Source organism: Neofelis nebulosa, chromosome 7, assembly GCF_028018385.1.
Source record: "Neofelis nebulosa isolate mNeoNeb1 chromosome 7, mNeoNeb1.pri, whole genome shotgun sequence".
Classification (NCBI taxonomy): domain Eukaryota; kingdom Metazoa; phylum Chordata; class Mammalia; order Carnivora; family Felidae; genus Neofelis; species Neofelis nebulosa.
Genome location: NC_080788.1, coordinates 64,994,181 through 65,103,275, shown reverse-complemented (window position 1 = coordinate 65,103,275; position 109,095 = coordinate 64,994,181). Strand labels below are relative to the sequence as shown.

Below are 109,095 nucleotides of genomic sequence, written 5' to 3'. Positions count from 1 at the left end.
CAGATAAATATGTGCTCAAACTTGATTTCAAGTCCGTACAAGACAAAAATTGTATCCTAGGCTTGACCAAAATTTTTTCCAGATTATTTCTATATTCCACTAATCCCATGTAACTCAGTGCAAATAATACTAATTTACATACTGTTCTTCTTTGGCCCTTCCTGGACTGCAAAAACTTGTGATAAAACTGCTTCTTATCCATTTCAGTGATAAATTCTGGAATGTTTGAGACCTCTAGCCATACACATTTGACTGATTAACGGAGTTCTGACCTTTGGAGTTCTAGGATTACAGATTACACAGAAACTAACCTAGGGTCTGTATTTTGGAAGGTAAGGAGAATGAAAAAAAAAATTTGTGTTAGATAACTATATAAAGAAATTGAGCTGTACCGCCTTTGGTCTTTATCAGAGGAAAAGAACAGTGAAGAGTATGAATTTTAAAGATTATCATAAATTTGTTCCAGATAAGGTAAGTAGCAAAGTGCTTCTTAAGTTAGATACCAGGTGATGGACTTAAGCAGCCTTCTGGGGGGATTTCTGAGTTTAGATTTAGGAAAGGGTAAATTTGTGTATAAAGTAATTCTTTGAAACACTAACTGAAAGCTACTCACTAACTTTGTCACTAAAGCTCAGAGCAAGGAGGTATGCAAATGGGAACTGGTCTTTCATCAAAGAAACTTCTTAAATAGTCTGAATCCCCCAAGGAAACTATACTGTATATGTTCTTTGTATTCTGATTAAGATTTGGTGTTGTTGGCTTTAGGTTTGGAACTTTAAATTGATGAGATTAAGTTCTTGGCTGTTGGTCAACTTGTATGAATTTCAAGTCTGCTTGGTACCAAGCTTTCCAACATGGAAGGTAAGTTCTCCTCAAAAAGAATGATAATTTGAACTTTTTAGAGAAATCAAGAATCTGATAAAGGAGTTTATAAACAGTTGCCCAACTAAACAAGCCCATTTATCATTAACCTTCATTACTAGAAAGCTCATCGGATTCTTGTGATTTTGCTCAACAATACAATTTATGTGGTGAGCTATTTCTTTATCTTGTAACAAACAACTTTAAATTTGTGGATTTGTGTAAATGACTAAAAGTTGTTTAATTCCACATTTTATGAAGGAGGAGACAAAATTCCAAGCCACATGCATGCTTGATATTGTATATACATAATATACACATATACACTCTGGGCTGTTATTGAAGCCTCTGATCCAATTAGCTTATTTCTAAATAGTATTAAGACCGTATAAGCACAAATTCAGTTCAAAATAGTTAACTTCCAAAAAAAAAAAAAAGATGGCACATGAAAAGTTTAACAGACTCTTTTTCAAAAAGCCTGAAGTTCCTAATTCTAACCAATGTACATCTATCTGTGAGGACAGACATCATATTTGTAGTATGTTTATTTTAGCTACCTGGCCAGTCATGTCTGAAGTGGTATTTGCCATGTTTCTAGGTGTTTAGTTTGGCTACTTATGACTAAGTGACTAAAACTATGAGTTGACCTGTAATTGGGTAATGTTCCCCCCTGATCTGTGGCTTCATCTCTAGATGTTTATTCGTAGGTAGATATTCTCATGTGAGTATGAGCCTAGTGAGGAAGGAGTGGGAGAAGGCTAGTTGATCAAATCTGAGGTAGTGAAGTGGGAACCAGATTCGAAAAGAATGCTGGAATATAGAGGAAGTGAAGCTGTTTGTGGAATGTATTTTTCCACTGTAAGCAAGCTTTGGATGGAACAGGGTAAATCCCTCAGCTCCCAGAAAACCCACAGAAGGAAGCAAATTCATTTACCAGGGATTTTAGTTCTAAGGAGGAAGTAGCTAGGCAGGCCACATAGGAGAAGCTACCTTGTCAGAAAACTACAGCCATGTTTTTATCAAGCTGTAGGTATTAGTCCCGGGGTGGGGGGTGGCAGATGTTTGTGGTGTGAATGGCAAAAATTTTGCATTCTTCAGCTTTCCTCCCCTTTGATTCAAGTGACTGGAAGAGAAGACAGTTCCACTTACTAGGTTAAAGAAAAAAAAAAAAGTAACTTGCTTTTCTCTTTTAAAGTGACCTTTTAAAAGAGCTGGTTGATCTAAGGTACACCAGGTGTTTGTTATTTATTTTAGTTAAGTGAGATCTCTGATATACTCATCTACACATTGTGCTCCTTGAGATTCTTGGCTAAGAACAGTCACCCTGCTCCATCTGAGCTAAGACATGATTGCTTCTTGCAAGTTGGAGAGTTTCTATTTTCTTCTGTGCATATTTCAGTTGGATCTTTAGAGCGTCATTATCTGCTTTCAGGGTATTTATTTCCTAAAGGGAAAGGAGATGTATGTTAATAAAGCAGCAATGAATAGCAAATCAGTTCCAATATTGGGAGTACTACACTTGATAGGCATTTTCTATTCACTGTGGCTGAGAATTAAAAACTATTTTCGAGGCAGTTATTTTGCTCTGAATAGAACATAACAAGTTAAATACCAAATGAGCATGTGCAAACAGCAATTAGTTTTTGTTATCATATCAAAGATATGAATGGGTAGCAAGCAGAATACATCATTCCCAGACGATAGGTGGATAATAAAACCTTTGGATGTTGTATAGTGGGAGACCTAAACTTGGCAGAAACAGTCTGTGGTCAAGTCTGAGGTATGAAAACAGTGATTTAAATGAAATGAACTATGTCATATGATGGTTTTCTAATTTGCCCCCCAAATCATAGAAAACTAATGGACTCTCTTGATAAAGAATTTATCCTACCCCCTAAATGGGACTTTAGGTATCTAATTCTCTGTGGTAGTTAATTTCCACTTTTTTTTTTAAATTGAAATATATTTGACATATGACATTGTATAAATTTAAGATGTACAACATGTAAATTTGATAGTTAAATTTTAACACTGCCATTGTAGCAATGATCAGCACCTTTCATGTTAGTAATTTTCCTTTTTTAATAATTGGAATAATTTAAGATCTGGTGTCAGCAGGCTTCATTATAGTACAGTATTGTCTACATTCATTATACTACGCATTACATCTTTGGGTTTATTTACCACTCGTAAGTTTGTACCCTTAAACAACATCTGTACTCTCCACCCTTTTTCCCCTGATAACCACCATTTTTTTCTGTTTTTATAAGTTCGGCTTTTTAGAATTCTATGTACAAGTGATGTCATACAGAACTTGTCTTGCTCTGACTTACCTCACTTAGTATAATGTGCTCAGTGTCCATGTTGTTGCAAATTCCTTTCTTAAGGCTAATACTGTGTGTGTGTGTGTGTGTGTGTGTGTTGTCCCTTCATTGATGAGGTATGGACACTTAGGTTGTTTCCATATCTTGGTTATTGTAAATAATGCTGCAGTAAACGTGGGGTGCAGATATCTTTTTGAGTTAGTGTTTCTGTGTTCTTCAGATAAATACCCAGAAGCAGAGTTGCTGGATCATATGATAGTTCTGTTTTTAATATTTGAGGAACCTTCACACTGTGTTCCATAGCGACTGCAGTAATTTACATTCTCACCAGCAGTGCATGAGGGTTCCTCCCTTTTCAGCACATCCTTGCAAGCACTTGCTCTCTAGTTTTCCTGATGCTAGACATTCTAACAGGTGTTAGTTGGTATCTCAATGTGTTTTGATTTTGCATTTCCTTGATGAATGATAGTGAGCATCTTTTTATGCACCTGTTGGCCATTTGTATGTATTCTGTAGAAAAGTGTGTCTTTAGTTCTTCTCATTTAAAAAAAAATTTTTTTAATGTTTATTTTTGAGAGAGAGAGAGTGAACAAGAGAGGAGCAGAGAGAGAGACAGAATCCAAAGCAGGCTCCAGGCTCTAGCTGTCAGCACAGAGCCTGACACGGGGCTTGCACCCACAAACCGTGAGATCATGACCTGAGCTAAAGTCAGATGCTTAACCAACTGAGCCACCCAGGTGCCCCTAGTTCTTCTCATTTTTTAATCAGACTGTGTTGTTGTTACTGAGTTGTAGGCATCCTTTATATAATTTGGATAGCAGCCCTTTATCCAGTTTATGGTTTGCGAAAATTTTCTCCTATTCTGAATGTTGCCTTTTTATTGGATTAATTCATTTGCTTTTGCAAAACCTTTTAAGTTTGATGTAGTCTCATTTGTTGATTTGCTTTTGGTGTTACATCAAAAAAAAAAAAAAGTCATTGCCAAGACCAGTGTTGAGGAGCTTCTTCCATATGTTTTCTTTTAGGAGTTTTATAGTTATCAGGTCTTATGTTTAAGTCTTTTATCCATTTTGAGTTAATTTTTGTGAGTGGTGTTAAGATAGGGGTTCAGTTTCATTGCTCTTGCATGTACTTGTCCAGTTTTCCCAATGCTATTTGTTGAAGAGATTATCCTTTTCCCCCTTGGGTGCTCTTGGCGCCCTTATCAAATATTAGCTCACCGTATAAGCAACGTTTAATTCTGGGCTCTCTGTTCCACTGGTCTACGTGTCTGTTTTTGTGTCAGTACCATACTGATTTTATTGCTGTAGCATTGAGTATAGTTTGAAATCAGGAAGTATGATACCTCCGCCTTTATTCTTTTGCGGTTCCATACAAATTTTAGGATTTTTTTTCCATTTCTGTGAAGAATGCCATTAGTATTTTAGTAGGGATTTCATTGAATCTGTAGATAGCTTTGTGTAGTGTAGACATTTTAACAATTCTTCGGATCATGAACATGGGATATCTTTCCATTTGTTTGTGTCTTCAGTTTCTTTCAGCAGAGTCTTGTTTTCATTGTACAGAATTTTCACTTCCTTGGTTAAATTTATTCCTAAATATTTCATTGCTTCTGGTGTTACTGTGAATAGGACAGTTTTCTTTTTCAGATGTTTCATCCTTAGTGTGTAGAAATGCAGCTGATTTCTTTGTGTTGACTTTGTAGCCTGCAGCTATACCAAAATTGTTGATTAGTTCAAACAGTATTTTGGTTATTTTGGCGATTTTATATATACAGACTCATGTGCAAATATTGACAGTTTTACTTCTTCCCTGATTTGGATGCTATTTTTTTTGTCTTGCCTAGCTGCTCTAAGATTTCCAGTGATATGTTGAATAAGAGTGGTGAGAGTAGGCATCCTTGTGTCTTGTTTCTGATCTTAGTGAAAAAGCTTTAACTTTTTTCCCCATTCAGTGTAATGTTAGCTGTGGGTTTATCGTTTTGGGCCCTTATGTTGAGGTATGTTCCTTCTATACCCAGTTTGGTGTTTTGTTTTGTTTTATGATGAAAGGATGTTTGCTGTATTTTGTCAAATGCCTTTTCTGCCTCTACTGAGATGATCATGTGATTTTTATCTTTCATTTTGCTAATGTGATACATTTATTGATTTGCCTATGTTATCTATTTGTATTCAGTGGATAAATCCTAGTTTGGTCATGGTGTATAATCCTTTTTATATGTTCTTGGATTTAGTTTGATATTTTGTTGAGGATGTTTACATCTGTATTTATCAGCAATACTGGTCTGTAGTTTTCTTGTGGTGTCCTGATCTGGCTCTGGTATCAGGGTAATGCTGTTCTCTTAGAATATGTTTGGAAGCATTTCTTCCTCATTTTGGGGGAAGATTGTGAGATGAACATTTGGTAGAATTTGCCAGTGAAGCTGTCTGATCTTGGGGCTTTCTCTGTTGGCTAGGTTTTGATTACTAATGTAATTTCTTTGCCCTTTATTGGTCTGTTTAGATTTTTATTTCTTTCTGATTCAGTCTTGGTAGGTTGTGTGTTTCTAGAAATTTATTTCTAGGTTATCTAATTTGTTGGCTTATAATTTTCATAGTGGTCTCTTATGGTCCGATTTGTGTAGTAACAGTTGCAGTGTCTCCTTTCACATTTTTTTAAATGTATGTATGTATGTTTGTTTTGAGAGAGAGAGCACACAGGGAGGAAGAGAGAGAGAGAGAATCTTAAGAGAGCCCCAACACTGGGCTCAATCTCAAAACCTGAGCTGACATCAAGAGTCGGACGCTTAACTGACTGAGCCACCCAGGTGCTCCTCTTTTTGCATTTCTAATTTTGAGACTTTTTTCTCCTTAGTTTGGCTAAGGGTTTGTCAATTTTATCTTTTTCAAGAACCAGGTTTTAGTTTAGTTGATCCTTTCTATTTTTCTGGATTCTTCTTCCTGCTAATTTTGGGCTTATTTAGTTTGTTCTTTTTCTAATTCTTTTAGGTTGTGTATTTGAGAAATAATTTCTTCATATATGCATTTAACTGTAAAAGCGCTCTCAGAGCTGCTTTTGCTGGAGTCCATAATTTTTATATTTCCTTTTGGTTTCTTGACTCATTTGTTCAGAAATGTGTTGTCTAGTTTCTAAATATTTATAGATTTTCCAGCTTTCCTCTGGTTGATTTCTAGTTTCAGACCATGTGGTCAGAAAAAAATGGTCTGATTTCAGTCTCCTTAAATTTGCTGAGATTTGTTTTGTGCCTATCATAATACTCTGTCCTAGAAAATGTTCTATGTGCACTTGAGAAGAATCTGTATTCTGCTGTTAGATGTTCTATATGTTAAGTCCATTTGTTCAAGAATTTGGTTCAATTCCAACGTTTCCTTGTTAATTTTCTGTCTTGGTGACCTGTTTATCATTGACATTGGGGTATTGAAACTCCATGTTATCACTATTTTTGTCTACTTCTCCCTTTAGATATGGTAGTATTTTAGCGTTCCAATATTGGGTGTGTACATATTACTGTTGTGTTATCTTGTTGATGTATCATATCCTTTTATCATTATATGATGACCTTTGTTATGATTTTTGACTTGAAGTCTATTTTCTTTGATAAAAGTGTGGCTATTCCCGCTTTGTTTTGGTTTCTGTTTGCATGGAATATCCTCTTCCATTCCTTTACTTCCAGCTGTTTGGAGCTGAAATGAGTTTCCTTAGGCAGCATAGAATTGGGTCTTATTTTTTAACCATTGAGCCACTCTGTGACTTCTGATTGGTGAAACCAATCCATTTATATTGTAGAGTGATTATTCTTAGGTAAAGACTTACCACTGCCATCTTATTTGCCTTCTGGTTGTTTTATATCTCCATTTTCTCTTCCTCTCTATTTACCTTTGTAAAGTGATTTTTCCGTGGTGATTTGCAGTCTTTTTTTTTAATGTTTTGTGGTGGTCTTTTTTTGCTCTGTGGTTACCATGTCTCTTATGTATAAATCATAAATAAAATGGTCCTTTTTATCTTAAAAAATTTTTAATGGTTTTTTTAAAAATTTTTTTAACTTTATTTTTGAGAGAGTGTGAGTGCGGGAGGGGCAGAGAGAGGGAGACACAGAACTGGAAGCAGGCTCCAGGCTCTGAGCTGTGAGCACGGAGCCCAATGCAGGGCTTGAACCCACAAGGCTTGAGATCGTGACCTGAGGTGAGGTCGGACACTTAACCGACTGAGCCACCCAGGCACCCCAACATGTGTTTATTTTTGAGAGAGAGACAGCATGCGAGCAGAGAGGGAGACATAGAATTGAAAGCAGGCTTCAGGCTCTGAGCTGTTAGCAAAGAGCCTGACTCAGGACTTGAACTCACGAACCACGAGATTGTGACCTGAGCTGAAGTCACACACTTAACCAACTGAGCCACCCAGGTGCCCCTTGGTCCTTTTTATTGTCTTTGTTTACCTATAAAGGTTCTACTCTTTTATTCCTTCCTTTTTATATTTTTTATGTCACAACTTATCTTTTTTTACTGTGAATTCATTGAGAAATTATAGTAGCTATAGTTCTCTTTAATGCTCCTTTCCTGAGGCCTTTATACTCTAAGAGGTTGAATACACCATTCTAATATAGTCACAGTTTTCTGTTTATTTCTCATCACTGGTGGAGTTTTATGTAATTTCATTTGCTTTTATGTCACTAATTAGCATCTTTTCAGTTTAGAGAACTACTTTCAGCATTTCTTGCAAGGCAGGTCTCATGGTGGTGAGTTCCTTCACATTTTGTCTGAGAAAGCATTTTACCTTTGTATCTGAAAGGTGAGTTGACTGAAAGGTATTCTTGATGGGCAATTTTTATCTTTTACTACTTTGGCATTCCACTCCCTCATGGCCTTAGAGTGTCTGCTGAGAAACCTGATAGCTAATGGGGATCCCTTTGTAGGTTTCTCCTTTTTCTCCAGTCTCTAAGATTCTTTATCACTGACTTCTGACAGTTGCTTATAATGTCTTGAATAAGGTCTTTGTACATTAAGGTAATTGAGTGGTCCATTAGCTTCTTGGACTTGTGTTCTCCAATTTCTTCTCCATGTTGAAGAAATTCTCAGCTATTATTTCTCTAAATATGCTCTCTGCTCCCTTTTCCTTCTGGTAGCCCTGTTACAGTTTTCTCATTGTATCTGATAGCTTTTGCAGGGTTTCTTCACTTTTTAGTTCTCTTGCCTCTTCTGAATCATTTCTAAATTCCTATCCTCTAAGTTGTTAGTTTTTGATCTGATTTCCTAAGCTTTCTAGTATACTGCATTCTTTATCTCATTGAATTCTTTAGCTCTGCAATCTGTTTTTTTTAAAAAAAAAAATTTCAATCTTTGTGGTAATTAACTCCTTCTGTTCATTAGTTTTATTCTTTCGTTTATTGGATTAGCTTTCTGAGTCGAATCTCTTCATAACAACTATTCTGAATTCTTGATCAGTTAAGATCCCAATATTCCATGCCTTTGAGTTTCGTTGCTGGAATATACTGTGATTTCTCAGAGTATTCGATGAAACGTGCCTCTGCCATCACATGTGAAGTAGCACACACTTTTCTTGCTGATTTTGTTACAGTTCAACAGACAGGCAGTTAAATCCTTTCTGTTTTTCCTAAGGTGGCCACATGCTGTAGCTCAAGTTTTGGGTTTTTTACCTGAGCTGACTTTGGTGGTGTACTTGGGAGTGTGTGCTAAAGTTGGTGTACACAGTGCTGGAGGGGTGCCCGTGGCATGAGAGGGGATCCTCCAGTGGGGGTGCTCCTGGAGGTCCGTGGGCAAACCTGCTGAAACCCCAAGGGAGGCAGCCGGGAATGCGTTCCTTCAGTGCCAGTTGTTATTCTCGTCTGCCTCTTTTCCTTTCCTCTCTTTCCCCCTAGTCCCGGAGGTCCCTGTTTAGAAATCTGAGCGCTGTTGGAGACAAAGGGGTCCCTCCAAATGCAGCCTGTGCAGCCAGGTGGTTGGTCAGTCACTTCCCTGTCCTCTCTGAGGGAGGATGCCTCCAAACGCCCCCCTGGCTGGCAGGACCTCCACTTCTCTATCTTCCTTGCATGTCCACCCTGGTTTGCACTCTCCAGTAGTGCTCTCACCTGATCACGGCAAGACGGGCACGCAGGGTCACCAGTTCCCTTGGATCCAAAGCCCGCTCTGAGGTCCTGTCCACCTATTTAAAAAAAGTCTCCTGGGTACGTAACGCAGTCACTTTTTGTTTGGTTATGAATAACCAGTTTGTTGTAAATAAAGGGGCGAGTGAAAAGGTACAACTCCCGCTGCCATGATGACGTCTCTTGTCTTCGGACTTGGAATCCAGTGTTGTTATATCAGATTGATGACTCCCTCCCCACAAATGTGGGCAATTTCTGGGTGATTTGCATACAATGAGTTGTTTCTCAACAAAAATTAGCTAGCGATGTGCTAGGTAATGTGTCAGACGATAACAGTAATTATTCACAATCTGCAGCAAGTCGTAGAGAATATGGATTCTTGGCCTTGTATTTTAACACAAGAGCAAGTAAGGCGCAGTTTAACAGCTAGTTTAAGAAATGTCTGGGACTAGAATCACAAGTCTTTGTCCCCAAGACCAGAGTTCTTGTAAGTTGCTTTTGGCAGTATCTACCCTTAAAGAGAAAGGGGTTTGTGTAAGTTAAAGTGTGTCTTAAAACATTCTGAGCAAGAGAATACTTTTCATCTAGAAAACCTGGTATTTTTTCATCTGTTCCTCTTAACATTATGTTTTGTTCAAAGCACCCAGAGTTTCACATACATTATCTAAGTTGTTTCTTCAAATGTTTCTGTATTTCAGTTTCTAGGAGTCTTTGACAGGGAAGGAACAACACTGAGGACAAGGTAGGGAATTCTGAGGCCTTTTTGGGCAATTTCACTACATAGAATTATTTAAGGAATTCTAGCTACTGGATGTTGATTTTCAGTTTGTACTGATAGGCCTCCAAAAGTGAGTGATAATGTTAGATCTAAGCATCCCTAGTTACCCATCACTGGTAGGAACCTGAGCCAGCCCTCACCATGACCTCTAGACGCCAAATACTCAATCCTGTCAGCCAATTACTAACATCTTCTTTCTGTTTGAACAACTGCCTGTTGTCCTTTTACTTATCCTCTTCTTGCACTGTGCCCTTTTCTCTGTAGGGCATCTTATAACTAGGACCTCCTAAGCCTAACCAAAAAAAGGAAGCTCCTGGTACTATAATGGTTACCAGTTTATACATTATATTATATACAGCTGTGTATCTGCCAGATACTGTCTAATGTATTTACAAGATCAAGGTATTACAAGATGTATTTACTTGCTCATTTATATTAAGAGGAAGGCTTACATGCTTTTTTGGGGAGATGCTTAGGCAACCGTAAAAGTCCCAAAACATCCTGATGAGTAGGTTAACAAAGACCTCTAGGGGAGGAGGATTTAATTTCATCTAGAAAAAGGGTGTGGTGTCAGCACAGCAGAGCTGACCAGTAGAAACTGGTTTTTCTCAAGGAGGCTGTTGTGAACACACTTTGGGCCTGGCACCAACACTTTAAAATGGTACCTTTCTGGCATATAGGGAGCCCTGTAGGTCTTGTTCTACTCATGTAATGTGAGCCAGGGCCTCCACTGGTTTCAAAGAAAGGCAGAATCCTTTCTGTTCTTTTGTGGCTCTATCCTACGAGTAATCAACCTGGTCAGCGTCTTCAGTGCTCTTCCCTGGGTTAGCCCCACTTCTCTCGGCGTCTGAAAGAAAAGAAAAGGAAGGTACCTGTTCCAGCTCTTGGTAGGTTGGCAGTCTGAGATGACGGAGATCCTCCTTTGATTTTATGAGGGATTCTTTATTCTCCCACTTGACAAAAGCCCGCTTTCTGACCAAGACTGGGCTGGGGCAAGGAGATGTGGGACTAGGAAGCACATACAGAGTATCCTGGGCTGTCTTCCTTGGGGAAGAGAGCACAAAGGGACCACAGGGACGCTCACTGCCAAGCCAAGGCGGGGATTCCGTCTGGGTGGCCTTGTGGGCGACAGTCCTCTTCAGCCGAACAGAAATCTTCTGTGAGGACACTCCCATGAGCATGATGGTCCGATCTTTACTTTCCTCACTGTGTTCCACAGCCTCCCCATTAGGGAATGTGAAAGGTCCCTCCTCAGTTGCTGTAGGAAGATATGTGGCATGTTGGTACTCTAGTCAGAAAAACAGACTCAACTGACAACTTTCTTATTCTAGGCCCAAAGTGGACTCATTTGCAGGCATCCTCTTTAGGGGATAAAGGCTACCAGAGCCACTGGTGCCAGGCTGCATCTACCCAGAGAAACAGGCATTTTTCTATTTGCACCAAGGCTGCCTAGAGGTTTGTTTCTGCAGGTAAGCTCAAGTCCCTGCCTCAGTGCAAGAGAAACGGTCTATGAATATTAAGTAAACATTTCAAAAAAAAAATTCTTTTTATTTGAGAGCATATGTGAATGAGGGGGAAGGGGCAGAGAAGAGAGACAATCCCGAGGAGGATCCACTCTTATAGCCCAGGTGATATGGGGCTCGAACTCACCAACTGTGTGATCATGACCCGAGCTGAAATAAAGAGTCCGATGCTTAACCAACAGCCACCCAGGGGTCCCAGTCCATAAATATTTTCTGTGGACCCTGGGATTTGGGAGCTCTCAGCATTATAGGAGCAGGTAGGAATTTTCTTTGGGACCCATTTGTATGGTGGGAATAGCATAGGGAAGTTCTAGCTTTGTTTTGCCCTTGTTTGATACTGGTTGGAAAGGAGAGAGGAATCATTCTGGTTTTCTTCTTCCACCCAACACCCTTGCCCAGGACCCAGCCTGGATAGTGTACAAATCCAATGTGGCTTCTGGACAACAAAAAAATTTCTAATACTAGAAACCTTATAAGGATCCTAGTTTAACTTTCCCCCAGAGGACATAATTTAACACTAAATTTTTACCCAAATAAAGTTCAAAACTGTAATTAACAGAAGTATCAGAATATTTAAATTACTGTATTTATCCTAAAGTAACAACCCTGTATTATATTTTGTATCTCCATCTTTTCTTTAATAGGCCCCAGACCTTCATGCTGCTCTCTGCCACCTTTCTCCCACCAAAATTTGTATTTTATGTGACAGAATTGTGGTCCCTAAAGATGTTTAACTCTGAAAATGTGTCTTCCACAATGGTGTCTGTGGTGGTTTCTATTAAGAATGGGAAGGGCAAAGGTCATCTTTCCTCCCCGAAAACTTTACTCTTCCCACTTCACTTTCCAAGAGGAATGTTCTCAGTGTCTGCTTACCATGGAGCAGGTCTTTGGCTCCCAGTGAGCAAAGGCTGGATGTTGGCCCTCCAGGGGTACTGTTCTCGGTTATTGCTGCTGGGTTCTTGGCTCGCTTCTTGCACTCAAACACAACCAGATCTTTGCATTGTTTGTGGCAGTTCATCCCGCAGTCTGTGGACAAGACAGCCTAGTCAGGAAGGCTTTGGCTTTCTTTTCCAGAGTCTCAAAACCACACTCATGCAAGGCTGTCTTGTCACACATGCCTGTCCTAGTCTGGAGCTAGGACACCTGCTATTCCTAATGAACCTAGTAGTCATATTTGGTCAACTCTGGATCTTACCATCTTGCTGTAGCCCTTATCATGAGTCTCAAGCAGCATCCACTGTCTTGGAGACAAGTCATGTCCTAGTCATCCTGCATATACTGCCTACCTTAAGGAGACCCCCTAAAGGCTCCCAGCTCTTAGGTCTTACTCTTTCTTCCTTGCAGTAAACGTCTCCTGTCCACTCCTGAATTTTTCTAGTCATAAGGAAGGACAATTAGGCCCTGAGGTATCTACTGATAAAAGGAAAACTGGCAAGGCCCTTTGGTAATCACTTCCATTCCCAAAGTGCCTTTCCTTAGGGACCCACCTTTTCATGACCATATGAAAGCCTCTCCTACCAGCGATCTCTGTTTCCAGAACAACCCACACAGAGAGAGGACCTTGCAAGGGGAAGCTTTGTAACTGGTCACCCAGGCATTCCTGTTCTCTTTGGTGGCAGTCACTCTCAGTGGGTGCTCTAGGGAAGCCAGTTTGGGGATGAGGCTGTAAGCTGCACTGAGAAGTTGTGGATTCAATGGACAACTACTATGGGTAAAAAATGCTTTATTAGGAGAGCCTCAAAGACCAGAAAAAGCAAGACAATCCACAAAACTGAGCCTTACCTTTACATCGGTATCCTTGTTTGATCACTCCCCAGAGCTATGAGACAAGATAGGAGACAGTTAGAGCACACTATACATTCTTCATCAATCTGGTATTAGGCGAGACATTGACACCCATTCTTTATTTTCCCTCATTGTGCTCTCTTCCTCAAGGAAGGAAAGCCTTATCTCCTGTCTTAACCCTCCTGACCTTAAACTGCAAACACGAAGATTTTGTGATCACAGTCTCATGCTCTCAAGAAGCTCAGTAGTGTGGACTTATGGCCTAGGCCGCCTTTTTTTTTAATTTTAATGTTTATTTCTGAAGGAAAGAGAGACAGAGCATGAGTGGGGGAAGAGCAGAGAGAGGGAAACACAGAATCTGAAGCAGGCTCTGAGCTGTCAGCACCGAGCCCTATGAGGGGCTCAAACTCACAAACTGTGAGATCATGACCTGAGCCGAAGTCGAACGCTTAACAGCCTGAGCTACTACGCAGGCACCTCTATGGTCTAGGCCTTCTTGAGGCTTGAAGTAGATGAATCAAAGAACAAACAGGTTTCTCAGAACACCACACTAAAGAACAAGTATACAGAATTCTGGGATTAGGTTGGACAGGGCTGGGACAGAGGAGGGGCAGAGCTACATGGCTTCCTAACAGCAGTTCCTTTTGAAGGGGGAAGAGCAGGGATGTCTCCTATTTTTTTTTCTAACACTGGAAACAGCATCTGAATATAATTACTTAAAAAGTATGTCCCATATTCAACATTTCCTTACCATTTGTCCCAAGCCTCATGCACCAGAGGTAAAAACAATATCCGGAAGAAATGGTAACATTAAATTCAAGTTAACCATGCATCAAACCATTTGAGAACAAGGTTATTAGAGCTTAGGCTCTAAGCGGGCATATTTGATAAGGGTTATGAGGTCTGCGCCTGGCCTAAAATTCATACCGTCTCATACCCCTCTTCAAATTCGACCTGAAGCACTCTAGGAACAACTTACAAATCCAGCACAGTTGTCACAGAAAGTAGGTTTCAGGTAGGTGGTCTCTTGGAAGTTGTGAGGAAAGCCCAGGCCCAGCTTGGAGTAGATGGAGCTGGCTCTCATGAAGTAGGCCGTTATCTCCTCTCTGCTGATGAGGCCTTCCCTGCCAGCGAGCGACAGACCAGGTGTGAGTAGGGTCTGAGGTAGGGAGACTGGCTTCTAGCCTTAGAAACTCACCTTTTTTGTTTTACTTTTTAATTTTTTTTAAGTTGATTTATTTGAACAATCTCTATACCACACGTGGGGGTGCGAACTCACTACCTCAAGGTCAGGAGCTGCACATGCTCCACCGACTGAGCCAGCCAGGCACCCCTCACTTTTGTTTCTATCCTTGCGTGGCAGTACAGCACATAGGACTGAGGATTACTTCCATGAGCCCTCTTAAACAGCGATACATGGACAGCATGTAATAATGAGGTGACGTGGTAGTATTCACTTCTACAGCGGTGTTATCTGGCCAAAGTAGGTTTTCCTAGCAAATTGAAAGACTTGAAAAAAGAAATGGAAACTGCGTACAGGGAGAGAAATACCTTATGCTGCGGTTTGCCTTTAGAGAGTACATGACAAAAAACTGGAACCCACCAGCCATACCTTTGATTTCACACAGAAAACCAAGAGAGCTTCTATCAACTTCAGAAAAATAGGCAAGGTATTAATAAATAGTTGTTTCTCATAATCTGTAGCCAGAAGGAAGACTAAAGTTTTTCTTGTTGACTAAACTGGCAGGTTTATGAAATTTTCAGTTCTGAGGCATTTAACACAGATGTGTTTTTTATTGTCTGTTGTGATCTGAACCAAAACCAGACAGGCATTCATGTGATGCTTGCTCCCTTAGCACCAGGAGCCTCATATTCCATACACAGACCCTCACCTGTCTTTGTCCATCACACAGAAGGAAAAGGGGAAACTGGCGGCAATCTTCTCAAACTCTTCCTGAGAAATGTATCCATCCTGGTCATGATCATAGTTCTTGAAGACCGACTGTGAAAAAAGGAGTTTCTCTGGTGATTAACAAAGCGAAACCGATCGTTTCTCCCTTTAGCCAAATGACAAAAGGTTGAGCATCTGATAAAAGCCTCTCCTCAGCCTGAATGAGAGGACACGGTTCCCTCAGGTCCATTAGTGTACCAATCGTGCCGTCTGCCCGGTGCCTGCGTGCTCCTAGCTCACTGCACAGGGGTGTCCCCTCTGCTCTGCCCCCCTTCCATTGTTTCTGTGAACAGCCCAGCTGCAAGTGCTCCCTGCCCTGTAGTCCTCTACTAATTATTCTGGCATGTACTGGCTCTCACTTTTCTGTTATGCTGGATTGGTCCATAAGGATGAATGTAGACACACACTCTCCTCAGCAGTTAACCGTGAAGAGAATCAGGAGGGCCAAATTTGCAGTATTAGATTCTCCTTATTATCCTCATTTCTACTCAAACCCTTCTACCACCTCTCTGCCCTCAAATCCACAGCTATGCTCTCCTGCTTGGTCTCTAAGAGGAGACACCCCCCCCCCCCCCCCCCCCTCCGCAACAGGAGGTCAAAGCGTGGTGGCAAAACGTAACCTATGAACTGTCCTGCAGGCACAATATGAGGTGTGCACTAGGAACAAGTGTCAGGTTTCCCACCTTTGCGTGTCTGCCACTGTGTCCCCCCAGGCCGCATACAGAACTATGCCAGTTTGTATGTGCCTTGCTTCCGTCTGCCGGAGCACAGCTGTACTTACATCCACCATCCTCTGGACGTGTTTGCTTATGGTCTTTGGGTCAGGTTTGGGAGATACTCCAGAAGCCCAGTCCACTACTACTGGGGGCTTTGAAGGTGTTAGTGGCTGAAATGAAATATTCAGAGAAATCCCTGTGACTATAAAGCACTACAACCAGCAGCAACTTCCTTTCCCACTACCTGATGGCTGCATCTATGGACAGCCCTCAACTATGTGCCAGGGCCAGGAGCTGAGAGCCGGTAGAACTGAAATCTTGAGCTGTAATCCTGGCTAATAACAACTGTTGTGCTTCATAGCTGACAAAATGCTCCTCACGTATATTATCTCCATCTACAGATAATTTAAACTTACCCATTAGACTTTCTGTCAAACTGTCAGCAAAAGACTGGATCATTTAAATTTTCTCTCTGTTCTCTACTTACTGGTTAATAAAGATGCGGATGAGGAGAAAAACAGCTAAAAGGCAGGATAACACAAGGAAAAAAGCCTGAGGCCTGGACAAGTGGAGATGGAATCCATTCCTAAATATTTGAGACTTGACCCAAATGGGGGAAGGTACCCTTTCCATGGAAATGCCTCTAACACCCTGAAAGTGGAACCTGCCAAGTATTTTCAGTGAACAGCTTTCATTAGAGTAGGAGCTAGAACTTGATCTTTTCGGTTGTACAGACAGTATCATGTAGCCACCTGAACAAATTGCATTTCTTATGTGTGGATAACTCTCTCCCCTGAGTACTATCTGGGGACTGGGCAGCTTCCCTGGAGACTGCAGGGGAATTCTGGTCCTTCACAAGGAAAACTGAAATTTTCACCTGCCTGTACGGGAGGTGGGGCGAGACAACCTGTGTAGATCCTTCCGTGCAGCACCAGGACTGCACTGTTGTGAGGACTTGTCAGCACAAGAGGTCAAAAGACCCAGGAGACTGTCCTTTCTGACCCAGATGAATACAAGATGATCTCTAAGGCTTTACTAACTAGTATATACTTATCATCAAAAAATCAGAGAAGAGAAACGAATGATGTGAGGATACTTTATAATAGGAAGGAGATGTCACTATGGCCCGCGACACCATCTCCCTCCTCAGTAAACCACTGACTGACTGCACCTGTCATTTGGATGTGCTTAGGGCATATATTTACAGTTCCTGTATTAGTCTCATCCCTTCAAGTAGACTGCAGGCTCTTTCTGGCCAAGAATTACTTGTACATATGGTGAAGTTTTCTCTGTGCCTAGCACAAGGTTGGGCAAAGTGGAAACACAGTACTTATCACATAAAGATTTGTTCCTTAAGATGATGACCTCGATGAGCAACTTGTAAAGCACCTGTTACATGCAGGAATCTTAGCATAAAAATATGAACAACTCACTGGGGCTTTGTGGTTCCTTGGTTCCCGGGCATAGGACAGCTCATAGATTTCATCTTCAGTGTAGTAGAGATCTAAGGACAACTGCAGATCAAAGCAGAACAGGGTTAACTGCTAGGATGTTGTTTGCCTTTCCCAGGGTTGATGGGTTTCTTTCTTGGTACCTCCTCCTCCTGTTGTTTATTTACTCTTCTAGGCTCTTTGTTTTTAAAATTCACAAAGCTTAGAGGGCGTAACACTTGGTACTGCAATAAGGCAAACATTAGCTCCTTCTTATTAAAATGTTTTAAATTTTGGAGAAGTTTCAAGATGTCCTCTTTTAAGATCTGATTTAATATCTAAGCCTGTATCTAGAGCTTAGGCAAAAGGCCCTATGTGGTCAGATGGTCCACACCTCACTTGTTCTCTACAACAATCCAGTTTAAATGACAACAGGTATTATAAAATGATATTAAGACTTAATCAATTTCATATAACTAATCTTGTTTGTAACCTAGAGTCTACGGATGGCTTCAAGAGGTCCAGAACTCATGTCTGTTTTTCTGGGAAGTTCATGGTTTTCATCACAATTTGTGATCCAAGAAAGTTAAGATTTGGTACATCTTTTTAACAGACAATGTCTAAGGCCAAGGCCTGCCACAGTCATCTGGCCACTTAGCAAAAGGGCTAACATTAGACCCCAGCTGGCTGTGAATCCTGGGGCTCTATCAGAATCATGATGTGAGGGAGGAAGAGGCTGTAACAGTTACTCCATTCTACAAAAATACAGATAAAAAGTTGTATAATTTTGGAACTGAGAAGTTATAAGTTATCCCAGAGAGTAATCTCTGATTTACAGAGGAGAAAACAGATTTAGAGTTACATGCCCACAGTCACACAGTGGTGAGCTACAGAATCATGGTTATGGAAGGGAGTTTATCTGACCATGCAGGTAGGCTCCTACACCACCACATGTGTTCACCTATTCTTGACTCGAATGCCTCCATTTTGTTTGCTTTTTTTACTCACTACCTTACCCTTTTGTAACTGAGAATACACTATCTCTAACTCTTACGAAGCTTTGTATCCTAATTTGTTATCAGCTTCCTTCCTCCCAGAAAGTTGAGGAATGCTTTTGTAGCTGGGGGCAAGAAACAATTCTAGGATTCTGGAGGGCATACTGCTCAGGAGCATAACCTCTGGAGTCCTACCACCTGGGTATGAACCCAGGTTCTGCTGCTTACTCACGTGTGGTCCTCTGACACGTCATATCCTTATGCCTCAGTATCCATGTCCAAACAACGGAGATGATGGTAGTACCTACTCCATTGTGTTTCATGAGAATGAACTGAGCTAATACTTGGTAAGGCGCAGAGAGTGGTGTGTGGCACACAGCCCTCAGTAATTGCCTCCCGTGTGAGCCTCACCGTCAGCAGGTGCACCAAGTCCTTGTTGGCTTCCAAGGGTGGGGCCACCTCTTGCAGCTGGACCAGTTCGTTGATATGATTATAAAGAGCCAGCAGCTTGTGGACGTTCACCTTCCCATCCTCCAGGTAATCGGGCATGGCCTCGTACAGGGAGATGAGGTCCTTGAGGTGCACCCCCAGGATGGGGATCTTGAATTGGGTGCACTCCCCATAGGCTCGCCGGTAGTTGTCATAGTTTCTACAGGAGGACAGGAGCTCGGTCATCTCCCCCAGAACCTACAAAACAGAAGAGACCCATTCACAGGTGCCCACCAGGCAGGGTGTACTGTCCGCAGAGGCCACCTTGTTTCCTCTCAGCCTCTCCCACTATTTCACCCCATCCCTAATTTGTCAGGCAGGAGGTGATGCGCTAAAAGCTACAGACTGTGACTCCCAGATTAAAAAACGTCTAGCTGATTTCAAATGTCAGAGTGTATTTACACACACAAAGTATGCTTTACTTGATTGTACTATATAACTGGGAAATTTTAAGTGAGGTCTTATTTTTATACTGAAATTTAAACATAAAAATAAAAACCTGAGATAAAAATGAAAACGGTCTAAGAATATACAGCAGAGTAAGTGTCCCCCTGACCTCTGTCCCCACGCCATGCAGTTCCCCTCCCTAGTATCCTCTGAATGCTTCCAGAGACATGTGGAATGTGATGTTGGAAGTGCTGACCGTCGCAGGCATGGGGAACAGCTGGGAGCTTCAGTGGTCTATTGCGCGTTTGTCTGACTTACGCTGCCCTCTGTGGGCCTTCTCTCAGCGGTTCTCAGAACAGGCCTACGTCAAGGAAGCAGGTGACATTCCACTCACAGACTGAAACCAGAGACTGAACCAATAGACCAATTTCCAGCAGAAGGCATGTGACAAGGTGAGGCTGAGGCCCTGGGGAGCTCTTCATTAGGGCTTCCGGCCCAGGAAAGGGCAGGTCTGTACAGCATAAAAAGGGAGCAGCCACCTCTGGTGTTCTTGTCAAATACGCCTGGTTCAGGGTGGCAGTCTGCAGAACCCCAATCCCCATGCACGATGGCTGGCTTCCTCACAGGCAAAGATGGGAAGTAAAGACCACTAATTATGTTACAGCACAAAATATTTTAAACACTGCTGGTAATTCCTTTAATAAAATTGTGGCCTAAGAAGTACCATTTCTCCTCAGTGAAGAATTTGAGGTTTGAAGTTAGCCTCCCCCATTCACAATGAGCTGGCAAGACAGCCTCTTCCTCACCTCTGAGCCAACAGTGCTCACATGATGAGAGACTGGCAGCAAAAATGAGATAGTTTTGTTCTCCTTAGAAGGTGAAATAAACTACTAGGGGATGAGGGGATACTTGATTTAAGTCTGCCTGCAGACCACCCTGAGGGTCAAGCAGCTACAGACAAGAAAGCACTGCTGTGGAGGGACCCAAGGCTAAGAGGAGCAAGGTGTATCTTGTAAGTGAAACAGCACAAGAGCAGATTAATCTCCATGACTGTCCCCCTCTGTGACTTCTGAGACATGAAGAACCTTTTCAGTGGTTCCACCGAGTTCTGGCAGAACTAGTAGGGAATTGGGAGGTGGGGGTGGGGTGAGAGCAGGGATGATGAATCTGAGACTCCCCAGAAGGAGGCTGAAGACCCGGGAAAAACGGGGCAATGAGACACAGGCATGTCTCCCTAAGAAGAGTCTCTGTCCATGCAGTTTGGGAGGCCTGGGGTTGAGGTTAGTAAGGGGGTCCTCTCCCACAAGATGGAAATGCTCAAAAGAGCAGTTAATCTGGTCCACACCAGAGCTGCGTTCTTATCTCCAGTGCGTCCTAGTGGCTTGTATTCATCACAATAGCCCTATGCTATAAAGAGCTAAAGTCTATTCTGTAACATCTAAAGAATGTAGAAAAGTGCATAGGACATTTAAGAAAAATAACTCCTCGGGGCGCCTGGGTGGCGCAGTCGGTTAAGCGTCCGACTTCAGCCAGGTCACGATCTCGCGGTCCGTGAGTTCGAGCCCCGCGTCAGGCTCTGGGCTGATGGCTCGGAGCCTGGAGCCTGTTTCCGATTCTGTGTCTCCCTCTCTCTCTGCCCCTCCCCCGTTCATGCTCTGTCTCTCTGTCCCAAAAATAAATAAAAAATGTTGAAAAAAATTTAAAAAAAAAGAAAAATAACTCCTCAACAAAACACTATCTATTACAAAGTGGCACCTGAAAAGGTCATTTTCAACTATCCAGAATGTCATTCTCCATGGGATTTGAATAGGTAGGTTTCAAATGTGTTGCTCGATGTACACGTCTCACATGCAAACTGAACTACAGTCAACTGAAGCACTATTTAGGAAAACATTTTGGAACAAGTTGCTGGAGGAAGAGAGTATTAAAGACGGTGACTCCGAATATTCACAGGCATGGAGAGAGCCACACATTCTTTCAACTGATCAGTTGGAACGTGTAGTAACGCTGAGCCCAGACTGCATCACAGTGACTCTCAGACCTGGGTCATTCCCATCCTATGGGTTTTCTTGGGGTTTGCCTCCTTGGCAGTTTGCCTAATTGACAAAGGGTGATGTGCTCCGGAAAGGCTCTCTGGGTTGCCTCTTAAGGGGGAAATGTTGATGCTCGTCCCGGGAATGGTACTAAGGGGCCCCGGAGAAGCCAGTAGCACTGACCTTATTGATTTCATGTGGGACGTGCGAACTTGTCTCCTTGAGCCTGGAGATTGAGCTGTGACACAGCCCACCTATCACAGCCATCAATGTATTGAAGTTCTGTAGCTGGTGGAGCTTCTGTGACACAAAAGAGATGAGAGTAGTCAATATACATATCAGTTACATGCCTCTCAATTCTGCGAGTCTTCCTAATACCAAAGCCTAGCAATGAGGTGTTGAAGTTGTCGGACCACTTTCCCCCTTAGGCTTAATTTCAGACCAAAGGTCCCAAATTTAGCGCAGTGTCACATCTTCCTTTGTTGCACTGGATCTGTAGACCATCCTCTACATCAGTGGTTTCTAAGAACTGCCGAAAGTACTTGTTTAACCCAAAGATTTCTGGATCCAAGCACAGCTATTTGGATTCCTGGGATCTACGGCTGACCTTAGGGATAAACATTTAGGTAATATCAGAGTAGGTGGGCCATGTACTGACTTTGAGAAGCACTGGTCTTGACCACCTAGAGCTAATATTTTATATCCTTGATCCTAAATAACCAGACTTGTATTTTTAAGGACAAAGACTGTATTTTCTGTGCAATGTCAGTGTCTATGCAAGACAGTAACTGAGAAAGGAGGTAGAATCTCGGGAATTTCAATTATGTGTTCGTACTACCTTGTTTTCCTCTTATCAAATGCTTAAACACTGCCTTCAGACATTAAACGCAGCCATTCGACACGATATGGGCTCAAAGACCTAAGAACTGAGGTGGTCCAGCTCCAGGAAATCCTGGAAAATTTCCCTTTGCTGTGTGGGCCAGACTGGGGCAACGATACAGGCTGGTAAGCATCTTCTGAAATCAGATGTTAAAAGATCTAAACAGATCTAAAACTGTATCCTGATCCCTGAGATAGTATGTATGGTCCTCACCATACTGCCCTTATGTGGGAAAGAGACAATTATCATATCTAAATCTGGGAACAGTTCAAGGCACATAAACTCCACCATGCTTTAGGAGAGGAAAGCAGCCCTAATTGATAAACTAGGTTGGAGGAAAGAGGGGATACTTTAGCTCATTGCCCAAGCCAAAATTCTTAACTCTAATCACTCACCTGAGCCACCTGGATGAACTTGATGAAGACTTCTGCCCGGAGCTGCGGGGTGGGGCGGCTGAGAACCATCAGCTGTACCCACTGGGAGATGCCGTTACACAGGGCAATGGACCGCTCCATGGTGGGGTTCTCCTTCACGCAACTGTTCACAAGGTAATTCTGATAATCGGAGAACTGGGGAAAAAGAAATCCATCAGGACTGCCTCTGGTATTCTGGGAGACCCGAGGGGCACATCACTTTTGCTCAGTTGATTCTACGGGACAGGGGAGCTCTCGTCTTCTCCTTGCATGTCTTCCACTTGGCTGATGAGAATGGTGGGAAGGAAATGTTTCCTACTCTACCCACAGCATGGCCTCTCTCCATCAAAAGTCATCAGGCATAAGTGGATGTGTACACACACTAGTTAACCCAAATACTGTATTTGAGTAGCTACTGATTGTGTCCCTTCTAAATTCTAAAGAATATAGAACAGAAATCTCAGTATAGACAGTCCCTGCCTAGAATGGTTTGATTTAGGATTTTTTTTTTTTATTGTACAATGTTGCAAAAGCCATATGCATTCGCAAGAAACCATACTTTGAATTTTGAATCTGGACCTTTTCCCAGACTAGCCATATGCAGTACAAAACTTGTGATGCTGGGCAGCGAGCTGCAGCTCCCAGGCAGCCGTGTGATCAGGAGGGTAAACAACTGATCTGCTTACAACCATCTGTACTCATAACCAGTGTTTTCTACTTTCAATATTCAATAAACTACAGCAGATATTCAACATTTTATTACAAATAGGCTTTGCATCAGATTTTGCCCAAGTGTAGGCTAATGTAAGTGTTCCAAGTACATTTAAGGTAGGCTAGGCCGAGCTATGATGCTGACAGCTTAGATGTATTACATGCTTTTCGAGGTAACGATATTTTCAACTTGAGTAAGATCTGTACTAGTTCCAACTCTGTTGCTGAAATTAAGGGGACGAGCAGATAATCCTCTCACAAAAATCTTTTTCTCTCTCCCCTGCACCCCCAACTGTTTCTTAACTTAAAAATGGGATAATAGGGGTGCCTGGTGGCTCAGTTGGTTGAGCAGACGTCTGACTTCGGCTCAGGTCATGATCTCACAGTTTGTGAGTGTGCGCCCTGCATTACACTCTCTGCTGTCAGCACAGAGCCTGCTTTGGATCCTCTCCCTCTCTCTCTGCCCCTTCCCTGCTCACGCTCTCATTCCCTCTCAAAAATAAACAACCATCTTAAAAAGATGGGAGAATAAAATCTGGCCTATCCAGGTCACGGAATTGTTAATGAACACAACAATGTGTGAAAGCTCTTTACCTTTTCAGAGCGCTGCACACGTGAGGTGCTACTGACAGGGTAATTATTAACCTCATGCTGAAACAAACCTGTTTGGATTTCCTTCAACTCACCAGCTCAGGCGGAGGCCACATGAGTGGGGTACATGAAACCTGCTTAGCTATTACAACATAGTGACCACAGTTTTCCAAGTGGACAAAGGTACTGACTATGGCTGACGGTGAACAGCTTATGTGAAACTGGAAATGTGTCAGGAGATCGCTGTCTAAGCAACGATTATAGCTATCTTGTCCCTATCACAAACCATCCTCTGTTCAGATAGTATGACCACGAGGGACGAGTCGTCTACTCTGCTCTAGCAGGCCTGTGGAAGCTTTTGGTGCGGTTTCCCAGGGATGTTGAGCTCTCTGCTTCTGAACTCCCCTTTGAAATCAGATGTGACACGGTTTAGCCAGGAGAACACTGGGTGCAAGTGATGGGGCTTTTGAGTGAAAGATATAAGAGCCAGTGAATGATGTGCCGCGTTGCCTTTCCAATGGCACAGAGATGGCAGAAATTCGTGTCAAGATGAAGCCTCCTACTTCTGGGTCCCTGAGTGACTGGGATCCGCAGAGGCCGTGCTGACCCACGTTAGCATTCTACTGTCAGTGAAAAATAAACTTGCCTTGTTAAACCACTGAGATTGGGCGGGGTGGGGGTGGGGGGGTTGTTACTTCAGTAGACGAACCGTAGTCCTGCCTGACTTGTAAGCAATACACTGATGAGAAAAACTCATAACCTAAACCAAATACATGCAAATTAGCTGAGCCCCATTTTGCTGTGCTGTGATTGCTGATGGGTGGAAAAATAAGAGCAGACCAAAAGTACTCAAGATGGACACATAAGTTGGGGCACCCAGGTGGCTCAGTCAGTTAAGCGTCTGACTCTCGGTTTTGGCTCAGGTCATGATATCAGGGTTTGTGAGTTTGAGTCCCGCGCAGTGCTCTGCGCTGAGAGCTGTGGGGCCTGCGTAGGATTCTCTCTCTCTCTCTGCCCTTCCCCCATGGGCTCCCCCTCCCCCTTTCTAAATCAATCAATCAATCCATGAAAGAACAAAAGAGGGACACATAAGCAATCTTACTGGTTCTGAGACAAAGTTCCCATGACTCATTCCAGTGAATACATTCATATACCCTTCTCTCTATAACACTGAATCCACTTGTTTTTAAATATAAGTAGTACTGTCATAAGTACTATAATAAGCAGGAAATAGCAAATGACACTCAGTTCATAGCAGAGAGAAATTTCCCTCCACCTCTATGTTGGAGGGACACTACTGTTTGGGAAAACTGCTTAGAACTGTGTAGGTAAAACAAAATCCCCCAAGTCCTCTTCTGTGAAGGCATCATGCTACCTTGAAGAAATAAAAATTTAAACTGATGTTTTCATTTGCAAATAGAACGTGGTCCCAACTCGGGCAGAGCACTAGCTCAGAGTCCTAGTTCAACAGCAGTTTCTTCTGCCTCTGCCGGTCTGAGCACTGCGTCATGCAGACATCCCAGAGGCCTGCTGGAGCCACCTCGCCAGCTGGGGCCTGGCACAGCTCAGATTCCCCGTGTGATAAATGGCTCTTTTCAGTGTCCCTCCCTGTGACACGGGAGGCACTGCCAAATAGAAACTCCCGGGGAGGAGCTTCCCAGTCAGGGCCTGTGGTTATGTCGGGGTGGGGGGCGGGGGTTGGTTTGCCAGTGAATCAGTGCTTGGAGGCTTGTCTCCACATGGGAGTTGGGGGGCTGGCTGAATGGCTGCTCAGCTGTGTGTAAATGGGACGATGTCAACAGCATGGGAGAAAAGATGAAATAACTCTGTAACCTGGTTTGTAGTTCTCCTTCCAGACACAAGCAGGCTCAATAAGTTGGCGCTGAGTGACAAAGAGTCATGTGGCCCCAGCCCTGGTCTAACAGGCCGAGTGACCTTGTTTAGGCCACTTTCTGAGCAGCCCGTCCCCTCATCTGGGGAACACAGGTCATTCTAAGAAATGCATCCGGCAACTAGGTAGTCTGTAATTTTAGAGCAAAGTTGAAGACTGTCTTTTGGCAGGGGTGGACACAGAGTGGACGACAGGTGTCATTTCTCAGGAAAGCATACTGGCCAGCGAGGGTCTGTTGGCATCTGACATGCCGACAAGTTCTCTTGTACAGAACCAGCATTCTTTGGTATCACATAGGGAGTTTTAAGGAGCAAGGTTTGGGTCAGCATGGTTTATCTCTAGAATCATGGGTGACTGCTGGGCCCTGTCAGCACTCTGTCAAGAACTCGGCTATATTCTGGGCTAGAAAATTAGTATATACTTTATTTCAGGATTTCCCAGAGCTATTCAAAGCCTATCCTAGAATCAAACTCTGTAAGGACATATCCTCATTTTTTTTTTTTTGAAGGAAAATTTAAAGTGGTATCCACATTATCCCACAAATAGTTGCACAGATTTTTTTTTGTATGGATATACAAGCTTTACAGCATACACAATTATCCTATATAATGTCCCACTGCTGTAAGTATAGTTCAAATAAACATATTTCCATGCAAAAAATAAAAAAATAAAAAAATAAAAAAAATAAAAATCTGGAAGCCTAATGGTTATCAAGGGTAAGGTGTGTGTGTGTGTGTGCGCGTGTGCGTGTGTATACTTGTCTGTATGCGTGCAGGGTGTCACCTGTGCCCACAGAACTGTCACCTGAGTGAGTGGTGATATGGCATGGAGGACAGGAGTTGAGGAACACAGCGGAGAAACAAAGAAATTTCTAGTGTACTCGTTTTCCAGACTACAAAGTCTGATGGGAAAGCCTGAACTTTGGAGGGGGTGGAGGGACTCCAGGGTTAGATGGCAGATGAGCTGCTGAACTGCTCTGCTTATTTTCTGAAATAGCACAGGGAAGTTTTCCTCCCGCCCCTTGGGTACATACGGATATCCTCCGGAAGGACTTGAACTCAAGGTACGTGAGGTGCTCAGATAACTCTTCTGGTTCCAGGTGGTCAAAGAGCAGGGAGACTTTACGCTTCTTGCTGGTGTTCGATTTTATCCTTTGAGTCAGTTTCCTGGACCAGTCACGGGCATTGCTTTTGGGGGCAAACATGAAAGGGAGAAGATGGGGAAAAAGAGTAAGTCAGAATTATTTTTTAATTCGAGTAAATCTACAAGAATATACAAAGCACCGTTAGCGAACTGTCTTCGACCAAAACAAAGCATTAATACTTTTCTCAAATCAACTTTTTTTTCTAGGGCATCAACAAGGAAAGCCTTGCTTGTTTTCAACAAACCTTCTGAACATGTCAAGGGGAACTGGGTAGAATGTGTCTACTTTAAGGTCGTGGGAAAGACAGTCTCGGGCATTGGTCACAGTTTCCTGGCCTTTCATCCTTGCTTTCCTTTGTGCCCTGGCATGTCTGCTGTCTCCATGCCCTCCATGTACCCCTTCGTTCTCCTGACGGTGATGGGGACTCTCTCTTTGGGTTGGAGATCTCAGCTTTGGTGCCAGGAGAGCGCAGAGAACCACAGAGATGAGAAGCTGTGCTTCAGGGAATCGTGCACGAATGTGTGGTCACTCTGAGCAGACTTGTGGCATTTCCCTCAGATATTCCCAGCCACTGCAATGACCAAGGAAGCCTACCTAACCCCAGAGTGCCCCCCCCAATCCCTACATTTTCTTGTAATTCTTATAATTTCTTATAATTGATCAGTGTGTTTCAATTTCCCTAAGTTAGCAGAAGGAAGCAGCCATATTTTGAGAGGCAGCAGGGTGAACATCTGTGTTTCCCAAACTGGTACTTAGGAGCACCTTGTCTCTTGACAAAGGGTTCTGTGCTCAAATGAGTCTGGGAAATGCTACAGATTCTGTAGCCCCGTTGGCTAATGAACACGTTACAGGGTGAGATGTGCTGCAAAAGGGAAGCTTCACTCACGACCTCTCAAGCAGATCTAGTCAGGCACTATCCTACTGACTACTTCCCAAAGAACTTACTGTGGGAAATCCTGGTAGAAAAAAGCCAGCTAGGTACATGCTGGGACGAAGACACTGGGGTGTGAGAACTGCCCTGTGCCCCAGGTTCTATAACTTTAAAAAGAGAACACTGTTACTTTGAAATTTTATTTTATATTAAAAAATTTTAAGTTTTTTAAAAATTTATTTATTTTTGAGAGAGAGAGAGTGTGTGAGTGGGGCAGGGGCAGAGAGGGAGACAGAGGGTCTGAAGCAGTCTCTGCACTGACAGCACAGAGCCCAATGTGGGGCTCGAACCCAGGAACTGTGAGATCATGACCTGAGCCGAAGTCTGACACTTAACCGACTGAGCCACCAAGGCACCACTCTTTGAAATTTTATCTTTCAAGTTGTAAATTCTAAGCAGAGAAGTACAGAGAATCCAAACTGGCATACAGAAAAATATTTGGGGCTGTGAAATGTGATTCTGAAGTCATTTCTGTGTGGCTATGGGACAGCACATTGCCAGGGCTGTCAAAGTCCTGCTTCGGCTCTGCCACTAACTGTGTGACCCCAAATGACCTTGCCAAGCCTCCATTTCCTGGGGTGTTGGATGAAATGATCTCTAGAATATGCTTCAATCCTAGAAGTCTATATTCCAGGGATGTGTATTATTCCAAAACAAAGTGGCCATACTGAGAAAACCTTAGCACGCAGTGTGTGTGTGCATGGTCCTCTCCCTGACTTAGGAAAGGCTCTCCTGCTTCCAGAGTGGGCCAGTCTCATAGATAGGAAATCCAAGGTATGATCTGAAATATTCCTGTGAGCCTTCCCATCTCTGCAAGTCTAAGCGTCTGTCGTGGACACCCATACAGGTTAGAAACCCTCAATGCATTTTTGCACCACCCCTTCCTCACTGACAAGGGCCCACACCTGAGGCATGTGCTGCTGAGGAAGCTTAGGCAGGTGCTTTCAGTTTCTCAGGACCTGGGTGCATTTTAGTCAGTACCTTGCTACCTGATTTCTTTTCCACTGGGACTTTTTTTTTTCTTCTGCTCTTGGATATTAGTCACTTATATAGCTTTATCTGCTTTCCTATTAAATGTCAGTCTTTTCACTTTTCAGCCGATCAGATGCAATCTGAGCCTGTGTGAGGGGCTTCTCCGAGTGGGCCAAGAGCAGCTGTCAGAGGCGGCACAGAAGGGGGGGTGGTTTGGAAAGGCGAGCCCGAACCCGGACACTCACATCTGGGTCGTGTCAATCAGACGGCGGTGTAGCTCCTCCCCGTTGGCCTTCACCAGTTCCTGGAACTCCTCCATGGTGTGTGTCAAGCTGGCATCCATTTTAAACATGATCCAGAATTCTGTTATCCAGTACCTAAAAGGTGGGAGTTAAAAAAAAAAAAAAAAAAAAATCCAAAACTGCAGCCGAGGACTCGTGCTTTGGTGGGTTCTTCCCCATGAAGAGGAATGAGGAAGACACAGAGGCTGGCCTGTCCTTCTACATGCCTGGGAACACAGAATATATATTCTATATACAGAATATGAGGGGGTGGGGGATGGGAAGAAAACCACCTGCTGGCAGTCCTCTGCCCCTGCACACCGGCATGCTGTGATAGGAGGGGCGAATCATAACAGAAAAAGCCATGACAAAGATTTAGGCACAAACATGTGTATCACAGATAATTAGAAGGAGCACAGCTACAGACAGACCAAATGTCCAAAGACAGGGTAGTGCACATGTAAGTTACACTCTATCAGATCTCACAATATTATATGGCCATTAAAAATACTGTCTACAAAAAGTTTTTAATGACGGAAGAAGATTCCTATGATATGAAGTCAAGTGAAAAATATAGGACACAAAATTCTATACGTATTTTGATCTCAGCTATGTTAAAAAAAATCTGCTTAGAAAAAGGACAGAGGAAATATCCCAAAATGTGGGGTGGGATATGAATAACTATTACTAAAGTTACCCTCTCTTCTGTATTTTCAAAATGCTCTAATATGACCTGTGTTACTTTTATAATTAGAAATAAAAATGAAAAAGAGAAGAGATCCTTATCTCTGTATCTCTCCCTACTGCCATTTGATATCAAAATGCTATCAGACTGAAGAAAAGGCTGGTATGAAATAGTAAAGCTCAGCCATGCTAGAAAAACACTGCTCCAATAAGGGATCTCCAGCACGCAGCACTGCCCTTTCCAGTCTCCCAGAGGTGTTGTATGGACAGGACAGGACAGGACAGGATAGGTGGGGAGCACAAGGAAAAAACTAACACCCCTTGCTTCAGTCTTTCATTTCCGCCTGCTCCACAAGTCCGAACTGCACCCACAAACATTACCTTACAAAATAGCAGATCTTCAGGCAAAGCCCTGGCGAATTCTTTGCCAAGGCATCCTTATAGGTAGGGCTGTGGTTAAGGGAAATAAAAGCCTCTGTTACAGAAACCAAACAACTTCTTATCTGTGGAAGTATTTGCTAAAACTACCCCCCTCCCAGATGTTTTCTTCTCTTTCTGGCCATAGGATAAAAACCAACTTGATGTGTGCAGCTGTCTGCATATTATCACCTTGGAAGGGTGACAGTGGTGACCTTCCATGTAGCCCACACTGAAATGGCTTGTGGAAAGAAGGAGAAGTCCTTTGCAGAAGGAGAAGTGGGAAGCCAACAGCGTGGAAAGGTCCCAGCACAGGTGGCCTCTATGAAGTGAAGGGGCAAAAGGCCTCCTGCCCATGCCCAAGAGATGAGGACTCCCACTGAAACAACTTAAAAAGAGGAGCCCTCTCTTTTAAAGGGATTCCAGTAATGGATAAACAATTTGTGCTCTAAGTTAGAAGGGGAATGAATATTCAGATATATTGTCATGATAATTAAAAGCAGTAATGTGAAAAATGGTAACATATGCGCCTAAGGGGCTCAGTAGATGGACCTCGTAAGTTGTGATGGCAAGTCAGACAAAGCCATGTGAACAATCCAAAATACAATCATTGATCACGTTTAAGGATCCATGGCATTCGGAATATTCCATGAGAAGGGTGCCATCCTAAGAATATCAAAGAACAGTAAGATCCCATTAAGTTTGCAGGTCTTTAGAAATACATGGGAAGAATATTTCTTTTATGAGCCAAAGAAATGCAAAATCCAATCCAATGGTGAACCTAGGTGGATCTACCATGTTTGGTCGACAGACTGAGGAATCAGGCTGGTATGTGCACTGTGCGCCCCCGCAAGGCGATGCCTTCTTTCCCTGTTAAAAACTGTGCCACCATAACTGCAATACAGGGTTCGGTGATTCCCAGGCCCTACTGGGAATGCAGTAGGAGTAGTCCAGTGAGGAGGCCAGTGAGTAAGATGGCAGAGATCTCAATGGGACGGAGTGGTCTTCCTTCAGTGGGAATGTGTATCCTAAACCTCTGAAAAACTCACACGTAAATACAGAAAAGGGAAAGTCCACATTTTAGGATTAGTGTTTTTGGATTAGGAAGGAATCTGAGCATTTGGGGATTTTGTCTCCCTATAATATTTTAGAGCATATTAGAACGATAGTCTTGAAACTTTGATTTGGAATATATAATTAAGTGCTTTAGACTTGTGCTTTTAAACTGAAATCTTACTAAGTTTAATCATAGTTTTGGAACTTCTAAAATAATGGTAACTGTTTATAACTTCAATGTACTATTATAAAAACCATTTAGAATTCAGGAAGGCATCTTAAGTATTTAAAAATAATCCAAAATTTAAAATTCATAATTGTAGTTTAAAACCATTGGAAGTACTTAATTACCATTATTCAAATTAACCAAACATTTTTCAAGGTCCCTTAAAAATGCTTGGTGAAACATGTTAGGCTTATAGAAAGAATAATATTTGCAAGCTAAACCTGAATCCCTAAAGAAGAGCTATGGTTGTAAAATTTGTACTTTTAACAAAATGACTTGAATTTAAAAACTAAATTTTAATAGATCCACTGCCTATAAAATCTGTCTTCAGAAGCACCAAAACAAAAACAAAACACAAAAACCCACATGCATAACAACATGGACAATAAAAATAAAAACCCCAGGAAACCAGCAAACTGCATGCAATAAAAGGCTTTGATGACTGCCTTTCTTTGGGCATAAAAGTTAAGAGTGAACCAGAATGACTTTACATTTCTTATGCTGCACTGCTGAGGAAATGTCTGCCTTCAGTGCCAAGAGATTCAAGCACAAGGCACATTCCAGATCAATAGGTCTTAGGTTCTATACTTCTATTATTTGATGTACTTCTCGAAATTTTTGTCTTCCTTTCTAATGGGGAAGGCAGAGAAAACATACTTCTCCTTTAAAACAACCAAGTAGATCTATAAATCAACATGGTGCCCTTTACTATGGACTTTTCTTCCTCCCAGTCACTCCCTGTCCTTCCCTCCCTTTGACCATCCATCCCTGTGGACGAGGGCCGAGGGCGGGGCAGAACCTGTGTGAACCGGTCAGTGTGCATGCGGGTGCTCCGCATGCAGAGGGCAGGCAGGCAGGGCCCCCATCCTAAGGGCAGAACCTCCCCACTCATCAGAGCCCCTAAACCATAGCGAAGGCAGCCCTGAAGTGAGGCAGAGCACCCGCTTTCTCCCTTTGGGAGAGAAGGGGAACACCCAGTATATGCAGGCCAGTAAAAGAGGCTCAGGGGTCTGTCTGCCTTGCAAGGCTTAAGGTCATTGTTTGCTGGAAGCTTCAGGCTCCACGCATTTTCCTTCTCTTCACAGCTGGTACCAGGACTATGAAGTACAGTACAGTTCTGACTGTACTTTTCAGGCATTTGAGCCATTCAAAGCATGTTTCAAAATCCCAATCTTTTTTTTTTTTTTTTTTAACAGTGAAAAATCAGGAAACAACAGGAAACCCTTAGCTTATTTAACTAATAATTCTATTACTCCCAGGTCAGAAAACAGAGACAGACACATGAAGAGAAAATCATTCTGCCTCCAGTGTTTAACCTGGGTTTCAATGGTAGGCAGTCTTATTTCATATTCCCTTCTTAGAATCTCTTCCACCCCCACCCCCCCAGACCTGAGCAAAGCTTGAGTTTTTCACCTAAAAGTCCCAATATAGAAAGAGTATCCAATGTTTTTCATGAATGGTAAGGCAACATTTGTTGTGTCCAATCATGAGATGGTCCCTGAGCTAAGTTCTAGAGAAACAAAGATAAATAAGCTTTGGTTCCTCATGTCGATGGACACACAGATTAGTAGAGCAGACATGTAAGTGGATAAGTTACAGCGTATATATTTTTAATATATGTTAAAAATTTATGTATTTTTAAGTTGACTTGTAATCAAATCAATTTTTAGTACCTTTGCAACTTCCTATATTACTAACACAAATCAAACAGCAGCTAGACGCAAAGTTTCAGCAATCGACTTGAAACAGTCATCTATAAAGATCAGAGCACATATGTATCACACTGGCAAAACTCAGACAGAAGTCTTGGTAGGTCAATTTATTTAGCTAACAGAATAGAAATACCTCACACTTTTTGCAGTCACGGATGGAAAGCTTTTCAAGGCAGGTTACATCCGGACCAGAGAGGTGAGACACAATGACTTTAGCAATACAAAACTAAAGTCACAGGAATTAGATTTTCAAAGCATTATTTAAAAACACTAGATGTATCTTTAAAAGGGAGGGGTGTGTGGAGGCCTGAAAAGGTCAGGAAAGACTTCACAGAAGGATCCTGAAAGAGTCTGCTTGCTAGGCAATGAGGGAGGCAAAGGCATCCCAGGCACAGATGTACTGAGCAGTTCCAGGTCGGGAAGAAAGGGCTTCTGGGAGAGCTGCAGGGTGGAGCTGAACGGACACCCCGACTCAGACTGTGGAGGCCTTGTCCTGGCAGCTGAGGAGTGGGGCGTTACCCGTGCAGCCTACAGGGGCTCTGGAGCAACGGGCTTATGTGACGTGCTTCTCCGGAAAGTAACGTCCAAGGTGGCTTGTGAACTGGCACGTGGGGGAGAACAGCAGTCCCAGAGAGGGGCCTAGGAGAGAAGATGGAGGCCCACATGAAGCCCTGAGTGGCGGCGGGGGGGGGGGGGGGGGCAGGGGGAGAGAAGAAAACAGCTAAGAGTCATTTCTGAAGGAGAAGCCCTGGGACTGAGTAGTGGACTCTGTAGGAGGTGAAAGGCAGGGAGGAGTCAAGTGTGCTTCTGAGGTTTCTGGTTGGGGCGACTGGATGGGCGATGACACCATGCACTGAAACTGAAAATGCAGGTGTCAGAGCAGAATTAATGGGCAGTAGTTGGAGATGAAGCTGGTGAGAAAACGAATTAAGGTTTGAGCATATTAAGATCCAAGTGTTGGCAGGACAAATTAGTCCAGATATTTTTTACAAAATGGCTTGGGTTAAAGAAATATAGATTTGAAAGTCCATGGCACCAAAGGATGGAGGTGGAGAGCCTGGTGGGGAATCACCCAGGAAGGAGGTAGAGTGAGAAGTAAACCAGGACACTGTCCCCTTATTTAAGATGTGCTCAGAGAAGGTGCCAGATGGGAAGTCAGAGGAGGGGCGGCTCAGGAAGGAGGAGAGCCAGGGGGCACCGCCTGGGAGCCCTGCGGGAAAGGGTTTGGAGAAGCAGGAGATTGTCCACAAAGCCCGGAGTAAGCAAGGACAGAAAAGAGCCCCTGGCCTTAGCCACCAGGAGGCCACTGGTGCCACCAGGAGGCCACTGGTGACATCAGAGGAAAGTCTGAGCACGGGTGGGGGCCCAGGCTCAGTTAAGGAGTGAGTGGGAGTTGAGAGATTGGAGATAGTGAGTGCAGACTATTTTAAGACATTTGTGCATCAAATTTCTAACCCTAACAATGGAACAGAGGGAAGGCAGGGCTGAGAAGTTTATTTTTAGGTTGGGGAGACTTGAATGCGTTTTAGGCTGAGGGGCAGGTGCCATTGAGGAGGCAGAGGTGAAAGTGGAGGAAAGGGACAGGGGTGAGGGGTCAAACCTTTGGGGGGTGGGAGAGACCAGGGGGAGGGGAGAGGGTCTGCCCACCATGGGGACAGCCAGGGGCACAATTGAGTCCCCAGACCAACAAGTGTTTCACTGAGGAGTTTTTAATCACTGATACTGTTTAGAACTGTTGGTACGTGGAGTTAACAAAAAGTCAGAAGACTGTGAGTCAGCTTTATGACGGTTTAAAAATTCTCTGCAGACCAGACACCCACTTACGACCTGCACCTCTTATTACAGAGACCCCTCCCAATGCTCTTCCCTTGGAATGCTGCTGGAAACATCTCCTTTGATCTGAAACATAAAGATTTATAAGTAGGGTTATAGAAGAGATTCAGTCTCTTCTGGTGGCTTTTACCTTCTGGTGTGCCATGAGATGAAATGGGAGGGGGGTCAGGGGAGAGGTAAAGGATCAGAAGAGCCACCACTCGTGACTCAGTGCCAGGGACCCGGGCTTCAGGTGCTCAACGGTCTCACCCCAACTACAGCCACAGCTTACACTGTGCTCCGCGAGCAGGAGAGGGCAGGCTCCTTCTCGACCCTACTCGCTTTGCACCCCGTAAGACAGTTAAAATCCAGCCAGGTTTGCTGGGCTGAGAGCCATCTCTGCCTGAAGCAGAAGCACCAGCAGACTCCAGCTACTGGGGTGTCGTGCAGCTCTTTCCAGAACCTGGGGAAAATTGAGGAATTGGACAGGAAAGCCAGTTTCTCATCTGAGTTATGACTGCACCCCCCCGTCAGTTTGCACAGGATGAACAGGGATTCTTACTAAGCTATAGGACACATATTTTTACTAGCCAGACACGCTGAAGACCACTGTGTTTGCCCATTGCTTTGACTACTTGCCAGAGAAATCAGCATTGCTAACACGGCCCCACCCAACAGAAGTGACACATACGTGTGCATGTGCACGCGGACACCCAAGACACACAGACAAACCCCATACCTCTCAAAGGACATTTGGACCCATTTACCACTCAGGGTTATTCCAAACCAATCAACATGAAAGCAAATTTCAAATCTCAAGATTTGAAATACTTTTGAATAAATCCCGCTTGGGGACCATCAGCTACTGTGCTAAAGGATATAGGGTGACAACTTTCTGGAGCAGTTCAGCAGAGGAAATGATAATTCGGTGCATGGCCAGCATGACTTGCAACAGTTGGTTACTTCGACACAGGTTTCCATCTGCATCTGAAAGCATAAAGAGCAGCATCTGAGCGAGGCCCCCGTGAGAAATGAGTCCCCTGCGGGACACGTGACAACCCTCTGTCACTTGAAGGTGGACGGCCAGAGAGGGGGTGCTCCACACAGTGCTCTTCTCCCGATTTGAGCACTGCACACCCCTCCCTTCTCTGCTTCTTACCCTTCTGCTGCATTCCCCGCTTCCCAAATTGTCCATTTTGATGTTCTTTAACCACCCCACCTGAAAGATGGGAGAATTTTGGGAAAGGGATAAAATTTGCACTGTATCCTTGAGCCTCTGTTGGAAGCAGAAGCAGATACAAGTTTTGTGGGGCCTAAAGTGCATATAATGGGGGGGGCCTTTCTAGGGTCAGAGTGAAAAAACACAGTCTTAACAGATTACAGTTAAACATACTACTTTTGTAAAATTGACAAGAACACACGATGGCAAGAATACACGACTGTGGCTCTCCCATGGCCTTGGAAGGTATTCACGCCAGTGAGGGGCCCTGAACAAGCTTTCCTAGTTTTAGAGCAATATGCCTCTGGATGAAAATAAAGGAGGAAGACTATGGACAAACATTACATTTGGAGATTTATGGGTGGGTTACAAGTATCCATGATGGTTCACTTCAAAGATCATGGCTAGCTAGGTTTTCCAAGTCTCAGCAGGAACCAAATAACGAGATGCATTCTATACATGGCATTGGGTGTAAATACTCCCCTTGGAGTGGTTTTCAAAATCTTTTCAACAGCTGTGGCCTGAAGTGTTGGTTATTTGCGGCCAGATCTATTCTCTGTCCTTCACCATGGATTGCATAACCCTTGCCAGCCAGCTTCCAGTTGGGTTCAGCCATGGGGAAGCATCAGCAACAGATGGGAGGGGGGAGGACTCAAGATATTTCTCTCTCATCCCCTCTCTGCTTTGGCGCTATTTCCCTGATAGCAGCTATAGGCCTCTTCAATGAATGACCACACTGGCTGGCCACTTCCCCATGACTCCAGCTCTCATTGGATCTAACACTTTTAATCTTCCTTGACCCTGTGGCCCTAGGTGGTGGCGATGGGGGTGGGGGGTAACTTGTGGTTGTTGACAGCCTGGGTGCAGCGTCCCTTAACAGCATCCTCATCTCTGTGAGGAGTCCCTTCGTTTGAGTGCTTTCATTTAAACAAACCACATGAATTCGCTTCTCTGACGGGAACTTGAATGATTCCGGGCACAGTATCAGATGGAAGAACAGACACGACTTGCCCTGCCAGTTCATCTCTCTGAGGGCACCAAATGATAAATGAAGGACATGGGGCTCAGGATTCAGAAAGTCCTGGCTCATCCTCAAATGATGACCTGAAGTCACAGTTCACTGAGAAAATATGAGTGAATGGACATGATCACTTACCTTCCCCTCACCAACCCCGCCAATTCGTGCGCATGCTCTTACTCTCACTGCCTGCCCTCCCATTTCCATGAGAGGCCTCGCAGAGGCCATGGTTTCCACCATGCCTGGGGTCTCCTCCGTTCTCTAGGGTGATGATCCTGCCTTCGCCCACTTTCTCTCCTGCATTCTCAACTCTTCTCTCTCTCCTGCCTTACTTACCCATGGCATTTAAACATTACCCCCGCCTTGCCCCAATCTCCTATTTAAAACAAAATGAAACAAAACCTTAAGCTCTCACCACCTCTAAGACTTCTCCGTTTCTCTGTTCCCCTTTGTAGCAGAACCTGTCATCAATTTCTCACCTGCCATTTATTTTCAACTGTCCCATTTTGACTTTTATCTCTGTCCTCCCACTAAATATTTTATTCTCAGGGTCACCAAATCCAATAGTTTCTTTCTCTGGCTTCATGTTAACTTTATGAGTCAAGTTGCATTCAGCCCAACCCAACCTAAGTTGACAACCATCTTTCCCGGAACACTTGCTTCTCTTGGCTTCCACGACATCACACTGTCTCAGTTTCTCTCTCACGCTCGTCTTCTGTCTCCTCTTCCTCTGCTGAGCATTTAAATGTCACCATGCTCTGTGGCTTAATCCTCCCACTTCTTTTCAAAATAATTTAAAAATTCTGAAACTTGTTAAATTTTAAATTGAAAATTTTAACTTTTTAACTTTCTTCTAGGTGAACTCATCTACTCCTATGGCTAAAATCCCACATCTATTTGCTGATGACTGCCCAACTCTTATCTGTAGCCTGAGTACCAAACTAACATGTCCAACATCCTCCTTGGCAAAGTTACTCAGACGTCCAATTTCAAACTTAACTAACTCATCCCAACAAAACTCTTGACTTCTCTCTCTCTCTCTCTCTCTCTCTCTCTCTCTCTCTCTCTCTCTCTCTCCACCCCCCCACCCAGCCCATTCCTCCTCCTCCTCCTCTCAGGAAATGACAGCACCAACTACACTCAGTTACCCCAACAGAAAACCTAGGAGTCATCCTTAATTTGTCACTTTCCCTCACACACAATCCATCAGCAAGTCTTGAATTCTACTTGCAAAATGTCACCAGTATCACCCAAGAGTGACCTAAAAGACCCCCTGCTTCCCGTCTTGTCCCCCTATAATCCATTCTCCACACACACGCCAGGAGTGAGCCCCTAAAACCCATAAACCAGGTCATGTCCTTCATACACTTTCATGGATTCCATTACACTTGTAACAAAACACAAAATCCTTGCTGTAGCCAGTGAAGTTCCATATGTTCTGCCCCCTTCTACTATCCCCCACTTCATTTCACACCACATCACTCCTCTCCATCCCTCTATTTACACCGCAGACCTTCCAAGGTTATTCATGCACCTTATGGCCTTTGCATTTGATATTTCCTGCAATGTGGTCTTTTTTTCTCTTGGCCTATTCATGTCATTCGGGTCTCAGTTTCAACATCACACCCTTGGAGAGGTCTTCCTTGAACCACCTGAGGTGGCCATTCCCCTGCCTGAGATTCTGCACAGCACTTATCATCCATTATTAGAAGTTATCTTTTTGTTTGTTATTTTCTGAGTCTCCACTAGAAATATAAGCTTCATGAGACCTGAGCCCTGTCTGTTTTTCCCATGACCATATTTCCAGGGCCTAGAACAAGGAGGATACATGGCAGGTATTCATTAAATAGTTGTTGAGTCAATGAGTGAACTGTATCAAACAGGAGAACCCTTAACTTTTCATGTTTTTGGATATTCAGTTTGCTTTGTCATGAGCTATTTTGCTGATGAGATGCATAATCTACACACTTGTTTTCTCAAGGTTACAACTTGAGAAACTGGGGCACCTGGGTGGCTCAGTCAGAGCATCCAAATCTTGATTTCAGCTCAGGTAATGATCTCATGGTTTGCGGGATCGAGCCCTGCATTGGACTGATGATGGCACGGAGCCTGTTTGGGATTCTCTCTCTCCCTCTCTCTGCCGTTGCCCTGCTCATACTCTCTCCCCCTCTCTCCAAAATAAATGAACTTTAAAAAGAAAAAAACAAAACTTGGCAAATCATCTTTATGAAGTATTCAGTTAGGCTGGTTATAGTTCTGTTACTCTTTCATCAATTCTTCTCAACTTAGTGAGGAAGGGTTAATATCATGTTGGGCATTTTCACCACGAGCATCTTGGCCCACAAGTGTTTTTGCCACAAAACTAATAGTCTGTAAGGCCATTTTGTCGTACCAGATTTAAAAAACTAACCAGAGGGCACCTGGGTGACTCAGTAGGTTAAGCATCTGACTTCGGCTCAGGTCATGATCTCGCAGTTTTCGAGTTTGAGCCCTGTGTTGGGCTCTGTGCTGACAGCTCGGAGCCTGGAGCCTCCTTCAGATTGTGTGTCTCCCTCTCTCTCTGTCCCTCCCCTGCTCGCACTCTGTCTCTCAAAAAATAAATAAACAAACATTGAAAAAATAACTGGTGGACAGTTTGGCCTCATCTCTCCTTCATGCAGCACTTCCATTTTACAGGCTATAAAGCTTAGCCCTCATAATGGTCTATACAGTGGCAGAGTTTTGAACCTACATTTCCAGCCAAACTTGGAATGTCTGCTAGTGGACATGTGACAATATGCCAAGGACAAGCAACAGTGGAGAAGGCTTTCAAAACGCAATACAAATCTCAGCTACAAGTATGCATCCTAGTATTTCGAAATGGATACCTCTCTTAATGAAGGAAGAAATTTTAGCCACAAGACAAATCAAACAAAAGAAAGAAAAAAAAGGATAATACTATGAATGAAAGACTTTGAAGACTATGCTTAGATGTAATACACAAAATAAACTCAGTTATTTGCACAGTATGGCCAACACATATTTTAAATGTACTCATTTTGTATTTTGCAATACTGTTTTTAATTTTGTTATTCATTTTTCATGTTTTTAATGAATGTCCCTCTTCTTTTTTTGTGTGTGATTTTATCTTTTTTGGAAAATTGTGTTTCAGCTGATTAGTTATGCAGTGAAAATGCTTGTGGTAAAAATGCTCACGGCAAATGTGTTTGTACAGCAACTACACGGAACTGGTTAGTTTTCCTCTCTCTGTTTTCTGGCTTAACTTCTGTAATGGTTATCTCTTGCCACAAAAATTCCAGATAACAAACCACCCAACACTCAGTGACTTCAGAAAGTAATCAATTATTTTTTCTCAAGTGCTATGAATTGGCTGCGGACAGGGGATCGGCACATAGAGGCTGGGCTTTGCTGGGGGCCTCTGTTCTGCAGACCTCCCAGCTGCCCTGGACCAGTGGGCTAGTTGCGGTATGTTCTTTCATGGTGATGGCAGGGCACCAAAGGGCATCTGGAAATACTGAAGGCCTCTTCAGCTTAGGTTTGGAACTGGCATGCTGTCGCTTCTGCCTTATTCTGCTGGCCACAGCAAGTCACACTGCGGGGTCTCCAGTGAAGGAGCAGGGACCTTAAAGTTTCGTGAAAAATATCACTGACACTGAGAAAGTGGAAAATGGGGGTAAGGGGCTAATGCAATCACATCTTACCACAGTTATGAGGGGATAACTTTTCAGTTCAGCATCTGACAATGTAGTTTTTATAATGCTCCGTTCCTCACCAGGGTAGTAGTGTCATGTTCCAAATACTAGGGTAAAAAGCAGGGGAACTGAAACATATTTGTAGAGTATGCACTGGAATATCACAGGAGCTACAGACACAGTCACAGGCTTTTTCAGTATAGACACGCTTGCTATGTTCTTTGTGGCTGGCCGGCATCTTTCCGTGCATGCTCACGTATTGGGGGAAGGGGCTTAGAAGTGTCCTGGGTGAGATCAAAACCAAGTGACCTATGGAAGGATTCGAGGAGCTAACTAGGTCTGCCACCGAGAAAATCAAGGAGGGATACCAGGATTGTCTTCACATATCTGGGGTACTATTTGTGGGAGAAGGTTTAGATTTGTTCTGTGTGGCCACAAATGGCAGAACCAGAGAGAATGAACCAGAAGAGGATGAGAAAGAAAGAGGGTTGTGCACCACATAGAGCAGAAGGTTTGAACCAACAGGACTGCGACAACGGAAGCACTCCCATCACAGAGATATTCACGAGGAGGCTGGAGAGGGACACTTGATTACATCATTTTGACTGGCGTAGCAGCTATTATCTGTTGAAGTCCTACCAATACCAGGAGCTGTGCTAAGCACCTTCATGATGTTATTTCTAATTCTGAAAATAATTTGGCAATATTGCTCAAAACTTATAGCCGAGGAAATCGCAGTATAGAAAGATGAGGTAATCTGTTCTGGGTCAAAGAGAAAAAGAGTTAGGATCTGGCTCCAGGTCTGTTTGATTCTAGAACTCCAGCTCTTTCCACTACACTCAGCTGCCTGCTGCCCGGCCATTTGTCAGGACAGGGAATTCAAGGGTTAAATGAGGGGGCTGAAGGAGATGAGCTTTAAGATCTCTTCCAGTGCTCAGGGCTGAATCTAAGAGATGCTGCTGGGATACAGGGTCGGAATTAATGCACATTTGGAAGAATAGCTTTTGTACTCCTGGTGATTTCTGAAAAACTCTTGCATGCCTTGGCTGATTGATATTGATCATTAAAGTTGTCCTTCAGTAAGAAGAGGGCTGTACCCAAGATTCAAAACCATATTCACTCTCCACTTTTGCCTTGTAGCCCCTCTTCTAGAGTTCCATGACGTTCCCCCACTGTGGCTCTGTGGGAGTGAAGGCTGGCAAATGGTAAGGCCAGGAGGGGATGACTCACTTGGCAAAGAGGCAGGAATGGGGTGAGGGAGGAAGAACTCTACATCTACATCCAGAACCCCCTTCTTGGTTCTGTTTCACCAGGAGAATTTCTGCATGTTCACTTGCCCTCATTACCACCACATCTCCCCAACGCTATCTTCGGCCTCCGTGTGACCTCATTAAGGATGTATTCCCTTCCTGACTTCATCTCACAGAACAAGCACCTCTTCCTTTTTGAGAGGAAGCGCCTCCCTTTCAAAGTCAGATTTCTAAGTGGGTGGTCAAGGGGGATTTACCTTCCAGACTGCAAGATTTAATTTTGATATTTTGATATAATTGCTGTAAGCTGATTTAAATATTTCAATGAATAATTTCATTTTGTTTGCATCTTTAGGCTTTTAAAAATGCAGGGTGTCATACTAAAAATTCTAATAAGTAAAATGTGCAATGCATAATAAAATGTGCATATTTTCTCAGTACCATCTGCTCCTCCTAACACTTTAGGGGAGACTTCTTTAAAGGGCTGAAACCTCAGTGGGTACAAAATGTCAATCTTATATAATCTATCACTAGACTTGGGGAGTAACGTACGCTGTTAGGGAGGTATATTAAAGACCCACCCAACCTGTGAAAAAAGAAAAGCCATGTGGCTTCCAGAAAGTCGTGTGTCTATGAACCAAAAAACCCATTTTCCATCATTAGACTCAGTGGCGGCCATGACTACACTATAGGGAATCACAGAATCTCAGGGTGGAGAAGACCTCTGACATCTTCTACCTCAACCTTCTATCTCATGCATTGTTTCTTCCTAAAAGCACCACAGGTAACTTGTTACCTAGTATCTACTTGCACATTTCCAATGGAAGCATATGGCTCCCTAATTATTCCATATAGTGACTTTTCATTCTACTTCAACCGGAAACATTTTTGATGCAATTAACCAATAGTGGTCCGTAATCTACTCTGTGCAAGGTGCTGTCTTAGATCCCAAAGGAAAGCTGAGGAGCTCTAAGGAAGCCCCTTGTCATTAAGGAGTCAACAATCTGGTTGGGGAATAAGACATACCCAAGACACGTGATAATATCAGGCAGTAGATATTAAGGGCGAAGCTCTTACAGAGAGCACACGGAAGGATGCAAAGTTCAGAGGAAGCAGAGACCCATCCACTCATGATGGTTCAGGAAGCATCTTGATACCCGTGGTGAAGTGACCCAGAACTTTGAGATTATTCAAGACATCATATGGTTCAGTCCTTTGCCCCTCAATCACTCTGTACACTCTTTTCTTCCTTTCCTTGGTTTAATCTTAAATATGTGCCTCTCATAGCAACGAACTACTCCCTAATGATTAGAATCCCGTGAGAGTAAATCTGTACTCAGCCACATTCCAGGCCCTGCTTCTTGCTGACAAGTGGGGTGACCTGCCTACAGCACAGGCTCACCTGGGGATGAGGCACAAATCACTTGCTCCAAGATGGACATAAAATATGGCCCACCCCAGAGAAACTGCAGAACAGAGTCTTTGCTTCCTCTTTGTTTTGGTTTCCACAGAAATCTCTTGACACAGAAGTCTCATGACCAAAGACAAAAGGTCAGAAATTGGCTTATCACAGGTAGGCCAGCTGTCACCATTGGGGGCATAACACAAAGTAACAGGTATGTCAAAACCAGTGACCAGAAAATGGTAATGGGAACACTATGGACGGAAAACCATGACAGCAGAGGTGAATCCAGAACCCAGAGCAGGGCAGAAGCTGCTAATGGAGGTCAGTGTCTCCAGAAATGAGAAGACTGGATCCAGGGAGAAGCTGACAGACACACACAGAATTATGAAGTGTAACGCTTCATAAATGTTTTAAAGAAATAAAATCTACTTGACAGCAAGACTATTACATTCATTAAATCCTGTTTGGAGAAGGTAAAAAATCAGCAAGCTGGAAAAACAACTTAACAGTTTGTCATTGTCCTTGGTTTTGTTTTGCTTTCTGGTGCCAACAGCTGCCACTGGAGCAGCAAGTGCACATGAAGGAGGAACAGGGTGATGCATGCCTTCAACTCTCACAACTTCTACCACCTGCACAGCTTCCAAGACGTGTCAGATACCGCCTTGCTCTTGCTTTGGTGCCCCAGCCCCTCAAGCCTGGGGGCAGGAGAACAAGCAGGAGGAAGCAAGTGATCTACCAGGATGGAGTCATACTTCACAGGGCAAGGGAGACAATCAGTACGGCCACTGCCAGCGGTACGCGGGTGGGAGTTTAGAGACCAGCTCTCCTGGGGGTGAGGGGGACCCTGATTTGTAGTGTTTGCAGACTTCCATGACCTAAATACTCCCATTACGGCCAATTCCAAGCTACTAGCACAAAGCCACTGAGCGCGGAGCTGGGGTGAGATGCTCGCAGTCAGCTCTGGCCAGATGCAAACTCTAGCAGCAGACCCAAGGTCAACACCATCGGTCTTGCCCAGCGTCCTGCTGTACTTCTTCCTATCAGGTGCTCCTGACTCCTCACCTCATGCCTTCTGGGCCTCGCCTAGTGTCAGAATGAACAGTTAATCCAGATCAAGAAGCTCCTCGGGTGGAGGAGGGTGAACCCTCTCAGAGAGATCTACATCACAGCAGCGATTTCTTGAAGTGGTTAGTGCTCTAACCCAGGACAAACATTTTAATGTAAGGTGAGGATGTGGCAGAAGGGAGGCTCCCAGTGCCTTGTAAATCCAGCCCTGCTCTTACTCCCTCTGGGATAACCTGGCATATCACACCCAGGCCAAAGGCATGAAGCCTGCCTTGTGAGTGCGAGGATGTAGGACTAGTTAGAATATTTCCTATTCTGTGGCCCAGTACAGTGTCCAGGAGCTCTGAGTATCTTGGTTGAATTTGGCTTTTAATTATTTATTTGCAATGGCCAGGGAATGCCATGACATAGACAATACACAAACCTCAAGTGAACCATGACCTGCAATTTCAAACTTCTGCAACTGGCCTTTAAAAAGCAGAGTATTACCCAAGTGGGGAAGAGGCTGGTCAGGCTCACCTCTTTTCTCTGCTCCCACCCAACCCCGGGGGGTGATGACAGCCAAGGCGAGGGACTCAGAGAAGGGGAAAACCTGGCTCAGCAGCCTCTACAATAAAGGGGATCTGGTCTAATTAGGCCTCTCTCGACTCCTAACCCAGAGAGGCCAACCAGGGAGATGCCTGGTGAAGGAAAAGAACCTGTGCACCATCCCTTCATTCTACCTACTTTCCATCCTGTTGGGGCAGAGCTGTGGATTGGGGGGGGGGGGTGGCAGGCATTTCAAGTGGAACAGCATCTACTTACACGCATGCATACACACACACACACACACACACACACACACACACACACACACACACGCTGTCCCTGAAGCCAGTGGAGAACCGCGCTGGTCTCCCCAGATGACAACACCTAATAGCAATACTTTGTTTTTATAGCACTTAGTTTTCACATACAGAATCACCTGTGTGGAACGTGGGAGTTTCACAACTCTGTGCTGTCTCAGGAACAGTTGGCTCAAGTTTAAAGATGAAGAAATAAGGTAATCATGCCTTGGCCATGGTCACAGGGCTGGTGAGTGGAGGCTCCTGGACAGAAATGATCCTCTGGCCCCCAGCCCAGGGCTCTTACCTTGGCACCAGTGTCTCTTCAGGGATTAGGTGAATGGGGTGAAGACTGGTTATATTGGGAAGAGCTCTACCTTTTTGACCATCCATGCTACCAGGCTAACTCCTTTACCGGCAGCCCCACTTCTGGTTCTCTGTCCAAGAAGCCCTGCACCCATAGAGACCAACCTTCTCACTACAATCACGACACATTCCCTAACAATCACTCTGGAGAGCCTAACAAACCTACCACTTTTCATGGCATCAACACAAGGCAGCTATTGCTGGCACAATTTAGCTAGGACAACCAGAACCCAGAATGCCTGGTGAGCCAGTGGCCATGTGGGTGGAAATGCCAAGGCCCCTGGGAGCTCCCAGCTCTCCTGTGTCAGCCTGCCTCCCCCTCTCTGGTGCAGCAGGTGCTCTCTCCACTCCCTTGGCCAAGCCATCAGCAGGAACGTTCCTCCCTGGGCACGGCTTTTCTTCCAAAGCGTGAAGCTCTATGTAAAAGATGACCCAGATTTTTCGGATGAACGACTGCAATCTATAAATGTCTAACCAAGTGCATGAATCGCCTAATGTGAAAAAGAGCTCTTAGCTGTGTCGCCTCTGCTGAGCAAGACAGCTGGCCTTCCCTGGGGATTGCTGCCTCAATCTGGACCTGTCACGTCTGAAGAATAAGGGGGCTGAGGGAAGCTGTCCTCGTCAGTTCTGCAGATTGCACACAGTTCTTGAGATGGGAGCTGGGGGACTGGGCTGGCACCTAGAGAACAGGGAGGGAGAGGTGTGACAGGTGCTGGGTGGGCCCCCATGATCTGACCCTGGGACAACACCATGATCTCAAACTCTGTGAGCCACTGTCGGAAGATAGCACCAACCAAACCCAGCATGCAGCTGCTTCTCTGGGTCCAAATCCCTGGGAGCAAATTATCTGCCTGGGTAGCTATGCTGCCGTTTGAGTCTTTGGTGAGCTACCGTCAGTAGAGCCTACTTGGCTCATGCAGTCATCTTCCCCCACCACAGCAGCACAGGGATGTGTCAGGCAGAGACCTGTCTTGGCTCCCCAGAGGACACAGACAGCTGCCAGCAGGTGGCCGGGAGAGAGGCCAGCAAAGGGGGAGTGGACACAAAGAAAAAGAGACAAACGCAAACAAAACAGGGAGGAAAATCTGGGACAGCACTCTTCCCTTGCTCGCTGGAGCACATTCCTATGGCTTCATTCTTGACTGTTACATTTTGAGCCTTTTTTGCATATTTGTTGTCAGGCCGAATAGGTACTAAGAAGCAGCCTGGGGAACTTCCCAAATGCTCTCCAGGGAAAGAATTAGTACAAGGCCTGGCTGAGATGGATTGGTTAGCCTCACAGTCCACCTTCTTCAACAAGTTTTTCTCAGTGTGTGTGACTTGATCCTAACAAACCTCGTTCCAGGGCATGACAGAACTGAGGCAATCGCTATGTACTGACATCAGAAAGCACTACGCTGAGTATAGTCTCATCACAAACTGTGCTTTCACCAAAGACTCGGCTCTCAGTGTATAATCCCCTGCAGCGAGCAGTCCTGTACGAGACCATCATCAGATCACCATGTAGGCGAAAGCCACTCAGCGAAGTCTTTTGCAATCAGACAGAAGTTACCGTGAAAGTCTCATCCCGCCTTCTTTGGTTGTATAGGATTAGATTACGTTTGACTAAATACAGAAAGGTGCTCAGTAAACTGTGAGGCACTCCGACAGTTGGTGAATTGTTCTTATTTCTCTTGCTGGGTTTGGAATACCGTTTTTTCTTGTTGCTCCTGTTACTCTCCAGCTACTCCGGATGGAACTCTTGACTCTTCATGAAACACTATAACCATAACTCAAAGAGTGGCTATCCACTGTGGTATGAAATGCTGCCTGTGCCAATGAGACTGGATTTGGTTTCCTCTCAGGCACGGTCCCGCTCCATGGCAGAGTTAGTTGGGGGCCTTCCTAACTTCCTTGCAATTGTAGGTTTGAAGTGCACCTACCCTTCAGACTCTCAAGATAGAAGGACAGCTCAGAGTTTAGTGAGGTGCCAGAGAAATCTGCATGAGGACCTGAGAAACGAGTCTGGTCCTAATAGACCTACACACCTTACTATCCAGAGAGAACAGATAGTAAGACAGCCTGACTATCCAGAGAGAACTGCAGGGATGGGCAAAGAATCTCTTACAGTCTGAGGGACAAAAGAAACTTCCCTCTACTCAGGAGCCAAGAGCCAAATAAGAATGTTCCAAAACACCCCAACTGGTGTTGGGTGCTGTCACCACCTTACAGAAACTGGTGTTGTCACCATCTTACAGAAATAGCCCAAATGCAGCAGTGAAACACAATGCTGATACCAACTAGAAGATGGAAGAGCCAGGAGGATATTTGGCATTGCTGGAGTAAATGCGGCATTGGACTAGAAGAAATGAACCACGTTCACAGGTTAGCCTGACCCCGTCTCCTTCTCTGCGTCTTTTTGTTAACACACATGAAATGCTTCTTGCGTGTAAGAGAGTCTTTACGTGTATTAACTCTATGACATAGGTGATATTATTATCTGACAGATTAAGAAAGACACTGAAGCAGAAAGGGGCTGGGCTAACTTCCCCGAGTTCAGTTATGAAGTGGCAGACCAGGGATTTGAACCCAGGCTGCCCAGACCTCAGATAGCTGTGATCATTTCTGAGCCACAGCCTGCTCATTTGCATAGTGAGAACTTGGCAATGTCCTGCCCCCATGCTGCCCAGTAGAGAGATAATCAGGAGACCAGTCGAGATAAGGAAGGAGCTGTGATATCTTCTGGGGAGACCAAGGTCCTGAACTGAGTCCAAACCATGTAACATCTGGTTGACTTGTGGGTCCTGAATATCTAGGCTGCCTGACAGTTGTCACGTAGGCACATGAAACCCTCAGTCTGTTGAAGTGCATTTATTGGTGCTTTCTTGCCGACCACAGTCTCCTCAGATGCTAGCTCTTTTGAGCCTCATGGCAAATCGGTTGGACAGGTATTATTTTTATTATTTTTTGGGAGGTGGGGGGTGGAAATGGGAGAGTAAAGCACTGTGATCTGCCTCAAGTGACACATCTGATGAGTGACTGCTGGGGCTTACATTCTGGTCTTTTGACACAAGCCCTGCCCTTTCCACCGAATGCCACTGCTTCTCATTCTGAGAGGCGTGACGATTAAAGGCACATCCTTCACCTCAGCACCTGACGGTTGCTGGATCCAGCTTAGACTGTAAATGAAAATACTAACATCAACAACTGCCACCATGGATTGAGCATCCCATGTGCCAGGTATTCTAATTATTACCACCTATGTACGCTAGATGATTCTCCATTTCACACATGAAGAAACACTCAAGAGAAGTAAAATAACTCAGGACTGGTCCCAAAGAGAAGAGGCTGGGAGGAAAGGGAACTGTTGTCCTGGATATCATTGTTTGTTTTTTAAAAATATTTAATTATTTTGAGAGAGAGAAAGGGAGGGAAGGCGGGTGGGCGAGCATGCAAGTGGGGCAGGGGCAGAGAGAGAGAGAGAGAGGGAGAGAGAATCCCAAGCGGGATCCGTGCTATCAAGCAAGCCTGATGTGGGACTCCAACTCATGAGCTGTGAGATCATGATCTGAGCCAAAATCAAAAGTCAGATGCTCAAATGACTGAGCCACCCAGGCACCCCTGTCCTGGTTATAATTCTGACTCCAGGGTTTTTAGTCTATGATGGAAACCATCAGTTTCCTACAGTCTCTAGTCCCCTACTGTACCCATTAACACTGGGTTCATTACCTTCACTTAAATCATAGCGTATAAGAATAGCCATTGGCTAGCAACCACTGTTAACACACAATAGTAAGTACACACTTACTGTGAAGAGTTAAATGCCTTTAGAAGGAAGAAACAGCTAAGGATTTATATTCCCAGGACCTGGAGAATGTGAGAGGATGCGGGGGGGTGGGGGGTGATGACGAGGAAATTTTAACACAGTTTTTAAAAAGAAAGGGTGAAAACAAGAGTTGAGAAACTATAAGGACAAAGCAGGAACTAAGATTTAGACTGTTCTTTCAATCTGTGTTAATGTCACTGGCATTTAATTCCTTCCATTCACAGATCTAGACAGAACAGTCCCTTGACACAGTAACAATAAGAGCTTCTCAGATACCTTTAAGAATCCTTCGTCTTAAGGTCACTGTGCCATAGAACAATATGTCCTCAAGTGAGGAGCCGGAACAAGATGGCAGAGTAGGAGGGTCCTGAACTCAGCGCCTTCCACAGACACAAGAAGCCTGCAACTACATACACAGTAACTCTGTCTGAGAGTGACCTGGAGCAGAACAGCTCGTTCACAGCTAAAGATATAAAGAAAAAGTCATATCGAGAGGGGTAGGTGTGGCAGAGATGCTGTCTGGGCAGCACCTACACCCCCAGCATGGCAGTGCACAAGTGAGAGGGTACTGAGGTCCTCTCCGAGGAGTGAGGGGCTTGAGTTCCACCTCGGGCACACCCCACCACTGGGGACCTGCACCCCCACAGATGAGCCCCCATAAAGTCTGGCTTTCAAAATCAGCAAGGCTTAATGCAGACAGAACTAGAGGGCTAAAGGAAATCAAGACTCCACTCTTAAAGGGTCCACACATAATCTCACTCGCTCCAAGACCCAGCACAGAGATGGCAGATGAAAAAATGTCTGGGCCACATGTAAAGGAGATTTACTGATTTTTGAGCACGTGCTAGAGGGGTAGGGATTTGTAGGAACTTTCTCTGGGAATGAAGTGCTTGTAGGCATGACTTTTTTTTTTTTGTCCCCCCTCTGCTTTTGTCTAGCTGGTCCAACACTGGTGGGTGCCAGTTCTGACACTCTCTATCTACCTTGCTAGCAATCGTCACCCAACACCACTGTTCCCCTGCAGACCTGTCCCACCCAACTCGCCTATGTTGGCAGGCACCCCTCCAAGGGGGCTCTTGCCCTGCCACACCTGGCAGGCATCCCTGGCTGAGACAATGCCCTCTCCAAGTGGCTCCTGTCACATCACACCCAGAAGTTGGCCTCAGCCAGGACTGGCACCAGGCCCGAGTGTCTCCCACTATGCCACACCCAGCAGGTGGCCTCAGGTGGGACCAACGCCCCTCCAAAACACCTCCTACCATTGGGGGGTGGGGTGGGGGTAGCATCCTGGCCCACCAGTATACGCATAACAGTCATGGCTAGGCTTTACAGTCAGCCCTTCCCTCCACCACACACACAGCAGTTGCAGCCTATCCACAACAAGAGGGTGCATATATCCCACACAGGAGATGCCTGTGGAGCACCTTGTTCTGGTGACCAGAGGTATTGTGCTTCTGGGCCCCACAGACACCTTCTACAAAAGGCCAGTCCTTCAGGACCCAGAAATGGAGTTAATCTACTGAATACATAGAAAAAAAACACAGAGAGTTCAATAAAACGAGGGGACAGAGATATGGTTAAAAAGAAAGAACAAGACAAAAACCTCAGAAAAAGAACTAAAAGAATGGAAATAAGCAATACCTCTGATCAAGAGTTCAAAGTAATGGTCATAAAGATGCTCACTGCACTTGGGAGAAGAATGGATGAATATGGTCACAATTTCAACAAAGAGAAAATATAATACCAGTATTATACTAGAGGAAATCAACAACAGATTACAAGATGCAGAAGAACAGATCAGTAATCTGGAAGACAGCACAGTGGAAATCATCCATAGTGAATAGCAGAAAGAAAAAAGAATTTAAAACTGAGGACAGGTTATGGGACCCTTGGGACATCAAGTGTACTAACATTTGCATTACAGGAATCCCAGAATGAGAAGAGAGAAAGAGGCAAAAAGCTTATTTGAAAAAATAATTGAAATCTTCTCTAACCTGGGGAAGGAAACAGACGTTTAGATCCAGGAACTGCAGGAAGCTCCAAACAAGATGAACCCAAGGAGGTCCACACCAACACACATGATAATTGAAATGTCTAAAAGTTACAGGCACCTGGGTGGCTCAGCTGGTTAAACGGCCAACTCTTGGTTTCAGTTCAGGTCATGATATCACAATTCGTGAGTTGGAGGGCCACCCGCCCCCCACCCCCACCCCCACCGGGCTCGGCACTGACAGTATGGAGCTTGCTCGGGATCCTTTCTCCCTCTATCTCTGCTCCTCCCTGGCTTGTGCTCTGCCTTTCAAAATAAATAAAAAACAAGAATAAAATAAAATGTCAAAAGTTAAAGTGAGAATACTAAAAGCAGCAAAAGAAAAGCAACTAGTTACATACAAGGGAGTATCTACAAGACTATCAGATGATTTTTCAGCAGAAACTTTGCAGTGCAGAAGAGAGTGTCATGATATATTCAAAGTGTAACAGGGGGGAGGAATCTACAACTAAGAATATTCTACCTGGCAAGGTTACCTATTAAGAATTGAAGGAGATAGAGTTTCCCAGACAAACAAAAGCTAAAGTAGTTCATCACCACTAAACTGGCCTTGAAAGAAATGTCAAAGAGACTTCTCTAAGAAGAAAAGTAAATGCTATACGTAGAAGAAAATTAGGAAAGAAAAAATGTCACTGGTAAAAGCAAACATATACTAAGGGTAATGGATCAGCCATCTATAAAAGCGAGTATGAAGGCTAAAAGAAAAGAGTAGTAAAAACAACAGGATCTACAATAATTAGTTAAGTGATACACAAAATAAAAATGTAAAATATGTCAAATACATAAAACATTTAGGGGACAGGAGGTAAAAACGTAGTGCTTTTAGAATGTGTTTGAACTGTGTGCTGTGCACATAGGGTGTTATATATGAACCTCATGGTAACCACAAACCCAAAACCTAAAATAGATACACACACACAAAAGGAACCCAAAAATAACATTAAAGAAAGTCATCAAATTATATGGGAAGAGACAGAAAGAAACAGAGATGAACTATGAAAACAACCGTACAAAACAATTTACAAAATAACAATAAGTACATATATATCAATAATTGGACGACCTAGAAGGTATAAATTCCCAGAAGCACATAATCTTCCAAGATTGAATCAAGAAGAAATTGGAAATCTGTATAGAATTATTACCGTTAATGAAATTAAACCAGTAGTTTCCCAGAACTAGAATGAATCATCCTAAAATTTGTATGGAACCACAAAACATCCCAAGAGCCAAAAGTAATCTTGAGAAAGAGGAACAAAGCTGGAGGTATCACAATCCCAGATTTCAAGATATACTATAAAGCTATAGCAACTAAAACAGTACGAGAGTGACACAAAAACAGACACCTAGAAAAATGGAACAGAGAGCCCAGAAATAAACCCATGTATATACAGTAAATTAATCTATGACAAAGGAGACAAGACGACACAATAGGGAAAAGACAGCCTCTTCAATAAATGGTGCAGGGAAAACTCGACAGCTACATGCACAAGAATGAAACTGGACCACTTTCTGACACCATACAAAAAATAAACTCAAAATGGACTGAAGACCTAAATAGAAAGTCTGAAACCTTACAACTCCTAAAAGAAAACATAAGCAGTAAATTCTTGGACATCTTGGCTTTAGCAATATTTTTTTTTTTGGCTCTGTCCCCTCAGGCAGTGGTAACAAAAGCAAAAATAAATAATTAGGACTAGATCAGACTAAAAAATTCTGCACAGCAAAGGAAACCATTAACAAAACAAAAAGGCAACCTATTGCATAGGAGAAAATATTTGCAAATGATATACCTGACAAGGTGTTAATATCCAAAATATGTAAAATGCTGATATAGCTTAACACCTCCCCAAAAATGTGACGAAAGAATAGGCAGAGGGCACAAATAGACATTCTTCCAAAGAAGACATCCAGATGGCCTACAGATAAATAAGAAGATGCTCATCATCACTCATCATCAGGGAAATGCCAATCAAAACCATAATAAATTATCACCTCATCCCTGTCAGAATGGCTATTATCAAAAAGATAAATAACCAGTGTTGGGGTGCCTGGATGGCTCAGTTGGTGAAGCATATGATTTCGGCTCAAGTCATGATCTTAAGGTTTGTGGATTCAAGCACCTCATTGGGCCCTGTGTTGACAGCTCAGAGCCTAGAGCCTGCTTCAGATTCTGGATCTCCCTCTCTGCCCCTCCCCCGCTCATGCTTGCTAGCTCTCTCTTTCTCTCTGTCTCTCAAAAATAAAATAAAAATGTTAAAAAAAAAAAGAAAGAAAGATGGGGCGCCTGGGTGGCGCAGTTGGTTAGGCGGCCGACTTCAGCCAGGTCACGATCTCGCGGTCCGTGAGTTCGAGCCCCGCGTCGGGCTCTGTGCTGACAGCTCGGAGCCTGGAGCCTGTTTCCGATTCTGTGTCTCCCTCTCTCTCTGCCCCTCCCCCGTTCATGCTCTGTCTCTCTCTGTCCCAAAAATAAATAAAAAACGTTGAAAAAAAAATAAAAAAAATAAAAAAAATAAAAAAAAAAAAAAAGAAAGAAAGAAAGAAATAACCAGTGTTGGTGAGAATGTAAAGGAAACCCTCCTGTGCTGCTAGTGGAAAGGTAAACTTGTCCAGCCACTATAGAAAACAGTATGGAGTTTCCTCAAAAAATTAAAAATAGAAATATCCTATCTAGCAATTCTACTTCTTGGTATATATCTGAAGAAAACAAAAACAGTAAATCAAAAAGATATATACAACCCTATGTTCATTACAGCATTATTTATGATGGCCAAACTAGGAAGCAACCTATTTGTCCAGTGATAGAGGAATGGATAAAGAAAATGTGGTATGCATATACAATAGACTATTTCTCAACCACAAAAAAGAATGAAATCTTGCCATTTGCAACAGCATGGATGGGCCTAGAAGGTGTTAGGTGAAATAAGCCAGAGATAAACAAATACCTTATGATTACTTATATGTGGAATCTGAGAAACAAAAGAAAGGAACAAACAAAAGAAAACAGAAAAAGACTCATAAATATAGAGAATAACCTGAGGGTTGCCAGAGGAGAGGGGACTAGGGGGATGGGTGAAATAGGCAAAAGGGGTTAAGAGGTACAGTCTTCCAGTTATAAAATAAACAAATCACAGGGATATAAACTACAGTACAGAAAATATAGTCAGTAATACTGTAATCACTTTTATGGTGACAGATGGTAACTGGACTTCCAGTGATCATTTTGTAATATAGATAAATAGCAAATCACTATATAGTACACCTAAAACTAATATAATATTGTATGTCAACTATACTCCAATAAAAAATAAGACAAAGCCCTCAGTGAGAAAATTTTTAGACTAATGTTCAAAAAGCATTTTCTAGTCTTTTCATTTTGATCAGATCTTCCAAAACTTATTTACTGAAAAATTTACATTTTCAGAACTGAAAAGTAAGGGGAGATGCTTGAACAAGTTGAGATCCTGAGTTTCTGTGGGATGTAATAGGTTGATGGCAAGATTTCTCTAATTTTGTAGCCTGTTCAACTGACCAACACCCTCAGTCAGCTCCTGGGATCCTGCTCAGAGCACAGGACAAGGCAATGCAAACGGGCAGGACAACCAACCTCACACACATACCCCAGAAATCCCACTCAACAACCCTGACTTGGTTTGCGTAACACTTTTCACTTTACAAAATACTTTCACCTGCATATCTCATTGGACTATCACAATAAACTTGGGAGGTGGCTAGGGACTCTATCTCTTTTACAGATGAGAAAGGCACAACAGGGCAGATGTTCAATCTGCCCAACTGGCATCTGTTCAGGTTGATGAGGGCCTGTGCCATACGGGTTATTAAGTACTTTGCATATCACTCCTGGATAAACAACTGGCTCATGGATAACACCATCACCAAAGAGCAGAGTTGGGAGTTTCAGGTTTGGATGTTCTTATCATCAGGCGAGGGATTTTGTTTAAAGAGTGCTGTGACAGGTATGGGGTGGGGGGTGTGCAGAGAGAACCAGGATCCTGTCCCACTAAGTATTCAGGAGCTACCAGGTCTAAAAAAATACAGTACAAATACAGCAAGGGCCTGGAGAGAGGTACCAACAGAACACTAAGGCAGTGTGGAGGAGGGCTCAAATTTTGACAGATGAAGATGGAAGTGAGCATCTTCTGGGCTGGGGGAGAAATGGCTTTGTGGGAAACGAGACAGTTACAAGTATATCTGGGAAAAGATGTAAGGCCTAGTTTGGCTGAATCAGAAAGCACTGGTCAGGCAGGGAGAGAAATGTGGAAATGGAGATTAGGGTTGCACTGTGGGGACTTCACACACTAAACTTGGGAGCTGCCCTTACTGTGACCTTCACCTTCACCTTCTGCCAGAACAGATGGTCTACAGAAGAAGCAAAGCAGTATCCTCTCACCTAGCATTTTGCACCTTACAACCTTGGCCCTTCTTTTTTCAAGGTGGATCATCTCTAAAGAACCTTGAACTTATTTTAATTTCTATGTGCATATTTCCCCCTAACCACAAAGACCCAAAGAGACCCAGCCACCAAGGGAAGGCTAGAAAGTGTGTATGTATATGTATGTGCACTTGCTGTCACAGTGAGGTCATATCAGAGTATGAAATGCTGTTCTTCATTAAACTCAACTAATTTTCAATTAAAGAAGTTATTTGCAATTATTATCACTCCCACCTCACTTTGCCAGCCTTAGCATCTTAATTCTGAACTTCCTTCCCCATCCACACCCTTCCCCATCTGCTCTAGAAGCTGAGGAACCATACGGAAGCCATCCATGATTACAAAGGAGCAAAGACTTTAGGGCTCCCTGGATCTGTCACAGAGATGCTGGACCACTCACTTTCAAACAAATTCAGACCCCCCAAATGTGTAAGAAGTCAGCAGGGAGGGGGGCTGAAAGTTGGCAAGGCTTTCGCTTCACCTGCCGGGCTGAGTTTTATCACAGTGGGGGTAAATATCCTCATTTCATCTTTGGTCCCTTAGAAGCACCACCTGGCATATCTGCCCAATCCATACTAGTGACTTAAGTAAAATTATAATTTTCGGCCAGTCCAGAGAGGTCTAGAGCTGAATATGAAGCAGGTGAGCACTTCAATGCTTTCCCTACCTGGTGTGTTTTTTCCCTTTCCCTTCTGCCTCTCCGCACATGTGGTTACTTACAGAAACCATAGGAAAGGTGTCTCTATTAAGGTGTTGGAGACTTCAATAATCATCAACCACTATTTACATAATAACAGTCATTCTGAAAAGAGATAACATAATAGAAAATGTTCCCAATAGTGTAAAATTTTGGGCTTTGGTAGGTGAAGTGGATCCCCCCACCGTGAGGAGGCCTTAATGAAGAGTTTCAGGGAGGGAGGGGGGGTTGGAAATCAGTGGTTTTCTATATTAGAAAGAATATGTTCAGGCTTATCCAGAAGCAAATGAACGTATCAAACCTGATTTTTCAAGACCTCCTGGGTAGCTTAAAAACAAGCAAGAATAAACCAGACAACCTCCCCCAAAACAGGTTCCAAGCCCCCATCTCATACCTGCTAGCATCAAGATAGCTGGGGATGGGGCACAGAATTTTTTTTTAAATCTCTTTAGGGATCTGATGATCGGTCAAGTTTGATTAGGCTGATTGAGACTGTTTAGTTCATTCCACACCCTGGGGTAGGTCTGCAAGCTATGATATGACCCCGTGAGGACACATCCAATTCCAGAGATCAGTGGTGAGGCCTTTTGGCTGTTTTCAGGGCTAGACGCAAGGGAAGTAAACAGGCGACCTGGTATCAACATTACCGATGCCCAGTGGGCCTTGGTTAGTTCTAACTTATAAAGCACAATCAGAAGCACATCAGAAATCAATGTGGGGTGTGCCAGAGGACCATGATCAAAGGTAATTGATCTGGGCCACAGGGAGCTTCCTACTGTTAACTAGCAAAGCTTTCTTCTCGATCGGGCGTGCACAGCCGTATGCTGAGGTGGTATTTTACCCCTGAAGCAGAGATGAGGGCCCTTCAAACTCTCCAAAATAAGGATGTCAGCTCTCCTGGGGTCTTCACAGGCTCTCCTCATTAATGGTGTTTGTCTATGGTGATGTGCAGGCAGTCTTCTTCCCCTCTGCCCCTGGTATGGTAGGAAGTGTTCACTGGGGTCTATCACTTCCCAGGCGTGATGAAGGGACACCAAAAGTTCAATCCCACGGATGACCCTGGTCTACTTTGTTTAAACTGGGGCATTTTATCCATGATATTAAAACACTTCTCATTCCCTTTCTCACCACCCAATTCTTGGCTTTTTACCACTAACAACACTTCTGCCAGGGAGAGAACTCACAGGGGGATTGACTGAACGCTCGTTATTTTATAGCATTTCAGCAACTCTGGTAAAACAATCGGAACTCAAAAGAATGATTAAAAAACAAAATATGTGGGTGGTCTTATTTATCTCCCTACCCTTGCCCTACGAGTCATCACAGGGGAGCCCTGGCCTCTGAGTTACTAGACATTTTGTCCCTCAGATCTTGTTCCTCACATTTTAGAGCACACACAACCACAGAGGAACCCAAAGGATTAGACCAGAGGTGAACCAGAAGTTAGTCATCTGCTGCTGCCTTCAAAAGTCTTGCTCTGCCTTCTAGCAAACCCTGCCATGGGGCCACGGATTGTTAAAAGGAGACCTCCCCTCTCTTAAAGTCCCTACAGAATGAACTTCTACAGTTTTCTCATCACCTGTTTGGGTGCTGCCGTTGTCTTTTTTTAAAATAACTTTTTCTATCTTAATTGAGGTACAATGAAAGGCACATATCTTAATGTACAGTTTGACATCTTCTGACAAATACATACATCCATGTAACCCAGACTCCTCTCAACACTTAGCATATTTCTATGACTCAGTAAATTCCCTAATCTTCCCAGTCAGCTCCTCCGACTCGACCCACCATGAAGCCACTATTGTAATTTTTTCATATCACAGATTTAGTTTTGCCTATTTTAGAACTTCACATGATTGGAATCATACAGTATGTATTTTTGTGTGTAACAAAGCAAAATGTTTTAGAGGTTAACCCATGTTAACTGTATCAGTGGTCCATTCCTTTTTATTGCTGGGTGGGTATGTTATTCTATAAATAACATCCTTCTTATTCTTTTTGATGTTCAGTGGCATTTGGGTTGCTTTCAGCATGGGATTTTTGGGTCTACAGCTGCTATGGTCCCTCTTACACAAGTCATATTGTGGATACATGTTCTCATTCCTCTTGCGTAAACACCTAGGAGTGGAAGTGATGGGCCATCGGGTAGATGTATACTTAACTTTATAAAAAACTGAACAGTTTTTAAAGTGATCAGATCATTTCACAACACCATCTGTAATGTTTAAGAGTTCCAGATGCTCCGCCTCCTCACCTATTGCTGTTGTCAGTCTTCAGTGTTAGCCTTTCTAGTGGGCGCCTGGTGGTATCTCAGATTATAATTCACATTTTCCAGTAATGTTGAGGATTTTTCATGTGTTTATTTGCATTTATGTATCTTCCTTTGTGAAGCTGGAGTTCAACTATTTTTCCATGCAATTACATTGGTCTTTACTATTCGGTTGCTGCAGTTCTTTATATACAGATTTTGAATAAAGGTTCTTGAAAGGTATGTATTGCCAAGCATTTTCCCCCATTCTGTGGCTTGGCCATTTACTTATTTAATGGTATCCTTTGATGAGCAGAATTTTTTTATTTTTATGAAGTCCAACTTACAAAATATATCATTAATGGCAATTTTGCATTATGTCTAAAAATACCTGCCCCAAGTTTGCAAAAATATTCCTCTAAATTTCTTTCTAGAAACTTTATTGTTTTAACTTTATATTCAAGTCCCAGACTCATCTCAAATTATTTTTTGTATATGGTATGAAATATAGGTAATGGTTTGTTTGTTTTCATGGATATCACTTGTTCTGTCACCATTTGTTGACATTCCTTTTTCCGTTGACTTGCTTTGGTACATTGCCCATATATGTGGATTTATTTCTGGATTCATTATTCTGTTCCACTGATATATTTTTCTTCACAGTCTTGATTGTTGTAGCTTTACAGTTAATCTTTAAATCAGGTACTGTAAAATTTCCAACTTTACTTTTCTTTTTCAGGTTGTTTTGGCCGTCCCAGGTCCCTTCATCTCCATATCAGCTCTAGTTGTGTCACCTGAAACTCTAGTTTTTGTTCCATTTTTTTCCCCAGTCTTTTCTGAGATACTGACTTGCCTTCAAATTCACAGATCTTCCATTTCTCAGTATCCAATGGAGTATATTAAGCCCATCTGGTGAATTTTTCCTTTTGGTGTATTTTTCACTTCTAGAATTTCCACTTGATTCCTTTTATTGTTTCCATTTCTCTACTGAGGTTGCCCATCTATTCACCTTATTTTTAAAGATTTTATTTTTTTATTTTTTATTTTTTTAATTTTTTTTTTCAACGTTTTTTATTTATTTTTGGGACAGAGAGAGACAGAGCATGAACGGGGGAGGGGCAGAGAGAGAGGGAGACACAGAATCGGAAACAGGCTCCAGGCTCCGAGCCATCAGCCCAGAGCCTGACGTGGGGCTCGAACTCACGGACCGCGAGATCGTGACCTGGCTGAAGTCGGACGCTTAACCGACTGCGCCACCCAGGCGCCCCAAAACCTGAATTTAATAACACTTTGTACTCTAGTGTTTGGTCAGGTCTTGGTGCAATAGACAGATATTGTTTTGTATGCCCAGAACATCAGCCTTCCTTTGGGAAACATTACTTCCCCAACTTCACTCATGTGGCTCTAGAGAGAAAGGCTCCATTCTTAAATGACTCCACCCTTGTGACCACAGGTCACTGGTTCAAGCAGTAGCCTCAATTGGAAACAATCAAGTTCTTCCCTGGCAATTTTTTCGTTGGACTTGAGGGGGGAAAAATTAAATCTCTAATGGTAAGAGATGCAAGATTTGCAGATGTTAGTGCCATACTTCCTGTCCATGAAGGAAACAAATCTTCACTGAAAGAGAATGATTAACTGCCAAACAGAAGCAAGCCAGTGAGAGAAGAGAAAGAGAACAGATAGAAGAAGGGGAACAGTAAGGGCAGAGAAAGAGACAGAGACATGTTAGTGTCTCCTGATAATGTTCTAGTCCCTAATTTCAGATGTTCCCAAGGCCTCCACAGGCATCCTGTAGGCATCCTAAGGCATCTTCTCGTGCCTTAGTTATATGAAATACTTACATTCCTTTTAATAAATTCCATAGGATAGTTCATGTTAGATTTCTGTCATTGTTCTAATAGTTTGAGAAATGAGAGAATTGCTTTATTTACTGAACAACTTATTTGCTGAACTATTAATGTAGCTCAAGTTCATGTAAAATTTTAAAATATGTATAGCACTATTTCCTAGGCTCATGCTTGTCTATCATTATAACATCCTGGTTACTTCTTTGACAAAGCCATTCCAGCCACATATCTCCATCTTAAATCTCCAAAATGTGGTTTTGGATCCTTTGGCAGTTTGTATTAATCTGAGAGACTGATTCACTAACATTCGAGTCCATGGCAATAATGATTACTACTATTTTTGAGTATCTACTGTGTAACGGCATTTTGATAATATTTTCCATAAATGCTTTATTTATAATAAGAGACCATATTTAATTTTCACCCAAACTAAAACCTTTCATATTTTTCACCCTTACCATCTATCTTGCAGATGAGAAAATGACAGTAAAACAGCCTGTCACAGGCCAGCCTCTGGTGAGTGGTAGAGTCAGGACAGATCCCAAAGACCATGGTGCTATGTGGTCTCCCATAGGTCCCTCTGCAGTGTGCTCACTACCTTGCTGAAATCAGGCTGTGCCAAAGCCATGGCATTTTCCAGATCAAAACTGGCTGTGTGAGGGGTGAGGTGCGGTGGGGAGAGACTACAACATTCTCTCACTTCACTCCAACTCCCACCTGTGATGATGGGGTTGAAGATGAAAGTGTTCGGTTTTATTTTTTGTCTTTCTGGATACAAGAAATTCAACATCTCTATGCTGAATAGAGAACAGGCTGCATGTGATGGGGAAAATCGAGTACGGGACATGAATAAATAATTTCAGTGATATGGAAACAAAGTACCCCATTTTTATTCTTTACTCTCTGCTTCCCTCCTTAACACAAACCTGGTACTCTAGCTCATCATCCAAGAAAGTTAGAACAATACATTCCTTTGAATTTTCTTTAGTTCTTAATCATCTACTTTTCTTAGGTTTGAGAACACTTTTCAAGATCTTATGGAAAGTTATATTTATTTCTAAGATTTTATTTTTTTTAAGTAACCTCTACACCCAATGCTAAGCTTGAACTCACAACCTCAAGAGTTGCATGATCTACCGACTGGCACTCCAAGATCTTATGGAAAATTATAAGCGTTTACCACAATGGGCAAAACAATGTGGAGAAACTCTACGGGTTTGGCCAGCTTCAACAACTATCAACACATGGCCAATTTTGGTCCATGTGTACCCCACTCACTTCTCTATCTCATATTAGTTTAAAACAAATCCCAAATGCCATATTTCAACAGTAACTATTTCAGTATAGACTTTTAAGAATAAGGACTCTTAAGAAAAAATGCATTAACATGCCTAAAACAAAATGAATAGTAATTCCCTAACATGAGAATTATCCAGTCAGCATACAAATTTCCAAATACAAATAATCATATACTAACATAATTACCAGTGTATGTGTGTATGTATATGCACATACACACATGCACACAATTTTTAGAAAAAATATTCATACACTATGACTGGGTGAAATATCCCTTAAGTCTCTCTCAATCCAGAGAGTTCTTCTTTAGCTTTCTTGCAATTTTGAGGGCACAGTTTCTTAGTTAACTAAAGCTAAGTCCATCTCAGGTAGATATTGGTGGTTTCAGACCAGGTAAGGGGACTCAAAGCCACTGGGGACAGAGAGGGTTGGGGAACCATGGGTATAGTAAGTGTAGGGAGTTTTCCTTTGGGGCTTGAAGCAGGACCAAACAGGTGAAGCCCAGAGTCAGGCGCTGAGACCAAGTACTCAGCTTACCCTTGGCATTAACTGAAGGGCCCGGCAGCCAGCAGCATGAGTACCACAACTAAGTTCTGGGAGACAGCACATAGAAGCTGGAGGGACTCAATGTGTGACCTGAACTACCTGGAGTAGAGGTAAATGGTAAACCCACCAAGGCAGGTTTGGATGGAGTAAATCTGGAACCCATGATGCTAATGAACTGGGGAGTAAGAGGGCAAGGGAGCACGAAAACCCCCCTATATACCTGGCATTAAATAACTGGAGGTAAAACTGACCAAAATGATTAACTGCTCATCAGATTTAAGAACTTTCTGTAGACTGTACTAAAGTCTAACACAACAGACTCATAAATGCTAATTCTGGAATATTTCTTGGCCTCCTAAATGCTGTGGGTGCCCTCTTAAAACTTAGAAAAATGAGTCCTGGATGGTGGTTCAGAGTGATCAGTGAAGGGAAGCCAGACATGGCTACCTTTTCTCCTCCACCCCGGAAATTCCCAGATGACTTCATCTCTGAGCGCTTGACTACTCTGGTTAGCCCATTCTCTCCTTCACTATGAAACTGGCAATCTCTGCTTCTCCCTCCCCCCATCAAGAATAGTGCCTCAATCATCAGTTGATGGACATTTAGGCTCTTTCCATAATTTGGTTATTGTTGAAAGTGATGCTATAAACATTGGGGTACAAGTGCCCTTATGCATCAGCACTTCTGTATCCCTTGGGTAAATTCAGTGATTGTGGTTTATATACACAATGGAATACTACTTGGCAATGAGAAAGAATGAAATATAGCCTTTTGTAGCAACGTGGATGGAACTGGAGAGTGTTATGCTAAGTGAAATAAGTCATACAGAGAAAGACAGATACCATATGTTTTCACTCTTATGTGGATCCTGAGAAACTTAACAGAAGACTATGGGGGAGGGGAAGGAAAAAAAAAAGTTAGGGAGAGCCAAACCATAAGAGACTCTTAAAAACTGAGAATAAACTGAGGGTTGATGGGGTTGGGAGGGAGGGAGGGAGGGAAGGGTGGGTGATGGACATTGAAGAGGGTACCTGTTGGGATGAGCACTGGGTGTTGTATGGAAACCAATTTGACAATAAATTTCATTAAAGAAAAAAAAAAGGATAGTGCCTCAAGTCCTCACTTTTTTTGTCCACTTCAATTAATCATTGGTATCCCTCCAATCCAAACTCCATCCTGGCAGTATCTTCTGCTTCAAGATTTTGGAAAGAACCTCAGCAAGGCCCTTGACCACTCTCTGGAAAAAACCAAAGTACTCAACGTGGCCTATGCCACACCACTGCCCACCACCTCTCTTACTCTGCAGAAGAATCACAGATGTACCAAACTGTGGCATCTTTGTGTTTCTGCTATGTATCTTTCCCAGTGGCTACTTCTTAAGATTCTCTCAGAAAGTTAATAAAGACAGGAGATTTTTTTCATTGTTTCTGAAAGCAAAGCTTCTCTTCAACAAAAGCCATCTGACTTTCTCTGTGCATTAAAAACAAACCTTCACATCTAGAATTTTAAGCTAATGGAAGCATTTTTTTGTTTCCTTTATTTATCATAACTCTAATCAGTCATGCTTATAGCACTTAGCATTAGAAAGAAATGAGTAGCTACTTTTCTTGATCCTTGTTAGGCTCATTTTACTTGCCAAACAACCTTCAACTTTATGTCCCACATTTGAAGAGATTATGGCAAAACTTTAAAAAAAAAATCAATTTGATGATTGAGTAGCAACTTTGTATGCTAGCATACCTCTTTACCAATACTAATATTGGTTTTAAGGTAACAATTGTTTAAAATGTGAATTATGGAAAACAAAGAGTTAATAACAGTAAGTCTACCATAGAAAAGTCAATAAGACTACAGTACATGTAAACATGCACGGAAGAGAATCGAGGGAGATATACCAAACAACGTTCATAGTGCTTATCTTGCTCTTGGTGGTAGAAAGGAGGACTGCAATTTTGTTCTTTTTGCTCATCTGTATTTTCTAAATTTTCCGTAGTGAACACAATGTTTAAAGTTATTAAAATGTGAAAAGTAAATATGAGAGCTAAGTGTCAGTTAGATCTTTGTAAATACAAGAACTTATAAAAGGGTGGGGATTAAGTGGTAATATGTATCTATAACATATTAATACGAACACCATATTGTTCACAGTAAATACTCAAGTTAACTACTACTAAAATAGTTTAAAAAGTCTATATAAGTGGTAAATTTTATGCTATGTACATTTTATGATAGTAAAAACATGTAAGAATATAGACTCACTCTATATTAATAATTTAGGAAAAAATGGATTTAAATTTGGTTGGTTATCTAAGTCTCCACCCTAAAGGTACTGGCTTCAAATAGAACAAAGTATTTTCTTTAAACATAGAAATTACTTGTAAAGAACTTTCTTCAAATTCACATTCAATATCATGATCAAGAAGACCTTATGATACCTTCTCCCAGACACTGTCACTTTCAGAAGTCACTTCAACGCCATCATGGCGAGGGGAAACTGAGGCCCTGAGTGACAAAGTGACTGTCCAGACTCTCTGGTTTTAAGCCAATGAGTCTCAGAAACAAAACTGGAGGCTTCTTTTTCTTCAGCAAAAACCTACTGACAAGCTTTCACTGATCATTCACAAGAGTGGGTTACAGAACTGTATCATACAATAGATTTATTCAAACTTTGATTAAAATGACAATGGAGCATTTGCTGTATCTGTGTAAAAAGGATATTTTTAAAGAAAATTCTGAGTTAATAAAGCAAAAGATTTTAAACATGTGGTGCAATTTAACTACATAAAAATGTAAAATTTTTAGACATTAATATCCCAAAACCAACATAAAATATGAAAATAGGATTGGGGTGGGAGGGATGCCTATAGAAAATGGTATTCAAAGAGCTTTTCATTTAAAAAGCTTTTGCAGGGGTGCCTGGGTGGCTCAGTCGGTTGGGCGTCCGACTTCGGCTCAGGTCATGATCTCACGGTCCGTGAGTTCGAGCCCCGTGTCAGGCTCTGTGCTGACAGCTCAGAGCCCGGAGCCTGTTTCGGATTCTGTGTCTCCCTCTCTCTCTGACCCTCCCCCATTCAAGCTCTGTCTCTCTCTGTCTCAAAAATAAATAAACGTTAAAAAAAATGTTTAAAAAAATAAATAAAAAGCTTTTGCAAACCTCTAATAATAAGAACATTAAACAGAGAGTGATAAAGGGTATGAATAGTTCACAAAACTGGAAATATAGTTGGAAAAGAAACTTATGAAAACATATTCAACAAAAGCTTGGAATTATTTATATATATATATATATATATATATATATATATATATATATATATATATATATAATAAATACCGATCTACCTATCTATCCAACTACCAATAGCACCTGTTACCACGTAGCGGGAAATGGAGGCAAACGAGTACATAGATGGACTCAGAAACAGAGCATATAACACGTGGAGAACGGAGGCCACAAAACTGAGGTCTGGCTGGTCAGAAATGAGAGACAGCTGAATCATGGGGAATGTTTAGAGGAGGTAAACCAAAAAGGCAAAAATGAAAACAAACAGTTTCAACTTCTGAGTGAGACTGAGTTTTAGTTTTAAGTTCCACTGTCACTTTAAGAAAAGTTTTCAACTTCAGCCACATTTGATTTTCTTATCTCTAAGCTGAGGTGAACTGTTCCTTTTCTTTGAAGAGCACATGGAGTTGTATACGACTGTTACATGAAGGAAGCCAAAGGATGACAAAATATTTCTCCTAATTAGGGGATACAAAATAACATTTCTGGTTTTACCACAGACACCTTGCTATGTAAGTAAACCCTGCAGCTGGGAGTAAGTGCTAAGCTCAGAAACCTTTAACAGTGGCCTTTCCAGGGACAGGGTTCAACAGGAAGCCCTGATTAGTAACTAGTGTATGTGAAGCCCTGATTAGTAGACAAACATTTATTCCATGGTATAAATACCCCAAACCCAGGCCAATTTCAAGCAATCAGCATGACTTCACGGATCAGGGGGCGGGGAGGAGAGGCATATACTACAGCATACCACCGTGTAGCATTCATACCGTGTGGGGACCACAGGCATAACCTCGGGAGAATAGTGATTAATAGTAAAATGTGGTCATGCATTAGGAAATGATGAGTTTTGAGGGTTCTTACCTTCATTTAAAAAAAAATATTTATTTTTGAGAGAGAGAACGAGAGAGAGACGGAGAATGAGCAGGGAAGGGGCAGACAGAGACACAGACACACACACACACACACACACACACACACACACACACACACACACACAGAAACTGAAGCAGGCTCCAGGCTCTGAGCGGACAGCACAGAGCCTGACATGGGGCTTGAACTCACAAACCGTGAGATCATGACCTGAGCGGAAGCCAGAGGCTTAACCAACTGAGCCACCCAGGAGCCCCTTCATTTTTTAAAATGTTTATTTAGGAGGAGAGAGGAGAGAGGAGAGAGGAGAGAGGAGAGAGGAGAGAGGAGAGAGGAGACAGAGAGAGAGAGAGAGAGAGAGCAGGGGAGAGGCAGAGAGAAAGGGAGACAGAGAATCCCAATTCTCTGGGATTGAGGGACAGAGAATCCCTGATTCTGACAGAGAATCAGGCTCTGTGCTGTTAGCACAGAGCCTGACTTGGGGCTCGAGCTCACAAACTGTGAGATCATGACCCGAGCTGAAACTGAGTCAGACACTCAACTGAGGCCACCCAGGTGCCCCTCTTACCTTCATTTTTAATATATAATTTCAGGTTTTTAATGGTGGTTGTGTCTAACAACTGGCTTGAAAACTCCTGAAAATCTACTACTGCTTTTGCAGATTAAGAGCTTCAGCACTGTAACGGCACTAAACCGAGTATGGTGCTGGTGAAGCCAGCCTTGCTTGGGCTCTTCGTCTTCCCCTGTTGTCTCCCTCTCTAGGACAACCCCAGCTAGGTGGTAGCCCAAACTACCCGCAGAACAAGCCACCAAATCCAGCAGCTGTAACCGCGCCAGCAGAAGAGGGTCGGTCCCACCACCAGGAGGAGGGCCTGGGGCAGGACCCGCACTTCAGACCACCTCCAGTGGCCTCCGCCCAATCACTGCTGTTTCGGTCAACTACTGATTACAGTGCTTTTGCTTTCACATCCTTTCCTGATGTGTTTCCATCACAGACTCAACAACCTTCATGTCAACAAGTGGCCTTAAAACATCTGTTGGCAAAGCAGCACTTTTGGAGAAGCAGCCTTCTCAGTGGAACCCCCAGGTGCTTGGGTGTTTCGGTCCTTTTCCCAGCATAGCCACGCTCTGTCCTATGGGGGACAAGCATACAACGGGGTCCAGTGCCCTAAGCACTCCAGTAAACTGGTCTGAGCATGGCTTAAAGGCAGAAATGCAGGCGAGGAATGCTGCCTTTGAGTGCAAAGAACCAAACTATAGTTGTAAGGAACACCCACGCTGTCTATTTCCACGGCCAAACCACTGACAGGCAGGAAGTTTGGAAGGAAGTTGGCACAGTTGAGAAGGGATAGCAAGTGTGCTGTAGGACACTATTTCTCACAATCAGTTCGTGGGTCACCTCCATCAAAACCACAGCGACTGCTGGCTGAATGAAAATCTCTGGAGTTGACCCTCAGGAATCTAAATGCACACACCCCACCCCTGATGATTACTGTTCATGTTCAAGTTGGAGAACCTCTGGTAGAGTAGAAAGAACAAGAGCGTCGGGGACAAGATGACCACAGTTGAGATCCCAGTGGCTCTCCAACTAATGAACTGGGCCAAGTTCCCCAGGTTATGTGACACCCCGAGCTCCCACTCCCTATTAATTAGGATTATTGTAAAGATTGATGGGCCCAGTTCAGGTAAACGCACAGTACCCTACAGCCCATAAGAAGTAAGTGTTCAACCAACGTCAGTCCACTGTCTGTCTATGTCTCCCAGTGGTAACCCTCATCTCTCTGGACAGAGGAAAGCTTGCCGTCAACACCACCAGGCAGGAGAGACAGATTCGAGTGACAGGGGTTTCCTATCTCCTTCTTTCTTGAGCCCGGCAGTCACTGTACCTCACACCCATGAGAGGCGGACACGCCAGGCTGGGCACTGGGTGATGCCAGCCTATCGAAGATGCAGCAAAGGTACTGCTTGGAATAAATAGCATCTGGATCACAGGATGTGAATTTGCTCCAGAGGGCTAATGACAGGCACGCCCTGGAGCTGTTCTGATGTCTAGAAGCCTTAGAACATGCGTGTCCCAAGGACCATCCTTTGTATGTGACACCCAAGCACCTGGGGGTTCCACTGAGAAGGCTACTGGGTCACCTTGGGTCTTCTTCACAAAGGACCTGTGTTCGACAATGGACATGGCTTTCAGTCCCTTCTTGACACTACACTTGGCTTTGTTCCTTGGAGTTGCCCGTCCTTGGGTCTGAGTGCCCTTCGATATCATGGCCCTTGGCTTCTGGTCTTGTGTTCCTGTTGCCTCTGGACACCTCACTGTGGTGCACAGACTGTAACCTGCAGAGTGGTAAGAAATCCCTAGCCTTCCCTTTGCCACAGAGGGAACTGTGTGTGGTCCCAAAAAGTGTGTGTTTGCCTTCTTTGGCTCCAATTTTTAAAAGTGGGTGTAGTGTTTTGCCCTTAACAAGCTGAGGTCTATAAAATACGTCTAACATCTAAGTGTTCCGTGCTGCAGAAAATATACCTATTAGTTTGGGAGGCCTTTGTATAGCATTAGCACAATACCTATGGGAAATTTTAATTAACACTTTGCTCAAGATAGAATTTCAAGCAGACATATATATGTGGGGTCCAATGAACAGTCCTCATATTGAATGAGTTTAACTTCTAATCTGGGGGAGACCAGGCCTGCAGAAGGTGGGCACAGGGTTCAGGTATGTCCCGTGTGGCATGCAGGTATCCCATGCACGAAGAGGGGCCTTCCTGGGAGAGGGGTCTGAGTGAGCCCCAGCTCAGGTTGCAAGGGGCTGCTGGGGACAGAGGAAAAAGCACTCGAGCAGCATGTTTTCTCTCTAGACTGAGGGCACGAGGCAAATTGCGTCAATTCTCAGAGGCCCAATTTATTTTCTCATTTGTCCAGGGGAGACAATACCACCTGACCCTCCAATTTCAGAGCTGTTTTGAGTTTAAAAGAAAACCAATACATATGGAGCTCCAATAAAAAATAAACAACGCTCTATAAATATAAAGGTATCAGCTAAGCTGCGTTTCCCTTCACACTGACAGGTACGACAGAGACGCTGAATGTCCGCCTACACCCCACCTGGGAGCAGGAGGGTTCCTTGCTGAGGGTCCCTTTCTGGGACACGTTCACAGCTTTCTTTCTGATGCTGCTGAAAGTTGTCTGGCATTCAGAAGGGAACAAGGGAAGTTTTGTGAATTTGGACATGAGAAGCCTTCCGTTTGGCCCCAAATGCTGGCAGCCCTCTTAAAAAGTGAAAACATTAAAAACCAGATGATCTCATAGGTCTTTTCTACCCCTGAAACAGATGGTGTGATTCACATACGTTTGACATAAATGTACCAGGTTGTGATGATTTGCCTCATTATGCTCAGCTGAAGAGTGGATTAACGGGCAATAATTTGCTGAGAATGTAAAGCATGACCTCCAATTAAAACAGAAGGTGGGAGTGGGTTGTCTCATGGTGAAAGCAATGAACTATGACTCAAGGCTCTGAGTTTCTAATCACAGATCTGTAACCCTGTATGTGACAATAGGAGGCTTGCTGTGAGACCTTCAAGACTACCCTTAATATGTATGTGCTGGTCACCCATCCTTAAAAGCACTGTCATAAGTCCTCTCTCTGAGAACAGTGTGGGTGGTAATTAATGGTTAATAACACTAAAAAGAGAGGCATCAGTAAAGATGCTAAATCCAAATGTCTATGATACCTCAGCGAGTATTCAGGCTATTACCTAGAGATGCTAGAAATATGCAAGTTCCACAGTTTCCAGAAGGTCTCTCTGTTGCTTTCCCCCTTCAAGTCAACCATCTACCCCATCCAGCACTGCGCAACAGACTTTCTGCCATACATGACGGAAATATTTTGTTTACTCTGTTCAGCAGCAGCTACCACTTGCAGATACTGAGCACTTGAAATATGCCGGGTGAGGCTTAGGAACTACATTTTACATTTACTTTAATTTTAATTAGTTGAAATGTATATGTAAATAGCCAGATCTGGCTAATAGAAACCATACTGCACCATACTGCTTTAGCTAATTCAAACCTCCTCAAAGCATCTGCATGAAGGTGCGGCTGAAAAGGTAGTAGAAATTAACTAATTAGTCTTTATGCTCAAAACAGGTGTTTTTTCCTTTTTTTTTTCTCCCTCCAAGTTGGTGGGAGAGTGGCTGCAACCAGAGTCTGAAGTGCAAGATTACCAAAACCAAACCAATAATAAAAGTCTCCCCACATGTCTGTACCATTTCCCTCTCTTTTCACAGGCATTAAAATAAGACATCTCAACTCATTAACAAAAAACTAAGCTAGACTGCTTTCTTCTAAAGCAAAACTTTCCGATACAAACATGGGAAAATAACTAGTAAGAAGAGGTTCAAGAGAAACAGAAGGCTCACTCTACTATTTTCGGATCACCTCCGAGGAGACCTCCAGAAGCACCGGCAGGCACTCTGCCACGGATTATTCTTTGTCAAGAGCTGCTCATAATCCCCAGCTCTGCTCACCTCTGTTGTTCGAACTCCGCTCCCCTCCCTTCCCCGGCGACACATGGCCACGATACCCCATGAGTGAAAATCACGTGCTGTCTCTCACTCCCTCCAGACATAGCATGTCTTTTCTTTTCCACCTCTCTCATATAAATTCTGTGGCAGGAAACCGTGCATGCATACTATGCAAAACTTTGAGATCTTACTTACCCACCTTTCCCCTGCAATCCCATGGCCAAAGAGGAGTTTGAACAGTGGCTGTTCTTCCTAATCCATCCTTACCCTTGAAATGAACTTTCTCAAAACTCCACATGTATAAAGAATTTATTCTTCCTACATGCCTTGGATTATTTCCCTGCCTTGTGTATCTATCTTTTTTCCCTTGAAAGGTGCATTTCTCAGGTATTCTAAGCTCTGATACTGTAACAGGGGTCTGGTCACAGTAATTCTCCTTGTGCACTGCCTAGCCTGTGTCTGTTGCCATTAGGGGCTTAATCAGTGCTTCCTCAGGGTGGATAAGACCCTTGGACTCTATGAGATTTTTAAAGCTTTTGGGTTTTAGGGTACTTTTTTCAGTTCAACATATTCCAGAAAACAATACATCTTTTGCCTCTGTAGGATTTGTTGAGGGGAGTGGATTAGGCTTGGTTCTTTTGGGGAAGGACTTCAGAACTGGTCATCTATTTCTCAGGTAGATGTCATGATTATTGGAAGGTTAGGAAAACAGCTTTGACCTCAGCCAGCAGTTGCCTGATTGGCACAAGAGGAAGAAAGTTAGTGATAAATACATTCCCGGTCCCCATTTTCTCAAAAGTGAAATGGAAAAAGAATAAACATCCTTATTCCTGAAACAGCAACAGTGCCCTGCAAAAAGACTGGTATGTAGGACTACCAAGACTGCGTGAGGATCTTTGTAGCTCATTCCAGTTGGGAGCCAGTTGAAAGTAAGACCCAGGAAGAACAATGGCTCCTCATAGCCACCTGCCCGCTAGTCTCCTGACTTCTAGGTTCACCTCCTTGCTCGTGTATTTTCTAAGATTATTTTAAAACAGACAATCATTCATTCCATTCATTCAGTTAATTTTTCTTAACTGAAAAATTAGAGTGTAAATACATACAAATTTAATTAAAATTTGAAGCTCACCTAGTAATAATAAAAGGGCTCCCTCTTTTCCAAGTTAAAAAGCCTACAACAATATTGCAGTGTTCTCAAAGTGAGTACGTGGGTCAGCTACATCAGCATCACCTGGGAACTTGTTAGAAATGTAAATCCTTGCGCCCCACCCCAGATCCACCAGAGGAGAAACTCTGGGGGCAGGGCCCAGCAATCTGTGTTCATAAAAAAGATAACCTTCGTGTGATTCTGCACCAACATGTGAGAACTGCTGCTTTAAACCAATGTGGAAATCATAAGAACTACTCAATTTTGTACTTGAAGTGTACTAAACAAGTATCCCTAAGATGTCAAATCTTTCCCGATTCCATAAATAAGGTCTGGCCCAACGGTAAACATGTCCAGCCAAGAATCCCTAGTTCTGAATTCTAACTGATTTGCGTGTTGTGCTGCCTGGGATCGGGTCGAGCCTCCCCTACATCCCCCAGGAGGCTCCACGAGGGTCTGAGATGGGCAGGCACTTCTGAGCTGAGCCACCTGTGCTCATCTGCTTCCTGGTGGGAGACGCAGGGGCTCAAAGGGGGCACAGAGCGGGGAGCAGTGATGCTGGAAATCTATGAATTTTCCATCGATCTGAATAATTCCTTTTTTGAGGGGAACCAATATATAGCATTTTTCAATCACTATTTCACAAATCACAATCCAAGAAAAGACAGTGCTTATAAGATTTTTTAAAAAAAATGGGCATCTTTGCAGATAACCGCTCGTGAGCTGCATGAAACCGTGCACCCTTCAGGCTGAGAATGGTGATGACAGAGGGCAGCATTCTAGAGAAGTCACGGTCCATGTGTGTGTCTGCTTACCCCCCGCCCAGATCCCTGACCCCCAATCACAAATACTTCCTAACCAGTATCTTCCAGTCACAGACATTCTGGCTTTAAATCCTGTCCTTTCCTAGTCCCTCACAACTACCCTCCAATTGTAAGAGGGATTATTACACTCTATCATCCACATGATCCAAAGGCTTTCAAATTTCTGTTTGATAACAGTGTTTGCTCCCGTAACCTTGTATTTGTGTGCCCTATGAACACAAGGGCAGAAGAATGTCAAAGCACCAGAGGCACAGTAGCATTTTATGAGATTTCTCATCACAGGAACAACCTCCATCCTAAGAGAAATGGAAATGCAAACTCTCCTCCGTAACTTTTCTCACTTGAAATCACGCCTCTCATCACGACCTATTACACCCACACAGTCATGTGCCATAGGCACTGCACACGGTCTCCAACATTTCAAAGGCTCAAAAGATATTTTTAAAGCCAAAATACAATCTAGGTTGCTATTCCACAAAGCAACTTTTTAAGGAAGAACAAAGTAATAGATTTTTATGCATGTGGGTAGTTAGCGAACTCACCAAAAGACTGAATGCAGCTGTCGATGAGATCGTCCAGGCTGGCTCCTTTGGCTAAATGTCCCAGAGACACCATCATGCGGAACTGGGTGATCTGGGCCAGGCTGGGATGAGAAGGGAAGGGGCTGCTGGCTGACTTTGCCTCTAGTTTTGCTTTAGTGGCAGCTCTGCAGCCATGAGAAGGTTTCCTGGGGAAAGAGGGGAGGCAGTGAGTGCAAGCCAAGCAGCCAGGGGACAGACAGACTGGCAGCTCCAAGCTCTGAAGGCGGATTGGGCAGGAAAGGAGTAGAGATAAGACAATTAATCCTGAGAGTTGGGCTGATAGAAGACATACCCCTCCCACTTGGCAAACGCACCAAACGGACTGGTTGGCTGTTAAAGAGACATCTCCCAAGCAAATAATAAGGTAAGATTTCAGGGCTGCAACGAGGGCTCTTCAGTCTGGGATTAGAATTGCTTTGGCTTGCTGGCTCTGGCTCCTGAACCAGAGAGGCAGAGGCCAGGCCACGTAGGTAGTCCTTAGCTCCTACCAATATTTTAGCTGGAAGTCCACTGACTTGGGTCTGAAGCATTGTTTTATTTGGTCTCATCTTCAACTAAATTCATTCATCTTGAGTAATACCAGAGATGCTGCAGAAGGTGAGGTGGCCTCAAAAACACCTCTGAACTTTAGGGGAGAAGTCAAAGACTAAGGACCCATGTGCAAGGGAGAGGATTTACAGTGGAGGTGTTCAGATTTTCAGCTAATCTTGCCTTTCTCACAAATCTTGAAGATTCCGTTTTCCATTGTTGATAATACTGGCAATCACTATATGTCAGTTTTTACCACTAAATATTATCATTCCATCAAGTCCTTAATTGGGGAATACTGATTTCAAAAAAAAAAAAAAAAAAGCAGAGCTTATGTGAACTTTATTTCAGAACTGAATGTAAAAGGAGAAGTGTGGATCTGGAAATGGCTTAGGAATCCAATAGGTCACCTATGTTCTCTCTCACTTAGCTTTTGTCTTTGGTCATGACCTCATCAGTACAGGTCAAGTTGTTTGCAAAATGATGAAGTATTTTACTTTCTTTCCTATTTAAACACACAGATGCATATCTATAATCTTTTCAGGTTTAATAGTGATGGGTGTCATTGCTGGTTAACTTCTTTGAACATATAATTAATTCTGTGGCTTTGGTTATTTCAGAGTTTACGACCGAAGAAGAGACAAAAAAATTTGTACCTCAAATCCATAACTTTAGCCACTCACTATATATTTTGACAAACACATAAGGGCATTAGTTAATAAGTACTTATTCTATTAGTAAGACACTGCGATAGGCCAGAGGGGAAGGGGACTGGAGTGAGACAGTCTATGTGAGGTACTCTGTAAACTGTAAGACATACTCCTTACATTAGTTATTGCTGCTGTTGTAGAAAGGTAAACTAGAAGTTCCTTAATTCAAAAGTCTAGTTGGAGAATCAGACCTACACCATGAAAAGACAGCTCTATAAATCTTAAGTGTCCTGTGGGTGTCAAGCCTAAGAAGCATGATGTTCTCAGAAGAGAGAGAACCAGTTCCAGGTGGAGTGTTGGGGGAAGCTGCTCCAGTAAGATATAATCTCATCCCCCAGAAGGGGCTGAAATGCTTTGATCAAAATGAAATGCTGGGGGCACACATGGATTCTCTGCTAAAAGAGAGTGTACTGAACTACGGGCCACCCGGTACACAGCCAGACTAGTGGAGGGAAGACCATGCCCTCTGATCCGTTTCAAACTAGCTCCATGGCGCTGGTCCGGCAGTGACCACTGGACTCTGCTTTTGGCCTGGGGTGGGCCCAGTGAAATTGCATCAACAACTGGCTACTCAGAATCTACTAACCCAAGGAAGTGACTTCTGAAAGATCAAGTTGGTGTTACAGGACTTAAGTTTCTGACCATTACTGATTTTTATCCAGGCCCTGTGATAACCCCAGGATCAGATCAGTATCTGAAATCCAGAGAAAGTAATAATGACCATAATGAACTTAGCACCTATGATATCACATGCACCGTACTGGGAGGTTTAAATGATTTTTAAAGCCTACACCCCAGAAAGAGATCACCTCCATTACATGAAGTTGAAACTGAATCTAAAAGCTGCTAAATGACATAGCTACGGCTGTACAGCTCATATGTGCTAGATCTGGGATTTGTATCTGATGCCTCTCTGGCTTTATTTGATAAATATTTACTGTGCTTGGGACCATACAACTTTCACTACATTAGAATTAGAAGGAGACTGCCACAGAGAGGCTGAAAAGTTTAAGACTCAAAAATCATCCAAAAGCATAGCTGATAACATAAAGTCTCCACCTCATACCCTCCTGTGGGCCCCTTGAACAGTCTTCAGAGCTGGGCAGGCTCTTGATGGTCACGTTCCAAACTTTCATATACATATGTGGAGGTCCAGGCTCAGAAAGGCAATGCCACTGGAGCAGAGGCTGGTAGAAGCCGGGCCTCCTGCACCCCACGCTTGGTTCCCCGGCCAGGCTCCCTTCCCCTCCTAGAAGTACAGACAACTCTCTAAACCTGGTGCTCGTTGTCCAGTGTTGGAAACACTTCTGCCTCCGTTGCTGCCTTTCCACCATGAAGACCCCCCACCAAGGCAAAGGCAGGAAAGATGAAAATGAAGTCCTTCTCAAGAGAAGTCTTTTTCTCTTAGGCCTTCCAAAGAGAGGCGGCCACTGGACTCAACCGCAGGCCACGGGCCCTATCTCCATATACGGCTCTTTCCCCTGGGGCTGCGAGGTGTTAATCTCTGTCTCTCAACTGTGGGATCCAGGAAACATTCCATTTTCTCTCTCGGTTGGTGGCACTGACCACTGAGGACTCTGAAAAGTGCGCTGGCTCTAATTCTGGTAATGCTTCCTAATGTCAGCCGTAGGGGAAACCACTTTGGCTCACAAGGTGATTCTTAGAGGCAGATGCTTTTATCAGAACTAAGAGGGAACTAAGGGTAGATCCACACAGAAAGAAAAAGAGTGTGAAGGGAGTATTTAGGGTAGGGGGAAGGGAAGGTGAGAAATGTAATCTGGGAGAATGGAGGCCAAAGAGACGCACAGTTTGGGCCCAAAACACCAGGGAGAAGAGATGCTACTAAAAACCACACTGCATCCCGAGAGGTCTGGGAAGATAGGGTTATCTGCGCCATAAAGTAGGAAACTTGGCTCTTTGGCTGCTCAGTCTCTTGACTGCTGCTTCCTGACAAATCTTCAAACCACTCGGTCTTCTGGTGAAAGGCCTACAGATAAGGATGTAGAAAATGTTTCATTATAGGTAGATCTAAGAGTATTTAAAAAATCATAGAAAGAATACTCTAAGTCTCCAAAGGCATATTTTTAAAGGACTGGAGCCAAATGTTCCCATGTAAATTAAAACATAAAATAAAAAGGCCAGAGAGAAACACATTAACTTGAAGGGGTTTTCTGAGACTATGAGCGGCCAAGGCTGCATGGAATTTGCCTCAGGAAGCAAGGAGGCGGTGGAAACTCTGACCTGGCTCAGGTGAAATCCTCTCCAGCACAGGTGCCTCAGCAGAGGGCACACACTTTCAGGTTGAACTTTTTAGGAAAACTAGCCAAGAAGAGTGAGTTAAGTGATGAAACGGAGGAATGAGAACACAGACTTCCACAACTTTCTCTGCAGCAGAAGATGGCTTTGCTTGGCTTCTGGTTAGGATTCTTTCCAGTCCTGTCCTCTCCCTCAGCCCTCTAATGTATACTCAATTTAACTTACAGACACCCCTCCCCTCAATCTAGGGAAGGTGCAGGGCTGCACCCCGGGGCAAACACCGTCAGGGTGCCCGAGTGCAGAAAGGGCCAAGAACCTTCGGCTCCAAAAAAGTCCAGCAGAGCAAAGCTTCCTGCCTCTCGCGGGCATGTCTTTGAGAGCCGGTCACACTAGAGTCCACGTGGAGGAAGTTGGGAAGAACGCACTGACGTGCTGTGCCCAGGCCCTCCCTGCTCTAAGGGGGCACACTCAAAGTTGCCTGCAACCCCCCCCCCCCCAGGCCTCTTTCCCCTGCCAAAAGACTTTGCACTACCACACTAACTTCATCTTCGAGACGCTCCTAACACATCTCTCTAGAATCGCAGTGGGGGTGGAGGGGCGCATAGTTTCCACCCAGAAGGCTGTATGTTTCAGGGACCGCCACTCGCTCCCTGCAAACGGCCGCTGGCCTTTCCGGGCCCTGCCCCGGATCCGCAGGGCAGGGAGAGGCCGGCAGGTGGCGCTGCCGGAGCCCCGGGACCGCAGCAGGTGCGGGTGGTACGGAAAGTCCGCGAGTGGGAGAGACCCAGGTGCCGGACGCCGGGGAGCCGGGACGGGGTGGGGAGAGCCGTCGGTGCAACTCCGGAGCTCGTGGCGCGCACGACCCAGCTCCCCGCCCCTCTTGCCCGGTCGCCCGCTTCCCCGGACTTGAGCCGAGACCCTGGCCTGCCGCCGCCCGGACCCCGGGTCAGCAACTTCCCGTAGAAGGAGGCACCCATGTCGCCCGCCCCACTCACCCCCTCCCCCCGCCCCCTGAGAGGGCTCGCGGGGTCGCCCGCCCCAAGGAAGGAAGACGGCGCCGCCAAGGCCCCGGGCCCCTACTCACCTCGGAGCCTCTCTCGCCTTGCCCAGGGTGCCCATGGCCGCGGCCGGCGCTCCCGCGGCCGCCTCACCTAGCGCGGCGGGACGGGCTCCGCGGGGCGCGGCGCATCGCCACCACCGCCGCCGCCGCCTGCCGGGCCCCTCCGCCCCCGGCCGCCCACACGCCGCTCTCGCAGCCGGCGAGCCCGCCCGAGGCGCACCCGCAGGCACAAAGTTTCTGTGAGCGCGCCCTCTCGCCCTCACGCGCGCGCGCACTCTCTCGCCCGCACCAACCACCTGACACGCGCTGATGCTATCGGTGTAGGAAATGTGTGGCGCTCTCGGGCTGCTCTCCGAAGCCCGCCCCCATCCAGCGCGAGCGCCCCGCGGCGCAGCCCGCCGCTCCCCGCCCCCGGGTCAAGTCTGAAGGGGAGCCGAGGGCTGGGGAAGCTCCGGGGGCACCGCGGTGGAGGTGCGAGCCCGGCGGCGCGCTGGGGTCCCCGCCCCCGCATTCCAGTCAGACCTCGCGGAGGACCCCGGGGCCCTTCGCAGGCCCCCTTGTACGTGTCAGAGGGCAGCCGGGGCGGGGTAAGGAACTAACGCTCAGGTGTGGATCTGCCTTAGCCCGCTCCTCCTGGGCCTTCTTGGTAGCAATTTGCGGGACTTTGGCCGGAGACTGGCGCCCTGCATTCCCGCGGGAGGCGGCGGGAGCGGAGGTGCGCTCCAGAAGTGTGATCCGTATTTGGCGGGAGACGGCTGGCCGCCTGGCGACTGTGGGTGTGGGAGATGCGGGGAGGTGGGGGGGGGGGTGGGGTGGAGAGAACTTTCTTACAGCGGACCGAGCCAGGAATGGCGGCCTAGCTCTGCTTGTCCAAAAGATAGTGGTGGTAACAGTAGCTAACTGATGGAATGCGTTGTGCTAAAGTGCTTTCTATACGTTGCCTCGTTTAAGCCATCCCCCCAAATCCCAAGAAGTCACTATTTTCGAGATGAGAGGACATGGAGAATAAGATGCCTCCCACCACAGGACTGGTAAACAGCAGAGAGAACTGGGACCTGGGCTGAGATCTGTCTCACTCCCTGTAATCGCTGCTGGGCTGTCCTAATAACACACCCATTATCATCGTTACATGCCTTAACTCCAGCCACAATAATAGGTTTCTTCCCAGCCATAATGTTCTGGACCTTAAAGTCTCCCTCTGTGATGTCATTTCTATATTTCTTCATGTTTATATGCCAAAAGAAAAGCTTACAAAGGCACATAACCTACAGAAAGAAGTGAGTGAAACGAAAAGTGAAAAATAAGGCATATAAAATGGAGCCAGAAGTGAAAGTCGTGTTTTTGTTTTTTTGTTTTTTTAACTCACCACGTAGATCCCCATGCACTTGGTCACAACTGGGACCAAAATTTGTCTCCCAGATTTCTAGTAGCCATGTTCAAAAGGGAGCTTGGTCTAGAATAAAATTTCTGTCATGTGCAAGACAAAAAAAATTAAGAGAGTATCAACTCTTCTTAATAGTAAGACCACAAAGAAATTTCTCCAGAGAATCATCATAAACATTGGGTCACAACCAAGGTGTCCTCAGTCCAAGCCATGTATATAAAAGGAGCATGTGGATATTTATTAAATATTAAATTATGGCGGTTTTCTAGACTATATGGCATATGCATATGTATATATGCTAAATGGATAAACATACCTTTATGTAAATGAAAAATTATATGTAAATATGTGTTCATATCCACATATATAGATAAATATGCTATTTGGTGTATACACACAATACTGTGTATCGTGTATATATTTGGCGTATACACACATGTAGGCAGTTGCACACACCTGAACACCAGAGTCCGTTAAATATAGAAGTATAGAAATTATTAGTGATTCAGTCGGTAAGCAAGTCTTGCTGAGTTTACTGAAGAAAGAGGCCTGCTTCTGCCTGGGAAGCGTCTTTATCTCTGGCTTCCTGAGAGTGCTGCACTCCACCTGCACCCGACTGTGTCTGAACCCACCTGAGTTCTTTGATGAGGCTTTCTGGTCATTTCTACTTAAACAATTTATCTTTTCTAAACATGTAAAAAATTAGAAGTGAGCTCTATCTCTTTATTCATCTTCTGCTATGTGGTTAGTCTCCCTGGTGTTGTGTGAGGCACCTCTGACCTCAAGAAAAAGTTCTCCATTTCTCTGGTCCTGTCTTCTCCTACCTCTCGGATGGGCTATAGCCAATACCAACTGTAGTCGTTGAGAGAGGTTGGGGCTCCGTCATTCTTCCTCTTTTCAATCAGGTGTTCTTAACTGATGTCCATGGACCTTTACTTGGCTTTTTTGGTGGGTATGTGCGAAGCCTCTGAAACTAAAAACACCAGTTTTCGTCAGATTTTCTAAATGATACATTACTCAAATTAGGTGTTTTTATTTTCTTCCATGACTTCAACAGGACCCATGTGACTTTCGGTCTGAATATTCGACATTGATATCTAACATTCACACTCACATTTCCAACTGGTCACCTCTTTTCATTGTCCCAGAGGCCATCTCCATGGCGACACGCTGATCTCAGCCCCCATTATCTCTGAATCTGGACATGCGTCATAGACTCATAATTGGCTTCCCTACTTACAGAACCTCCTTTTCTCTGATCCTTCTTTCATATTGCTTTCAGAGTTACCTGATCACATCATTAGTCTGCTTCCAAACCACTAAGGGATCCCGAGTTGGCTACAGAATAAAGTGCAAACTTGTTAATGGTGTGTGTCTCCACAACCGGACCTTACCTGTCCAGCCTAGCCTCTAGCCATGCCTTCCCGGGCACCTGACCTCTTAGGCGGCACCTCCGTCACTCCTGGTAATGCTGTGCCCTGTGTTCTTACAAGCCTTGGTGCTTTTGCTTGTGAACTTCCTTCCGCCTACCGTCTCTTTTCACCTGGTAAACACACAAAGGCACAGCTACACCATATGCATGGCAAACTGTCAAGTCACCCTAGAGGGGATATACACAGCTACCTCCCAGGTACAGAGGGGTACAAACCATTCGCAATCTGCCTAGTTGTCCTTGGAGAACCTATGGCCACCACAGCTCCCACTTTCTCTGTTGCTGAACATTCATCCGTTTAAGATATATTCACTGCTTGTCAACTTTGTGTCAGATGCTGTCCGTGGCCTTGAGAATTTGGTAGAGAACGAGACAGATGAGATCCCTGTTCATGCAAGCTCACTAATCCAACAGACAGACAGTAACCAAGTCAACAAATGAACAAGTGCACCACGATTTTACACTCTGACTTCCAGGAGCTGCCCCTTCAGAGTCTGGTTACCCCTGTGCTGCTGGGGACACCATGAGGTGTCCCAGTGGAGGCCCCACATGCAACTGAGAGGACAAAGCTGCCACAGCTCCAGAGAAGAGCGAAGAGGGATGGAGAGGGAAGGGAAGGAGCCGATGCGGCATCACGCTTTACTCTCCTGCTGAGTGCTGCTCCTGTTTCTGAGGCACGGAGAATTGGCCTCATTATTTTGTTATGGTGCTGCTGTCCCGTGCAGCAGCACACCGGACTCTGCGTTCCTGCTGCCGCTCACCTTGGACCAAGGCTGCAGGAATTGCCCACACGAGAAGCAGCCCCTCTTGCTTCGTGCCTATAGACTGGGGGCTTGTGTGGGACCCCTGCTCATTTCTTGGTCCTCGGCATCCTCTCATGGATGCAGAGTCCTGCCTCCCTGGGAGCCTCTCTGTCTATGGGCCAGCTGTTCTGGGCAGTGTTCTCCTTCAGGTACGCCCAGAATTCTTCCAGGGGAATTGTATGAATGTCCTGTTTTTAAAATGGCTCATCTCATATACAGACCCTAGTTGTGAATATCCATTCTTAATTTCAGCCACTTTGAAGGATGCTGCCGATCTCTGTGAAGTCTCTTCCCAGAGCCCCTTCCCCACAAAGCCATATTTATTTATATTACGCAGCCCATATTTTTGATTTGGGATATATTTTTTATTAGGATGCTAACACAACAAACAAAGAGAAATACATGCTGCCTTGTAGCTGTTGCCCTCCTCAGACGGGCGCCCCTGAAGGGCTTTGAACACAGAAGAAATGGATCTGACTTGTTTCATTAGGGTCATTCAGGTTTCTGGGTTCCAAAGTGACTCATGGGAGGTAAGGATGGAGGTTCTGTGTGGGAGTGGCTTTCATAATTTCCAACTTCTCGGTCTACCAGGTGAGTGGCTTGCAGACTGCTTGGAACATTACCTTGTGATGAGAACTGTAAAGTTACATTTTACACTCTGTGGCTCCGATGTACATTTACACTATGTGTAAAACCAACACACAAGCTGTGTGAAACATAATCCTTTCAAATATATCTTTTTTTTTAATATATGAAATTTATTGTCAAATTGGTTTCCATACAACACCCAGTGCTCATTCAAATATATCTTTTTAGTGACCTTAAAAAATGAATGCTGCTCTGGACCCACTGCATCGATCCATTACTAGGCTGGATTCATCATTTATAAAATATAGTTGTAGATCTACCTCTCGTGATAACAATAGATCTTCATAGTTACTTCTGGAAAAGGCATCTAGCTGGCTCTGAGTTGGGGGGGGCGGAATCTTAATTTTCATTGTTTCCTCTTTTGTAGCTTTTATTTTTGTATTATGCACAAGCATCTATTCAATAAATAAATCCTATTTTGAATCATTCTGACATAGAGCTTACCTTCTGATTCTGGCCTGAGTGGCTTTAAAAAACCAGAGGCTGGGACCAGCAAAGGTCAGTTGCCGGTGAATCTGCTTTGTTCAAGTTTATATATATATATATAAAGTCAAAGAGTATATTTTTCACGCATTTCAGCCCTCATGCCTCCTGGTAATGTGACCCTGAGCAAGTTAACTTTTCTAGACCTCCATTTTCATGTCTGTGAAGATGGATACAAACAAGGCCTACCTCATGGAACTTTGCTGGTGATGATATGACATGGCCGAGACCTAGCACATAGCAACCGCTGAGGGATGAGTCGGTGCCAAGTTGTGGGCATACAAAGTGAATGCTTCCAGAACCTAGTAAGTGCTATGCGATGACACCCAAAGGGATAGTACCCTAGCTGTTGATTCATGGGGAACCAGCTTCTTAGAGGAAGTGAGGTCTAGGCTACTATGCAAAGGTTAAGGTGAATAGTGAGCCAAACAGAGAGAGAAGGTGAAGGGCCAGGGAAGGGGAGGGGAGGGGAGAGTCTTTCAGAGAAAAGGAGGATGTGGAAGTAAGGAGGAGGAAGAACAAGTGCTTTGCTGAACTAAGTAGGACACTCAGGAAATTACTCTGATTCTCCCCACCCTCTGCCAATGGATAAATAAGGTTCTCAAGTCTGACTTAATCTTGTTGCCTTGACAGAATCTGAGAGGCTTCACACCTTGACGAGTCCCCCCATGAGCTCTTTAAATCCCCTCCACTTTAGACATGATTCAATTAACACCACTCCTCAAGTCTGCCTTTGGGTGCTTGAAAGGAACTGTTGAAAAAGGACCGGAGTTAATTAAACTCCAACACCGGGCTCCCTCTCAAATGGCTGGCATTGCAAACAGAATGGCAATAATCTAAATGCTAAAGCTAGTTTTGGAATGCAACCACTATTTTTAAAACTCCTATTGTGTACCTGGCACCGTGTCAGCATCGTTACTGCTTAATAATTTAACCTGTACAAAGACACATGGGTAAAAGCTGGAAAAAAACAGTTCATAGAAAGATTCAAATGGCCTGGACCAGTCAAAGGATGTGGTTTTCTGGGTACAAAAACTGTTTAATACACACTCAAAAAAGCACTGTGATAAGTATAGGATTGAAATGAAAACTCCTGAATATTAATAGATGCACTTGCATGTGTGCAGTGGGGAAAATCACGGTACATTAATAGGGGTGAGTGTTTCTCAAATGGGGGTCATCTGTAGACATATAGTTAAGAATCTAGAAAAAACAATTTTCCCTTTAAAATGGGTCATACGTTATTCATATTTAAGAAGTACTGAAGTAACTTATTTCACACACAACTTACAAGCAGTAGGTGGGGTTCTCACCCCCATCCCACTGCTCTATGCCAAAGCCCAGTCTTCCCCACCCCACGTGGGGTGTAAGTGTCTTTTTATTCAGTCTGATTCTTTGTCATAGGAACAGGAGTGAAACTCTTCTGGGCAGAGAGCAGGCTTAGGAAAGTATAGAGTGAGCTGGAATCATCCGTCTTCTGTGTTCCTCTGGTTTTGGAAGTAGGACATGAGGCTCTGTCGGCCCCACTAAGAAGGGTGTATCTTCAACCTTGTGGGTAACTGTGTTCCCTGAGTACAGAGTTTGCGTTTCACGAATAACAAAGTCACACCCAAGAGAGCAACCAACAGGACAATTAGAAATGCATTGATTAGGGGCGCCTGGGTGGCTCAGTCGGTTGGGCAGCTGACTTCGGCTCAGGTCATGATCTCGCTGTCCGTGAGTTCGAGCCCCGCGTCGGGCTCTGTGCTGACCGCACAGAGCCTGGAGCCTGGAGCCTGTTTCGGATTCTGTGTCTCCCTCTCTCTCTGACCCTCCCCCGTTCATGCTCTGTCTCTCTCTGTCTCAAAAATAAATAAATGTTAAAAAAAAAAAATTAAAAAAAAAAAAAAGAAATGCATTGATTAAAAAACAAAGCTCAAAGCTTAAATTTGCTGCAAATATTGACCAAGACTGATCTGCCTCCATGTCTAATTAACAACTGATCTCAGCGTCCAGCCAAATGATAGCCAAAATTTACTGTAAAAGAAAGCTGTCTTTTTGTTTCATATTGCTCCTCCCCCCACCCCACCCCACCCCCTTTTTTTTTTGCTTTGTATCAAACTGAGGATACTTTGAACTCTGAGCAAAGTGTGCAGCTGGATGGAGAAGTCTGCACTGTGGCTTCATAAGTATGGATAGAGACCTCACTGTCAATAGTCAACTGAGTGTTTCTGCTTAATTGATTTTAAATTAATTGGTTAAAAGCATTGCCATATGTTGTGATAAATCCAGTCAGTGCCCATTATTTGTGATTTTTCAAGTGCCCCAGAAGTGAGGCTTTGCTCACTGAGGAAGGTTAGCACGTGCTGGATCTTAATTTGGCCCAGGCAGGTGTGATCCGGCTGTAGTGTTATTCTTTGATGTCAGAAGTTTGTATTTGTGTGGGGAGGGGGTGAGGAATCTGGGTTGGACTCAGGATGGACCTGGACAATTATATATAATTGATGTTGGCAGTTGTTTAGAAAGTCCTCTTAAAAATCTAAGTCATTGTGGGGCGCCTGGGTGGCTCAGTCGGTTAAGGATCTGACTCTTGATTATGGCTCAGGTTACGATCCCAGGGTTGTGGGATCAAGCCTGGCATTGGGCTCTGCACTAAGCATGGAGCCTGCTTGAGATTCTCTCTCTCTCTCTCTCTCTCTCTCTCTCTCTCTCTCTCTCTCTCTCTCTCTCTCCCCCTCTCTCCCTCCCTCCCTCCCTCCCTCCCTCTCCCTCTGCTCCTCCCCCAAATGCTCCCTCTCTCTAAAATAAAAAAAAATGTTTAAATATGCACTGGTTTGCTGGGGGAAATCTAGGGTTGTGGGAGTCCTCTGGAAACATGCTAGACTGAGTCTTCATGACTGGGGACTGTCTAGCACAGGGAAGTTCTAGACTTTCAGGGCTGAGGGGTGGGGAATCCCAAATCTTCCCGAATTTTTCCTGGGACTTCTGTAGATAGGAGGTGCCTCTTAGTTCATAGAGGACTTTCCGTTTTTATTTGTTTATTACTCACCAGAGTCCTTCCCAAGGCACAGAGATAAGTGACTTGTCTTAGGCTGCAAGGTGAGTCAGTAACAAATTGAGAATTGCATCATGTCTTCAAATTTGGCCTCTTGACCGAAACAGCATCGAGTCTTTCTGGAAAAGATTATGTCACAGGTAGTAAAACTTTTGTCTTTGCCTTTGTTCATCTCATTTCTGTTTCCTGGTTTCTAGCAGGTATTTGCAAAGTCTGGTTAGCCTTCGTAATTGATCTGCATTATACAATTTTATTTTTATGCACTCCTTCTCTGATAAGTCATTTTGTTTCATTTAAAAAGGCAGAAATCCATGTAACAAAAAATAAAATAAAATGACATATCAAAGACTGTGTGTATCCTGGAAATCATCCCTACTGCAGCCCTTGCTTTGTGCCATGTCTGGTCTTATAGTTTAGGGAAGCAAGTACTCAACTCGATGCCTAAGAGCAGTTTTAGTATTGACCTTGAATATGTCATTTTTGCCTTTTAATAGGGACTTGTGTATATAAACTGGAAGAATCCATTGATTTTTACTATGAACATAAATGTCAAAAATCTCCTGAATTTCATACCTTGTTTTCTTGAGAAAAAATTCCCAAAGAGCACTGATCAGAAATACAATGAACTTCTGGAGGGGCTAGATGGTCCTGGAGGTATACTTCCCTCCTTTCTCCTTCTCTGGAGCTGCAAAGGCCAGGATACCCTTAAACTAGTTTCAAAAGGCAGGTCAGGGACCATCAGACTTTGAGATTTGTAGTGTTTTCCTTAGCGTTTAAGTAAATAGTGGTGGGTTGTTAGTTCAGTTCTTTGTTTCTTTGCTTTGCACACTAGACAGGTCACTCCTGAAATCTTAGTCTTCCTGGCAGTGCTCTACTTATAGCATCTGTGATAATTTCCAATCTCACTTAATCTTTTCTTTTAAATGTTTATTTTTAAGAGAGAGAGAGAGAGAGAGAGTGGGAGAGGGGCAGAGCCAGAAGATCCGAAGCCTGATGCTGGGCTCAAACTCACGAACTGTGAGATCATGACCTGAACCAAAGTCAGATGCTTAACCGACTGAGCCACCCAGGTGTCCCCATCTCACTTAATCTTGACTGAACACCCTGATCTTCAGTTACATAAGCAATACAGTAAAACATCATTATTCCAGACTCAATCCTTTTAGAGGTTAGTAATTCCAGAGGTATGAGATGAAGCTTACTGTTTTAAAAACATATATATGGAGAAATTATTTATTAAGCCTAAGTATATGATTGGAGGAGCAAGGAGTTCAACTGCTAAGAAGAACACTACTTTGGAGATACAAATGCTTTTTAAATGCTGCTGCTACTAATACAGAGAAGTTGAGCAAAGTAGACAGAGCCAACATTCTACAAGAAGCTTCAATTAATACATGTCCTGTGAAGTTAAAAAAAAAAACCCAAAAATCCATATCCTGAAAGATATTCTATAGATGAGACTTAAAAAAAATGACATTGACCATAAGAGACTCTTAAATACAGAGAACAAACTGAGGGTTGATGGGGAGGATAGGGGAATGGATGATGGGCATTGAGGAGGGCACTTGTTGGGATGAGCAGTGGGTGTTGTATGTAAGTGATGAATCATGGGGATCCTGAAACCAAGAGCATAACTGTATACATACTGTATGTTAGCTAACTTGACAATAAGTTAGGTTAAAAAAATAAACACAAATATGACATTGACCTTCTTCACATCAGTTGGTCCAAACTTGAGAAGTTTATCTAGATGTTATAATTTTATAAGGTTTGGAGGGACTCATTGAACCGTGAGTTTTCTTTTCAAATGTTTATTTATTTATTTTGAGATCAAGGGGGGGGGGTGGTGGTGGTGGGGAGGAGGGTCAGAGAGAGAGGGAGAGAGAGAATCCCAAGCAGTCTCCACACTGTCAGTGCAGAGCCCAACGGGGGTTCAAACTCAAAACTGTGAGATCATGTCCTGAGCTGAAATCAAGAGTTGGATACTTAACCTAAAGAGTCACCAGGGCTGCCTGACCCACCATATTTGAGGACAATCTCAACCTCTGGGATTTGAGTGTGGTCTTCAAATGTATGAGTCTGTTTAGGTGCATATGTTTGTGTGTGTGTGTGTGTGTGTGTGTGTGTGTGTGTGTGTGTGTGTCTGTCTGAGGGTGTGTACCCCTGCGGTGTGTGTGCTGTGGTGATAGATATTTAGTGCTGACAGATTTCAGGGGAGCAGACCCAAGGAAGGGAGCAAGGACAATTGAAGTTACCTGTACAGAAAAGAGGAAAGCAATCATCTTGGAATTTTAAAATTAAGTAAAAGAGAGACTTTGCAACATAAAAAACAAAGAGGGGGAGTTAGAGGCCTGTGTAACTTCATCAGAAATCTTAAGATCTTTGGCAGAATAAAAAATGGAACCCACCAGAATAGAATTTCTGAGATAGATAGTTATTTCTGTATTTGCTAAGTGTTTATGTTTGGGGATAACAAATGAGTCTTGAGGTTTGTGACTTAAAAGAAGAGGCCTGTATCCTATTCCTGACTCTGGCAAAGAGTAAAAAAAAACTCAATCCAATTCAACCAATTTCTAGGGAGAACACGGACATGCAAAACTCCTTCAGGAGCTTTAATTCCGGTTAGTAAAACGGTATCATCGGGTTACCTCTGCACAAAAGTAGCTTCCTCACTCATTGGCTCCCATAGAAAGAGCCAATGGAATTCCTATAGAAAGAGCCATATGTATGGTTATATTTATGAATTGCAACCTCCCAAAATAGGGCTACTCGAGTTAGAGAACTAGTAAATGATAAACCTAGAATGGGAATCTTGATCTTTTGTCTTTGAATTTAGTTTTTACTACTAACCATGCTGCTTCCTCCATAAAATATTTCACCCTAAAAAATGTTTGAGCACAATTCATTCAGCAGATTAACACTTTTCAATAGATAAATTGTCCCTGTTTGGAATGCAGTCTAGGGCAGATGTGTGTGTATGTGTTTTCCCCAAGTTTTTGTTACAAATTTCAAACATGGAGAGAAGTTGAAAGACCAGTACACAGAACACCTACCTACCTTCCACCTGGTCCCAATAACTCTTAACAGTTTTCCCTGTTTGTTTGCTTTCTTTTAAAAAATATTTTTAAGATTTATTTATTTTTGAGAAAGAGAGAGAGCGAGAGAGCTGAGAAGGGGCAGAGAGAGAGGGAGACACAGAATCTGAAGCAGGCTCCAGGCTCCAAGCTGTCAGCACAGAGCCCAATGCAGGACTTGAACCCATGAACCGTGAGATCAAGACCTGAACCGAAGTCTGGCGCTCAACCGACTGAGCCACCCAGGTGCCCTTGCTTGCTTTCTTTTAAAAAATAATTTACGGACATCATGATGCTTTATCCCTAAATACATCAATCAGCCTAAGTCCCCTAAGTATAAGGACACTCTCCCACATATCCATAATTTTCACTTACAACAACAATAATTCTATAATAGTATCCAATAACTAGTCTATAGTCCTTTTCCCCCCCAGTTGTCCATTTCCTGTTCAAATGTTCTCAATTCCCCGAAGAATGCCTTTTATAGCTCTTTTCTCTAGAACTAGGATCTAGAATCCTAGAATCTCTAGAACTAGGATCTAGAATCATTCACGTACCTCTTTCCTTTCTGCCTGATGACATTGATTTAATGAAATGTCTGACAGTTGGACAGTCCTTGGAATATGACAGATTTTGGTGGGAAAGAAAGGGCTAGGAAAAACCTGCAGAAAGGACTGTTTCTTGGAAGGGTGTGGATGGGATGTTCTGATGGGAGGAACCCCACAGAATCTGCTAGAAAAAGGTGCTGCAAACATCCCTCCATGCCATGCATCTGCTCAGCGTAGCCAGCAGATTGACCTTTGCTCTTTCTGCCTCCTCCATACAGATTCATAAAATGTCTGAGGATTCACTTTCATGTAATATTTTAATTTTTCTGTTTTTGCCTAATGCATTTTTTTCTCAGTTTTTTCTTGTTCTTCTGTGCCTGCTTATCCTCTCCATTCAGTGTGGGGAAAGCCAGGTGCTCTGGAGGGCTGTTTCAGCCATCTCTCAAGAGTTCCTGTACATTGTTGCCCTGGGAATAATGGTTGTTAGAAATGTTCCAGACCGCATGCTGGATCTCCCATTGACTCTTTCCCCTCCCCACTGTTGCCATGGGGCCAGCTCCCTTCTAGGACTGTAAGGCAATGGTCCATCAGACTTTTCTTTTCGAAGATAGTAACTTGTCATTTTTTGTTACTAAAATGTTCATTTTAGTAAAGATAAGAAACACACATAAGCAAAAGAGTATTTACTCTGCCCTGACCATGATACAATTGGATAGTTTGGCTATTCCTGGCATGACAACCATATTCCTGAACCTCCAGTATTCGTTTCCTATTACTGCTATCAGTTACTCCAAATTTAGTGACTGGAAAATGACACTAATTTATAACCTCACCATTTAGCAGGTGACAAGTCAAAAAAGGGTCTTATGGGCTGTACTCACATGTTGAGAGTTGCATGCGTTCTGGAGGCTCAAGGGGAGAATCCGTGTCCTTGACTTTTCCACCTTCTAGAAGCTGCGGGCACTCCTTGGCCTTTTGTCACTTTCTCCATCTTCCCAGCTCAGCACTCTGATCTCTAATTCCATGGTCACATCACCTTTTTCTGGCTTTGTCCCTCTTGGCTCATTTTATGAGGACCTTTGTGATTACACTGAGCCTACAAGGCTAACCTCCCCATCTCAAGACCTTTCATGTCTACCTGCAAAGTCCCTTTTGCCATGTAAGGTCGTAGATTGACAAGATCCAGGGAAAATGTTTTTTGTTATAATATGAGGAACAGTGAGGAGATTTTTGGTTTATTTTGTGGGAAGAGAGAAAAGTAAAACCAGAAAGAGAGAACGGAAGGTTCTGTGAGGTCTATTCTAGTTCTGGCTGAAGTATTGGACTTGAAACCTGTGGGGTAGGCAGTGGTGGCCAGAAATGGATGGAACCATTTAAAAAGACTGTGTGCTTCTGGGCACATGCAGGGCTGATTCAGGATCAGGAAAAACTATGGCTTGGAGTTACCTGTTTTGCCAAGAACCCAGCAGACTTCCCATGCACTGGTAATGGAAGCATGGGGACAGTTGGATAGGACAGTGGTATGGACATACAGGTAGAGGTCATGCATAAGAGAGAGAGCTGGTAGGTGAGAGAAGGGACAGGTGAGTGCCACAGGTCAACTGTAGATGATCCTCCATATAAATAATTTCCTTCTATGATATATGGGACTTCCCCATATGCCATGTTTAGAGATGTACCAGTGTTTGTCCAACTACTCCTTTCTTGTGGGCATTACCGATTTTCCATTTTAAACCACAGCATGGTTAACATTCTTGACACTTACACAAATCAATCCTTTCTTAGGATAACTTACCTGAAAGTGGGATTGGAAAGGGTATAGGAATCATTCTTAGGCTTTTGAAGTGTGAAGTACAGTTTCCTTATCTGTAAAATGAAAGGGTTAAGATGAAATTGGTGACTTTCCAGCTTTCTTTTGTTTTCAGCCAATATACTGTTCCAGCAGAAACTTTTGAAGAAACCTGGGAAGTAAGTGAACCAGAGGTAAACCCACTATGGTGGAGGGGAGCTGGGCCCATCTGTTTCTGCCTCCCTGTCCCCTTAGCCTCCAGGGGCTCTGAGGAAACTTTAGGTCTTTGAGACACCACAGTTTGTAAACCACAGAGCAAGGTGACCTCACATTCCTTTCTGCTGACATCTTTGCTGTCAGGTACTTTGACTGAACTGCCAGCAGTCTAGACCATTCTGAGATCACTATCACTGGGTCCCCGCCAGATCCCCCCTAAGGGGTCGGTAGGTACTTGTTAATCTTAGCCGGCAGCCATTTCACAACAGGTCAGAAGCAGGAGGGGTCCTCCTGGCCAAATTGAAAGAGAAGAAACCAGGCCACACCTGCTTGCTTGAGGGAGACAACAGGGGAGCCTGGATGTGACAGATGAATTGGGGAAATTCCTGTGACTCAGAACTTGGGGAATGTACACAGTGTATAATAAAAGTATAATTCTAAATATACAGGTGACTTTGAGAATATCAAATCCAACCTCCTCTTTTGGCAGATGAGAAAAATGGAATTAGAGAAGGTAAAGGTTTTGCCCCAAGGAACACAGCAATTTAGTAGCACAATCGAGCATTTTGTAAACTACACAAGGACTCTTCCGCTTTTACTACATTTGAACCTCCCTTGCTCCCCATAAAGGGAAAAGGACAGAGGGGAGGAAATTAACATTTAAAACACCAGTTAGGTGCCAAAGAATGATCTAGATGACTTCCTTATGCTTTGCTCACCCTGCCTGGATGGAGCATTTTGCTGTCTTGCCGGTGGGGTCTTTGCCTCCTAAGTTCAGTTCTGGGCCCAGAAGCATCCAGTGGTGAGTGACAAGGCTCTAAATTTAAACTCCAGCTCTGATGACAAAGACCATCCTTCTCCAACTTGGATCTAATTTGCTAACCTAGAAAAGTACCTGTTGTCTAAATATCAGATTTCAAAGGAATTTGGGAAGTACTTTTAAGACCACATAAAGTAAAAGATCATAAACAAGACCTGATAAGAGACAAAACTCTCACTCAATAGGATCTAGACCTAGCAATATGATTGAAACACATCAACCTAGGAACAGAATATGACTTGAAATGCTGCCCAGAACATATTCTTGGAGATACTTCCCTGGAATGAAAGTTGGTGCTACAGAGAAAGGTGTAACACATAAGGAGAAATTCCCTGCCTCAAGTCAGTTTCCTCTGGGAAATACCATCTAGTGTTTAACACTGTCGTGTTCTCTCTGAGTGGGAAGCCCAAGGTACTCTTCATAAGAATGTGAGGCTTAGGTCCAAATCTCCAGTCATTCAGAAGACTTGGGCCCCCAAGCTGCAGGCATGGGATGTAATCCTTGGGGAGATGAGCATATGTGCAGTTACCTTGAGTTTGAACTTGAGCACCTGTTTTCATCCAACTCAAATCTATAAGAGATCTTGCCATGATGGGGGCAGCAGGGCATTCCAGGCCTTGTCCACCTATATCAAACTTCTCTTAGAAGTTTACAGTGCTATAGAGGGGCACCTGGGTGGCCCAGCTGGTTAAGCACCCTACTCTTGGTTTCAGCTCGGGTCATGATCTCACAGTTCGTGAGTTCTAGCACCCACGTCGGGCTCTGTGCTGAGGGTGTGGAAACTGCTTGGGATTTTCTCTCTCTCCCTCTCTCTCTGCCCCTCCCCTGCTCATGTTTGCTCTTTCTCTCTCTCAAAATAAATAAATAAACTTAAAAAAATACTACAGATTGGAGCCCACAGGCATGAGTTATGAGAACACTAGGAAACCTCTAGAGTTTACTGATGGGATTTGGTTTGCCTTGCACAAAAGTGGTATGACTCAGGAAGTCCACTGGAATGCACCTCAGAAGTCCAAGGTTTTGTGAGCAAAATAGCCTTCAAGGTTTCTCCCAGAGTCTAATGTGGCTGGAGCCCTACTCTGCTTCTCCACTCCTTCGAGTAGATTCCAAAGCCACTTCCCTTTGGCCAAGTCACATAAAAGTACCTTTTTATTCCTGAGAACTATAAGCTGCTACCCCAGTCTGGCATGCTCTCCATTGCCTCCCTCTACCTCCACCAAGGCTCAGGCCCTGTTGTGTTCTTAACATGGCATCATCCCCTACTGTCTTCCCTATGCTCAGCATGTGGGTGGGTTACTTCTATCGTCTATTATACCACCGAGATTGTCATTAGCTGCTGTATTGTAGTGTGTTCAAATTTTTCATGTGTGTGAATCCCACTGACCTTAACATTGACACAGTTCTTGAGATTAGGCTAGAGATATGGTGATGAACTTGACTTACCATTCCAGTAAGTCTTAGACAATGAATGCATGAGGGTAGGAATTGGAAGTCAAACTGCCTGAGTTTCAATGCAGACTCTGCCTTGGTCAAGTTACTTAACTCACCTGTGCTTCAGCCTCCCCATTTGTAAAATGGGCATACCAGTGGTGCCTACTTTATAGGGCAGAGAATTTATGTAAAGTGACAGGCACATTATAAGTCCTCAAAAATGTCAACTGCTATTATTATTCCCACTTTCCAGGCACTGGGTGGGCCATTTTCATCCACCATCTCCTATATTCATGGTAGAATTTGATAGGGTATTGAGCAAACACTGTGGGTTGTCTATACCCCAGCCAGTTACTGCTTCCTCCGTGCCTGCAAAGTCCTGCTATTGTGTAGGTTTGTTTTCCTGTCACGTTGTCCTAGGGAAAGGTGATGCTGCCCTCAGCCCAGGAATAAGTGCTGAATACTCTAAACCAGTCATGGCATCCATCATCAGTGATTGGTTCAGAGGTAGTCATGTGACCCTGCTCAAGCCAGGGAGGCCTGAGTAAAGCTTGGCTGGGTAGGGTTGGGGGTAGGGGAAGTTTTCCTCATTGAGGAAAGACAGGTACATAGAAAGAGACATCCTTCTTCCTTACTCTGGACCTTCTGGTATCTAGATGTTTGCCTGGAATGTCTATAGCTGAAACAAAAGCCAGCACAGAGGGAAGAGGCCAGAGCCAAGCAAAGCAGAGGCAGGCCCTGGCTCCCAGCATACCTGGGCATTTGCTGTTCCATGAGATGGGCTTTCCCATGATTATTAAAGCACTCAGTAACTTCCGCCCAAAGAAAGCATCCTAACTAATATACTTAAGTATTTGCCCCCCGTGTCCCAGATGAGGAAATCAAACTTCAGAGAGACCTGCAGTATTCATTCCAAATCAGGAGCACAGCACGTGGCCACGCAGAACGGTTCTCATACATCCCCTGTGGCCTCCGGTGCCCACAGCATCGTAGGACAAATATTTGCTGTTTAATAAGCCGGCGGCACTTCCGAGACTTGTGACGCTTACCAGCCTATGTTGCATTGGGGGGGCGGAGGAGTCTAGGGGTTCCATGACAGAGTGCACTGTAACACAACATGCTTCTGCGGTTTTAATGACTTTCCAACCCAATGCGCATGGTGAGTGTCATGAGTTCTCCTAACAGCAAGAAGAGTTATTACCTCAAGTGATTCTCGCTTCCAGGGCTCGAACTTTATTTAAGCGACAGACTTGGTTTGGTAATAGCCACCTCTTGATGTCATCTTTGAAAAGGACAAGATTCATGCTATAAGTGCTTCAGAAGAGGCCAGGTGTACAGAATTGATCACAACACTAGTCTCCGCGCGGAGAGAGTCCTCTGACTGGGATCTGGTAGGAAAGCTGGGGGAGGTATATAAGAACAAGGTCCAATCAGGGTGGGAGGGAGACGTCTCAAACTTTTCTTACCTGAGGAGCCTGTGCTCAGTCTTCATGGACGCCTTTCTGATTTTTGCCAGGGGGATGGAATATTAAAGGAGACCTTTGATTCTACTGAAAGCTAGCCAAGGGAAAAGTAGCCAGCAGTGACATATCTCACAGTCACAACATAATTGGGTTCCCCTTCATGTTCTTATCTTATACAGTCTGTGCCAGCCAAGCTCAGTTCTCACTGAAACTGCACCTGGGCAGGACTTTAAGGTCGTGACCTTGACTGATAAGGCCAAATGAAGGAGTTTAAGCCAGGGGACTAAGAAGACATCTGGGCCATTGCCTCTCAGTATTAACCCACAACATGCAAATTATTTTTTAAACCCTCATCCTATCTTAAGAAATAATCAGAGGGGAGAAGGCAATAATAAGAAGAGTGACAGTTATTACTTCCTGAGCATTTATTACATATGAGGCTCTCTTTAAACTCTCTGCATACATTGTTATTTGAGTTCACACAGCCTGTGTTAAACTATCACAACTTGCATTAAAGAGTATTAATTACATGAGTATACCTTTCACAACAACAATAATAAATACTGTTATTATACATGAGAAAACTGAGGCACAGAGAGGTTAAGTAGCTTAGCCAGGGTTTCAAAGCTGGAAAGCGGCAAAGGCAGAATTTCAATCTTGGTATTCTAGGTCAAGATTCCAGCCCTAATCACCAGTCCCTACTGCCTTAGTAGCCAAAATAGTTCATGAGAAGGAACAGATGGTTTGAAAATGGTAAACAGATGGTAAAGAGCAAAACACTTTTATCAAGCTGGTTTCATTTCTCAACCTCAACTGTGCCTCAGAGGCAGCAGGGCCTGGTGGGAGAAGCCTGCATGGCTGGATAGCTGGCACCCAGTTCTGACTCAGCTCTGTCTGGTTTTTAAGGCCCACAGAGGATAAGCAACATGCTTCCCTCTTTTGGATGTTTGAACTAAAATTTAATGACTTACCAACTTTTAGGGACATTCATATCACCAACTGATTCAGAATGTTTATGGTGGAGAATGGGAACCTGAATTTCCGACAAGCTTTATGATGCAGGTGGTCTTGGGACCATGAATGGAAACCAGCTGATCCGTGGGGCCCGTGTGTTATTTAATGACACCAGGCTACTTGCTGTCGTGGTGGTGTCGGGAGTTGGGCAGTGGTGTGGTGATGGGGCACGTACTGCTCACTGCCTCTGACCCTTTTTTCTCAGGTTAAGAAGGATCAAAGGAGCTCAAAACTCAGGGGCATGGAATGGAGTAGCTGCCCATGTAACTTTGGTGCCTGTCCCCCGCCCCCCCCCCCCCCCCCCAATCATGATAGCCATGTTCTGGTCTGTGTTGTTGGGTTTGGGTTAATAACATTGCAATGAAAAGCTGGAATCTGAAAGAGCCCCCAATTCTTTTTTTTTTTAAGTTTCTTACTCTGTTTTCACCTTCCTTTGTTCCTTCGTTCCTTCCTCCCTCCCTCCCTCCCTCCCTCCCCTGACAGTCCTCCCTTCTCCCTTCCTCTCTTCCTCCTTCCTTTATTGTGGTAACGAGATTGTAAGGGTCAAGGGCAGGCCTCCCAAAGATGGTCACTTTGGCATGATGATTATTCTGAGCTGATGACAATCAAAACCCTGCAGGCTCCAGAGAAATTTTGGCCCTCCCTTAACTAAACAGAAGAATCTAAATTGGGGGTCTTTCCCAGAATAATGATTTACTACCAGAGATAATTCTTATCTGAGGGACTCATCTGTCTGGCCAGAAAAACATCTAACTACCAAATATCTGCTCTTCTCCTCATTGCTCTGTGAATTTCATTCCTTCCCTTCAAAGTCCCAGACCCCTACCCATCCTCCTTAGTTCAGGATGACATATACATCCCATTTTGCCTGCCTGACTCTGGAATTTCCATGTCTATGTGGCTTCTCCATGCATAATACTATTAAATTTTATTTTCTCCTGTTAATCTGTCTCATGTCAATTTGATTCTTTGTCCAGCTAGAAAGACTTTAAAGGGCACAGGAGTTCTTGCTGCCTGTAAAGGAGACGGAATATTCTTGCCCCACAACACGATCTACCCTCTTCACAAAATTGTTTTAAATATACAATATGGTATTGTTATTTATAGACACAATGTTGTACAGCACATCTCTAGAACTTATTCATCTTATGTGACTGAAACTTTATACCCATTGAATGACAACTCCTTACTCCCCCTCCCCCCAGCCCTGGGCAACCACCTTTTTACTCTCAGTTTCTACGAGTTTGACTATTTTAAATACTTATTCAAGTGGAATCATGCAGTGTTTGTCCTTCCACAACTGGCTCATTTTGCTTTGCTTAGAGTCCTCTAGGTTCATCCATGTTGTCGCATATGGCCGGATTTCCTTCTCAGGCTGAATAATATTCCTTTGCTTTTGGCAATGATTTCTTAGATACAATGCCAAAAACACAAGCCACAGAAGCAAAAATAGACAAGTGAGACTATATCAACTAAAACATCCCCAATTCTCAAGTAACTTAAGTGATGTGAGTTAGAACTCTTTCTTGCTCTCTGCACTTTTGCTTTCTCCACCCTTCTCTTTAGGAAGGTTTTGTCCCAGCTCTCCTAGTGTGAGGCTAGCACACAGGAGCTATACTTGCAGAACCCCCGCCCTCCCCCACCGCCCCCCCCCCCCCAGGACCTTTCTTTGGCCCGATGCTGCTGGTTGATAGTTTCCTGCTTGCCTGGGTGCAACCTCCGTGAACCAGGTGGTCTTTACCAATGAATGACACATGGCCAATGAGGTCCTTAGTCCCCTTCCAAGGAACCTTTTAAAACTTCATTTACTTACTTTTAAAGCTGCGCCTTTTTGAGAAAGAATGAAATCTGGCCTTTTGTAGCAACGTGGATGGAACTGGAGAGTGTTATGCTAAGTGAAATAAGTAATACAGAGAAAGACAGATACCATATGTTTTCACTCTTATGTGGATCCTGAGAAACTTAACAGAAGACCATGGGGGAGGGGAAGAAAAAAAAAAGGTTAGAGAGGGAGGGAGCCAAAACACAAGAGACTCTTAAAAACTGAGAACAAACTGCGGGTTGATGGGGGGTGGGAGGGAGGGGAAAGTGGGTGATGGCCATTGAGGAGGGCACCAGTTGGGATGAGCACTGGGTGTTGTATGGAAACCAATCTGACAATAAATTTCATACTAAAAAAATAAAAATAAAAAAGTAATAAAAAGCTGTAAAAAACCCATAAAGCTACGTCTTTCTGAGAGCCAGCACGAACCGGCATCTGGTCTAATTTTAGGGTCACGGCTGAGAACAGAGGAGTGAGAAAGGATTTCATCGTTAGCTATTGAATTGTGGACTCTCAACTGTTAGAGAATAATTGTTTTCAAAGTAAAACCATGACTCGCATACAGATACAGAATGGACCCATGTCAAATTCTTTATTTAACTCGCTAATATTGAGAGAACTAGTACGATATTACAACTACTTCAAAGGAAAAGCCAAAGATGGTCACTTACATGGGCAACCAGAAATGCTGATTTTAACTTGCTATTTGATGCAAAAACAGCCTGTACCACAGGGCTGGAAATCAGTTGTGATTTCACCGGACCAAATTCATTTGCTTTTAATGGACAGGCATCATTTGCATGGCTCTCAGGTCTCCACAAGTCAAAACCTAGAGTTGCAAAACAGTTGAAGGCCAAGAAAGGCACAGACTCTAATGAGTCTAATGAATCCAACAACCCTGGAAGGGTCCTCCAGACAATATCCTGCATTCCACTGAAAGGCACAATCACCTTGCCAATTTCAAAGGTTTTTTTTTTTTCTTCACAGGGTTCGTTGACCCTATTGTGTGTTTCAGTCCAGTCAGCTGGGGGGCTAGAGAGCCTTTGTCTGAAGTCACTCCAGGAAACCCTTCCAAGCACTAATTTCCCCTCTGGCAACATTGTTACATAGCCCAGCCCCAAAGCAGTTTAAGTGAGCATTTCGTTCTCCTCCTGGAACCTGCACAGGGCCCCAAGCCTGCTTTGCCTGGCGGCCTCCCGTGCTCCTGGAGCACTCCACCCCACCGGGCCTGCCTCCACCTAGTGTCCACGATGGGGACCCCCGATGATGGTTCTCTTGCCTTTCTCCACCACCCAACACTTTCTCGGGGAGTCTTGTGCAAGGGAGAATGCCTGCTCAGTGTATCCTTTTTTACCCCAGGGCTCAAGGATAAAGAGGGGGAGAGCAAGGGGGAGGTCATGTTTAGAATTCAAGTTTTCTGATCACTGACTTGCCCCCAGGTTGTTTTAGAAAAGGAAGAACACTAGTGAGACTGCCAGAGGGCAAGTCTCACGTAATGAGTGTGTGGCCACGTGTGTGTGAGTGTGCGTGTGTGCGCATGCACATGCGTTGGCACAGAAACTTTCCCAGGGAGAGTAATACCTTAGAGTAAGGATACCAGGTAGAGTGTGGGAGGGGGATAAGCAACACCAGCTCTCCCCCTCACTATACTGGCTGTATAGGGAATTTATTGTTCTCTTCCTCAGTTTTCTAATCTGTAAAATGGGAATAATAATAGTCACTATCATAGCATTTTATGTGAGTTTATTCATATTGACTATATTTATACAATGTAAACATTAACACTGATAAAGCACTTATGTGCATTTTACATGTATTTGATTTTATTATTTAAATAACTATTTGTTATTGGAAGATATTATTCAATACTTTAGGAAAAGGACCACTTTTCCTTTCCATACTTTTACTTTAGGAAAAGTACCACTCGGGGACACCTGGGGGGCTCAGTCAGTTAAGCGTCCAACTTTGGCTCGGATCATGATCTCGGGTTTATGAGTTAGAGCCCTGCATTGGGCTCTATGCTGACACCTCAGGGCCTGGAGCCTGCTTTGGATTCTGTGTCTCTGTCTCTCTGTGCCCTCCCCTGCTTGTGCTCTCTCTCTCAAATATAAACATTAAAAGAAAGAAAGAAACGTACCACTTCTAACTTGGGTAGAGTGATGTAAAGGTACAGAGGACATTACAAGCAGCTAAGAAGGGCAGTCTTTTGAGCTTTTTTCTGCCCTGGGTGGTTACAATCTTCAAGAAAGAATGCTGCACTCTGTAATGGCTAGGGAATTAATTTTGCTCTTGCTCTGAGCAGGAGAGGGACTGAAGAGATGGTAGCACACTGGCCTTCCCAGAAAGGTGACCCAAAAGTGCTCAGTGTTGGCCATAGAGTTTTGACAAATGATGGGGCTCTTTCCAGGGCTCAGTTCCCAGAGAAGGGGAGCTGTGAGGAAGCGCACCATCTCCCTGGGAAACCCCTGCTTCAGGAGTGCTGGGAGAGCACGGAGGTGGGGAAGGTGGACATGGTGGCTGTGGACCCCCATGTGTCTCCCAGCTGGCGCTCAGGAAGTCCCCAACCCATCGCCACTCTTGAGAAACCCTGTTTGTGGAGAGAAGCCTGGGCCACTGAGGAAGTAATGCCACAGCCTGTGGGCTGCGGGAGGGGCTGGCCTCGGGGCATGTTGTCCTAAGCCTTGAGACTGTTTCCTGAGAGAACTGTCCTGATGGTGAAGAAGAAACCTCAGAACTGAGAACCTGAGAAGGAGGGAGATCTCTGGGAGGCCATTTTGGATCGTGTAAGAAGGAAAACTCAAAGTCGCAGAAAGCAGCCAGTTTCCCCTGGGTGACGCCAAAGACGAGCCCTAAACACTGCTGCTTCAGGGAATGGCCATAGGCAAGGAAGCTCATGTGTTTCCCCAAGTGGGAAATATGTGCCATAAATTGGCAATGTGGCTCAACGATTCAATCTGGATATCAAAGGTGGGCGGGGGGTCAAGAAGAGTCAAAATTCTCTCAAGGGCAGTGGCTTTTGTAGTTAACTGGGGAGCTGCAGGGCTGTGTCCTGGCGTGATGTGATTTCATATCCTCTTGTTAAGACTTAAGCAACGTTGTTTTAATTTATGTGTTTCTGACCAGAAAAATGGAGTTGTTTCTAGAAGTAATGTTGTTTTGAGGTAAGAATGAAGTAAGTTGTGTCAGGATGTCGTCATTTCATCTATTCTATGGAACGCTTTGTGAATTTGTGCTGGGGCCATGCTGGTCTCTGCATTGGTCCAGTTTTTAGCGTATGTGCTGCGGAAGTGGGCACCATTTCATCTGTCCTCACATAAGAGCTCAGTAGCTCAGCTGCCGAAGGTCTTGCTGGGGACTTATCAGTAAAAATACATGAAAAAGCAAGGGGACATTTAGACTATAAATACTGAGTGTGTGAGGATTATCCGAGAATGTTCGTCTGGGCAAGGCTGTGTTTTGCTGATCTAAATAGCTCTCTGAAAACCTTGGGCCAATTAACTTCTGCAGGAGTAAAAGTGACTCTTTTACCAACAGTGGCAAAAGCCATGAAGTGACCCCACAAAGATCATGTTGCCATCGACACTTGTTCCGTCGTTCCCTAAAGACGTGCTCTGGCAACAGGAGACATTTCCTTCTGCGCTGGCAGCTGGACTTCAGCTTTGGGTTGGCTATGGCATCTCCCCCAAGTACCAACTTGTGTAAAGACACACAAAACTTAGACTAGACTTCATTCCTTTTTTTTTTTTTTTTTAATTTTGATGTTTATTTTATTTTTGAGAGAGAGAGTGAGAGAGTGAGCACACGAGCAGGGGAGAGGAGGAAAAGTGAGAAGGGTACAAAGGATCTGAAGCAGGCTCTATGCTGACAGCAGAGGAGCCCCAGGGGGTGCTCAAACTCACAAACCATGAGATCATGACCTGAGCCGAAGTCAGGTGCTTAACCCACTGAGCCACCCAGGTGCCCCTGGACTTTATTCCTTTTATCTCTCCTTGCCTGGAACAATAGTGTGATTGGCTTAGAGTGTTATTATTATTATTTTTTGACTTATTAAAAGTCATTATCCTGGGGTGCCTGGGTGGCTCAGTCGGTTAAGTGTCCGGCTTTGGCTCAGGTCATGATCTCATAGTTCATGAGTTCGAGCCCCGCATCAGGCTCTGTGCTGACAGCTCAGAGCCTCCTTCAGATCCTCTGTCTCCCTCTCTCTCTGCCCCTCCCTCACTCACACTCTTTCGCTCTCAAAAATAAACATTAAAAAAATCTTTAAAAAAAAGTCATTATCGTGTATGCTATTAGCTTACAAAATTTCCACAGTGAACCCGTGTTATATAAATGGCTGCAAAGGCAAATTCGGTCTCTGAGATAATTTGCCTCCCCCAAGCAAAACATGCAGCCTCTAATGAGAAGGTGGTCCAGAGAAGTCTGATAACGAAAGGGCTTATTCTGTTCATGTGTAAATTTCAGTTGGTTGGTTAATTGATGCTTGATAAGGTTTTTTGAAGGGCATGTAAGTTACAGTCCCTTTTTCCTTACCACTGCAGGTCAGTGTTCCTGGCCACCACAGGGTGACCTTTCTACACTGCATATAAGATGCTGGTCTCTAAGGAGCCAAAGTTTTCTCCTTCCAAATTAGAGAAAGTTCTCTTTGGGGAGGGCCACAGATAAGGAAGAGAAGGAGAAATATCTTACTCCTCATAACACTGACATAGCTGTAGATACACGAAAAGCTATAGGTGGAGGGAAAAAAAAAAAGGAACCAGGAGGTTGGAGATAGAAACTCTGTTTTTATATTAATCTGCCCTCCTAAAGCCTATTTCAATTTTTGAAAGTTTCATCTCTCCTTATAGACTTCCTAATAGCAGGCTGCATGTCCAGAAATGTTCCTTACAATTAGGGTTACTTCTAGAAATTAGTTTGGGCCTAAGAAACTAGGGATTAGGCAAGGTAGAATGAGGCACAATTTTTTAGTTAATTTACTTATGTCACTGAATAGCTGTTTTTAAGATAATCTAAAATATTTTCTAAACAATATTCCTCTGTGAGATCTGAATAGATAATGCACGTGAAAGGAATTTTCTTTATTTCCTCAAATAAGTTTGAGGAACACACGGTTAATATATTGTACATGTTTCTGTGTGGTAGAATTGCTCAGATCTCAGATGTGGTGCACATCAAGGTAGATTATCTGGTGAGCAGTAATTCCTAAGCTTAGTCTCGAAATGTCATGGCACATTAGAGATTGAAGGAGCACACTTTAAGGGACGCTGACTATTTCTCAACTGGTTCGTTGATTTCCCCACTTGGAAGTTTCCTTCCAGAATTTTCAGCAGGACATACCACAGAGATATCATGAGGCAGGGAACCAACATGAGTCAGGGGACCGGGTCTCTGTCCTATCTTCTGCCTAGCAATGGCAAGTAGTGGCAAGTTGCTGGGCCTCATTTCTATCACCTGTAAAACTGAGTCGTAGTGGCCTTCGCTTGCAGGGAAATCGTTGGGAATATCAAATAAGAAATTTGAAATAACCTAACTGGAACTTGGAGATTGCGATGATAATGTGGGCTGAGAAATCCCTTATCTTGTTTGTTTGGATGAAACTTCATGCAGCACTGCCTCTTTGTTCTTTATTTACTCTTTATCAAGTCAACGAAAGCCTGAATGCCTATTTTATGTAAAGCCCTGTTTGAGTTGATTCTAGAAGAACTTTGCTAAGATTCATAGCAATCATCTGGAAATATTTAAATCCCCCAGATCACTGTGGTGGCATTATTAGGGAGATCGCGCAAATGCGGTAAGTCATTTTGGTTGTCTGGACAAGTTCAGTCTGATCATCCTTTTCCCCTGTTATTCACAGTCATTAATGAATCGTTTCCTTGTTAAATGGGTCAGTGGAGCGAAACCTGTGATTTCAGGGGCAGAGTTTGCTGCCGGGCATTTCTGCCTACCACGTCTGTGAACTCAGCTATCTTCCTTGAAGACCTGCTTTTGTAACTACCCTCCCAAAGAAGGCGGCTAGCATTGATTTGGGTCATTTTAGAATAATAAACCTGATGCTTTCAGACTGGGAATCATCCACCTCTGTTGTGTGGGAAAAGAAACAATGAGCTCAAAATGAGCTCAAAATGGAGTTACTTGCCCCATCACAGCAAACCAAGACTTCTCCCAGACATGGGACCCTTAAACAATCAATCTGAAATTTCCTGATCAGCACGAGTGAGGTGATCTGTTTAAGGCCCCTGCAGTTCACTTCCCCGCAAAAGATGACCTGGCCTGAAACCATCTTTTCTTCTCTTTTGCGAATAACTTCCTTGCTGCACCCTCCTTCTGCTTGTAAAATCCTTCCATTTTGCAGAGGGTCTTTCGAATTACTAGAGGGGATGGCTGTATCAAATGACTGATATAGGTAATTAGATCTTCAAATTTAGTCAGTTGATTTTTTTTTTTTTAACCGTTGTCTAAGGGGTGTTAGCAAACCTGCACGAAAAAAGGATTTGTTTCCAGGGACGTTTATGTTTGGCAATTGTTAAGACAAATATTCCTGAAGGGGTGGGTCAGGCAAACAAAGTTGCAAGTTAAGGACATAAGCGTACTAGAAGACCAGCACAAGTACCTGTGGGACAGCTTGAATAATAATACCATTCATAGGGGGCACCTGGATGGCTCAGTCTGTTGAGCATTGGACTTCGGCTTCTGGGTTCAAGCCCCGCTTTGGCCTCTGTGCTGACAGCTCAGGGCCTGGAGCCTGCTTCGGATTCTGTGTCTCCCTCTCTCTGCCACTTTCCTGCTCTCTCTCTCTCTCTCTCTAAGATAAATAAACATTAAAAAATTAATACCATTCATAGCAACTACTGTGTCGTTCTCTACACTTCACATAGATTATCTCCTTTAAATTTCATAACACCATGGGGGCCTATCATTATTAGCCTGATTCTACATGTGAGGAAAGCAGCAGGTTTACAATGCCTACTCTAGGGTTCTGGTTTCAAGGATAGTAAGTGATGTCCCAATATGGTGGACTTGTCAGGCAAATTGCCTATGGTACCTGTAGCTCTGGGGTGACCAGACAGGTATCCATCCAAGATCCAATCAGCCATAGCTGAATGGACTAGCCATAGCTGATTGGATCCTGGATGGATACTGGCCTCAAAGCCGGCCAATTCATTGGCTAGTCCTATTTTCTCAAGTGAATTAGGAGTCCTGGAGATAAGAGTCTCTATAAAAGCTCTGGAGATGAGGCAGCCATTTTGGATCCCATGCAAATAGATGAGGAGGTAGAGAAAACTCTTGCACTGAGTAAGGCAGACGAAAGGAAGAGCCCATAGGACACTAAGAAATGGGAAAAAAAAAACAAATAAAACCCAAACACTTCAACTCTGGGGTCTGATAGGCTGGGGCTGGAATCTAGACTCTGTTAATTATGAGTGGGCAGATTATCTAGCTTCTCTAGGACTCCATTTCCTCACCTTTAAAGTAGGACTGTTGGTGTCAGGTGACTTGCTTAGCACAGTGCCTGGCACAGAAGAAGCACTCACTGCATGATAGTCAGTATCATTATTATTAATATTTCTGATGGCTTGTCATTTCTCCTAATTTCTTTACCTAATTTCCTCTCCAAAAGATTCCAGCACTGTATCCTCACCATAACCCTCCTTTTACTAGAGTGAGACTTGCCGGGAATGCATGGGTTGTCATATGGTACCGAGATAACTTACCCTCTCCCCCGCTTTTTAAAAATAGACTTTATTTTTTAGAGCAGTTTTAGGTTCACAGCAAAACTGAGCAGAAGGCACAGGGATTTCTCATACACTCCCTCCCCGCACACTTGCAGAGCCTTCTCTATTATCAACATCCTCCAAAGTGGTACATTTGTTACCACATTTGTCCAACTTGATGCAGCTGCATCGACCTATCACCCAAAGTCCATAGTTTACATTAGAGTGAAGCCTTGGTGTTTTACATTCTCGGGTCTTGGAAAAATTAATAATGACATGTATCCCCATTATCATATCATACAGAGTGGTTTCACTGCCCTAAATGTCCTCTTCTCCATATATTCATCTCTCCCTCTCCACCACCCCTGGCAACCACACTGATCTTCTTACTGTCTCCATGGTTTCGCCTTTTCCAGAATGTCATGGGGTTGTACTCATATGGTATGTAGCCTTTTTGGACTGGCTTATTTCACTTAGTAATATGCATTTAAACATCCTCTTTATCCTAACACCTCATTTTTAGCACTAAGTAATACTCCATTGTCTGTATGTACCACAGTTTATTTATCCATTCACCTACTGAAGGACACATTGGTTGCTTCCAAGTTTGGTAATTGTGAATAAAGCTGGCATAATATCCATTCAGGCTTTTGTGTGGACATAAATTTTCAATGCATTTGAGTAAATACCAAGAAGTGGCATTGTTGGATCATGTGGTAAGAGAACGTTGGGTTTTGTAAGAAGTTGTTAAACTGTCTTCCAAAGTGGCTGCACCATTTTGTATTCTCAACAGCAATGGATGAGAATTCCTATTAATTTACATCCCCACCAGCATTTGGTGTTGTCAGTGCTCTTGGCCACAAACCTCCCCTTCTAAGACTGGTTCTTGAGAGAATGGTCCAGGTCATGTGTGGAATTTGTTCTTTATAGAGTCACAACAAAAGGAAGACAATATAAATAATTTAATCTCTCAACATTCCATTTCCTTCTTTTTTCATCAGGTATGGCAATCCAGCAAGAATTATTTATTTTATCTTCACCATGTACTTAATACTGCACTGGTGTGTGTGTGTGTGTGTGTGTGTGTGTGTGTGTGTGTGCATGTATGTGTGTGTGTGTGTGTGTAGCCTTGCCCCTGGTCAGAGGAGCTGATGGGTTGGTGGAAAAAAACAAAATAACAAACTCAAAACAATTGAAAAATAATGTGATAGTATGTATCAAGTATGCATGTTTCTTCAAAAAAAGTTTTATGTTTATTTTTGAGGGAGAGAGAGAGAGAGAGAGCAAGAGAGACCAGGTGGGAGAGGGGCAGAGAGAGAGAGGAAGACACAGAATCTGAAGCAGGTTCCAGGCTCTGACCTGTCAGCACAGAGCCCGATGTGGGGCTTGAACTCACGAACTGTGAGATCATGGCCTGAGCTGAAGTTGGATGCTTAACTGACAGAGCCACCCAGGCACCCCACGACATGTTTCTTTATAGTCGAATGACCCTTACATGAGGATGTATGAGAACATTTAAAAAACAAATAAAACCCAAACCCAAACCAAAGACAGATTTTCTAGCCTCACTCCCCAAATTTCAGATTCAGACAGTCTGAGGAGGGCAATGGTAAATATGAAAAATCTCCTCAGAAACTTTTGTTTTGTCCTGGACTTTGGAACTGCAGTTCGGTTAGGATTTTTGGAGTTTGGAGTTCTCAACAATACCTTGTTAGAAGGTTGAAAATTAGACCTGCATCCTAGAAGCTGCGAGATGGAGAGACAAAAGGGCAAATCATTCCAGACAAGGGGAACAGGGGGAGCAAATGCAGGGAATTTGGACTCTCCATGGCATCTACTGGGGGCAGAGGATGGAGTGTGGAATAATGAGGCCTATGAAACAGGAGTAGTGGGTCCACAAGGGAGAGCCACTAGGGCAGAGTTTCAGGCTTAAAATTTGCCTATACATTTGCAGATTCAGCATCATCTTAGCCTGTTTTTTTTTTTTTCTTTTGCAGCAGTCTCTTGTAGGTGGAGCAGTGCTCCTGCTGGGCCTGGTGGCTCTGAGAATGTCTCATTTCTATTCCTGGCCTCTACTGTCAGGGTGTAAAGCAAATCCCAGCTCCAAATGCCAGGAGGAGACCAATGGTGTTTGCTGAAGGGACACTTCATCTCTGCAAGGACATTCTGGATCAGCTGGTTGAGTCAAGACACCTGGAAAAGCCAGTTCTGTCCAATCTGAGCCAGTCTCGTGCTCGGTGATTGCCTCCAGGAAGCTGGCAGCTTAGCTGACTCACAATTTGGTTTTGTGGTACTGACACCCTCTTTTATAAGAAAGGGCTGTGCAAGACAGAGGAGTCCTAGCGAGGAAGGCTTCTGAGAAAGTAGGAAGATTTTAAAAGAAAATTTTCCCATGTGCCTTTGCTATCTATAACTCTATGTTGAACACCAGCCTGCTGCCTCCCTTCCCTCCCAGTGACCAGCAGCCTAGGCATTGATATGATGTGGAGCTTGTCTTCTGTGAGGGGTTCCTTCAGCTCCTGGGCTCCCACAGCTTTGCCTCCCCAGGACTGCTCTTCTCTGTGTCGATCCCAAAGTCTGGACATGGTCTGTCAACTTTTCCTTTGTCAGGTCTCCACAATCCTGTGTCCTTTGAGATCAGGCACAGACATTTGACGGATTGAATCTATGCAAATTCTGTAACAAGTATAGAAAAAGCTATAGAAAATTCTATAGTGTTTTGCGTTCTGAAAGCTCTCTGAATGAAAATATTTAGGGTCCAGGAA

At 43.8% G+C, this 109,095-nt stretch overlaps 1 protein-coding gene and 1 long non-coding RNA gene across 4 annotated transcripts; both read right to left on the bottom strand.

The window, feature by feature from the left end:
• Nucleotides 1–2,076: 2,076 nt before the first annotated feature.
• RASGRP1 (RAS guanyl releasing protein 1) lies at nt 2,077–78,962 on the bottom strand. Of its 3 annotated transcripts, none has more exons than XM_058738243.1 (17): nt 78,685–78,962; nt 74,068–74,252; nt 35,975–36,080; nt 30,252–30,314; nt 29,151–29,282; nt 26,892–27,045; nt 22,648–22,821; nt 21,556–21,672; nt 18,875–19,150; nt 17,472–17,552; nt 16,104–16,208; nt 15,264–15,373; nt 14,351–14,495; nt 13,369–13,405; nt 12,460–12,612; nt 10,936–11,321; nt 2,077–2,305 (listed from the first exon to the last, which is right to left on the bottom strand). In XM_058738243.1, exons 1-17 carry the CDS (start codon nt 78,717–78,719, stop codon nt 2,171–2,173), a joined length of 2,394 nt encoding a protein of 797 aa, XP_058594226.1. In that variant the 5' UTR covers nt 78,720–78,962; the 3' UTR covers nt 2,077–2,170. The 3 variants fall into 3 exon arrangements, with proteins under 3 accessions (XP_058594226.1, XP_058594225.1, XP_058594227.1); XM_058738242.1 differs by lacking the exon at nt 78,685–78,962 and adding an exon at nt 76,404–76,693; XM_058738244.1 differs by lacking the exons at nt 35,975–36,080; nt 78,685–78,962 and having other exon boundaries at nt 30,252–30,320.
• Nucleotides 78,963–86,241: 7,279 nt separating this feature from the next.
• LOC131518163 (uncharacterized) lies at nt 86,242–98,848 on the bottom strand. The gene is made up of 3 exons (XR_009264956.1): nt 98,613–98,848; nt 91,862–91,932; nt 86,242–86,563 (listed from the first exon to the last, which is right to left on the bottom strand). It is a non-coding gene; the product is annotated as an uncharacterized LOC131518163 (long non-coding RNA).
• Nucleotides 98,849–109,095: the final 10,247 nt, after the last annotated feature.

What these genes read in the sequence shown, in the direction of transcription:
- RASGRP1 (XM_058738242.1), bottom strand. Translation starts at nt 76,678, where the DNA reads ATGGTGGAAAGGCAGCAACGGAGGCAGAAGTGTTTCCAACACTGGACA. An exon ending in TCCCACATGAAATCAATAAG is followed by an intron (nt 19,151 to 21,555) that starts GTCAGTGCTACT and finishes TCTGTTTTGTAG; the next exon opens with GTTCTGGGGGAGATGACCGA. An exon ending in ACTTGGTGCACCTGCTGACG is followed by an intron (nt 17,553 to 18,874) that starts GTGAGGCTCACA and finishes TTTGATCTGCAG; the next exon opens with TTGTCCTTAGATCTCTACTA.